The 139,690-nt window shown below is 50.7% G+C and overlaps 6 protein-coding genes and 1 long non-coding RNA gene across 9 annotated transcripts in view; 3 read left to right on the forward strand and 4 right to left on the reverse strand.

Annotated features, from left to right (window-relative positions):
• Positions 1–10,675: 10,675 nt before the first annotated feature.
• LOC132648152 (uncharacterized) lies at positions 10,676–17,497 on the reverse strand. Of its 2 annotated transcripts, none has more exons than XR_009586536.1 (4): positions 17,039–17,497; positions 12,565–12,711; positions 11,494–11,569; positions 10,676–11,368 (listed from the first exon to the last, which is right to left on the reverse strand). It is a non-coding gene; the product is annotated as an uncharacterized LOC132648152 (long non-coding RNA). The 2 variants fall into 2 exon arrangements; XR_009586541.1 differs by lacking the exon at positions 17,039–17,497 and adding an exon at positions 14,320–14,783.
• A 196-nt stretch (positions 17,498–17,693) lies between these two features.
• On the forward strand, positions 17,694–44,736 carry Hif3a (hypoxia inducible factor 3 subunit alpha). Of its 2 annotated transcripts, none has more exons than XM_021644152.2 (15): positions 17,694–17,767; positions 23,251–23,441; positions 24,956–25,101; positions 27,419–27,503; positions 28,251–28,363; positions 28,702–28,910; positions 29,264–29,370; positions 29,624–29,771; positions 32,885–32,997; positions 33,614–33,804; positions 35,319–35,420; positions 36,289–36,560; positions 37,808–37,919; positions 39,383–39,458; positions 40,483–44,736. In XM_021644152.2, the coding sequence occupies exons 1-15, from the start codon at positions 17,742–17,744 to the stop codon at positions 40,578–40,580; spliced, it is 1,989 nt and encodes a 662-aa protein (XP_021499827.1). In that variant the 5' UTR covers positions 17,694–17,741; the 3' UTR covers positions 40,581–44,736. The 2 variants fall into 2 exon arrangements, with proteins under 2 accessions (XP_021499827.1, XP_060224909.1); XM_060368926.1 differs by lacking the exon at positions 17,694–17,767 and adding an exon at positions 22,254–23,128.
• A 3,266-nt stretch (positions 44,737–48,002) lies between these two features.
• Positions 48,003–71,522, forward strand: Ppp5c (protein phosphatase 5 catalytic subunit). Its single transcript, XM_021644142.2, has 13 exons — positions 48,003–48,216; positions 53,401–53,642; positions 59,796–59,943; positions 65,060–65,181; positions 67,403–67,468; positions 67,752–67,850; positions 68,596–68,701; positions 69,146–69,288; positions 69,391–69,478; positions 70,048–70,088; positions 70,185–70,363; positions 70,827–70,908; positions 70,995–71,522. The coding sequence occupies exons 1-13, from the start codon at positions 48,096–48,098 to the stop codon at positions 71,055–71,057; spliced, it is 1,500 nt and encodes a 499-aa protein (XP_021499817.1). The 5' UTR covers positions 48,003–48,095; the 3' UTR covers positions 71,058–71,522.
• Positions 71,523–79,909: 8,387 nt separating this feature from the next.
• Ccdc8 (coiled-coil domain containing 8) lies at positions 79,910–83,025 on the reverse strand. Its single transcript, XM_021644131.2, has one exon. The coding sequence runs from the start codon at positions 82,242–82,244 to the stop codon at positions 80,733–80,735; it is 1,512 nt and encodes a 503-aa protein (XP_021499806.1). The 5' UTR covers positions 82,245–83,025; the 3' UTR covers positions 79,910–80,732.
• A 13,796-nt stretch (positions 83,026–96,821) lies between these two features.
• LOC110552654 (PNMA family member 8A) lies at positions 96,822–102,869 on the reverse strand. The gene is made up of 3 exons (XM_021644150.2): positions 102,586–102,869; positions 101,044–102,354; positions 96,822–100,710 (listed from the first exon to the last, which is right to left on the reverse strand). The coding sequence occupies exons 2-3, from the start codon at positions 102,335–102,337 to the stop codon at positions 100,694–100,696; spliced, it is 1,311 nt and encodes a 436-aa protein (XP_021499825.1). The 5' UTR covers positions 102,338–102,354; positions 102,586–102,869; the 3' UTR covers positions 96,822–100,693.
• An 8,753-nt stretch (positions 102,870–111,622) lies between these two features.
• Positions 111,623–115,684, reverse strand: Pnma8b (PNMA family member 8B). The gene has a single exon (XM_021644127.2). It carries the CDS (start codon positions 115,301–115,303, stop codon positions 113,321–113,323), a length of 1,983 nt encoding a protein of 660 aa, XP_021499802.1. The 5' UTR covers positions 115,304–115,684; the 3' UTR covers positions 111,623–113,320.
• Positions 115,685–135,515: 19,831 nt separating this feature from the next.
• Positions 135,516–139,690, forward strand: part of Calm3 (calmodulin 3) — an 8,665-nt gene continuing 4,490 nt past the window's right edge. Inside the window, exon 1 of the mRNA XM_021644134.2 lies at positions 135,516–135,707. Within this exon, the coding sequence (XP_021499809.1) occupies positions 135,705–135,707 (3 nt within the window). The 5' untranslated portion in view covers positions 135,516–135,704. The remainder of the gene's footprint in view (positions 135,708–139,690) is intronic.

The raw sequence follows: 139,690 nt of genomic DNA on the forward strand, positions 1-139,690 counted from the left end.
TTGGAAGTCTTTTCTGATTACAGGGGTGGGCCGTTTCAGGCTCCGTATCCCCCACTGCTAAGAGGTGGGGGATTAATGAGGTCTTAATGGGAGTTTATGGTGACTACATTTCAGTGTGTGACCAAATGCAAACCACAGTTTGCAAGTACCTAGAATAAACAGCCGCTGCTGCTGCAAAGCCTACAGGCTTCCTCGATTACATTCTCCAACCCAGAGCCTGAGCCCTCCTTGCCCACCATATCCAGGCTGTACACAAACCCACTCCTTAGTCACTTGGCTAGTATCTCAGTCATCAGATGATTGTGGCCAAGGAATCAGCAAGCCCTTGCCCTGTTTTCCATGGTTTCTCTGTGTTTAAAACAGTGAATTCGGGCAGAACCAGTGGATGTCAGGAGCCATTCTGTTGAAGAAGCTCGTTAGGCAGCTGGGCCTTGTGGAAGGGGATCCAGTATTTTGCAAGGTCTGTACCATGATGCACCCTAAAATTGCTTCCAACCTCTGACAGACCAGCTATTTGTGCACTGCTGCATCTCTCTAAAATCTGGTACGGTGTGAATTGTCACTTTCTGGGTATTTATACACTCTGATTGAACAAACTTTCTGTGGGATCTCATTGAAGATGTGCTGCTGTTCAGATGAATTAATTCCTGATTATGGAATTCGTGATTTGATTCAAACAATTTTAAATTGTTTAAATTCTAAAACAATTTTAGAAGTTTATAGCTGCAATAAACACTGTTGTGAGCCTCCATATACCTCACTAGGAGACAGGGCTTAAGGCAGACTTGTAGCCTCAACTAGCCTTCATTCATGAATCCTGGTATACACTATAAAAAACAGGCAAATTGGTTTAAACTTCCCATGAATCCAAATTGTAATGGGACTATGTTGGTATAATATTCTTGTGGAATGTATACAATTTACCCTTGTTCATTCAAATGCTGATTTCTCTACCCCACTATTTGGTTTCAATCCAGACATTGCATTGATGTTTATTCTAAGCATCACCTGTCTCATTTGTGTAAACATGCCACCAATTCTTCTCTGTATTTTCAATAAAACAACCAGCCAATGCTGAGCAATGGAGAGAATAGAATGGGACATCCTGGTCCAGAGTGGAGGAGAAAGAAGCGAGTGGGAGGAGTCAGAGGGAAGAGATGGGCAGGAGAGGACTTGGAACCATGAAGAGAGATGAACCAGACCTAAGATATGACTAAAAGCAAGTATAATGTTGGAAATCTGAATGGGAGGAAACTACGTGGGCTTGAAGGTTTAGCAGCATTGTGCTCTAGGTTAAGTAAATTAATCCTAATCTCTGTGGGGTGATTTGGGTATACAGCTGGCTTAGGAATAACTGCTGCTTAACAAAAAGATAAATAACAAATATTAATATTCTACAACAGAACTACCAAGCAATTTCCAATTAAGTACAAACCTTAAAGTCAAAATATATACAAACTGTTCTGTTGTGACTCCTTATACCTTGTCACCTTATGGTATTTTATACTTTCATTTTAAATTTACTTTGATTTTTAGAATGAAAGACAGATAAAATCATTGTCCTGAACTCACTATAAACTTAGAGATAGCTAAAAATGTGAAGCCGGATCAGTCCTAATTGAAAAGATATATATTCTTGTAACTTTTAGACACTGTTACCTCTTAGGCCTTGTCAAACTTTGTCACTCTGAACTCACTACGAATTTATGTAATGTATACATAGATGAGAAATGTTTAGTTTTAAAACATGTAACATGCTGTATTTTAGAATTCATCCGTTTTGTGGGTAATTGCCTTTTGACTAGGAAGCAATCCCCTTTCTGGGAGGTTTGTCTCAGAGGTATAAAGCTATGACTATACAATAAACATTGGCAGAACCCCCTTGGCAGAAGCCCGTTGACTGGAAGCCCGCTGGAATTTGCTTCACCCATAAGCTGTAAATATGCACATAGGTGAGTGTTTACATGTAAATATGTCTGCCTATATTTGTTCGTATGTTGCATTCCTGTGTGTCAATGGTCTGTCTGTGTGTAAGGAGCTCCTTTTGTTTCATCCATTAAAGGTGTGTCTGACTGTCCATATGTCTGATGGTTTGTCTGTGTGTACATACGGGCTGATGGGATGGAACCGGCAGCCCAAACTCGCTGCAGTATCTGCAGAGGGGACCCTGGCAGAAATCAACACCATCATTTTACGTCAGCTTGTGGGCGTTCGTTGGAGTTAAAGTTCTTAACCCCATCCACCTTTTCCCTTGAGCATGTGTGCGTGAGCGGTCTTTGCTTACTCTTTTATTTTTTTTACCGATTTACAAACAAAATAGCCGATCCAGGATGTAACTATCAGCCTTAGATAAGCAGGGAAAAGTTTACCTTAGTTACGTTAGCCTCCCTTTGCAGCGGCCTGCTCCTGCCCAGGAGCTAATCTCAGATCAAAGAACCCCTTTTTACAACCCCTTACAGTTTGGGCTGAAAGCTGCCTTTTACAGTCCTGGCTGCAGGGGAAAAGGTGACCAGCTAACGTTTTCCTCCTTAGCAGCAGCGTAGCCAGTCCCCAGACCTAGAGAAGGAATCCTGGGCTCCCTCCCCTATTTCATTGTGATGTTGTCTGAACCGGAAGAGATAAGAACAACCCGGGAATTCTCCATCCCATCCCACTTCCTACCCTGGACCCTGGAACCTTGCCAAAGCAGAGAGAGACTTTGGCAATTGGCCTTTGGCAGATTTTAACAAGTGAACACATCCTGATCCCTGGAGCTGGGCGAGGGACCTCATAGATGAAGCCAGCTTCCTATTGGTCACCGTGTCCCAGTCACACTCGTAAGGACCCTGCAGGTGTCCTTATGTGTAGGACCCTAAACTGTCCTCCCTGTGTAAGGGCTCAGCTCCTGGAGTAAGCGCGCCACCTAGTGGACACTCTGTGCTAGGGCTAACACGAAGCAAACAGGAGATACGGGACATTGGTCGGGCCGGACTGTGGACCGACTAACAAGGCAAAAACCAAGAGCTCCTTAAAAGCAACCAGGTTTTTTTGTGTCTTATATTGTGAAGAAATCACAGTCAATGGTAGAAACAATCTTCAACATTATAAAACGGAGCATCAGGCAGCACCCGGAAGGAGACAGGAAGGGAAGGGGATGCTGAGGGTGGAGGAGGCTTTTAGTAATAAACAATGTCCCCAGAATTTACTTGTGTGAAGTAGAATTAGGAGTTCTAGCTCAACGGTACGGAGCACTTGTTACTCTTACAGAGAACCCTGGTCCGGTTCCCAGCATCCACAGGGCATCTCACCACCATCCACACCTCCAGCCCTCTTCCGGACTCTTCCACCAGGACACACATGTGGTTCACAGACACACGTGCAAGCAAAACAAAAATAAATAAATCTTCTTTAAAAATAGAAAAGTAGGATTAAAATTCCACCATCGCTTACTCTAGGCGTCAGCTTCAAGGATTTACAAAATCAGGGCTCCAGATGTAGCTCATTTGATAGAGCATTTACCCAGCATGCAAGAGATCCAATCCTGGGTTGATGCAATCCTGGGTTGCATCAGCAAGGAGTAAAACCTGGGCACAGTGGTACATGTCTGTAATCTCAGCGCTTGAGAGGTAGAGGCTGGAGGATCAGGGGTTCAACATCATTCCCATCTGTTCAGTGAGTTTGAGGCTAGTGAGGGCTACCTGAGATCCTGCCTAAAAAATCTATTCAGTGAGTTTGAGACCAGTCAGGGCTACCTGAGACCCTGCCTAAAAACTCATAATGATTCTAAATGAAGTAGCCCAGACACAGAAAGACAAATGTCACATGTTCTGTCTCATAGGTGAATGCTAACTTTGAATCTTCGGATATGTGTGTTAAAATTGGGTACCCAAAAAGGTCAGGAAAATAGTGAGAGCTGGACAAGCCTTCAAGGGAGAGGAGAGAGAATGCAGGTGGTGCAAAAAAAAAAAAAAGTGGAGAGTAATAGAGCAGGAAGGACTAAGTAGGTTGATTGGGAGGACATGGTAGAGGACAGAGTATGGGCAGGGATGGTTAACACTAACGTCCTTTAAAAATGCCATGTGGAAACCTGCTTATTCCAGGAGCTCCAAAAAATACACATATACATATATGTAAATAGTTTAAATGGGGTTATCCTATAACAGGGAGACAATGCCCCTCCTAGGCTTCATAAACTGTTAACTAAGAAGCTGGGTGTCAGTCCTGGTGAGACCTGATAGGCTAGGGTCAAATAGAAGGGAAGGAGGAATACCTCACCTATCAGTGGACTGGGGGAGGGGCATGAGGGGAGAGGGAGGGTGGGATTGGGAGGAGACAAGGGAGGGGAACACAGCCAGGATACCAATTGAATAAACTGAAATAAATTATAAGAATAAAAAATTAAAAATTAAACAAAAAAGAAGCTGGGTGCCTAGAATGGTGTGCCACTTTTGCTGTTGTTGATCGGTAGGGTCCCATGACCACTCCAAAAAAACCTTACAGGTTACTGCTACTGCTCTTGCTTACCCTCCAGAGCTTGGCGGTAAAGCCCTGTTGCTGAAGACAGTGCATTCTGGAGTCATAGGACACGGACTAATCAAGCTGGTACCCACCTCGATGCTTCATTACTGACTAGCTTGCATCGTGCCTGAAGGGGTTACGTGAGCTACCAGAGGAGAAAAGTAATCATCAGTCTTACTCTGCTGTGAATCCTACTAGCCACAATAATGACAACATATGCCAACTGGTACGATAAGGGCATGGATATCGTGGGAGCAGCCAGCAACTCTCTAATTAGATTTAAGGCTCGCTCCACAAGACAGAACCCAAATGCCAAGCACCATTATTGGGGCCAAGAACCTATTGCTAGACATGTCATGGGCCATAGGGAAAAAATGTACCACTATTATTTTGCTAAAAACCCATTCCTACCGAGTTATTATACCTGTAAATTGATACAACTCTCATTTCTCACCAGAGACCCTTCTTGTAGCGGATGTAGCTAACGCAGAGACCCTCAGCTGGTCGACAGGCTGAGAATAAGAGGCTTCAAAGTACTCTTTCCTAAATGAGGCACCTGTGTCTTTCCACCTCCTGCTAAGGCTAAGGGATCACGGTGAAAGAGATGGTAGATGACCACATTTAAACAGTGGTCTGGCTTTTTTGTTTGTTTTTTAACGCAGGAGGGCAGTTGCACGTATGAACCCACAGCAGTCGTGAAAGCATGCCCAAAATCTGGACAACCTCAAGGCAGACAAAAGTGCGGCATGGGTGGTGGGGCTCAAACCCCACCCCAAGCAGAGCAGTCGATGGCTTCTGAGAAAGGGAGTGTGACAAAGACCAGCTTCAACACTTCCGTGGAGGCAAGCTGAGCCAGGGTGTAGATCCCGCAGCTGGCTGCCTGGTTGGCGACCCGGCAGACTTTTTCTGAGGGTGATTTGCCAGGGCCAAAACGGATGGTTACTAACCATGGCTTCCACAGATAGTGGCAAGCTGAGGGGCCAGAATTAAATTGCTGGTGGCCGGCCGGTGCCGACAGCTTTCTGGCGGGGTGGGGGTGGGCTTATAACTTCCACATAATTGGGGACTGAGGCTGTTGGCTCCTAGGGGGACTTCCACGGGTTGTGGCATCTAAAAAGCAAAAGAAAGAGTAAAAGATCACACAGACACTTGATGAAACAAGACAGATTCCAGGAGGTAGGTTCTCACAAGTTCTTTCTTTACCCTTTTTTAATTTAGCTTCTCTTACAGGCGTCTTTTATTTCATACACACACACACACACATACACACACACACATACACACACATTCACATAACGGGTGGATGAAGCAAACTCCAGTGAGGTCCAACCCAACCTTACATTCATACACACTGGTGAACGGAACAAACTCCAGAGAGCTAGTCTGAACCACACTCTTACTCTCTTTCCATGGCTTATCTATCCCAGCAAGCAGTACAAAAATATCAATGTGGTTACATTCTATCTTTCTCTAGTGAATGATTATGATGAGTATCCATAAGAAAAATATGCTCTCCAATACCTTCACATGATCAAAATGTTTTATTATAGGTGGAAAACAAATATGAAAAACAAGTTGTTCCCAAGAACCCACATACATTTGTAACTAAGCAACCTTTTATATATTAACAAGGTGAGCAAGCAAGCTAATTTCTCAGCCAGCTTTTCTTTACCAGCAGGCTGCAGTTTGCGGTTACAAAGAAAGAATCAATTATCTTAAAAAGTAATCTTATAAAAATCTTAAAAGAATCACAAACCTAACCTTTTATATGAGAAATAATCAGCCATTTCTACTTTAAATCTTTAAGGTGTGCATCTACTCATTAGTAATTTTTATTAAGTCATACCTGAAAACTGAGGCAAGAAATTAATCACCTTAAAGCCCAGCTTCAGTGAGAGAGTCATGTCAGCGAGTGCTAACTGTGGTATTGTTCTTACTCACCAACCTCAACAAGTCCCTGCTTTACTATTAAGAGTAAACTTTCCTGAACTTCAAACTGTTCTCTAAGATTTTCTTCATTGGAGCCCCTACCAAAAACATATTTACCTAGCCTCGCTAAACAATCTATACTTCCTAATTCTTTCTCAGGGTAATGGCCGTTGCCAACAATCTACATCTGTAGGTTCTTCTCAAGGATGATGGTTTAATCATTAATCTGCTCCGGCAACCATGCCTGAAAGAGATCGAGCATTGTTACTTAAGTGCCAGACATTTTGTCCAGGGTAGGGCTGGAAGCGGCCTTAGAGTTTTCACACCACTCATGTGCTATGAGGCGACCATAAGGGCCACAAGCAGGGCTACGCTCCATAACAGCATGAAGTCCTCAGGACACGTAGCTCTTGGGGTTGTGCCTCTCCCAAGACAAGCCCATCGAGCTTGTGCTAACTGGTGAGCCGCATTCCGTGAGTTCTAGAGCTGTTTGGCTGTTGCTCCTGCATGGCTCCCGACAAGAGAGTCCACTTTCTTTAAGGGTGTGGCCCCTGGTAAGTCCACCGTGATCCAGTGGAAGGCCGAACACCAAAGTGGGCATGGGCAACCCAAGATAGGCTACATGAGTTCTGGTTTTGTTTCTGAAGACACCAATTTGTGGGGGAGAGAAGGAAGTATGGATGCATCTGGGAGAGGGATGGGAAAGATGTAGGCGCGAACACCATCAAAACACAGTCTATTGCCGGGTGGTGGTGCGCACCTTTGATCCCAGCACTCAGGAGGCAGAGGGAAGCAGATCTCTGAGTTCAAGTCCAGCCTGGTCTACACACTGAGTTCCAGGACACAGCCAGGACTACACAGAGAAGCCCTGTCTCAAATATATATATATATATATATATATATATATGCCAGAGCCCATCGGCAGAGTCAAACAGTTCTTTGAGTGGGGAGTGAGGACTGAAAGGAAATTAAAAATAAATAAATAAATAAATAAATAAATAAAGACACTATACACGGGATCTGTTCGAGAGGGCTTCCAGTAGAAACTAGGCACCTGGTTTATTCCACAGTCCCTTTTTATAGTCAGAGCAAAGCACTTTGATACAATGAAGTTCACTGAGAAGTCAAATTTGTTTACCTCGACCACCTGTCTATGTGATCCTCACACAAACAAAAGGAAGTGAACTTGGCAAAAATATCCTGCCTATCCTTGTCTCCAGGTGAAGGCCAGGGTGAAAACATGTATTTTGCTGAGAGCTCAGTACTAAAGCATCCTAACAAACAAGTAGCTCTCCATAGGTTTCCCTTTTTTATATTTTAAAAATTGACCATAACTTAAGAGCTTTGAAGATTGTGTCTGCCTTAGGTTGTCTCTCTTGAAAGATATATTCTTATCTGTTATTAGGACATGAATTCCATCATTCATACCCTGTCTTAAGTTGACTATTCTTTGGAGAGATACTATCCGTCTTTGACTACCAACCTCCAACAGGAGTTTAATCTTATGCAGATCAGCTTAATTATCACTGGTAGGAGACATGCTCCTAATAAGAGTAATAAGCCAAGTCATATAATATTCCATAAAAGTGACTTAGAAGATGACCCTTTATCAAAATACCAAGCCTGAGAAACATTCACAGAAACCACAATGAAAGGCTTGTTGGACAACCAGAACCTATAATTTACATTGATGGCAAGAAACATTAAAGTTTGAATCTTGTGTAAAAATGTTGACATTTCCCAAACAAGGAAGCATAAGAAGAATATACATAGGCAGTTACAGGGCCTCCCAAGAGTTTCTGTGGCAAGCTTCCAAATATGTGTCTGCTGAAAACCAGAATCAGATCAAAGTTCCATAGTCTGTCCTCTTTTTCCCATTCTTCCAGATTTTGTTGAGGATTGTCCTGATTACCAGATCAAACAAATCCAGTCACATTGTATCTAAGAAGTTTCTCTGCACAACATCTTCTCTAGGGAGTAGAACGAAACAAGGGTAGGTCAGAAGCATAAGCCCAATACAGCTCTCCATTCACCATCAGGACAGAAGTCACCATGGTCATCAGTAGTAACATCCTTCTTCAGGGGAACATCTGCAAATAGCAGCAACCTTTCTGGGATCCACCTGGCTTCTTCTGAGTCCTGTGGAAAAACACAAACATGCCCTCTTCCCCATATTAATACAGGGTTGGAGCCCTGCCATATTTCAGTAATCGGAGCTTTCCATTTTACTTGGGCATAATAATCTTTGGTATTATGGTGCCACAATTGATCAGCCGCAGAATGGCCTTATATACCCACATTCAAAAAATTTAAAATAAAGCATGATTAAGATTTGAGGATATGACTCCCCCTGATTATTTTTTGTAATTGGGTCTTAAAAGATCCATGGACACGCTCCACAATTCCTTGACCTTAAGGATTATATGGAATACCTGTTTTATGGCTTATATCCATTTGTGCACAAAAACTCTGAAAAGCTTGACTAATATATGCAGTACCAGTATCAGTCTTAATAATGGAAGGAATACAGATTGTAGCAAAACACTTTAAGCAATGACTTATATCGTGTTTGGTGGCTTCTCCTGCTAAAGGAGTTGCCATGATAAATCCTGAAACAGTATCAATTGTTATGTGAACATATTTTAGCTTTCCAAATTCTGAGATATGAGTAACATCCATTCGTTGTTTAGAATGGCTCCACCCCTAGGTTTTAAGTAAGTAAAGTTTATGTTACAGATTTTAAACATACCCAATGACCAATAATCTATAACCAAGACATTTTGAACATGGCAAACTTATACATTCAAGACAGACAGACAAAACACCTTGCTATTTGTTGAATCTGATTTTTATGACCACAGAAGCTTTGTAGCAGAATTAACCATTTGCTTTCTTACTGGAAAAACTGAGGAGCTGCCCCCCCTTTTTTTCCTAACTCGAGTGATTTTTAGCTGTGGCTTGGCACAGCTCAGCAAATTTTTACTTCCATCACAAATGACATTCTCTCCTGCTAAACATTCTCTTGCTAATTGCTTCCAGTCCCCTGGGCAGAGAGGCTTAGTAGACAAGGACTCCAACAGCACTTGAGTAAAAGGTGCTGTAGGACCATATTGAGCACATGCAATTTTTAATTTTTTTAAATTGTTTAAAAGGTATAGAAGCATGGATTCTCACCATATTAACCTGTCCATCAGATTACTCTATATTTGAAAAGCTAAAAAAACTCAGTTATATCTTCCTCTTTTTGCCTAGCTTGTTCTTCCTCTAACTCTGCAACCTCCTCAGGATCTAAGTTATTCTCAAAGTCTTCTTTTAACAAGAAGTTATCATTAGGAGGGACATATAACTCTTTTGGAGGAGCTGATGGTTTAATCTCACTTTGTCCTGAAGCCTCCCATCTTTCTTTCCTCTTTTTCACTAACCCTAAAAGTTTCACTTTCTCAGTCCTGTGCTGCATATATAGACTATTTATAATTAAATTCCATACAAAAAACATGAGGCTACTGCCTTGTCCCAGTTTTTTACTCTTGAATTTTACTCACCACACCCTTTTCTCTTTATGATCTGAGCTTGCCAACACCGGAGGTCTCCTTCACTGCTTCCCCGTATCTCAAGACCCTTATTCAGGCACCAAACTGCTAGAGCCAGCCAGCAGAGTCAAACAGTTCTTGAGTGGGGAGTGAGGATTGAAAGAAAATTTTTAAAAATAATAATAAATAATAAAAAAACAAGACACTACACATGGGATTTGTTCGAGAGGGCTTCCAGTAGAAACTAGGCACCTGGTTTATTCCACAGTCTTTATTATAGTCAGAGCAAAACCAGCAAAACCCTTTGATACAATGAAGTTCATCAGGAAGTCAAACCTGTTTACCTCGATCACCTGTTTGTGTGATCCTCACACAAACAAAAAGGAAGTGAACTTGGCAACACAACCTGTCTATCCCTGATTCCAGGTGAAGGCCATGGTGAAAACATGATTTTTTGCTGAGAGAGAGCTCAATAATAAAGCATCATGACAAACAAGCAGGTCTCCACACACACACACAACACACATATCAAAAAGCATTTATATGTGTGTGTATTATATACATATATATAATAAAATTCTCACATAATTTTTAAAAAATTTGAATAAGAATGAGTGCTAGAGAGATGTCTCGGGTTGAGAGCCCTGGCTGCTCTTTCAGAGGACCTGGGTTCAATCCCCAGCACCTACATGAGGTGACTCATGCCTATGTATAACTCCAACTCAAGGGATCCAATGGCCTCTTCTAGACTCTTGCATGCACAAGTCCACATTTCATACATCGACACACAATCTAAAATAAGCATTTTAAAAATGAACAAAATCTGTGGGTCTTCCCTTTTCCCAGGGACTGTTGGCCACCAGTTTACAAGGTTAAGGAGAGCAGAGGCAGGAGAGGAGCGGCCGGATTCAGATGACGGTGAGTACGTTGAACTGACAACCCGAACCAGCTTCATTAAGGCAGTTCAATTTTATTTGGGGGTGAACAGGAATTATATAGAAATTTGGGGAGGGTGTAGTGTAATCCAGGGTGGATATCAATCATTGGCTGGGGGCTTAGGTACTGGAATACCTCGTTTGATTGGAGAGGCATTCTAGGGATCCCAGGTGCCTGCTGACAGGGTTCTGGCCAGGAGAAAGAAAGTTGAACCTGTAGTTTCCCTAAGGACTACATGACATTCTTCAGATAGAATGTGTGGAGATCCGGACTCCCCAGGCAGAGGAGAGAGAGCCCCGAGGACAAACGGAGTCCTCCATTTTGCACCAAGCTCAAGGCTTTCAGGTCACGGCGGACTGCGAAAGGGTTTCCCGACTATTTTTTAATTAAGTTTATTAATTGCTGCTGCGTTCCTAGTATTCAGAAGATGAGACAGGAGATCCAGGAGTTCAAGGCCAGCGTGGACCACCTGAGACCTGAACCAAGAAAAAAATAAATGAGTCTAAGGGTGTAGTTCAGCTCACAGCACGTGTGTCCGGATTGCGCAAAGCCCTGGGTTTGACCCTCAGCATTCCACAAAACCTGGCATGGTTGTGCTCACCTGTAATCCCAGGACTCGGGAGGTGGAGGCAGGAGGTTCAAGGTCATCCTCAGGTACATCACAGGTCTGAAACCAGCTGGGGCGACATGAAACTGTTCTTTAATTTGTATTAATCATTTGAGAATTTCACACAATGTATTTGCCTACAGGTGGTCTGATGAGGGCATTTTCTCAATGGAGATTCCCTCTAAAACACAAGAAAAAAAAACAAGCAGCACAGTGGATTAGACACAAACACTGCCTCACATCTTTCTGGCCTTGGCATCAGTGGATTCTGGCCTCCAGGAGATGCTGAAGTCATTTCCCTGCAGTTTCTAAGAAACAGCTGCATGACTGCTTATGAGAAAAGGTCTACTGGATGCCTCTATGGAGCCGGTGCCTTTATGGACCACGCTGGCTGCACTGCTCTGGCCTGAAATGAACTTTGTTATTCTAATGGTGAGAAAACAAAACAAAAAGTCCATAATAAACTGATGATCTTGAGCAGGAGGCCATGAAAGCTGGAGTGTGTTTAAATAAGCAAAACCCGTCCACCCCGTCCACAGTTCTGTTAGAATGAATGCCAGCTGGACGGTGGAGCAAAGCATTTGTTTAATGTACTTTATTCCGCTGACTCTAACCAGAATGGAAGGTACACTCTCGTTATCTTCTCCCTCGCTCCTTATCTCCTTCCCATCCTTCCCCAACTCCTGACACCTTCTCAGATTCATGACGTTGGGTTTTGGTGTGTGACCCATTTCATTTAACCCGGATCCATCGGTGTGACTTTTGGATTGGTGTCATCCCGTAACCTGGTGAGGTTACAGGACTAAAGGCGCCCCTCGCCCCCCCCCCTGCCATTTCCCTAAGTCTATCAGTAGGAAATCATCCAACAGTGAGAGCAGGGCCCTCTGAGCCCCTCTTCTGCCCGTGCCTGGCTGCTGAGGGGTCCATTCCCGTGCCAACCCAGTGAGGCATCCAAGGCAGTTGGGAGTTCGTGATTGCAGTAACCATTCTATGCCCAGTAGATGGCATTTCACATTGCACGGCCCTTCTCCCTGGCTTTGGGTTCTTATGCTCTTTTCACCTCACCTCACTGTTTCCAGAATCTTGTGGTGGGGTAAGATACCTTGTTTAGGGCTGGGCATTCAAACATCACTTATTCTCAGATCTTTGTGCGCCCATGAATCTCTTCCTTCTCTCTGTGCTGGCTCATCTTATGTCACCAACTAGAGTTACCTGAAAAGAGAAAACCTCAGTTGAGAAAATGCCTCCATAAGATCAGGCTGAAGGGCATTTTCTTTTCTTAATTAGTGATTGATGGCAGAGGACCCAGCACACTGTGGGTGGGGCCATCCCTGGGTTAGTGCTCCTGGGTTCTAAAAAAAAAAAAAAAAAAAGCAGGCTGAGCAAGCCATGGGGAGCAAGCCGGTAAGCAGCACTCCCCCATGCCCCTCCATCAGCTCCTGCCTCCAGACTCCTGCCGTTTTGAGTTCCTGCCCCAACTCCCCTCAGTGATAAACTGTTGACTAGAAGTGTAAGCTGAAATAAACGCTTTCCTCCCCAACTTTGGTCATGGTTTTTCACCACAGCAATAGTAACCCTAACTAGGACGAGCGTTCACAAGAAAGAGAGGCTGACCAAGCCAATTTCAGGGCACCCAGCAACTGGATGACAGGGCTGTGAACTGTTGGTTTCTAGTTACCGTAGCAAAGCGGCCTTCTTCATACGAATTGCACATGAAAGTATTCGGAGGCTGGCGAAATGCCTCATCTGGTGAGACACCTGATGGGGTGAATTGGATCCCTGGGACCCACATGGTGGAAGGAGAGAAGCAGCTCCTGAAAGTTGTCCTCTGACCTCCATGTGTGTGTTGGGATGTGTGTGTAAAGGAAATGAATAAATATATAAAGTGCAATATTTTTTCAGCTAGGCATAATAGTGTATGCCTTTAATCCCAGCAGCACTCAAGAGGCAGAGGTAAGAGGATCTCTGTGAGTTCCAGGTCAGCCAGGGTCAAACAATGAAAGAGTCTCAAAATTTAAACAAACAAACAAAACTATTCAGAATCAAGATGGTGTGATGTTTTGTTACCACTTATTCTCAAAGGCTGCAGATAGCAGGATGATTGTCACAGGTCCCTCAGGGAGAGCCATGAGGTCAAATTGCACAACTGGAAAGGCTGAAAAGGAGTTTCTGTCATACAATATTTCAATGAATTTACTAAAATATAAAATGAACCAAGGTGCATGACTATAAGCCTAGCACTCAGGAGGCAGAGGCTTAGGGATCAAGAGCTGCAGGCCATCCTGGGCTACACAGTGTGTGTGTGTGTGTCTGTCTGTCTGTCTGTGTGTCTCTGTGTCTGTTTGTCTGTCTCTCTGTTTCTGTCTGTGCCTCTCTCACTTACACACACGCACAGGCTGGAAAGCTGGACACTCAGAGCACTGGCTGCTTTTGCTAAGGACCCAGGTTCACGTCCCAGCACCCACAATCTTCTGTTACTCCAGTTCCAGGGGATCTGTCACGCTCTCCTGACCTCAACATAGTGCCACAGACATCCATGCAGCCTAAACACCTGCACACACAAAACAAAGCACTTAAAAGAAAAAATGTAAATTTTAAATTACATTTATTTGTGTGTGTATGAGAAATACAGACAGACAGACAGACAGAGCATTTGTAGAGGTCAGAAGACAAATTGCAACAGACCTGGTTTTTTTCAACCTGTGGATCCCATGATTACTTTCAATCACCTTTGACATCTGGGATATCTCTACAGAGACCCCCCAAAATCTTAAAATGTAAAATCAATCCACTAAAAATAAGTAACCGGTGTGAAATTACCTGTATGTAATTAATTACTTCACAACCAACCAAACCAGCACAGGCATCAGCAGAGTCATACCAGCTCTCACCACCAGAGGGCACGCCAGGCGCAGCTAAGCCTCCATGGTTTAGAGGTTTGACTCCTCTGAACTTCTTTCCATCTTTTCCAAGTATTGAGGACTCCTGAAGTGAGTATTGAGGGCCACATGAAATGGAGAGGTTGGGCGTGGTGACCCACTCTGGGCACTGGAGGGTCAAAGGCAGAAAGATCAGGAGTTCAAAGTCAGCTTCTACAAAAGTCGTTCTCAACCTGTGGGTTGAGAACCTTGGGGGGCGGGTGTCAAATGACCCTTTCACAACAGTCCCATATCAGATATTTACATCAGGATCCATAATAGCAAAACTGCAGTCATGAAGTTAGCAACAAGGATAATTTTATAACTGGGGGTCACCACGTGAGGAACTGAGTTAAAGGGTCACAGCATTGGGATGGCTGAGAACCACTGCTCTACAATTTAGTGAATTCAAGGCCATCAAAGTGGGTCAAAGTGACACTGCTCCCACCCCCACCCCCCAAAAAAGGAGCTTAAACATAGAAAGCCTGCATGGTGGACCATGCTATTCCCAGAAGTCATGGGGTTTATGTTGTTGTTTTGATGAAACTCCCAATGCCAAGTGCAGGGTACCTCCCTGGAAGTTGTTGGCCTTGGAGCACACAAAAGCTCCCAAAACTGATGGGGACTTGTTATTGCTCTTAGCCACCACTGAGAATTAGACCCTGACCCTGCTGCAGAAGACACACAGAAATCAAGCTGAACGCGGTCTGAAGGCTTTCCTCCTGCTAGCTGAGGTTCACGGTGCCGGAAGGCGATGGGCAGGGTGCAGAAAGCCATCCACGCTCTCACCCAGCTGTGGGCCCTGCATGCTATTTGGCCCACATGTGCACTGGTGTAGTAATGCACTGAAGGTTCCAGGCGTAACCAACTGCTTTCTGATTGGGTCTGAGGTCTGATCCACACCAGAGGATTCATGCCTGCTGGTGTAAACCTGGCCCTCTGAGGAATATACTAATGTTTTCCTAGATAAACGTGTAGTCAGGCTGCCGTCTCCACACTTCTGTCTATACGCACAGACTAATGCAGCTCTCAGCCTTGGCCAGACAAGTCTCTTCTAGGAGCAGGCAATGGTGAAAGCAGAAACTCCTACATGGCCAAATGGCTGAGAACAGGGACTGCTTAGCAGTCAGACCTAAACAAGACATCTCTATCACCTCTCATCCACGACCAGAAAACGTCAAAGAAAGGGCAGTGATGGAAAAGCTGCAAGAATCCAGAAGACAGGGAAGGGAGCCCCAAAATGCTGTCTCCGGATACGGCACAGCCACTGCAGTCATGAACACGCAGCACCCTCCGCTGCCTGCACAAGAACTGCCTCTACAACCCCACCACCACCACCACAAAAAGGCGTTGAAGCAGGAAGGGGACTAGTTGGAAAGGAATAGGAGTGGCAGCAAGAGCAGGAAGGGATAAGAAAAGTTAAAATGAGGCTGGGTGGTGGTGGTACAACCCTTTAATCCCAGCAGATGGGAGGCAGAGCAGTTGGATCTTTGTGAGTTCGAGGCCTGCCTGGTCTACAGAGCAGGTTTCAGGACAGCCAGGGCTACATAGAAAAACCCTGTCTCAAAAAAAAAAAAAAAAGAAGAAGAAGGTTAAAAGGGGGTGAATTTGACTCCAACGCATTGTATACAAGTATGAAATTATTTAAAAATTAAATTACTATAATAAAGTATAACAGATCTCTCACTGTCAGAACAATTACATCATCGCGTACCCCATATACACATCACATACACATATAGGCTAGCTGCTCTGTGCGCCAAACTGCTAAAAAGAACAGTGGAAGCCAGACTTGGTGGTGGAGCCCTGCCTGGAATACACCAGTAAGGGGCTCAGTGACAGCCGCCCCCCAGTGAGGGGCTGGGGGCGTGGCTCCGCTTGAGCTGGGCCTTAACTTCAATCCTTCGTGCTGTAAGTGCAACCAAACAATAAGAAAAGACACTCCCTGTCCTGACGGTTGCAGCAAAGCCCCCAGAGTTGGTCCTCGCTGGACTAGGCGGGGTCACATGTCTTCCAATAATCACTGAGCCAAGGAAATCCTACAGTGATTGGCTCCAGCTGGGATCTGGGCTTCTTCCGCGAAGTTGCTGAGAGCAGGGATATAGTCAGCCTTATTCAAATAAAATGGACTGAAACAAAATTGCGTAGGAGCCGGGTACGGTGGTGCACACCTGTAATCCACGTGGAAGGTGAAGGCAGGAGAATCAAGGCCAGCCTGGGTTACATGAGACCCTGCCTCAAAAAAAAAAAAAAAAAAAAAAAAATGGAGAAGAGGAGGAAGGAGACGAAGGGGGAGTAAGAGGAGGCAGCTGAGTAGGTTCCTGGGTTGAGGTGGGGAGTCATGTGGATTTCTAGAGGAAAGTCGTTTTTTCCCACACTTGGGAGGGGGTCAAAGGACAACTTTGTGGAGCTGGTTCTCTCTTTCCATGATGTGGGTCCTGGGAATGACACGCTGGTCCTCAGGCCTGGCGGTAAGCGCCCTTAACCCCTGAACCAGCCCTCTAGCCGGGAGGAAGAGCACTCTAAAGGGAGCGTGCAGCGCGCTGCTCTGGCACCCATGTCCGTTAGCGTCCCAGCCCACACAGACACTTCCTTCCTTCCCCAGCTGTACTGCCCATCACCTGTGCGCGGTCACGTCTCTCGTCCTTTCTCTGTTCCCTTTACAAGTGGGTGTGATGGAGCTAAAGCATATTTACTTGACAGAAGCTTAATTATTCAACCGCAGGAACCTGCACAGGGACTTAAGAGAGGCCACGGGGTCAGGGTGAGGTGGAGACCGCTGGATGAGGAAGGACGGGGGAGGCGGGGTCCAGAGTGGGGCCACACAGTGGAGGGACGTGAGGTATGGCAAAGCAAGGGGTTGTGGAACAAGGGAGGAGTTGGGTAGAGAGAAGTTGAGTTCCAGGAGTTGGTACGTTAAGAAAAAAAGAAGATGGAGGGAGGGTTGGTAAGGATGGGGTCCGACTGTGGGTGGGAGTAGAGGGAGAGACCGAGGTGGGTGCTGGGCAGCAGAGGACAGAGCGGATCGGAGTTCAGAGACTGGAGGGAAATCACGCCCGGCGCGCTCTGGACTGCCGAGGAAGTCTGCGGCAGGGGCGTGGCTGGGGGTGTGTCCCACTGGATTTCCCCGCCCCTTGGAGTTCCAAGTCTTCCCCCTTAGTCCCGTCTCCTCCTCCGGAGTAACAAGCCCACCTCCCAATCAGAGCCTTGGGCTGGGCAAGAAGCGGCCAATGGAGTGTCAGGGGCGGAGCTGGGGAGGGGGCTCCCACGGCCAGGGGAGGGGGCGCGGGGCGTCGAGGGCTCTGGAACTGCGAAGGGCGAGCCATGGCGTTGGGGCTGCAGCGCGTGAGGTACAGGGTTGGGATAGGATGATGGGGACGGGGGGCTCTCCCTCACGGGGGCTTGGGGGGACCCCTCATCTGTGGGGTGTGGCTCAAGTTGAGGACGCCCTGGGGCGCGCGATCGGGGGCGCATCCCCGACGCACCCTCCACCCTAGAGGGTTGCAGGGGATCAGGGGTTTACCCCAGAGCTCTAGCTGTCCCGCCCCCCTCCCCTGGAACGGCTTTGGGGTTGTGAGCTAGGATTGCCTCGATACAGGGGGTTCGATCCCCGGTCTGCCTGGGAGTGAAACTCCAAGTTCCTATGGATTGGAGGTGGTCGCGTCTGAGCTGTGGCCGCTTCCCAGAGAGGCTTTCCCCCAAGCCCCTGAAATGAGTCTTTCTTGGCCGGCTAACTCTTGTGATAGGAAAAAAAAAAAGAAAAAGAAAAGAGAGAAGAAAAGACAAGAAAAAGAAAAGAAAAAGAAAGTGAAGAGGTTTCCCAGACATAGGGAGTTCCTGGATGACTCCGCTTCTGAGTTCCAGACTAGAGCTTACTTTTCTGCTCTTTCTAATAATCCCCCAAGCTTCAAGTTGCCCTAGAAATGACCAGAGAGAATGTCTCCTTAGAGGCTGTGTGGGACCCAACCAAGGTCTTTTTTTTTTTTTTTTTTTTCCATTCCTAGTTGGGGAGGGGGACTCGCGCCTGTAAACTCGGCGCTTGGAAAGCTATGGGAGAATGATGCTTTCAAAGCCATCCCGGCCTACACGGCAGGATCCAGACCAGTTTTGGTCTACGTAGAGATCTTGTCTCAAAAAAACCTCCAGCAATTTAAAAAGCAGGGTTACCCCTTCTCAATGCCAACGGAACAAGCCTGACCCACTTCCCAAAGCCAGGTTCTGAGTCTCATTCATCTGCCGCCACCCAGTCTGTAATTGAGGGAGGAGGCCCCACCCAAACCCTGTTTGAGGGACTATCTTCGGAGAGCTGTCCTGGCTGATCAAGCCAGGGAGGCAGCGCCCCCCTGTGGCCGAACACAGCTGGGGTCCTCCCGGAAAGAGGTGGGTTCTGTGTTCACCTCGCAACAGGTGCAAAGGACCGTAGGCAGCGGACCCCATTTGGTCAGGCTGCCGCTGGAGACCCCCTAGGCCCGTCCTCCCCAGCTTCCTAGGTCTGACTGGTTTTCTCTACACCCTGTTTTTGCCCCAACCTCAACCCGTTCAGGCTCCCGTTCTCCCGTTCCATTCCAATCTCTGGCCCTGAGCCCACCGGGAAACTCCTTCCCACCCACCCCCCTTGTAGGCTAGCCCTGGCGCCGCCCATGACAGCGCCCCCTATGGTTGTGTGAGACGCCCCTCCTAACTGAACTAGGGTGCTCCCCGCTTGGCACTCAAGGCCAGCCCTTTCCTGTGGTGTCATCCCATGCTGCCGCACACCCACTCGTAACTCGCACTCGCCTCCCGGCCGAGCTCCGGGCCCCCCTGCTCCCCCAGCATGGCACTTGGCATCAGAGGGGGCTTGAGTGATGGTGAGCGGGTCCCTCCGGCGCCCACGCCCCGTGTACCCCCTTCTGGCCTTCGGCTCCCAGCCGTCTCACCCTTTGTGGGGGTTCCTAGGAAATCCAGAATGAGCACACTGCCCTGAGTACCCACCTGAAAGCAGGGCTCCCCGAAAAAAACAGGACTGATGGCCGACACCCCACCGAATGACCATGTGAGAAGTTGGATCAAGGTCAGAGAGACTCCCCACTGACCCCTACCCCAAGTCCTTTCTCCAACCCAAACCATGCCCCTGGCCTCTCAGGTCACCTCCAGCCGATACCAAAGGGGTCTCCGCCCAGGATAAAGCTAAGCCTCCACCACACCTCAAATCCTCTACAGGTTTTGCAAACCCACCGATACCCAGCTTCGAGTCAGAGAGAAGCCCAAAATGTGAGAAAGGGGCTCTCTTAATTTCCTTTCAGGGTAGGGAAGAGATGGGGTCTTTTCTCTCTTAGCTAAGAGGCCACTGGGCCCCGAGTCCCTCTTCCCAGGCCTCACCCTGGGCCTCCAGGCCCCACCCTCTGTTCTCAGCTAGAACACGGAGTAAAGGTGGCAAAGTTCCAGGCGCACGTCCCCGGGCTGGGCATGCTGCCAAGGGGTTGGACCAGCGTTGGGCCAGCTAGGGAGATCTGCAGCAGTGCCGGGAGAGAGGAGAGGACTTGGGCCACCCGGCAGAAAGGAACAGGCAGGGTTCCCTTAGGTGGTGGGCACCCTCCTGAAGAATAGCATTTTAGAGCACAGGCCCTAAAGTCAGGGTTCAAATCCCCAAGCTCCCACTTCCCGGCTGTGTGATCGTAGGGATTTCCCTCCCAGCGCCAGCTTCAAGGCTTGGCTAGTGGGAGTCCACACACACACACACACACACACACACACACACACACAATGAGGTGCTGGGCTCTCCTAGATACCACTTTGTGGCCTCTGGTGATTTCTCTCACCTCTCTTCCCTGGCTTCCTGAGCAAGAAGGTTAATAATAGGTGAGGTGGGTAAGAGGCTTAACTGAGAGGCGGCTGCACAGGCCAGGCTGGAATGGCCACGAGAGCCACACAGGCCAGCCGTGTCGTTGCTCTGAGCCTCCGCCTCTATCTGAGACAGGCCAACCTCGAACTCACTTCATTCGTGGATGACTGGGAACTCCTGCCCCCATGTCCTTAGTGCTCGAATCCCAAGCAGGCCCCACCACACCACGTATGTGGTGCTGCTAGGGAAATGCTCCAACAGCTGAGCTACACACCTCAGGCCCCGCTTCTTTCTACCTGTTAAAAAAAAACTGCGATTGTTTGTTGTTTATTTCATTATCTATTTACTTCTGAACCTGTGTGTGTAGCGGAGGGGTCGTGCGGGCTTGCCTTGAGAGTGTGTGAAGGTCGGAGGACGCTTTGCGGGGGGTCGGTTTTCTCCTCCTCCTCCGTGCGGGTTCCAGGTGTGGCCCTGTTTCTACCGTCTCGTTGCTGTAAGGCAGGAACCAGGTCTCTACATTTCTGAGGGTGCAACACACCATCACTGTTAATTTCACCCCGTCGAGGTGTTTGGGTAAAAGCTGGGCGTATAATCACGCGCGCGCACACACACATACTCACATGCATGACTAACGAACGGCACACACGTGATTGCACATTCAGAGGCCCACAGGTTACTCCAGGGTTGGAGAGAGTCGTAAACTAGGGCCTTTCCTTACTCACAGTAACCGGTGGCCAAGCCTCGCTTCCTGAGCCTCTGACATATATTAACTTATTCAGTTTTTGGTCCACTGTAGGAATGCACCGTGGTCACGCAGGCCTGTAACCCAAGCACTCAGAGAAGAGGCTGAGGCAGAAGGATCTTGAGTTTGGGACCTATCTGAGCTACACAGTGAGAGTGTCTCCTAGCCCACCTCGCCGGGCCCCCAAACCTACGCAAACAAAAACACCCTTTGAGGAGGTACAGGATATTACTATGCGCAGGGAGGTTTAGCAACCTTCCCAGAGTCACAGAGCTAATGAGCAACGGCTGTAATGCTCTCAGAAATGGAACCCTGACCCAGGACAGGCAGCCCCCACTGTTTCACTGAGAGGCCAGAAAACCCGCGAGAGGCCCATACTTCCCGTCTGAACATCCGGAGCACAGACTGAGAGGGTTAGGAGGGTCCCTCCGCAGCCACCAGCTGGCTCCTTCTATGGAGGAAGGAGCTCTGCCACCCTAGGCTTGGAGAGTAGTATTACAGAGCTCAGCTGCCCGGGAGGTGGGGCGCCGGCCCCACCCCCACCCCATCCCCTTCTCTCTCCCACTTCTCTCTGTCCCGGGGCCCCCAGCTCAGTGAGGCCCGCCCACCCCCACCCTCTGGGCAGGAAGACAAACAGGGCTGGAACAGTACAGTACAGGACGGAATGTCCTCTGGGCAGGCAGGACCGAGGCCCCTGCCCCCACCAGCCAAGAGGGAGTTCACGGGGGCGCCCCCTTGGCTCCTCCAATACTAAGCCAGCCTGCCCCCTTCCGGGCCTCACCGCCTTGCACTAGCGGCTCCCCCACCCCACCCCCGCACGCGGACCAGAACATTTTGTAGCCGCTCCCACCCCCCAGAAGTGGCCTCTGCTCCCCCAGTTGAAGACTTTTCGAGAGAGCAGCCTCCTTCCTATCCTTCCTGGGGGAGGGGTTGGACAGCACATGGAGGTGGATAGAGAAAAGCTTGAAAACTTAGGAACCTCACTGACTGGGCTTCCCTAAGTACTGGTTGTGTGGTCTTTGGGGCAAAGGACTTCACCTTTCCGAGCCTCAGTTTACCCTTTGCCAAGTGGGTTAAAAATGCGCCCCCTCAGCCGTTGAGGCCAGGCATGGTGACAAGCCTGTAGATTTGTAATACAAGCGCTCGGGGGAGGCAAGATCAGAAACCTAGGCTCATCCTTGGCTTGGGCTGTATGAGACCCTGTCTCTAATAATAACGAGGTGCAGTGTCGCGCGTCCTTCATCCCTGTTCTCAGGAGGCAGAGGCGGTGGATCTCTGAGTTCCGTCCCTGTGTTCTCGGGGCTACCCAGAGAAATCCTGTCTTGAAAAACTGAATACAAATAAATAAATAAATTTATATTTGGTCAAGTGTGGGGATACATATCTATAATCCCAGCACTCAGGGCATGCCGGCACCAGGATCAGGCATTTATGACCCGCCTGATCCCTATGTGGGGATAAATAAACTTTGGTGTCGGATAAACAACGCTGAGGGTTTTGTTTGTTTGGTGGCCTGTTTTTTGAGACATGGCCTCATTACAAGGCTCCCTGACTGGCCTGGACCTGATTTGTGTAGACTAGGCTGGTCTGGGACCCAGAACTCTGCGTCACAAGAGCTGGGATTAAAGGCATGGGCCACTTACGGGGAAAATAGCCTACTAGTGAAAATGAGTAATTGATAGATATTAACATTACTGATGAAAGGTATCTCTCTTCACACACACACTGGAAAAGTCAAGCATTTGAAGAGTATTAGCAGGGAGAGGTGGTGGGCAGAACACAGCGGATGGTTTGCTGTGTCACACTTGGTGGGGCCCTGCCCCTCTGAAGGCCCCTTTGGTGAGTCGTTAGACCTTGAGATATCGCTGTCTGCGAGAGAATCAGCTTGGCTGAGGACGCGAAGCTGGGAGGGAAGGGGGCCTGGGAGGCTGCAGGCTCTCCGTGCTCCATCTCTCCTTTGGACTCTGGCCAGCTCTACCACCCACTCCCAGCGGGAGTCCTCCCTGTCCTCCAGGCCGAGACTCTAGCTCAGGATATAAGCTGCGGCTAAGTCCTGGAGAAGACAGAGGGCCTTAGGCACACATTCTGGGGGGAGAAGCCTGGAGCGAGGCCCTGCAGAGAGGGCCACATGGACTGGGACCCAGACAGGTAAAATTTGGAGCAAGGAGAGGGGATCCAAGGAGAGAAGCTGTCAGGCCCAGAGATGTCGCCGAACCCCAAATGGAGGTGTCCCGTGTGCAAAACTGTCGCGTGCAATTTCCTTTCCGCAGGTCGAGTACAGAGCTGCGGAAGGAGAAGTCGCGGGACGCGGCGCGCAGCCGGCGCAGCCAGGAGACCGAGGTGCTGTACCAGCTGGCGCACACGCTGCCCTTCGCGCGCGGCGTCAGCGCGCACCTGGACAAGGCCTCCATCATGCGCCTCACCATCAGCTACCTGCGCATGCACCGCCTCTGCGCCGCAGGTGAGCCCCGAGCGCCCCGCCCCCAGCCGCGGCCCGCCGCCGAGGCCCCGCCCCTGGGAAGCCTTCCCGCCCCCCTGGCCGCGTCATCGGCTCTCGGCGAGGCCCCGCCCCTTTGAGTGATGGGCCAGTAGGAGCCTGAGGTTCAGGAAGACCCCTTGGGAGGCCCCACCCCTTAGAATCTAAGGGAGGCCCCTTGAGACCTTAGGCTCAGTGTTTGGGGGGGGGGGGTTTTCTTGGTTTTTGGGTTGTTTGTTTGGGGGAATTTTTTTTTTTTTTTTTTTTGAGACAAGATCTCACTGTGTAACTCTGACAGGCCTGGAACCTGCTCTGTAGACCAAGCTGGCCTTGAACACACAGAGATCTGCTGGCCTCCACTCACCCACCTACTCGCCCTGCCTTTGAGCGCTGGGGTTAAAGGAATGCTCCACCATAACGGCAATATGTATGTTTGTTTTCTTTTATTACTGGAGACTGAGCCCAAATCTAAGGGGTGCAGTACCCAAGCGCTCCACCACCGAGCTATTCCCCCAGCCCCTCACTGGGGGATTCTAGGCAGGAATTCTACTGCTAAGCCGTACCCCAGCCCCTCACTGGGGAATTTTAGGCAGGGGCTCTACCACTGAGCCACACTCCAGCCCCTCACTGGGGGATTCTAGGCAGGGGCTCTACCCCTGAGCCCTCTTTTTACTGTTTTATTTTGACATAGGGTCTTACTAAGTTGCTCAGGCTGGCCTTGAACTAGCTTGGAAAGCCAGGCAAGATTTTGTCCTCCTGCCTCAGCTTCACATGGCCACCATGCTTAGCTACTCCTTGCCCACCTACAGAGGCTCTACAGCCATTTTTTTTTTTTTCAAATTCGTTGAAAGTCTCTTTTCATCATCTTTCCTTTCCTCTAGTTTTATTTCCTGTTCTCTTAGCAGTCACCCAAAGAAGCGCTTGCATTACCCCTACCCCTAACACACACACACACACACACACACACACACACACACACACCTCAGAATCCTGGAAATTTGAAAAGTTTTATTATGGAGGCTCTGCCCATCAAATTCCCTTGCCCCATGGAATTCTAGGGAAGACTTTGCCCCTTTGGGATTCTGTTAGTTGTCCTCTGACCTCCACATGCACAGGAAACAAACAAAATGTAATGGAATTCTGTCTTCTGGCAGGCCCTCTGTTTCCTCCCCAAAGAATTCTAGAAAACTCACCCACCACTCTGGAATTCCAAGTGACCCTAGGCCACTTTGAATTTCAATTCCTCAGAGTTCAGTCTTAGAATCTCAGGGGATTTTGTCCCCTCTGGGAGTCCATGTTCCTGTTTCCAAAGCTTAATGGCCTTGCTCATCCTCTTCCTTGGGACTTCAAGCCCCTGGGATTTTCTCCTACTCACATGGGCATTTCTATGAGTTCATCTGGTTGAGAAAAGACAGGAGGAATCGAGCTAGGGTAGAGCCATGACTGACCACGGCTGCCGTATCGCCTTCTCCCTGCCACCCCCCCGGCTTGGGCACTAGGGGAGTGGAACCAGGTGGGAACTGAGGGAGAGCAACTGGACGCCTGCTACCTGAAGGCCCTCGAGGGTTTCGTCATGGTGCTCACCGCTGAGGGAGACATGGCTTACCTGTCGGAAAATGTCAGCAAGCACCTGGGCCTCAGTCAGGTGAGCTGCCTGCTCTCTGCCTGCCTCACCCCACTGCTGGGGAGTTGGGGGCGGGGACCATGGTTTCCCACACTTAGCTCTTCCTTTAAGGGCAGAGGGAAGAGAGGAATGTCACTAGAAAAAATGGTCAAAGCTATGATGGGACAGCCTAGCTGTAGGAAATGTGGAACTGAGACCTGACCCAGCCTGGGCGGAGATGGACTTAGAGGTTCTTAGGAGAAAGAACATCTCAGCTGAAACCTGGATGGCTTTGCTAGTCGCTGGGATGTGAGGGGAGGAGCAGCGAGGATCAGGAACGTGGATGGAGAAGTGCTGGCACATGCCAAGGTGTGGAGTCAAGATGAGAAGGGAACACTTTGGAAAAATGAATAAGTTGGTTATGGACAGAGGACAGTGGGAGAAGTTGGGGGTGGGGGGAGAGATCAGACAGGCAATGGGTAGGTAATATGTGTCCAGATGAGGTTTGTCTCCAAGACCCTGGGGAACCACAGAAGGTGTCAAAACAAGAGAGAGGTTGTGCTGAAGAGGCAGTTTATAGAAAGGGAATAGACCCAGAGTAGCGGTTAGGAGATCAGCAGGGAGTGGACACCAGTCTCAGGCAGGAGAAGAGCTGGGCAAGACTTTGGGAGACTAGAACTAGCTTTAATTCGTCCTTAAAGTAAGCCTTGTGTGAGAAAGTTTGTGTTCTTTTTTCTCTTTCATGTAAATGGCTGTGCAGTGGACCTCTGTTCCTCCTCCCTGATACAAAGCCCCTCTCCTGATACCAATTTCTCTGTGAGTGTGAGCTCTAGAGTCAGACAAGTGACTTCCCCCAAGGCCCAACCTAGAAGGAGGTAGAGCCAGCCATCAAACCTAGTTACAAGAAGTGGAATTGGAAGAATATCGTGTCATCCAGACACACTGGGTTGGATTTCACCTGTGTCCCCTCCCCCCACTACCGAGCTCACTTCCTAAACTGAACAAGAAACAGGCTCTTGCACCTGCCCAGCAGATGTGACCTAGGGCCTTTGCATTCGTGACTCCTGTTTTTATTTTTTATTTTTTTATGGCTAGTAAAAGATTTATTTTTCTAATCTGGGGGGGCCTGAGTGTGTGTTTGGGCACGTGCGTGTGTGCAAGCGTGTGTGTGCGTCTGTGTGTACATCCACCATGTGCGTTGCGGGTGGATCTTGAATACACGAGTGTGCATCACAGGCACCACAGGTGCCTTCGGAGGCTGGAAGAGGGCGTTGGCTCCCCTGGAACTGGAGTTAGCAGCGGCCCTCAGCAGTTGCCTGTTCCCAGGCCTTCCGTAAGGGCGGCCACCGCTTAACGAATGACCTGTGTACACCACTACCACCTTTTTTTTTTTTTCTTTTTTTAATTTTTGGAGACAGGGTCTTACTCTGTAGACCAGGCTGGCCTAAAACTCACAGAGATCGACCTGTTTCCACCTCCTGAGTGTTGAAATTAAAGGCATGGGTCACCCCACTCTGCACGACTCCCATTTTTAAAGAATTCTCTTACTCTGGAGAACCACAGACTGGCTTCACTTACCTTGCTGAGCTTCCCTCCCCCACCCCTGGAAACAGCATCTCATATAGCCCAGGCTTTCCTTGAACCCACTAGGTAGCAAAGGATGACCTTGAACTTCTGATCCTCCAGCCTCCAAGTCCCCATTTCTGGCATTATAGGTGTTTGACACAACGTCTAGACGATGTATCTGGTATCAAATCCAGGGCCTGGTAAGCCAGCACTCTACCGGCTGAGCCATATCTACAGCAAATGTTGCCTCCTCAAAAAACTGTTGTGGGCACTGTCTTTAAACCAGTATCTCATTATGTGACCATACTGAGATGCCCCCCCATGGACATACATATACACAGTCTCACCCAGTGAACTCTGTTCTGTGATTTGGGGTGGGGGGTGGGGGGTGAGGGAGGCTGGTTTTTCAAGAAAGGGTTTCTCTGTGTAGCCTTGGCTGTCCTGGACTCACTTTGTAGACCAGGCTGGCCTCAAACTCAGAAATCCACCGGCCTCTGCCTCCCCCAGTGCTGAGATTACAGGCCTGCGCCATTGCATCTGGCTCTCAGTGAACTCTGAAAGGCATGGATCCATCTATAATATGTCCAGTCATTTAGAAAGGTCCAAGAGAATACTAGGTGCTGAAAAATGGTTGCTGAATGAATGAGTGAGGGAATGAGGAACTGAGGAGGCAGATGACATTACCCAGACTACCAAGTTGGGGCAGAAGTGATAAGCAGGGAAAAGAGGAGACCAGGGGTCCTGTGAAATGTGTTTTCTCTCCACTACACACTCTGCCCTTCCCCTTCCCCAGCTGGAGCTCATCGGACACAGTATCTTTGATTTCATCCATCCCTGCGACCAAGAGGAACTCCAGGATGCCTTGACCCCCAGACCAAGTGAGTGCCCAGCTTCAGGGTAGGAAACTGACCCAGGCTTCCTCTCCCTGATCTGGAATATCTGCAGAGAGAAAAGTGGAGAAAAGCTACAGCCTTGGACTCCCTTCTCTGGGGCTCCCTTCCCAGGGGCTCCCTTCCCTGGTTCCAGGTCCCAAGTCTGAAGCTAGGAAAACAAGATTTTATTTTTGCCAAATGTCTTGGTGCATACCAGCACTCTGGCGGCAGAGGCAGGCAGACCTCTGTGAGTTTGAGGTCAGCCTGGTCTACATAGTGAGTTCCAGGACAGCCAGGACTACATAGTGAGACCCTGTCTCAAAAAAAAAAATTATTTTTTGTTTGTTTTGGGGGTTTTGTTGTTTTGTTTTTTGAAACAGGGTTTCTCTGTGTAGCCCTGGCTGTCCTGGACTTGCTTTGTAGAACAGGCTGGCCTCAAACTCACGGAGATCTGCCTGCCTCTGCTTCCCTGAGTGCTGGGATTATAGGCCCAGCTGGTTTTATTTTATTTTAAGTGGGGGAAGGCAGAAGGGGTGGGAGATGATTATGCGTGCGAGTGCAGGTGACTTCAGAGGCCCCGAGTGGGTTTTGGAGTTACAGATGGTTGGGAGCTACTTGACATGGATTCTGGGATGCAAGCTCCGGCCCTCTGCAAAAGTAGTACCCTCTCTTTACCTTTAAGCCGCCTCTGAGGCTGGGAGACTTTAACATTTACTTAATGACACGTCCCTGTCCCTTCTCCGTGCGTTCCAGGCCTGTCCAAGAAGAAGCTGGAAGCCCCTACCGAGCGACACTTCTCCTTGCGCATGAAGAGCACACTCACCAGCAGGGGGCGCACGCTCAACCTCAAAGCTGCCACCTGGAAGGTGGGCGGGGCCTGGTCTCTGTGGGGTGGGTCTGACCCCTGAAAGTCTCTCTTCATAATGGAGTTGGGGGTCTCCCAGGCTCAGAGATTTGGCGGAACTCCTTCAGACTGAGTCCAATAGGGCATTAGCGCACCTCCGAAACTGAGTCTCAGCCTCTTGGATTACGTCTCCCAAGTTTCCCGAGGGTTGGGATGAAGATCCCGGAGCTCCTCTCAACTTTAAAGAACAATCAAGAGTCTTTTCTCCCGGTTCCCTATGAGACCCAGATACAGGTGTCCCAGCCCCGTAGGTAGCCCGGGGCTAAGATTGGTACTCACAACACCCCACTTCACCCCAAGGTGCTGCACTGCTCAGGACATATGAGGGCCTACAAGCCCCCTGCACAGATGTCCCCTGCCGGGAGCCCTCGCCCCGAGCCTCCCTTGCAATGCCTGGTGCTGATCTGTGAAGCCATCCCCCACCCCGCCAGTCTGGAGCCCCCCCTGGGCAGAGGGGCCTTTCTCAGTCGCCACAGCCTGGACATGAAGTTCACGTACTGCGATGAGAGGTGGGCAGTGGCTTTGTGTGGCGCCACGCCCACACACCGGCTCCCCGCGTTGGTTCTGCCCAAGGCTCTCTGTGTGAGTGTGAGTGTGTGTGTGTGTGTGTGTGTGTGTGTGTGTGTACCTCTAGGCCATGCCCTGAGCCCTTGGATTTTTGACATAGAGCCTTGCTGTATCCCAAGCCTCAAATTCACAACCCTCCTGAGTGCCATGATTACAGGTCTAAGTGGCCACACTCCTCTACCCTCCCCTCGCCCTTCGGTTGCTGCCCGTCTGCTGGTGTTGTCTATGGTGCCTGACCCTGTCCTCCATCTGCAGCTTGGTCAGGCTTGATCAGTTGCTCTCCATTTTACTCCAGGATCGCAGAAGTTGCTGGCTACAGTCCCGATGACCTGATTGGCTGCTCTGCCTACGAATATATCCACGCGTTGGACTCTGATGCAGTCAGCAGGAGCATCCACACTTGTACGTGACCAACATGTCCCCAGGCCAGAGCCAGCTGCTGCGTAGCCCCAGCTGACAGCAATTGCTGGTCTCTTGGACAGAAAGCCCAGAGCTTTGTGGGACTCCTGTTTCTCCCTGAACCCCAAATGCTAGGGCTGCACAGCCCACAGAACTTTTTATCTTCTGTGACCTCCTATTCTAATTCCAGCTTCCTGAGCTTTCTGTCCCAAGGTGTCCCTGCTGTGACCCTGACCACTACCCACCCTCTCCCCAGTGCTGAGCAAGGGCCAGGCAGTAACGGGGCAGTATCGCTTCCTGGCCCGGACCGGCGGCTATCTGTGGACTCAGACTCAGGCTACAGTGGTGTCAGGGGGACGGGGCCCCCAATCTGAAAGTATCATCTGCGTCCACTTCCTGATCAGGTGAGCAGAAAGGTATAGGGTGACGGCATCTGTCTGTCTGTCTGTCTGTGTGTTGCACACAGGCAGACCTGTGTATTTTGCATGCATAATGAAGTGTATATGTGTGCTTGTATGTGCTGTACGTGGAACACATATGGTCATATGAATATACATGTGTGTCTGCACGTGTACTTTTTGTGCTATTTTTTATTTATTTGTGTTTGTTATATTTTTTAGTTTTTTTGAGGCAGGATTTCTCTTTGTAGCCCTGGCTGTCCTGGAACTTACTCTGTATACCATGCTAGCCTTGAACTCAGGGATCTGCCTGCCAGGATTAAAGGCGTGTGCCACCATCACCTGGCTGCTACTTTTAAATTTTAATTAAAAAAATAATAATGTTGGGGAGGAGGGTCCTGGGGAGATGACTCAGAGGTTAAGAGCAGTGTCTGCTCTTCCAGAGGTCCTGGGTTCAATTCCCAGCAGCCACAGGGTGGCTCCCGACCATATATCCTGGCACCTGGTGCCCTCTGCTGGCCTGCAGGTACACACGCAGACGCAGCACACAAGTAAATCTTAAAATAATCCTTAATAATAAAGAGTTTTGAGACAGCATCTCACTGTGTAGCCTCAGCTATCTTGGAACTCTATGTAGATCAGGCTGCTTTCAAACTCACAGAGATCTACCTGCCTCCCAAATGTTAGGATTAAACATGCTAACCTTTTTAAAGAATGTGTTGGTATTTTGAGATAGGGTTTCATGTTAGCCAAAACTCACTTTGTAGTCAAGGACGACCTTGAACTCCTGATCCTCCTGTCTCAAGTGCTAGGGTTACTGGCATATCCCACAATACCTAGCTTATAGTACTCATTTAAATTGGAACGAATGTGAAGTCAGACAAGATGGCGAGTGTCTGCCGTCTAAGAGCTAAGGAGGCTGTGTGCTCCTTCCACATGGGCAGGGGACCCAAGCATTGAACCAGGGCCGTAGAACAAGCTGTTTACTCAGGAGCCATCCCAATGGCCCTTTTCTTTTTTTGTGTGTTTGTTTGTCTGAGACAAAGTATCATTCTGAGTTACAAGCTAGCCTGGAAATCACTATGTAGCCCAGGCTGATCTCAAACTCAGTAGAATCCTCCTGCCTGGGGCTCCTGAGTTCTGGGATTACAGACATGAACCACTAGGTCCAAGACCCAAATGTGAGGTCCTAGGTCCAGACAACAGCTCCTTTCTCATGCTGACGAGGGGTCATTGGAGAGTGAATGGACCAAAGTTTGTTTATCCATGTGTTGGCCTGGGGACTTTGGGCTGTTTCCTATTTGGGGGAATTATACAAACAGCCAATATAAACATTCTCAAGTGAGATTTTATGAGAGTGCACATTTCCATTTCTCCTGTGTAATCACTCAGGAGTGAAATGGGCGGGTCATACGCTTCCATATCATTTGACTTTCCAAGGAACTGACAGACTGTTTCTCAGTGCTTCATTCCCTTCCGCCTTCCCTTCAGCAGCGCATGGGGACTGCAGGGGCCCCCATGTGGCCAACATGTTAATGTGGCGGCATATTTTCACTTTAGTAGTTCAAACTAATCCAGTAGTCTGGATTAGAGCTCCCACTTAGAGAGGCCCAGTGAGGACTGGAACTGAGATCGACCTCCTGCCTGGCACCCCTCAGAGAGCAGCTAGTCCGGAGACATTCAGCCACATGTTTAAGGCCACACAGCTCAGAAATGGCAGAGCTGAGGTTGGTTATCAAACTCAGTGTGGTGATGCTCCACCGAAAGGTGTAGGTAGGATGAATAAATGAATGAGCTCACGTAGCCTGTGTGCTTATGACACTAAGTGCGTGGAGGTTTTTGTGCCTGCTCTCTTTCTCTAGATAGATACCTACGTGTCTACAGGCATTCCTCTATGTCTGTGTGTACCAAGTGTGTGCCTGTGTCACTGTGTGCACCCCTGGCTTTCAAGGGGATAAAAGCTTAAATTGGCACGACTCCAGGACAGTTAGTCTCCTAACTTTGCCAAGAGCTGCTGGGAGCACCAGACCCACCCTATCGGATGCTTAGGCTAACGATATGCAAATGGACGCATGGTTCTCAACGTCAGACCCACTCCCCCAAAGCCAATTTACCTAGGCAGCATTTGAGTTGACTCCAGGGCCAGAGACTGTGGGATGGGAGGTGCGGGGGACAGAAGGAGGATGTATTTATAAACCTGTTCCCTTGAGGATGGAGATGTCTATGAATAGAAGCTTCTCAAATAAATGCTTATTCATAGAAATATAGCTATGAATTCTTCATATTTGGAAATGTAATGCAGAATATGTTTTTTTTAAGTTTTTTTGAAGGCACAGTCTTCAATAGACCAGACCAGCATCAACTTGACTATGTAACAGACTGATCTTGAGTCCTGACCCCCTTGCCTCTGCCTCTGCATCTTGAGATTATAGGCAGTGTCGACAAGTTCTGTTCTGTTTTGTCTTGTTAAGGCAGGGTCTCACAGTGTTAGCTCAAGCTAACTGTAACTGTCAAGCTTCCTACCTCAGCCTCCCAGGCTTTTAGTTTCATTTCAACACTACTACAGGAGCTAGGCACGTAACTCAGTGGAGAGTTTGCCTAGCATGCATGAGGTCCTGGGTTCAATCCCCAGCACAATAAACAAACAAACAAAAAAAATAAATGAATGCTATTACAGGTTGAGTCTCCCTTATCCTAAGTGTTTGGGACCAAAAGCATTTCTGAGGGACTAGGGCTGTAGTTCAGTTGGTAGAGCATTTACCTAGCATGCCCAAAGCCTGGCGTTCCTTCCTCAGGCCCCATAAACTGAGCACGGTGCTATGTGCCGGTAATCTCAGCACTCTGGAGGGGAAGACAGGAGAATCAGAAGGTCAGGGTCATCCGTGACTACATAATGAGTCTGAGGCCAGCCTGGGCTACATGAGACTCATCTCAAAACAAAATAAATCCTGTTGAGAAAAGCAGTGTGAGAAATTATTTCCTGGCAAACTTCCCTCAGCTCCTGGGTGAAATGGCCTCTGTAGGAAGACAATGGAAGCAGCTGCCAGGGGGCACGTGGGTGGGCAAGGAAGGACCCTGTCTGATTCCTACTTTTCTTTCTGCCTCGCCTCTCCCCCCAGCCGGGTAGAAGAGACGGGCGTGGTGCTGTCCCTGGAGCAGACAGAGCAACACACCCGCAGACCTCCTCAGCGGGGTGCCTCCTCACAGAAGGGTATCCCTGGCAACGCTCCAGGTATGGATCAAGGCCATTGTGTCCTCAGGACTCCTAAGAAGAAAAGTCAAAAGCATTCACCTCGGCTCACCCGGCCCTGTGGACCTGTCCGCCGCTTCTCTCCCCCTGTCACTCACCAGCCCAAGCACACTGACTTCCTCTCAGCAAGCCACATGCTCTTTTGCGTTCTGTGCCTTCACACGTGCAGTTGCTCTGTTTAGAATGCTTTTCCTTCCAGCCCCCCCCCCTTTTTGTCCAGGAGTGAGATGATTGCTTGAGTTTCTTGCCCCTTCCTCTCCTCCCACTGTGGTTCCTTGCAGCTCAAACTTCCCAGGGGTGGGAGGCATGGGGGATTGGTGTGAGGTCATGTCAACAATTCCAACACACAGGAACTGAATGGCCAGAAGCTGTTTGCAGTCTTTGGGCCCTTCCCCCAAGGACCTCCAGGGCTCCACATCAATCTGGCTGTGGAATGGCCCAGAATGAGGCCCTTCGGGTACTCTTTTCCAGCAGCAAACTCAATGGCCATCCTGATGTGCTGTTGAAAATGTCCCCATGATCCTCTAGGCTTAGCACAGCAGAAGAGGGTCAGGCCTTCAGCCCTGTGTACCTGTGCTGTGTTCTGTTCATCCTGCAGACCCTCCTGCTCCCCGGATCCTGGCCTTCCTTCACCCTCCGGCCCTGAGTGAGGCCTCCCTGGCTGCTGACCCTCGCCGTTTCTGTAGTCCAGACCTGCGCCGCCTCATGGCACCCATCTTGGATGGACCTCTCGTAGTCACCACCCCTAGCACCCCACAAACTGCACGGAGACCCCAAAGTCCTCTTCCGGTAAACAGTGTCACTGTCTGAGCACACAGAACTTGTGCTCCTTGGGGCCTCTGGCCTGAGCCTTCCTGTTTCTGTTCTCAATTCTCCATCTTAGGGATGAGATAGGGTTTCTCTAAGACATAGATTACAAGACAGGCATGGTGGCTCACATCTGTGATCCCAGTAGTTGGGAAGCTGAGGCAGGAGGACTGAGTTTAAGGCCAGCCTAAGCTACACAATAAAACCTTGTCTCAAAAACCAAACAGCCAGGCATGGAGGTGCATACCTGCAACACCCGAATTTGGGAGGCTGAAGCAGTAAGAGCTCAAGGCCAGCCTTAGCTATATAGTGAGTTCCAGACCAGCCTGAAATGAGACCCCGTTCTAGTTTAATTTTTGTTGCTGTGACAAACTATCCTGACAGAGGCCTGGAGAGATGACTCAGTAGTTAAGAGTGCTTGCTCTTGCAGAGCACGGGAGTTCAGTTCCCAGCATTCACCCTGGATGGCTCACAACCACCTGTAATTCCAGCTCCAGAGTTTCCAACAGCACCCTCTTCTGGACTCCGTGGGCACCTTCACGTCTCTGAGTGTATGCACACACTCAAAAAAGCAACTTAGGAGAAAAAGATTTATTTTGACTTGCAGTTCCAGGTTTTATTTTATCATTGCAGGGAATTCACAATGACAAGAGCTTGAGACAACAGGTCATATCACATCCATCGTCAGGGGAAGAGAGAAATAAGTGAATGTGTGCCCTCTTGTGCTCAGCATCATGCCTCTATTTTACAGTTCAGGACCCCTAAGGAATGGTGGTCATCCACAGTGGGCTGCATCTGTGTGTGTGTGTGTGTGTGTCTGTGTTATCTGCATGTATGTATGTATGTGCACCTCATGTTTGCCTTGTTCCTGTGGCAGTTGGAAGAGGGCATCATTTCACTCAGAACTGGAGTTACGGATGGTTTTGATCCACCATGCGGGTACTAGGACTCAAACCTGGATCCTCTGGAAGAGCAACGAATTTTCTTAGCTACCAAGCAGTATCTCCATCCCCTACCTCGGTTAACCTAAGACTATGACCCACAGACATCCCCACAGGCCAACTCAGTGTAACAGTCCCTCTCCCGAGGTGATTCCAGTTTGTGGCAAGCTGATAATTAAGCTAACCATCACAGACCCTGCCTTAAAATAATAGATAGATAGATAGATAGATAGATAGATAGATAGATAGATAGATAGATTTAGATAGATAGAGCTTAGAATGAAGGGACACATCTGAAATCCCAGAATTTGGGACCTGGAGCCAGGAAGAGCCAAAGTTCTAAATCATCCTCAGCTACATTGTGAATTCAGGGCCACCTCTGACTATATGAGATAATGTCTCAAAACAAAAACAAGCAAGAAAACTAACAAAACCACCTTTGTTTGCATTACTATTTGACCCTGTGAAGCTCCAGCTTAAGAGACCTACCTTCACCCTGAGCTTTTACTGTCAGCTCCTCCTCAGACTCAGTGTCTCTGCTCTTTTTCCCTCCAGGCTGATCTCCCAGATCAGTTGCTTGTGGGCTTGGAAAAAGCACACAGACTCTCTACTGCCCGGAAAAACAAGACTGTGGAGACAGATCTAGATACTGCTCAGGTGAGACTGGCATGGAGGGGTCAGCTTATCTGGCTTTACAAAAGGGTGATGGCAAGGATGGATGCATGGATAGATGGAAGAGTAGATGGGTGGATGGATGTTTGTGTGATAGATGGATGGATGGATGGATGGATGGATGGACCATTGTTTCATTGATTGGGGATGAGGAAGACAAATGAGCACAGAGAGAAACATAAAGAGAGAGACAGGCCTGGGAATAGTGGCACACGCCTTTAATCCTACCACTCAGGGAGGCAGAGGCAGGTGGGTCACTGTGAGTTCGAGGCCAGCCTGGACTAAGCGAGTCCAGGACAACCAAGACTAAACAGAGAAACCCTGTCACCAAAAGAAGAAAAAAGAAGAAGAAGACAAAGAGATGAGTTAAGAGACAGAGATGAAGAGGGGGAGAAAGAGACACACAGAAAGGGGAGAGATAGACACAGAGACAGACAGTGAGAGACAGACAACAAAATAGATACAGAGACAGGAAGAGTTAGAAAGACAGAGACAGGCAGAGCTGGGGAGACATGGTCAAAAACACAAAGACACAGAAAGAGACAGGCAAAGACAGTGACACAAATGACAGCTATCACAGTCATCATGCCTTACAGCTAAATGTTAAGGACACACAGAATCATGTCCTCTTACACCCAGACCACTTGATCTCTGTGGAAGGGGCATGTACCCCAAGAGAATCCTGGAAGCACCTTGAGAACTGACTACCTACCACAGGCTTTGTACCCATTTGAGAGATAAGGAAAAGCTTCACTCTTCAGGTGAATACTTCAGAAGGGCTAGCACCCAGAACCTAGCCTAGGACCCTCCAGGCCATGGGTCCTGCTGTAAACTCCCTCCTGCCCCCTTACAGGACCCTGACACTCTGGACTTGGAGATGCTGGCTCCCTATATCTCCATGGATGATGACTTCCAGCTCAACTCCAGCGAGCAATTGCCCAGAGCCCACCGCAGACTTCCTGGGGTGGCCCGCAGGCCTCGCGCTCGGAGTTTCCATGGCCTGTCGCCCCCCAGCCCTGAGCCCTCCCTGCTGCCCCGATGGGGGAGTGACCCGAGACTGAACTGTTCCAGCCCCTCCAGGGTGGAGCCCTCTTCAACCTCCCTGATGCCTGCAACTCGGAAGAGGTAAGCCACAGTGAAAGAGGGACAGAACACAGGCATAGAGAATGTCCCCAGCTCACTCCCCCGCATCAGCCCCACCCCTCGGCATGCTTCCTGTCTGCATCTCTCCAGTCAGGCCCTCCATGTTCCCAGCATGTGGCAGGTTAATTCTAACCTCTGTAGTCCTTAACTGACTGTACTCCGTACTGGAGCCCCCTCCACTGTTCTCACCATTTACCCAAATCCCACGGCATCAAGGAATCAATCATTAGGACACATTTACATATGACTTAGTGACTGGTTTTGTTATAATGAGAAGAAACTGGGGCTGGGAATATAGCTCCACAGTAGAGAACTCGCCTAGAATCCAAGCCCCTGCCTAGAATTCCCCAGTGAGGGGTGGGTGGTGTGGCTCAGTGGTAGGGCACTTGTCTAGAATCCCCAATGAGGTTTTGTGGGTGTGGTTTCATGGTAGAGTGCTCAGCTAGAATCCACCAGCCCAGAGACATCCAGTCACATGTTTAAGGTCGCATTAACTCAGCCCCTCACTAGGAAACTCTACTGAGCCATACTCCCAGCCCCCTCACTGATGGGTTCTAGGCAGGTTCTCTAGTGCTGAGCTCTATTGCCAATGTGGGGAGGTGGATGATGGATGGGTAGCTAGAGAGATGGGGGAAATGAGTGAATAGGTAGGTAAATGGATAAATGGGTAGATTAAAAAAATACCAATAGATGAGTGGATTGGGGACTGGAAGGGGAATGGGTAGTTAGATGGATGAATAGGTCGGTGGATAGAAGAATAAATGGAAAGCTCAGTGGGCGGATGAATGGATGGCCAGGTGGATCTTCAGAGGGTATATTAATCATTAGATGAATAGAAATATAGATGGATCACCAGATGAATAAGAGGATAGCATGACAGGTGAATGAGTGAGTGAATAAATGTATTCATGAATGAATGAGTGGACAGATGGGTGAGAGGATGGATGGATGAATAGAATGAGTGAGTGGGTGGGGAATGAAGTGGGTGGATGGATGAATGGATATTCAGGAGTGAGGAGAAGAGGTGGATGAGGTTCCTTGTGTGGGAACTGATGGGTCCCCGTGGAGAAGAGTGAGAGGATGCCTGGTGAGGTGGGTGGGTAGGTGGACGTGGCGGCATGTATGTAAAGGGATAAACAGTTGTGTGGGAAGGGCATCAGCCTCCAACACAGGTACCTGCCCTTGCCTGGGTTTGCCGTATTGTGAGAGTCTTGCCTGTCTCTCTACAGGGCCTTGGCCCAGAGCTCAGAAGACAGAGGGGTGGAGCTGCTGGAAACCAAGCCTCCCAAGCGGTCCCCCAGACTAGAACCTGGAAGCTTCGTGCTACCTCCTCTCAGCCTGGTAGACTCAGAGACTTGGGGTTGTGGTGGGGGAAGGGGGGCTCTCCAACCCTCTGAACCTAGCAGATTTCAAACCTCCTATTTTATAGATGGGAAACCAGAGAGAGCCAGGGGCTGGCTGAAGGTCAGATGGAAGATCAATGGTCCAGCTGGAGACAGGACCTTGATCCTCTAGAGCTGCTAATGGGCATGAAATGACTTTGCAAATTCATGGCTAGTGCCAAGAAGAGACATGATGTAGGTCAAAAGAAGTGAGGATGAGGAGGAATCGTCTCTGTCCCCATGGTCCCCCTCCAAAATGAGAACAGCCTCAGATCTGGAGTACCTCTGTAGAGTTTAAAGAGTAAACACTAGTGCCAAGTGTGGGGCCCATGGCCATAACCCCAGCCCTAGGGAGGCTAAGGCGGGGGTGGGGGGTTTAGCAGACTGAGGTCAGCCTGTCTCAAAACAAAACAAACAAACAAACAAACAAAAGAAAACACAAGAAAAGAAATCTATTGTGCACAAGAGCAAAGTCTGCTTTATTTCTTGAAGCCACCCCGGGTTGTATGACCTCCACAGTGCCTCTCTCTGTCTCCCACAGGGCTTCTCAGCTCCATCGTCCTCAAAAACTTTGAATGTGAAGAGTGTTACTGATAGTATCCATAGCTCCTATTTACTGCGTGCAGATCCTGGCTTCACTATGTACCTCATGAGATTAACTTATTTAATCTTCGCAAGCATACTTCAATAGTGTTTATTATAGTATTTATTATAGTAATAAATATTGTTATGGTGAGACAGTTGCACGGGAGAAGGGAAACAGCATTGTCAGTCAGTCTAGATAGCAGGCTTAGAGGTGGTGCTGGGAAGAACTTGGTGACAGGCCAATGGCCTGAGTGTGACATATGCAGTCAGAGAGCTGCTGCAGCACCACCTCTGGCCATTAAGGGCTGACACCTTCCTGGGTGTCCCACAGCCAACCCACAGCAGACCCCAAGGGAAGCAGCTCGAGCTTTACCTTCCTCTTCCCACCTGCTAGGGTGGCCCGTTTGCTGAATCCAGCAGGAAAATTCAGGGCAAAATTACACAGCAATGTGGTAAGCCTCCTGGGGCACAGAGGCAAAGCAAGGAGGAAGGTCACCCTGAGGATATCCCAAAAGTCTCACCAGACTCCAGTTAACCACAGCACAGTGCTGCCCTGTTGGAAACTTGATAATGATGTTTGTGGTGGTGACAGAGCTAATGATGTTAAGGATGCTGATGATGTTGATGCTAATAATGGTGATAGTGTTGATGCTGCTGATGGTGGTGTTGGTGCTGATGATAGTGTTGATATGCTGATAGAGTTGACGGGATGATGATGCTAATGGCTGTGTGAAGCTGATGATGACGGTCATGGCACTGCTACTGACATTAATGGTGATGGTGATACTGCATCCTGAGGGTAGTGATGATGACAACTCTGTCTCCCTAACTCCCCAGAGTTTCCTTCTGCAAGGTCGACAACTCCCAGGGAACCAGCTGAATCCCCCACTCCTGGATTCCCGTGAGCCCTTGGGTGAGTCATACAGCCTGAGCATACAGAAACTTCAGGCCTTTTCTTCTCTTATGGTTCTATAAACGCTTGAGAGAAGGATGGAACCACCTTAGCAGAGGGTGAAGGAGGGTGAGTTAGTTAGGATTTTTTTTTTCCTGTGTTGAAACACTGTAACCAAAAGCAAACTAGAGGAAAGGATTTATTTCTCATCACTGAAGGAAGTCAGGACAGGAACTTAAGCAGGGCAAAACCTGGAGGCAGTAACCGATGCAGAGGCCTTGGAGAGGTGCTGCTTACTGGCTTGCTTCCCCTGACTTGCTCAGCCTGCTTTCTTACAGAAAGCAGCCCAGGGATGGTGCCACCTACAATAAGCTGGACTACCTTCTCCATCAATCACTAATTGAGAAAATGCTGTACAGGTTTGCCTACAGCCCAGTCTTATGGAGGCATTTCTCGAGTAAGGTTTCCTACTATCAAATACAGACAACCCTTTCCTCTTCTCTTGAGCCCTATGGAGAGAAAGAGGGACCCTAAGGAGGGTAAAAACTTACCTTGGGTTGGAAGCCAAGGTCTCCTGGACCCAGATAAGGCTCCACTTTAGCGCTTGACCAAGTTGAAGGAACTCCACAAGGCAGCTCACAGCCACGTGGCTTTGGGACAGCTGCTTGTGAAGCCTCAGCTCCCCTATCTACCAGGGGGGACCCGTGACTATATTTCTTACCTGGAGGACCTGTTTGGAGGAATGAACTGTGGAGATGCTGCATGGGCAGAATTGAAACAAGCACCTCCCCTTGTGGCTGCAGGGCAGGGCAGTGCTGGTTTGCAGCCTTTCTGCCTTGTTTGTCTTTCTATGGTGATCTTCCCCTGCAGCTACCAAAAGCTTTGGCTTCACTTGCAGCCTCAGGTGGGCTGTGGCTGGAACTCAAGTTGTCAGGGTTTGCAGCGAGCACTATACCCACTGCACCATCCTACCAGCCTGCCTTCCTGCTTTTAGATGCAAGCGCATGTACGGTTAGGTGCTAATTCTCTGGTGGTTTTTCTGCAGGCCCAGCACCCTCGCTGCTCTCTCTCTACCAGCATGAGGAAGCTGTGCAGCCCAGGAACCACTTCCCAGCAGCAGCAGGCTTGGCCCAGGCCCGCTGAGTCAGCCCTCCTCTCAGCCTCCTTCTTCTACCCCCCAAAGGACTCAGCCACACTCCACACCTACAGCCCACAACCAGGATGGGGCCTCTCTCCTCTGAGTGCCCCCCAGCTAGCCTCAGTCCTACCTCAGCCCCCCAACCCTCTGCCTTCACCCAGTTGGAGGCTACTTCGGTGCTCTCAGCTCAGTGACCTCTGGGAGGGGTGTGTGTGACCCCCTCCACCTCCTCTCAGGACTTCCTTTGGAGTTCTCCATAGCTGGTTACCTCACAGCCCCTTCCTCTGACTCTCTTTGCCTTATTTGGGAGACTGAGGGGTTGGGAAAGTCAGGGATCTGTCTCTGACCCTGGCCTCATGGAGCTTGGACAACTGTAATCACATTTTTTTCCCCTGTCCCTCTTCTATCGCTTTACTTTGTCCATTTCACAACAAGGCCTTCAGTCACTCTGCATTGCACAGGGTCCACAGAAATGCAGGTCTTTCCTTCCTTGGGGACAAATGTGGGTAGACTTTGGGCCAGACCTCACCTCCCAAGCTGCCTCCTCAGTTCTGCTTGCCCTTTCCTGACTTCCTGTGAGCCCCAACCTTGCCTAAATAATGACTTCCTTTGCAGTCTTCCAATTTTAGCCAGCAACTTCCTCCACTCAACAGACCCAGAATTTTTGACCTTCTCCGTATCTAAAATAGTTGACTTATACCTTTACAGTTTTTAGACCACACAACCTCTGCCCTTCCCTGGTCCTAGGCTATACTACTTTCTCTCTTTCCTGATTCTAGACAACAAGACCCAGGGCCTTGTATGCAGCTCCTGGTCTTTGTTGGTTCTTGATTGTATGACCTTGGCACTTTCCTGGTTCTAGAGGCCTGTGGGCTCTCTGGTTCTAGACTTTCTACTTCCTGGTTCTAAAACATACAAACCATGGCTTTTCCCTGGCTCTTCAACTCCATACCTCTCATCTTCTGTTTCTAGACTATGAGGACTGTGACGTTCCTTGCCTCTAGACTGCACTACCAGTGGTCTCCTCTGGTTCTAGGCTTATGACCTCTGGCCTTCCCTTGTTCTAGACACCATGGTCTCTGGCCTCCATGGTTCTAAACTGTGTTGTTCCTGCCTTCTTTGGTTCTAGACTGTGCAACCTCTGACCCTCTCTGAGTCTGTACATGCTCCAGCCTTTTACCTGGTTCTAGACTGCATGCCTTATGAACCTGCTGTGGTTCTAGACCATGCCACTTTTCTGGCCTTTTCTCTGATTCTAGACCACAGGCTTTGTGGCCTTCTATGGTTCTAGACCAGTGGTTCTCAACCTTCCTAATTTTGCAACCCTTTAATACAGCTCCTCGTGTGTGATGACTCCCAACCATAAAATTATTTTGTTGCTACTTCATAACTGTAACTTTGCTTCTAATATGAATCATAATATAAATATCTGATATGCAAGGTATCTGATATGTAATGCCCAAAAGGGTTGCAACCTACAGATTGAGAATCGCTATTCTAGATTATACAGCCTTTGACCTTCTTTGGTTCTAGGCTATGCTGCCTTTGGTCTTCAGTGGTTCCAAGCTGTGTGGCCACTAGCCTTCTCTGGCCTTTCCTCGTTCTAGACTGTGCTATTATTAACCTACCCCTGGTTCTAGACTCCTTCATCTCCAGTGGTATGCTACAGACCTCAGTTTCTTCAAACACATCTAAGTCCAGATTTCATGGTCTCCAGCACTTTCTTGGGCTGGCTCTCAACACCCAATTCTACTGTTTTAGAGTGGGATTTGAATGACACAATCTATGAGGTTCTCTGCCTCTAAAGCCTACAACCCCCAGAATCCTTTGGCTTCAAACCTCATTCTGTAATTTGCTCCGGTTCTCACACCCGCTGTTCCCTGTCATTGCAGACTCTCTGTGTATATGGTTCAGAGGATTAAAGCCAGGGCCTTGTACATGCTAAGCACAGACTCTACCACTGAGCTAGATTCCCAGCCCTTTCTTATTTCTTATTTTGAGACAGGATCTTCATTGATTGCACAGACTAACCTGGAACTCAACTCTGTAAACCTAGACAGGCCTGAACTCATGGTCCTCCTGCCTCATCTTCCCAAGTACCTGGGAAATACAGTTCGTTGAGACTGCGCCCAGCTGATCTTATTATTGATTCCCTCTTGTTTCTGGATCCCACACTCCAGGCTTCCTATGGTTCCAGTCTTCCTGATCTGTAAGATATTTTGTTTTAAATACAGACTTCATTTCTAGATCATTTTGGTCCTAAGCCTCAGGATGTCTAGCATATTGCTCTTGAGGTCTCTGCACTCAAGAATTTAAGAACTGCTTTCCCTCAGTAAGGAGGGGTAAACTGAGTTTGTGTCTTGAGCGTGGATCTGGCACTTCTGGGGCCAGATACCATGTACCCATTCTCTTGGGTTCTAGATTTCATCACTTCCATTATACCCATGTTCTAGACTATGCAAACTCTAGACCTCACAACTTCCAGCATCCTCTGTTCTCTCGGAGGTGGAAGCAGGCAGTTCTGTAAGTTCAAAGCCAGCAGGTCTACAGAGCAAATTCTAAGACAGCCAGAGCTACACAGAGAAACTGTGTCTCAAACAGCAACAACAAAAACTCATCTTCTGGATTGTGTTACTGTTTTGAGACATTGTCTCATACCCATTGACCATGAAATTGTTATGTAGTCAAAGATGACCTTAAACACATCATACCCTTTCACCCATCTCTCAAGCGCTGGGACTACAGGTATGCTGGTTTTTATGTGGTGCTGGAAATTGAACCCAGAGCCTCATGCATGCTGGGCAAGTACTCTACAAACTGAGCTACATCCAGCCTTTGTAAATGTCTTCTGCTTCTAGATCTTGTCCCATGAATTCCTTTGGTTCTAGACCCCACAATTTCCAAGTTCCCCTTGCTTCAGATCTTATGATTCAAAGTACCCTGAATCTAGAACACAGCTTGAAAATATCAGCTGATATGTCTTGACTTACATATTTCTTATTTCTCTAGTTCCAAACCTTAGAACCTCAACTCCTTCTAATTCTAGATTTTAATCTTAAAATCCCTGTGGGTTTTAGAACTTAATTTGGGGGACTTTACTGAGGGTGGTGGTGGCAGGTTCTCTTGTAGACCAGGCTAGCCTCCAAGTCACTAAGTTGCCAAGGGTGACCTTGAACTGTGACCCTCTACCCTCCACCTCTCAAATGCTGGGATTGCCAGTGTGCACCAGCATGCTCATGTTATGTGATGCCAGGAATGAAACCCAACTTTGCACATGACAAGCCTGCACGCTACCAACTGAGACACACCTGCTGCCCTAGGCTTTTTTCTCATTCTGTCACTACTTCGTGAATCACCGGGGTTCTAGGCCTCATTTCCAATTGCCTGTGGCTTCTGATCCTACTTCTTCGAGTTCTAGAGTGCAGCCTCCCGATGTTTCTTGTTGTAGAATCTAGAACTCATCCTATAGATTCCCTTGATCCAAGATCTTGCACCCCTTTACTCCCTCTGTCCAAATCTAATCCTTCTAGCTCCATGCTAGGCTTTCCAGCCCTCATTGAACTTGTCTCTTTCCTTAACTTTCAAGTCTCCCCATCCCAGATCCTCCTGCTCATGCACTTCACTCAAGCCCTTCCAGTCTCGGAGCCCTAAAAATTCTCTATCCTAGAACCCCTTTCACAAGCTGCCCCAAGACTTCAGGCATGCACTTAACCTTTACTCCAGGTGATAGGGACCTGAGGTTCCCTCCCCTTGCTAGAGGATCCATAATCCAGCCGCAGGCACACGCACAGCCCTATCTGCATATCTTCAGGTGGGGAAAGAGGGCAGGACCCCTCCACTGTCTCCTGCCAGCTATGCATCTTCCATCAGCCCAGATCCCCTTCCACAGTGGTGCTACTGGTGGTCTTCCACAGGAAAAGCTTCCCCTCTCTACTGTATTCACCCCTCTGGAAAGCACTACTCAATTTGTCTTGTCAAGAGGTGGCCTGCCCAGGTGCTACCTTGAATCCCCTCCCCCCTCACGGGTGTTATGGGCCCTCTGTGAAGGAACTGTCTTGAGCTAGGAGACAGGGAATGCCATGGCTCAGCCATGCTTGGCTCAGAAACCCACAAAAGTCTCCAAAGCCACAGTAAAGACTTCGCCTTGGAAGGCACCAGAGAGATGTGTGTTGACTCATCTATGGGGTCGCTTTGGAGGTTGTGGGTGTACTGCGTAGCTGATATTCCTTGCTTGTGGAGAGTGAGACAGGGCTGTTATAGGCCAGACTAGCCTCAAACTCACTATGTAGCCAAGGATGACCTTCCAACTTTGATCCGTCTGCCTCCACCTTTTAAGTGCTAGGATAACAGGACTGTACCAACACATTTGGCTTATTATGATCCTTTCTGTGTGTGTGTGTGTGTGTGTGTGTGTGTGTTTTCATGCATGAGTCTGTGTGTATGCTCGTGTTACTAGTTTGAGTAAACATGTGGGTCTTTGTGTAACACTTCTGTGTTGGGGAGATGTGTGATTCCTTCTACATGTCAATGTTACTATTTGGATTTTTTTCTGTGATTATTTGTGTAATTTTTTAATTGGGATTTTTTTTTCATTTTATTTGTTCTGTGTGCATGAATTGGGGTGTGCCTGCATGCCATGTGTGTGGACATCAAAAGATGACTTGCAGAAGTTGGTTCTTGCCTTCCACTATGTGGGTCCTGAGCATCAAAGTCTCTAGGTCATTAGGCTTGGTGGAAACATCTTTACTTGCTGATGCCTTTCAGTAGCCTGTGGACTTTGTTTATATTTGTTTGTTTAATCCAGGGTCTTATATACCCCTAGACAACCTTTAACTCACTATGTAGCCAAGAACTCCTGATCCTCCTGCCTTTATCCCCCTAGTGCTGGGATTACAGGCATTCTATTCACCCATTCTATTCAGTCCTGGGGACGGAACCCCGGGAGCTTGTGCATGCTAGTCAAGCACCCTGCTGATTGATCTACATCCCAGCCTGGCACTGTGATTTCTTTTTTAATGTCTGTGTGATGTTGTGATACTGCATATGTGTGTGGGACTGTTTAGCACAGTAATTCCAAAGGAGTGTGTGTGTGCGCGTGGGAGATTGAGAGTCTGAAGATTCCTGCGTAGGAGGGTGTGTCTGTTCTGCTTCGTCTCTGTGCGTCTCATTCTTCTATCCCTCTCCCATGTTGTACACAGGAACCCAGCAAGAAAACCACTTTCAAGTCGTTGCACATGCTGTGCCTTCTGCTTTAGATGTCTTTCCTGAGAATGTTCCTCAGCTGGTAACCTGATTGCCCAGCGTGTGTGAAGGCCTGGGTTCCAGCCGAGCAGCACATAAAGTGGGGTGCAATGGCACAGACCTGTAAGGTCAGTGCTTCTTAGCTGAGGGTAGTTCAAGGTAATCCTCAGCTACATCCTGAGTTTAAGGTTAGCTGTCAAAACAAAAACAAAAACAAAAAAACAACAACTTTCCCCTCTGATCTCATTTGCTTCTTACTTAATTCAGATTTCTATTCTTATACTCCTCTGGAAGCCATTCTTGCCTCCTCTAGTTGGACAAAGGCCTCCTAAACCCCCTGAAAGGTCCTTCATTCCAGCTTAATTCACTCTTTTGAACTCAGACTTCCTGTAAGGTACTTTATGTGGAGCATGCTTCTGTCCATCTCTCAGTTAAACACCATAACTCATGAACTTTTTGCTTGGTTAGATTTTTTTAGCTGGGAAAGAGAGGGAGATCAAGACAGGGTCTTACTCTATAGCCCAGGCTGGCCTGGTACTCTCACTGTGGCTTAAGCTGGCCTCAAGCTGATGACGGTCCTTCTTCCTCAGCCTTTCCAATGCTGGGATTGCCAAGTGTAAGCACCAGGCCAGACTTCTTTTAAACCTCTTCTATATGAGCCACTAGTCACTGTTCCCTCTTCTGTCAAGAGGAAATAATAGAAAAAAAAAAAAAGGTGACTAGCCCAAGGTCACATAGCCTCAGGAAAAGTCTGTGCTGGATTCAGATCTACTAGAGCAGATAACTTCCTCAAAAGAAAGAAAAATCACTATCCTTACACAATCCCACTGGCCCTGACAGAGACAGTCAAATAGGAACTGTGCCTAGAAATTAGGTTCAGATTCTGACTTCCAGTAAGACTTTTCAGGAGTATGTTGATTCCTGTAAACTTCAGTGTCCTCACACATAAAATAGACATGATACCAATATCTACTTTCCAGGGTGATTGTTGGTTGTGATTGGGGGTGGAGGTGGGGTCAGGCTGACGCACAGCCTTTTAGCACGTAAGTGTCCAGCCTGAAAAAAACTTAAGCTAAAATAGGCAGGTATACAGTATGTGGGGTCTAAAAGGAGCAAGGGGTCTGGAGATGTTGCTGGAGGCTAAAATAGTCATGGCTTCTCTTGGGAAAGAGTTGAGTTTTCTCCTAAGGAAGCTGGGGAGCCATGGAAGGCTGGGGCGGCTGCCAGTCTTACAGTGTTCTAGCAAGATGCCTCTAACTGCCATATGGAAGGTAAACTGAAGGAGGGGGCAAGCATCAGAGGAGTCTGAAGCTGTGAGCCAGTCAAGGGAAAAGCAGGCAGCAACAGGAGTGTCATTTAAGATTCCTTTTGGTGTGGTTGTCTGTTTGTGACAGGGTCGCACCATCTTTCAGCCTGATTTATATAGTCTGGAGCATGCTAGACAAATACTCTACCATCTGGGTTATAACCATGGCCCTTTAAAAGATTTTGCTGGGACTTGACATGAAGACGCAAGGCTTTAATCCCAACACGTGGGAGGCAGAGGCAGCTGGATCTCTTTCAGCCTGGTCTACATAGCGAGTTCCAGAGCTGCATGGTGAAACCCTGTCTCAAAATAAATAAATAAATAAAAAGATTCTGTTGGACCAGGAACAAACACGGTACAATTGATACTTGCTCAAGACCTGAAGATCGGGGTGCCCTATTAATAATTCAGAGAGAACTTTGACTTGCAAAGTTCAAGTTTTGTTTGCTTGAGAAACTACCCATTTTCCAGAAGGGTCACTGGGGCGACAGGAGGAAGACGTGCTCAAGGTCAAACGAGTAACCGGCAGCACCCAGCTCCAGAGCAGGTTACCGGCTGGACGGGGTGTTGCCAAGAAATCAGCCCCACCCGCCGGGGAGATCGCAGCCCAATCACCAAACCCTAAAGGAACCCTGAGTCTCTTAAAGCACAAGAAACTTTTGCAGCCTCGCAAACTTTGGGAGCAGGCGCCCTCTGGGTCTCACTCCCGCCCCTTATCCCCAGCGCCTCCTCTCTCCTTTCTGATTGGCTCCTTTAGAAGGGGTGCTGTCTGGATACCCTCTGGTCACCTTGTCCTCCGGGCGCTCTATGGCGGGTGGGAGGGGGGGCGCCGCGCAGGCGCGTCAGGAGAGCCTTTGGGGCCCGCGCTTTACGACACTTGTGCGGCAGCGGCGGCGGTCACTCGGCGCTTCTTCGCGACGGTTCCGCCTGGTGCCGCGAGCGGCCGTTGCCAGGGTGGGGGTCGCTTTGCGGCATGGCGATGGCGGAGGGCGAGCGGACTGAGTGTGCTGAGCCCCCCCGGGACGAACCCCCGGCCGATGGCACTCTGAAGCGGGCAGAGGAGCTCAAGACACAGGCCAACGACTACTTCAAAGGTGCGTCCGGCCCGGACTGGGCTGAGGGAGGGTGGACAGCGGCACAGGCCGTGGGGGTGCCGGGCCCTGCGGGGAACCATGGCAACGCGGAGCGGCAGCCTGGGCGCCCGGCAGGCTCTACGGAGTAGCCCGGCGCGAGGAGGAGCCCCAGGATGGACGATAGACAGGGCAGAGCTACCGAGAAGTGGAGTGCGGAGCAGAAGCTGCTCACTGGGGAGACTGAGGCAGGCGCTGCTAAACGATAGGGGACAAGTGGGGGCCCGACATGTGAGTGCTACCAAATGTGAGACCTGGACAGAGATGCTGGGTGGTGGTCAGACCTGAAGAGGGCGCTACCAAATAGTGACATGTGTTTAGGGCTGTGGTGGCGCTGCCGAGTGGGGAGACCTGAGGTGAGTATGACCAACTGAGGACGGAAGGCCCAGTAGAGAAGGGAATTGTGGACATGGAGATAGATAATTATATTAGAAGGTGATTTGGGGTGATCCAGGGAAAGGAGTAAGGTGGAGAGGTGGGGCGGGAAGCATAGCTTGATCTTGGGTTGAGGCCGTTCATTCATTCAGTACGTTTGTATTAAACAACTGTCATGTGCCAAGGGCCGTGCTTGGCGCTGAGGCTGTAGCAATGAATGAAGTACATGACTCGGATTTAAGGAGAACAAGTAATTGCTAACTTGTGATGATCACTTTGGATCGAGGTGACGAAGTAGGGAATGTACGTGAGCCTGCTTTAGATAGTGAGGTCAGGGAATGTCTGAAGAAAGAGGCTTTTTAGGAATTGGGAAGGAGTTTTGCTCGTGGGTCCAGTGACCTAGTGCAAAGACCTGGGGTGAAGAATGAAAGAAAGCAGACTGGCTTAGTTGGAGCTTGAGCAAGCTGTGCATGGAAGGGGGAGACTGGTACAAGATAAGATTTTGCAAAGGGGACCAGATAAATGAAAAATCTGTGAAGTCATACAAAGACTAGTTTGAGCTTCCTCAGCTGTCCGAAAGGAGACATTGAGTAAGTAGTTGGACCAATTGGGCCTGGAGAAAACTTTGGGTGTGATCAGCCCATGATTGGAGGTGCCCTGGGATTGGATGAAATCGCCTAAGAGTGGGATCTATGGAGAACCTAGGATGGAATTTTCATGTTTAAGACAGAAAAGGGGGCTGCTGAGGAGAAGTGAGTGAGATGGGATGGAAATCAGGAAAAGTGCCACAGGCTAAGAAAGCAAAGCTGTTCCACAAAGAAAGCCACATGCCTGATCACCTAGCCCCAGGCATTGACCAACAGAGGTCTGGCTCCCAGATGAAGATGATGATTTTGACAGAAGAGTTGTGGATAGTAAAGAAGCTGTCAGCCCAGTAGCCCCTGCCTAGTGAATGCAAGTGAGGAATCGGAGACCCGAGAGGGCAAGTGTCTTGGTTCTGAAGGGGAATGGAGAATTGGGGGTAGATGGCAGGAGGGAGTAGACAGGGTCCCTAGGAACGCTTATTCAGATACGGCCCAAAAGGGAAGTGGATCTGGAGGAGGCGGGAGAGGGTGAGAAGGATCTAGAATTCCAGGGAAGGATGGGCCCAGACCTTATGCTGCATGCCTGTCATCTCAGCTCTGGAGAGGCTGAGGCAGGAGAATTGTGAGTTTGGTGAGAGCCTGGAATACATAACAAGATAAGAAGATTGTTATGTATTCCTCAAAGTGGGAGGGAAGGAGAACCAGAGAGAGATGAGGCCAGAGTTAGAGCCTTGGAGGGCTGGGTGGGTTTGTGAATGTCATCCTTAGGGTGGCAGGGAGCTGTGGAGAGTTTTTAAGAGAGTGGTCCAGTTACTTTGGATACAGGTACTGGTTCTCCCTGCTGTTCAGAGACTGGATTCAAAGGCCAGACCTGAGAGGGGAGGCTGGAAGGGAGGACAAGTGAGGGGGTGGAGTCTCTGCCCAGGCTGGAGAGAGGAAATGAGGCTGGCTGCCTGGAGGGGGGAGGGTAGCAGATGGCCAAGGCCCAAAGGTGAGTGGAGCCTGGCATCTAGGTGAGTGGGGTGGGAGTGGAGGTGGCTAGAAGGGTTAGGGGGAAACTGCAGACAGCAGCAGGCTACAGCGGGCTATGGGAGGGGACCTGACCTGTTAGCTGAGGCTCTGGAGAACCAACCACTGGTTCAGATTTGTGCCTCATAAAGACTGGGTGGGGGTGGGGGACAGGAAGCTGGGAGGCCAAGGTAGGTGTTAGAACAGAATAGGACTCTGCAGGGTAGGGCAGAGTTTAGGGCAGGGTGGGGCTGCTAGAATGGGAGGGAAGTTAATGGGTATGAGAGATGCTATCCCGACAGTATGCAGAGCTTTCAGGGTTTCAGAGGCTGGAGTTGCCAGCACCAGGTGACCAGACCCAGGCTATCCTTCATTAGGTCCTGAAAAGAGCAACCAGAAACTTTATTACTGCTGCTGAGGACAAGTGAGGGAAGGAGTTAGCCGTGGGGAAAGACCCTTTATCTGTCCACTCTCCCCAGGTCCTGAGATCCAGGAACCTAGGGCTGGGCAGGCAGCCAGAGGGGCCTGGCTTGGAGCTGGCTGAAGGAGCACCCTTCCTGGTCCAGGCCTCCCGCTACTGTGGGCAAGCAGTGGCAAGCACAGAATCCCAGGCTTAGACCGTAAGAATACCAATAAAAAGAATAATTGCATCTGGCTTTCATTGCACCCCTGTAGTGGCCAGGTACTCCTGAGCCGAACCCTGGGGCATGGGGGTGGCTGGGAGCAGCCACTTTGGTTTATAGAGGAAGCCGACTCAGAGTGAAACTTCTTGCCCAAGGTCAGAGTGTGTGAGCAGAAGGAGGATATCCCCTTCCTCTCCACGTGCTCAGCTATCCCTGTTGGACTCATCTGGTCTCAGTGGGGACAAAAGGGTACCCTGTGGAGGAAAGGGGGGATCTCAAGGACTCAGAAGACCCCACCAACCATAGGGAGTTCCTCTGTGAGGTCAGCCCCACTGTAAACGTTCTGGGGGGCAGAACCTAGTCCCCAGCTCAGTCTGAGTTCAAGGGAAGCAAGCCTTTGCTCTTTCCTGTCCTCCCTGAGGAAGGAGGCTGTGTTCACCCAGGGGCCTTCATGGACTGAGGGTTGAGGGGTGAAGTACTGCATCATGGTTCAAGGGTCTCCTCTGTGGACACAGATTACTGGACTTAGAGGGTGATACCACTACAGCTGAAGGATGGCCCTAGACGGGAGTGTGGCAGCTGGTGGAGGGCTTCAAGGTGGGGGTCCTGCTGTTCCCTTGTACTCTCCCTTCCTCCTTCATTTGGCTGTATGTGAGGCTGAGCCCATCCTGGTCCCCTGGTGCAGACAAGGAGCCTAAGGGACTGAGGCTCCAGAGAGAGGCTCTCGCCTGCAGTTCTGTGTTAGGGATCTGCACTGTGGAGTGTCAGGCTTCATGCCCCCTGCTTCCTCAGGGATTGGGGACCAGCAGCCTCTGAAGCCAGGACAGAACAGCAAAGAAGCCCTCAGAGACACATTCCAGGGAGGGTCCCTGTGACCTGTCTGCCCGCTGCACCTTTTCTTCTGCCTTGGGGGTTCTAGGTCCTGCCAGCTTAGGGCACACAGGCCTGGGAGACAGCCTGAATGGCAGAGCTGGGACAGAGAAGCTGGGGGAGGTCAAATAGGGCTTCCTGAGAAGGGACTTTTGGACCTTGTGACAGAAGTCCAGGAATGAGTGCTGAGCTGCACCCCATGGACCTGCCATCCCACCTCTGTCCCTTTTTCCTCCTTCATTTTTCCCTTTTTCACTCCTCCTTGGCCAGTTCCTTCCTTCCCCATTCTTAAAGCTACCTCTATTACTTCAGGCTCACATTTCTCCCTCAGGCCTTGGGCCCTAGGCCATCTGAGCCCTGAGCACCTTGTCACTGTTATCTGGGGTCAGATCTCGACACACCAATAGTCCCTGGAGGGCAGGGTTGTGTCCTCAGACAAGGCAGGAGTTCCAGGAAGGCGACACCCTCCCTCACCTGTGTGGGTTCAGCAAATAGAATATGAAGGTCACTGTGAGTGCTCTACAGAGCAGTGAAGTGGGGTCAGGCAGGAACTCCCATTCCAGACTGAGTGCGAGGGAAAAATCTGAAACTCAAGTATAGCAGGTATTGAAGTTATCCAAGTACACCCAACCTAAAAGGAGCAGAGCCAGGCTACCTTTCCAGGGTCTGAGCCTGCAGCTCTACCAGGCTCCCACCAGGGCATATGGCAGCGGGGCTTGGGGGAATGGAGACATTGCCATTTCTTGCCTCAGAATCCCTACCTGTCATTTGATGTGCAGCATCAAGCACAGGCTTTCCCTCTCTGAACTTGATCCCCTCCCTTATCTGAAGGTGGGCTAATATGGCTTTCTCCCTCGGGTTCCTTGAAGGCACACATTTCCTAGGATGCTCTGTGGCCCTAGCACATGGTCCTCCAGCCTGGGCAGGTCTTAGAGGCAGCATGGGCCTGGGTTCTGCTGTTTGTTTAATGAGCCCGTGAGAGGAGGAGTCAGGCCATCTCTGCCAGTACACACTGGGACTCTGACCTTGAACTAGGCCTCTGGCTTATGTCAGGTGAGTGCCAGATGGTATTTACACAGCAAAGGGGAACCCTCAGGTTGATGGAGAGCTCAGGGCCCAGCTGCAGCTCTGTTCTCACAACGTCTGACCTTTTACCCTTGGCTGGGAGTTACCTTTGTCTCTGCACACTTAGAGCGCCGCTGTCTAGGCCTGCTCTAGTGTCCTGCCCTCCTTAGCTCCTGCACTGCTATACCAGCAGGTCTTGGTCCCCTGCAGCTGCTGCGCCTCTTCCTTGCAGCCTGAGGAGTTTCCTCCCTTTTTCCTCCTGCTCTGCCCCCTCTCTGGACTTGTCTGCCTTCCCTGAGCCATAGGCTCAGGCAGTCTCCGCTGGCCTGGCTCAGATCACAGCCCTGGTACTCCCTGGCCTGTCCCTCTTATCAGGGAGAGACTTCAAGCCTCCTGGAGCCCTGAAGAAAGTAGTGCCCAGCCTGGGCATTGCTGGGCTGGTATGTGGAACTGATTCAGGTGCTAGAGACTGAGGCCTGAGCCGCAAGGCCTGGGCTGTGGCCAGACAGCTGGGACAGATTCCATGCTGAACCTGTCTCTCCATCTGTAACAAAGGCCACCATCCTAGGATAGATTCCTGCGTGTGGCAGTAAGGCTTCATGCCTCCTTCTCTTCCTTCACAGCCAAGGACTACGAGAACGCCATCAAGTTCTACAGTCAGGCCATAGAGTTGAACCCCAACAATGCTATCTACTATGGCAACCGCAGCCTGGCCTACCTGCGCACTGAGTGTTATGGCTATGCATTGGGCGATGCCACGCGGGCTATTGAGCTTGACAAGAAGTACATCAAAGGCTACTACCGCCGGGCCGCCAGCAACATGGCACTGGGCAAGTTCCGGGCTGCCCTACGTGACTACGAGACGGTGAGCCGGGCCTCGGGCATGGGCCAGCTCCCGGCACCCTAGCCAGGTGGATGTGGGGGCGGGGACACCAGGGATGGGAAGGAGCTGTTCTGTGTGTCCCCTGTATAAGGGCTGACCCAGATAATGGCCATGAGGCCTCTAGCCAGTTCCTGTTCCACCTCTAAACCATCGTGTGCTCTGCAAGCTTGGGAAATCACCTGGCCTTCCTGTGTCCCTCTGTGTGTTGAGAATAGGCCCAGCCTCGGGTGGCTACAAGGGAGTTCTGCTGTGTGCATGCTTGAAGCAGCATAGGCACATAGTCTGTGTCAACAGTAGCTCAGCCTTGTGACTGTTGCGACTCTTCCTAGTGACGGTGATTTGTAAAGGTATCAGTTATTAACAAGGACTGCACAGACTGTTGACGGCCTGAGTTTCTGGTACAGGTGGGAGCCCATGTCACTGAGCAGGCAAGGAAAATGACTGTAGGTGCAGAGTAGTGCCTCCAAGAAAATAGAGCAGAGCAACACATGGCAGAAAGGCCGCCTCCAGGCCTGTGTTCCCCTGGGGAGATGAGAGAGGGAACCTAGAGGACAGCCCCTTTTCTACCACTGTCTACTGTGACGTGCTGGCACAGCCTTGATGACAGTAGTAGAGACTGCCAGAACCTCCACTTGGGACAGCTGCACCCCCTCACAGAGACTGAGGCTGAGTCACCGTGGCCACTCAGAGGGGAACTCGAGTGCTGTGTCACACGGGTGAGGAGGCTGAAGCCCTAGTTGATAAGTACCAGTGCTGGGATTGGAGCTAGTGTGGTCCTTGACTGCATCTCTCTCTGCCAGTTAGCTCCCTGCTCAGGGCCTCTGAGCGCAGAAGGGATCACTGCTTACTGTGATATGGGTGGCCCTTCACTGTGGACCCTTTCTGTCCTTTGCACACGTCCCCAAGAGGGTTGAGGAGCCATGCCTGCAGCCAGAGAGAGCTGGCCACTCAGCCTGGCCGAGGGTCAACGCAAGTGAAGGCTTAGGCCAAGACCAGGGGACACTTAGCAGAGGGCAAAAGTGGGAAGGGACAAAGGGACTGAATGATAAATGGAAGCTGCTGTAACAGAGTGTGGTCCCTGCTCTTATCCGTTGATGTCTCAATCTGGAATACAGCGACAAGAGCAGTGGCCGCCTCCTGAGCAGCTGTGCCTCTGGTGTATGGTCCCTGCCACTCTGGGACATCTGTACTTTAGGTAAGGAAGACTAGGTTCTTTTTAGAGCGCTCTCAAGGTTGCCATCTACCTGCATTCTCCACGAGGCTAGGCGAAGGTGGCCACACTGCAGTGGAGCTGTGTGTTCCTTGCCCTCCAAGCCTGAGAGGCTGGGCTTGCTTATGGCAGCCCCCAGCCTAACACTTCCTCCTGGAAGATGTTGGAGTTCATGGAGGACATGCCCAGGTCCTGGTCTCCGGTCAAGAACTGCGTGGCTTTGGTTGGAGCAAATGAGCCCTTGGCTCTGCCTTTCTACCCTGTTTAGCCCCAGTTTCCTCATCCCCAGTATGTACATGAAGGGCTCAACACTGCTGTGAGCATTGTGCCTTTGTGAATTTATCTCCTGTGTAGAAAGGAGACCCCTTCCTTCAAGGTTACCTGGAAAGAATGACAGCTGAGATTAGAAGTCAGCTCCATAGTTGAAACTGAGTGGGTCTGAGTCAGGAGCACTGTCTGCGATCAGTACTCCATCTTCAGCAGAGGAAAAGACGGCTCCTTCTGTAAAAAGCCGTGTGTACATACATGAGCATGGATGCTGTTCACTGCCACCGGCATCTTCTTCCTATGGGCTAGAGTCAGGTGTGCAGCCGCTGGCAGAGTGTGGAGGCATAGGCTCCAAGATCTGGTTGTCTAGGATTGTGTCCAGCTCAGCTCAGACCCTGGTATGTGTCTGCAAATGCCTTGGGTCTTGGCTGTAAACAAGGGAACACATAGGCCCGCTTTGAAGTGTCGTTGTGAGGGTTGAGTGAGTGGGTATGTTTGGAGAGAGCCTGCTTTTGCTCTGCATCGGCCATGTCCTCCAGGTTTCCTCCAAAGCCAGCCCATGATGAAGTGGGCCTCTGGCCCCTGGTTTATGCTGGTGCCAGAACATTGCAAAAGGCACAAGGACCTGGGTATGTCTCTGTTTGCTCTCCCACTTGGGGCCACACCTTGGATTTTTAGATGCCCCCCTGCACACACTTATTCCCTCTTCTTCTAGCTACCTACCCCTGGCACATGGGCCCACCTCTTCCTGGGTCACATCTCGGGTGTCACTGTGTTCTTTCCTACACCATCGGCCATGTAAGACCTGGGAGGGTCATCCTATACTCTCCACCTGCCTGAGGGTCCTGTGGCTGTTGTTTGGTTTGTATCAGACTTTACCTTTGTGCTTCTCAGAAGGACATTTTGACACCCTCATAGAGTGACATAAAAGAAACAGGGAGAGTCAGAGTTGATCTTTAGCTCAGCACTCACATGCTGGCAGCCGTCATGCCATCTCCATAGTCCCTTCCATAGAGTGATCCCTGAGTTACAGGTGAGGAAACTGAGGTTCAGAAGTAAGGTAGGTCATTCTCCTGCAGTCTCACAGGAATCCCAGGAGAAGGTGGCCTCTTCCCAGAGTCAGGCTCCAAACCATGGCATATGCATCATGTAAGTTCCTGGCACCATGCTGGCCCCCAGGCAGGCAGGTAACACTGATGGCATCTCTGCATGCTTTAGCATGTGGGTGCTGGGTGTGCCATAGATTTACTTACCAGAGAAAGGGTGTGTTGTGTGTAAAGCTGCTCCTTATAGGCTACCTGCTGGAAGCTGACTTCTGAGTGATGTACTATCTGGCCCCCTGGGCTAAATCTCCTTGTCTGTGCCCTGCGAATGAACCATAATGCCCTTTGTTGGTTCTTACTGGTCTACAGCCTCTAAACCAGTTCCTATCAAGGGGACCTAACCTCATGACCTCATCTAATTCTGATTACCTCCCAAATATCAAGGACTGTACCACAGAGCCATACCTTCCAGCCCCTGAAGATGACAGTTTTTAAAGCCATCTCCTTTCTTCAGAAGCACGCCCTTTGAACAGATCTGAATTTCTGTTAGTGAAATGTGTGAAAGAGCCGTGTGGACATCACAGAACACTGCCACAGAGGCAGTCTACATAGAATCTTTTGTTTGTCCTGTGTTTTTGCCTTGCTGGGTTACCCTAGCTAGCCTTGAACTCCTAGGTTCCAGCCATCCTCTTGCTAGAGTTTCCAGAATCACTGGAATATTGGGTACATACTACTTCTGGCTTCAAGTGGCACTTTTAAAAGACATGTTCACAGGCCGGGTGTGGTGGTGAATGCCTTTAATCCCAGAACTTAGGAGACAGAAGTTATAGGCTGGCAAATCTATGAGTTCAAACCTGCCTGGAGAGAGAGAGAAATGAAATGTGTTGGCAGTGAGTCCTGATGCCGTGTCTCAAGCCCTGAAGAGACCCGTAGTGTGAAACATATACCCTTCCCTGGACAGGAGCTTGCCGGGGCCATGTTTCTGTCAGTGAGACCTAGCACGCATTGCAACACCGTCATGGCTGGCCTTGGAGCTGAGCGCTTGCTTGCCACAGCTGAGTCAGGGATAGGCCCAGCAGTGAACTCTCAGACCAGCTTCCTGTGGAGCGCTAGCACCGCTTCTGATCTCTAGAAGCCAGGGTATCTTAAGTGAGCAGGACACATGTTCTGATAGGCTGGAACCCAGACAACCGTTACCTCTTTGCCACTGCCCCATGTGGGTGGTGGGTTCAGTCTGCGCTTTGATACAGCCAATCCAGGGGTGCACAGAACCCTGGCTTTGGGTTAATGCCTTTACCTCTCCGTCTAGTGGAGGCTGTGCTGCCCACCCAATAGAGCTGTCAGAGGATACAGTGAGCAGGGTCACTCAGCAGTGGCAGCACCCAGTCCCATCTTTCTCCTTAGCTTGCAGCGCACCTGAAGGCAGGTCTGGCTCCTGGGGATCCCTTGCCACCCTTTCTTTCTTTAGGAGCCATTCATTCTCTGCTGAGAACATAGTTCTGTCCCCACAATGCCACTCTGAGTAGGAAGGACACTGCCCCAACACTGGGAGCTTCCTGGGGGAGAGGAGCAGAAAGGAAGTTGGAATTATAAATGAAGTGTGTGGGCAAAGGCCCCTTGACTTGAAAGGCCTGAACTATGGGAAAACTGGTGTGCTTGGGGACCCATGAGAGGGAGTACCAGGCTACAGAAAAGGTAGGTGGGTCTTGAGGACCAGGCCTGGGGCCATGTGGACTTTATCCTGAGGAGTAGAGGGAGCTTGGCCTCCACATCTCTCCTTGGGAAAGGCTCCCAGCGGCTGCCTAAAGCTGGCAGCCATCAAGCTTGACGCCACACCCGTACCCCAGCGGAGCTGTCTGGCAGGTGGCCAAGCTTAGGCTCGCCCAGCCTGCTGCTGGCCAAACACCTGCAGGGAGTAGCGGTTGTCTTTGCCCAGGCTGTGACTCACTGAGTCAGCTAGCTTTGGGACTGAGAGAGCAGTCTGAGGATTAGCCCTAGGACTTCCTTCTCTGTCTAAGACACTGACACTGTGGGGAGCACAATCTTAGGGTGGCTGTGTAGGGCAGCAGGTGTGAACAAAACTTTGGGGGTGGGGATGCAACACTTAACCTCAGGGAACCCATAGCAGACCAAAGTCCAGTATGGGGAGCCAGTGAGTTTTATTGGGGTTACTTACAGGAGTATGAGTGAGGGGTTACAGTAGGAGCAGAAATTACTCAAAGACAGCTACATCAGCAAAGCCTACCCCAGTAGGGGTGACAGCTCACAAAGCTGGGAGCCCGGAGCACACAGCACACCTGCAGGCAGCTCGGCATGTTGGGAGTAGCCTTCCAAGTGGCTCAGTCTGGGCGAATCTTCCAGGCCCAGGCACCTCCGCTAGCTTCTGTTTCTTCTAGGCTGGTCTAGGCTCCAGCGTCTTTGTAGCTTGGCTACTCTTAAGAGTCTTTATTGCTTACTCTGGCAGGGAGGGACCTGGTGAATCCAGTCAGTTTCAGGGGCTTCCTGAAACTATTTGTTGTTAACCTCTCTGCTTAAAGAGCTTTCCTGTATAGTGGAATGTTTCAGTCTTGGAGGACACACAGCAGCAGGTAGGGCTGAGTTCAGTTCCAGTCCTAGTAGCCAAGCAGAGGCGCAGAAAATCTGCTCCCCCAGTCAATATGTAACCCAGACTAGGCTGGTGTTCACAGTCCTCCTGCTTCCATCTTCCAAGTGCTGAGATTGCAGATGTGTACCACCAGGCCAGCTCTGTCTTCTGAGCTCCTGAGATTGGGGTTTTAGGAAGCAGGTCAGAACAGAGCCGAAAGGGCTCCTTTGACTACTGTGGCCCAAAGCTGCCCACCCACACCTGATTGTGTTGGGTCTTTTTAAAAGTGTTCCCTCATTCATTCTTATCCCTCTCTGGGCTGACCGTTGCAGGTGTTCCCTCCCTGAGGGAAACTGAGGCCTGCTCAGCTCCCCCAGGCTCCCCCATCCTCACTGGCTAAGCTAGCACTTGAGCTGTGTCTCCTTTCCTGTCATCAGAGGAAACAGGGAAATTGGCGCTCCAGTCCCAAAGAGCCCCAAGGGCTGCAAGCTGCTGACCGACACCTGCAAGTCCCTCTTGTGTGCCAAGCATTTCTTCCTCAGTCCTTCTGGCAGACCCCCACCTCACAGCTCGGGACACTAAGACTCAAGGAGTCCAGGCTGTTCTACGACGCTACCAGCTACCTCCACCAGCTGCCTCCCCCACCAGCTGCCTCCCCCACCAGCTGCCTCCCCCACCAGCTGCCCTGGGAACCTGAGACCTGTCGGCTGAGCTGGACACCTGTTTGGTTTTAACAGGGTCAGAGTTGTTTAGTGAGAGCACCTGTGTGGGCTCAGGCCCTGGTCTCTAAAGCCACTCTGTGGGGCAGCTCTGCTATGCTTGTTTTGGGGATGTAAAAACTGAGTCCTAGGAGACATGCGTCCAGGGTTGCCCTGCTTAGTGGGTGGTAGCCCCTAGGTGGTCTGACTCTGGTCTTTCCTCAGCCCAGGGCTGTGCAGGCTAAGGCGATCACAGTGCCCCTGATGGCTCCTCTGGGCTAGGTGGATGGGCCTCCAGAGTGTGACACCTCTTCCTTCTCTGTTTCTGGCCAGGTGGTGAAGGTGAAACCTAATGACAAGGATGCCAAGATGAAGTACCAGGAGTGCAGCAAGATTGTGAAGCAGAAGGCCTTTGAGCGGGCTATTGCGGGAGATGAGCACAGGCGCTCTGTTGTGGACTCTCTGGACATCGAAAGCATGAGTGAGTGGGCCTGGCTGTACACCCTGCTGCACAGGCATCCCTGTCACACTTAGTGGGTAAAGCCAGGGTTTCAGGGGACATTTGGGAATGTAGGGGTCACCTATAACTTCTGTCTTCCTTAGCCCTCTCCCTCTATCATAGCCCTCTCGCCTCCATCTTAATCATAACAGTGGGAATCCTTATGATTAAGCTTGGGGTGTCTCAGGATTTTTTTGTTGTTTTGTTGCAACCCAACAGGTGCAGCATTTAGTCCCTTTCCCTCCTGTTAGGCTCAGGGTGCATAGTGCCTGGCGGATGTTGATTGTGTGTCTCCCACCATGTCTTGTGGGTAAGGTATACACTGTTATACACTGTCACCCTTGATTTTGCCTGATGTGGTGTGGACATCACCTGCGCCCATCAGGTCCTGAGGCATTCAGGAGTAAGTTAAAACCGTAAGTGCCATGTCTAATAATCCCCCGTGGTTCCAGTACTCTGGCAGTGCTTCAGGCTTGGAAGGGAAGGAGGGGAGCTGAGACGGGTAAGAAGAATAGGAAAAAATAGTGAGATCACTGCGGCATCGTTCTTTCTTGACAAGAGCTGTGTGCTCACAGCCCCTCTCCACCCTCTTCCCAGTGACAGTGGCAGATCCAGCCACATGCGCCTTTAGTTTCTCAGGTGTGAGCCTGGGATTTGTAGGGTAGGGTCCTGGGAACATAAAGGATCTCATTCTAGTCCAGGCTGGCCTCAAATTCATGATAACCCTCCTGCCTCGGCTTCCCAAGTGCTGGGCTTACAGGGGTGAGTCACCATGCCTGATATCTGCCCTCTTAGCCAGCCAGTCCTTTGGGAGCTTGTTCCACTTTTCTGGTGAACTGGCTCCAAGGAGCATGTCTCCCTGCCCCGGGTTAAATGTTAAGAGCTGTACTGTCACTTGGCTTGAACACTCAAGAGTGTCAGGGTTGAGTTTTGTCACGGCCCGTTTGGAGCCCCTGAGGCCAACAGCGTCCCCCAAGGCATTTGCCCACAGGACTCTGTCCCATAGCTGCCAGCACTCAAGATGTCTTTGCGGTGCTGCAGCACCCTGTCCAGTCTTCCTGCAGCCTGGACCTTCCATCATGAGTGCTGGGGGTTTCTGGAGGCTGCCGATGGGCATCGACCTTTCCTGCTTTAGGGAGCTCTTCCAGCCTCCCCAGGGCTATGCTCTAAGCACACAGCCCTTTACCCGGCTGGTTTGCCTTGCTCCCGCCTGACTGTCAGCACAGGGGCAGACATGGGCCTCAACATCATCCAGTTTGTAGTTGTGCTGAGCCACCTAGCAGAGCTGTTCCCTTGCTTCCCTGAGAGGGCCATTGACCAAATTCAGTAAATACCCAGCTTCTCAGAGTCAGCCTTGAGGAGGAGAGGGCCCCTGCTCCTGAGGCTTTCTCTCCACCTTCCTCAGGTAGCCCCACCTTGCGTAGGGGTCCCAGGAGTGACTCGCCTAGCCGTGAGGGTTCTCAGGTCGTGCCCTTCAGCACGGGGACAGCTTCAGCCGGTGTCCCACAGCAAGGGAGAGAAAGCCCCACACTGAATTTGTGTGCCCGAGTTGTTGCTGTAAGCTTCGGTCGAGGCTGTGCCTGGCGCTGCCGCACAGAAGTGTGCCCAGGCTAGTCCTCCTTCCCTGCCACACATGGCCTTCCGTAACGTGGGCAGCGTGCCCAGTTCCAGTTTCACATGTCCGCTTAGTCCTGCCAGGAAGTGGACTCCACACTTGTGTTTAATGGGGAGACGCTGCCTAGTGAGACACACCATGCACCATCATGCAGTCAGGTGGAATGTTGTGTGTACCACGTGCATCAGATAGACCAGTCCCTGTGCACCTTTAAGATTCCAGTTAACCCTTCAACTCACAGCCCTGACAACTTTCGACACATTATTTTATTTCACCGTGTGTGGGTATTTTGCCTGCATGTGTATCTGTGGATCACTTGTGTGGTTATAAGCCACCATGTGGATGCTTAGACTTGAACCTGGGTCCTCTGCAAGAGCAACAAGTGGTCTTAACTGCTGAGCCATCTCTCCAGCTCCAAACTTGATATACTTTAGGTGCCAAAGTGCGGGTAGCTCTCCTGTCAAGGGGTCTTGTGGAATTCTCTTCGCCGTCCTCTAACCCTTTGGTCTGCTGCTTGCAGTCTCGGGTAGGGTGGAGGCACTGAGTCTAGGTAAGCTGTGTCACCTTTTTATTGTCACCCTCCAAATGAGGGTAAACATAGTAAATTCTTGTGGACTCCCTTAATGTTTGGGCTCTAGCAGGGGCTTTTTAAATGGCATGTTGCATTTAGACCTTTTTTCTCTTGGCTTTGGTGTGAGTGTGTGTAGCTGGCTGGGGTGGGGGTGTTTGTGTGTGCAGGGTGAGGGAACACACCATGTGTACGGGTGGAAGTCAATACCTCGGAAGACCAGCTCTCTCCAGCTCCCTCCTCCTACTATGTGGGTCCCAGGGATCAAACTCAGGTTGTCAGGGTTAGTGACAGGATCCTTTACCTTCTGAGCCATCTTGCCAAGTCTCTCCTCTTCATTTTCCTTATTCATCTTTTCTCACTGTAAAGCTCAAGGATCCTCCTGCCTCAGCCTTCCAAGTTTTAGGATTACATGCATGCACCAGCACACCTGGCCTCGTCTAAGTACTTCTGTCTTCCTGAGATGAACTTTTCTTTCTTTCTCTGTGTTTTTGTTCATTTGCTTGATGTTTTTAGTAGCATCTCTCAGACCTCTAAGGGAAAGTGGGGACCCCAAATCCAGCAGGACTTACTTCTGAACTGAGTATGATTTTGTAGGGCAGGGAGGGTCCACAGCCCACTGCTCCTCTGGGGTGTCCTTCCCATTTAGCACTGATGGGAGAGCCAGACACCCCTATATGAGGTGAACAGACATTTCCGCAGTTTTTGGTCAGTCTGCCAGGTGCTGTTCCCTGGGGAGTAACCCTGGCATGTCTGGGGTGTGTCTGACCGTCTGCAGTACCAAGCAAGTCTGTCTTGGTTTCTTTTCCTGTCGCTATGATACAATACCTTGATGAAAGTGACACAAGAGAAAAGGGTGTTAGTCACAGTTCAAGAGTATAGTCCATCATGGCAGAGTAGCCAAGTCAGCAGGAGCTTGACACAGCTGATCATACTGCATCCACAGTAAGGAGCAGAGAGAGATGGGTGTGTGCCTCCACTGCTACTCACCTCCATTCTCTTTTGCACAGCTCAGGATCCCAGCCAGGGAATAGTGTATACACACTGGGCAGTTAACACAATCAGGGTGACCCCCCTGCAGACATGCTCAGCTGCCTGCCTCCTGGGTGACCCTAACCATCACACAGCCCAGTGTGTCCCTCTGCTCTGCACCATTCTGAGCCATAGCCGGATCGCTGCTTCAGTCCTTCAGAACCCACTGCAGTAAGGCACCTTGGGAAGCTGATAACGGGGTCACAGACAACTCCTTCACCCCAGGCCCTCTGCTCTCAGAACTGTCTTGATCCCCCCTCTGGCCCTTTCTTTCACTTTTGGTGACCAGAGGTCCTGCAAGTGCTGTTTTTTGTTGTCCCTGTGTCACTTCCCCACCCTCCATGCTGCTGGAGGCTAAAGTTGGTCTCGGGCCAGCATCAAACCCAATACACTGCTACAGTTTTAGCCATCTTAGAAAGCTTTGGCCAAGAGACTGAGCGGTTCATGTTTTCTTAATAGAATGTGGAGCCCCACAACTAGGGCCCTGTACAGTGGGTGACCACGTGGCCACCCAGGAGTCAGAGTTCTTCCCTTGTCCTGTTACCTCTTCCCTTCCTTCCCTGACCAGGTTTCTGTGAACCAGGGTCTCCCTAGCAGAGCACACTGGTTTCCCTCCTCTCGCTAAGCAGTCAGTACAGGCTATTCCTGGTCACCAAGACAGAATGCAGATTTCTCCCACCAGTAAGCAGACCCTCCAACCTCCAGTGCAGTCATTGCAGACTGCTCGGAATCAAATCAGTTCTGACAAACTGAGACACAGCCCCAAGTTCCCTCCCACACGCGCCCTTCTGAAAAACATTTATTGATTGTCATGTTGTGTGAATGTGCATGTATGTACCGCGGTGTTTGTGCAGAACTGGCCGCCTCCATGGTGTTGCTTGTTCCAAGTCCCAGATTTGTTTTGACCGTGCCTCTGACCCACTGGGTGTGAATCAGGGCTCCCACAATCTACTCTTCAGGTTTCTGTCGTTTGTTGAGTGACTCACAGAACCCACAAGGGTGCTTACCAGTCTCCTACAGTCTACAGACAAAGATCTGCAGAGAGAAGGCACATGGGCATATGAGCTGCCCGCCAGCAGCTTCCAAGGATTCCACTGTCCAGGACCTAGACCCTAGGAGCTCCCGAGCCCTGCCTTTGCCTTGGAGTCTTGGCTGAGACCTCATTACATAGACATAGGCTGGGTTAAATCATTAGCCATTGTGCCCCCAGACTCAAGTCATGTGCTCACTGAGAAAGGAGCCAGTCTCTGGGAGCCGGGAGTTGGAGGGGAAACCAGCTGTATTTAAGGACCTGCCTCCTGAGAGTGTGGCAGGAGCTAGCATGTCCACTTCCATCCCAGACACACTCTCAGGGAACTTGAGTTCACAAGGGGATTACCGAGGGAAGAATGTCATGTGAAGGGCGGGGTCTTCATTTGTGTCATCATCTTTTCTGACCAGAGTATTTTCTCAGTGGATCTTGACTTTCTGAGAATAAGGTGCCCACCGTCTTTTAGACTGCATTTGAGCCTAGCAGTCCCCATACTGTGTGTTGCTGATGTACAGGACTAGGAAGGCGGAGTGGCCCACATTCAGAAGTCACCTGAAGGTCACCAGGTGCTCCGGGCTCTGAATCTGAAGAGATTAATTGGCAGTCACCCTCTTAGCCACTGATTGAGTGTAGAATGTGGGACAAGGGGAAAGGAAACAACTCTCAGAGGACAGTCACCAAAGGAGCCACCACTTAGAACTGGCCGGAGATTCCAGGGGTTGTAGGAGCACCACAGAACCCTGGGAAACTCCATTGCTTCATCTCTCCTCACCCGATCCCTAGGGACCGGGTTCCCCTGCCTGCCCCTCCATGGCTGAAGCCACCAACTCTAATGTCTTTGTCCATACACCAGCCATTGAAGATGAATACAGCGGGCCCAAGCTTGAGGACGGCAAAGTGACAATCACCTTTATGAAAGAGCTCATGCAGTGGTACAAGGAGCAGAAGAAACTGCACCGGAAGTGTGCTTACCAGGTAACATGCCCTCCGTGCCACACATGCTTGGGACCCGGGAATGGACCTGCCACTGCCAGCCCTTGTAGGATAGGGCCATGCGCTGCTGGGCACCATGCTGAGGCTACCACGTGTCCTCATCCAATCCCACAGCACCTGGGAGGTCTCGGGCAGTGCCATTACACAGTGTGTGTAGCCTGCCAGGCTCACAAGTAAGGCCTTTGGGAAGGTATTGGAAAGGGGGCTTCTCTCTCTGCTATTTTATTTTGTTTATTGGTATTTTGACCGCATGCATGTGTGAGGGTGTCAGGTTGGAAAGGGGAATTCTTTGGAGCGTTCCTGGCTTATGGTAGGGCATGGGTAAGAAAGGACCTGCACAGTTGGGAGAGGCCTCAGGTAACAGTCATCTCTGTGACAGAGCTGGCCACACATGTTGCCTCTCCTGTGATGAGATCACTGCCTTCCCCTGATCCTTAGCCCTGACAGGAGCCACCTTCTCTGCCACCAGCTTGAGCAGCCAGAACCCCACTGCCCCATGGAAGGGCTGCTTATCACTGTCTGCAGTGTGGTTCCTGCAGGGTTTTTATATTGTGGCTCTCAGCTGGATTCGCTGGTTGGATGGTGGCTCTTCAGCTCGTTCCTGTCCTTAGAGCAGCAAAAGCAACAATCCTTTGCAGCTTCTACACCCTGAACAGAGTGGTCACCCAAGTATTTTCATGTCACTTTATCTTCCCAGAGTTTTGTTTGTTTTCAATTATTAAACCTACATGGAAGTTGAAAACAGTTAACAGCCACACACTTCCCTACAGGTGTGGAAACTCTATTCCTCACTTTTTCCAGAACCAGTTGGGAATGAATCAGAATCATTATAACCTGTATCCTAGAACAAGGTCATCCGAGTATGGGGCTGTGGTATGCTCACTTTCTCCCTGATGAGCTACTATTACTAACTCCATGTAGACAGGCCACACGCTTTCCATAAAACCTGAAACACTGATAAACACACCTGACTTTTCTCAAGGTCATGTTTATGTGTACAAGTAATATCGACAAATGTCCCAATGCTTTCATTTCTCCTGAGGTTCCCCAAAATATGTTTAAGGTGATTGAGGGGGTTGTTGAGACAAGGTCTTACTGTACAGGCCAGGCTATGCAGGATGTGGTGGCACACACCTTTAATGCCAGCACTTGGGAGGCAGAGTCAGATGCATCTCTGGGTTCAAGGCCAGCCTGGTCTACATATGGAATTCTAGACCAGCCAGAGAAACACAGTGTCTGAAAAATCAAAAGAACGAAAACTATATAGTCTAGACTGGCCTTAACCCGCTAAGGTTACAGGTGTGCCCTAGCGCACCAGTTAAGCAGAACCTTAAAATGCCAGTTCCCACTGCAGGGTTGAAGTTCTTCCCCCTTCTCTGCACTTAGAGAAGCTTATATTTTTAGGACCTTATGACCATATGTGCAGTCTAGCTCTGAATATGTATGTGTGCACCCACATGTAGTACATGTATGTGAGTTTGCAGGCGTGAGCACTCTTATACATACCTGCAGGTGTCAGCGGAGGGCGGACGGCGGGGCCTTACTCAACAGTAGGCTCACCGGTTCATTTGGGCTGGTTAGCCCACAAGCTCTGCGGAGCTGCCAGACCACCCCTCAGTGCTGGAGCTGCAGGCTGCGCACACGCACACGCATGCACACTCACGCACATGCATACACAAGTGCTGGGGGTTTGAACTCAGGTCCTTGCCAAGCAAGCATTCTTACCCACTTAGCCATCTCCCTGGCTCTAGACTGGTTCTTTGAGGTTTCTTATATTGTGAATCCATTTTGTTTCTAATGCTGGTGAACTTTAAAAGGTGAACCAAAACCCTTGTGAAGTGATGGTGATGTTTAGAATGCTGTGTGTGTGTGTGTATACACTACATGTGCAGTACCTGTGGAGGTCAGAAAAGGGCACTGAGTCCTTTGAGACTAAAGATGTCGACAGTTGTGAGCTACCATGTGGGTTTTGGAAATCAAACTGGAAGAGGCTGAGTCATCTTTCAAGCCCCATCATGATGTCTCAGTGACACACAGGCCAATCAGAACACCACTTGAGGGCCACCTCTGTCCCTGGCTAGCACCCAGTGGTCCAGGCCTTTCCAGTGGTCCAGGCCTTTCCAGTATCTCCTGGGCAGCTGAGGGCCTCAGATCTTGTCCTCCCACCCCAGCCAGCCCCACTTACAGCCTGCCTTGTCTTTAGATTCTAGTGCAGGTGAAAGAAGTCCTCTGCAAGCTGAGCACACTGGTGGAGACGACGCTGAAAGAGGTGCGCCTTGTGCTGAGGGGGTGGGGTGCATGTAGCAAAGACGGGGAGCAGTCCAGGGGATCCCTCAGCTCAGGACCTCAGAAACCCACCTGCGCAACCTTCCCTTTTCTCTGTACCCGACACCCTCCCTCCTGTCTGCCTTCCTCGTTGCCCTGTCCCCTACCCTTGTGTGTTGCATGGATTTTCTTGGTCTGTTGTGACCTCTCACCCATCATTTCCCCTCTGCCCCCTCCCCACATCTCTCTCTGGGCCCCTCCCTCTCCGGTGGCCTCTTTTCTTTCAGACAGAGAAGATTACAGTGTGCGGGGACACCCATGGCCAGTTCTATGACCTCCTCAACATATTCGAGCTCAACGGTTTACCCTCAGAGACCAACCCCTATGTATCCTTGGTGCTACCCCATGTGGAGAGAGTGGGACCCCGCCGTAGAAGAACATAAGTGTCCTCATCTTGCTGTCCCCACGGTCAGCTGCAGGTCCAGGCCCTGTTTCTTTCTCACTCAGGTGGTGTGATGGGGCCAGCACCCAGCTCTCTGCTCCACAGGGCCATCACTTGCTTTGGCTCCCTCATCTGTGTTGGGGGATGATGAGAGGGTGCTGCTTTAAAAGCAGAGCCAGCCTCTGGATGTTTGTTGCATTTTGTTTTGTTTGGGGCTTTTCTGGGGTATGGTGTCATGTGTAGCTCCTGGTGACCTTGATCCCTGAGCTTTCTGTCTTCCATCTCCCTCATGCTAGTATTGTAGGCGTGCACCAGCACATCCGGTTTATACAGTGCTGGACATGATCCCAGGTTTTGTCGTGTCCAGTGTGCTCTTCTCACTAAGCCACATCTCAAGCCTGTACTCATGTGTCTGACATGGGGTGTTTTCCCGGTGCTCACCCTTGTGTAGGGTCCCTAGGCTGTGTACTTTTGGGAGGAAGGGCCTGTGCCGTCTTCCCTGTGCTTTGAGGGCTGCCCTCGGGGAACAGCTCACTCCCTTGGCTCTGGCTTTGGTGAGGCTGGGTCCTTGGTGTCTTCCTTGGAAGCTTCTAAAGTCAGGCCAGGGATGCCTTGGGAGTCAAGGGGCCAGGAAGGACAGCTCTCCTGGCCCATCTGCCACCTGCAGCACGGTTTCCTTAACAAGAAAGATATTTAATGGCGACTTTGTGGACCGTGGCTCCTTCTCAGTTGAAGTGATCCTCACCCTCTTCGGCTTTAAGCTCCTGTACCCAGATCATTTTCATCTACTTCGAGGTGAGCCTTCTCCCCTGAGCCTACCTTCATCTGTATCGTGCATTTCTTGAATTTAGCAAGCTCGTGGAGGCACGGGACCACCAAGTAAGGTTAAATAGGTTGCACACTGCCCAGCAGCACTGCGTGACATGTAACTCTCCATAGACAGCTCAGTGCGGGCATTCGTGTGCCCTTTGCTGCCAGGTGCCAAACAAGAGGTTCAAAGAACGGGTGCCTTTTTCTAGGTCACACACACAGCAGGTATGAACAGCCTTCCTGGGGACACTAATCTAGCACCAAAGTCAAGCTGAGTAGTGAGCTGGGCACGCATTTACAAAGCTCAATGCCAGCCTGCCTGCATTGGGCGGTGCCATCTTGTCCTCATGTCTATACCTGAGATTGCCAGGTAGGTATATGATAAGTAAGCTGGAGGCTGAGTCCTCTCTGTCCCTTTGCTGTGGCCAGGCAACCACGAGACAGACAACATGAACCAGATCTACGGGTTCGAGGGTGAGGTAAAGGCCAAGTACACAGCCCAGATGTACGAGCTCTTCAGCGAGGTGTTCGAATGGCTCCCCCTGGCCCAGTGCATCAACGGCAAAGTGCTGGTGAGGAGCCGCAGTGCCTCGCACACCGAGTGGGCAGCATGCTGGTGTGGGGGGTGGGGTTGAGGGAGGGCTCCTCCCCTCACAGAGTCACGCCTACCCTAGATCATGCATGGAGGCCTGTTCAGTGAGGATGGTGTCACCCTGGATGACATCCGGAAGATTGAACGGAATCGGCAGCCTCCAGACTCAGGTGAGTGGGTACGGGCATGGGGAGGAGTGCCTGGGCTCACGTAGACCTACGTCATTGGCAGAGAGGGGCCCCATTTTCCCACCTGCAGGCTGAATTCGTGGGACCATCATAGTCTTAAACACATACCTGTCACTCATTGAGTCCCCCCACCCTAGAGTGAGAAATTAAGGCACCTGTTAAAGTCCCAGAGCCTGTCACTGAGGACCTGGATGATGTGGGTAGGCTCTGTAGGGTGGTGACATCTGAGCTGACACTAGAGGAGGGCCAGTGGTGGCTAGGGCTGGCCCTCAGAGGCTCCGGCTAGACCTAAGGCTTAAGACTACATCCTGAGACTACAGACCATGTGGGAACATAGACTTTGCTGCTGGAGCAGTGGGGAGCCACAGGAGGCTGGGCCACGAGGGGCCTACTCTGAGTCAGGGTGGTAAAAGTTCCATCCAGCTTCCAGCTCGTAATGGATCAAATGAGAGATACCTGGAAACCTGGGCCCAGCTCGGGACTGAGATGCACGCGCCTGTCTGATGCATTCTGAGAGACAGACCGGCTTTAACACTTCCCCTCCCCAACAGGTCCCATGTGTGACCTGCTGTGGTCAGACCCCCAGCCACAGGTGAGCCGGGTGTCTGGCTGCGGGTATGGGCTGAGTGGTGTGGGGTAAGACAGGCCAGCAGTCACCTGGAGTCTCCCATTCCTTTGCCCCTACCAGAATGGGCGCTCTGTCAGCAAGCGGGGCGTGAGTTGCCAGTTTGGGCCTGATGTCACCAAGGCCTTCCTGGAGGAGAACCAACTGGACTACATCATCCGCAGCCATGAAGTTAAAGCTGAGGGCTATGAGGTGGCCCATGGGGGCCGCTGTGTCACCGTCTTCTCTGCCCCCAACTATTGGTGCGTCTTCCCCTCCCACCCTTTGCCCAGGCCACAGGCTTGATTCTGTGTGGATTATGTTAGGTCTTTTTTCTTTGGAGCAAGGCCTTTCTTTTCATCTGATTCTACTTTCTGCCTCTGTGTCTGTGGAGGAAGCTGAGACATGGGGCTGCATGAGCTTCTGTCCTTGGGACTAGGCTGTGACGTCCTGATGGTGTCGTGTCACTCTGTCCCCTGTACCTCTAGTGGCCAGGGGAGTGGTGAGGTCTGGTCTCCAGGCTTTCCTCCTGCTGCCTGTCTCTGCTTCCCTTACCTTTCCTTGGCTTTCCTCCTCCAGTCCTCTTCAGTGTGGTTTCTTCTCTGCCTCTACCAACTCTGTTCGTCTCTGCAGCCCCCTCCTGTCTCCACCTCCCTCCCTCTTCCCTTTTTCACCTCTTAATCTCGAGCCCCAACCACACAAGCTCCTTTGCTCTTGTTCCTACAGTGACCAGATGGGAAACAAAGCCTCCTACATCCACCTCCAGGGCTCAGACCTGCGGCCCCAGTTCCACCAATTCACAGCAGTGGTGAGTGGCCTGGGACAGGGCTCTGCCTGTGCAGATGCTGCGTGTGGGTGGGTCCTCTGACTGTCCCTCTTCTGCCCTTGCTGCAGCCTCACCCCAACGTCAAGCCCATGGCATATGCCAACACGCTGCTGCAGCTAGGAATGATGTGAGGCTGTCTACAGCAGTGAACCAGGGCCTGCCCAGCTGGATGGCCCTGCCTGCGGCCTGCTGCCCCGCCCCAGGGCAACGTTGGACCCCCTTTTACTTTGTAAAGTTTGTATTTATTCCCCTTTAGGTTGCAGAGGGGGTGGGGGCAGCGTGGGGCAGCAGACGACAGGCTCCTGGTCCGAAGAAGGAGGAGTTGAGACTAGGGGTAGGGCACAGCCTGGGCATTCCGAGGAAGGCCAACCTGGGTAGGGGTGGGACCAAGAGGAGGTCCCGCCCCTTCATCTGCATGGCCCCTCCCCTGGTAAAGCAATAGGACCCTGCCATAGGAAGATCCCAAAAGAGGGTCATCAGGGAGGCCTCTTCCTGGTAGCCTCAGGGTGGGGCTAGGCTGGGGCCCACCCCCCAGCTATTTTATGTTCTGTAATTAAATATGTTAAAATAAAATAAAGTCATTATTGTAAGTCAAAGTTCATCTCAGATCCACATCAGCAGGTATCCACTGTGCACAGACCACTCCAGGGTGGGTCCAGTTTGGTTCTGGACACTTCACAGTGAGGTGAGCATTGTGGGAACCAAGAGTGAACAAGAAGCGTCATCCAACTCCTGAGACCTGCGATCTGACCTCAGACCCCTTCAGAAGCCTGTGCTCTTAGGGAGCTCAAGTTTTCTGAACCCTGATAATCCCTACAGTGTCAGAAAGCTGGCATGGTCAGTGCTGTGGTCTCCTGGAGCTATTCACAGCCAGCGAGGGCAATACTCATCTACTGTATGCTTGTGTGCAGGTGAGAAAGGCAAGGACGGGACCACAGGGGGCGCCATCCTGCCTGAGAAGCTGCTGTTTCCTCTGGCCTGGGGCCTCTCTGTTGCTGCTGTAGGTCCAGAGGCCCTGAGGCCCTTGGTTTAATAGTGCCAGAAGGATTTAAGAATCCTGTAGCTGAGAATATGGCTAGCGGCTGTGGCTGTTTCTTTCCAAGCTGGAAGGTGGATTATACTTGACCTCTCAGAAATTTCCATAGGTTACAAGCCTATGGTGCTCTGTGTAAACCCTGAGCAGCCCACAGGACTACTCCTGTCTCTAGCAGGTGCTTTTCTCCACCCTGTGGCAGGACATCTGACAAGCAGCTCCAGGGATGGGTGCCAGTCACAGTTGAGAAGTGTGCTCTGTCATGCCAAGAAAGGCAGGGTGGCTGTACTGGGTCAAGACTGCAGGAGCTTGCATGGCTAGCTTCTCACAGGGTCAGGACCAGAAAGCAGAGCGAGCAGACCTCAAGCAGGGCCAGCTAGTAACACCCAAGGCCCACCCTTAGCACCCTGCTTCCTCCAGGTTACGTCATGAGTTTGAGAAGCTCTAAAGCAGCCTCACCGGCTAGGGTCCAAACACGGAGGACAGTTCTCTTCAGTTGGAACCTGTCTGTCCCCACCTTCCCACAGCTCTTCCCACACACTTACCTCTGAGAAAATTGAGTCTCAAGACTAGTGAGATGGCTCAGTGGATAAAATGCTTGCCAGGCAAGCCTAGTTAGATCTGTTGCAAAAGTTGGAGCGCTGACTCCATAAAGTTGCCCTCTGAGCTCACATTCTTGTGGTCTATGTGCCTCCAAATATCTTTCCTGTCGCAGAAACCGTGCATACCCTGTCTGCGACCTCTGAAGTCACAGAACAGGGTGCATGTCATAAAAGGGGCATATGGCTCTGTAGTCCAGCAGTGGGTGGCTGCGTGCTGGAGAGCCTGAGAATGCCAGAGTGCCTCAACCCTGGCCTGGTGAGATGGCTCTGTGGGTAACCTGAGTTCAGTCCCTGGAGTTGACCGTGGCGGGAGAGCGCCAGTATTCTCCCCCACCCCTTCTCTCTCACACATTACAAGCTTTTTGTTGTGGTGGTTTTTTGTGGTTTTTTTTGTTTGTTTGTTTTGAGAAGTAAAGGCAGGTAAGTTTTTCCTCAGAAAAAGCCTGCTGTTTTATGTCTGAATGGGCCACCTGCTGCCGCGTTCTTCAGTCCTTACTTGGTCCTGCCTGGAAATAGCCTCAAAGATCCGTCCAGAAGCAGCACTTCTCTGACTCCAAGGCTCTGTCAGGTTGAGGAACTAATCAAGTGCCCCGAAGAGAAGGCCTAGACAATTTTAAAGAGGAGCTAGGGGTGTGACTCAATCATAAAGCACCTACCCAGAATCCACCAGTGATGGCCTGAGAGGACGACAACAACCAGTGATAAAGAATGGTGTGGCAACAGGCCTGTAATCCCAGCACTTGGAGAGGCAGAGGCAAGCGGATCTCCAGCCTGGTCTACAAAGCCAAGGCTACACAGGGCCACTCTGTTTCAAACAAAACAAAGTGATTAGGGAAGCCGGGTGGTGGTGGTGGTGGTGGTGGTGGCGGTGGTGGCGGTGGTGGTGGTGGTGGCGGCGGCGGTGGCGCACACCTTTAATCCCAGCGCTCAGGAGGCAGAGGCAGGCAGATCTCTGAGTTTGAGGCCAGCCTGGTCAACAAAGTGAGTTCAGGACAGCCAGGGCTACACAGAGAAATCCTTTCTCCCAAAAAACGAAACAATGGTTAGGGAGTCTTCTCCAACTGAACCATCAACCAGAGAGCATGCATGGGACGGATGTAGGCCCCTGCACATATGTAACATGTACACTTGGTCTTCATATGGGACATCATACAGTAGGAACAGGCTGTCCTGACGGTCGTCTGCCTATGGACCCCTTTCCCCTAACTGGACGGCCTTGTCCAGCCTCAATAGAAGATGTGCCAGTCCCATTACAGCTTGATAAGCCAAGGTGGGCTGATACCCATGGGAGATCTCTGAGGAGAGGGGGGAGGGGAAGTTCCCATGGGGGTGGCTCTAGAGTAATGAATTAATAGAGAAGGGGGGACAGTCTCCAAGCCAGATCTGTAAACTCGTGATAGGAATTCCACTTGCAGACTCCCGTCCTCAGCCTTCCCACGCTCAACCCTGGGGAACTTCACCCCATGCCACGTGAGAGAGCAGGGCAGAATGGGGGTGGGGGAAGACAGACACTGAGGAGGTGGAAGCAAGTTCAGGCAAGTCTGGTTGGCTAATTCAAAAATTTTGCAAAGAGCGCCACTCAGGCGTGGGGCTCCGGGCCTGGCTCACAGTCGCCCTCTGCCGTTGCTGGCCAAGTAAGTGATTACTAGGTTGAGGCCAAGACCCCTACCTGTGCATGTGGAGTAGCTGAGCGAGCCAGAGCCCCTCAGGTCACTCAGGCGGAGGAACACTCCCAGTCCTACCCGGTGCGGCCAGGGCCTAGAACGACTCCCGTGCTAGGGACAGAAGGCGGCCGGCGGCCCTCAGCCCCTGCCATGCAAGGCCGGAATCTACCACCAGGTGGTGCTCCAGGACCGCGGTTAAATACCCACCAGTGCCGGCTCGTACTCAGCGCAGAGGCGTGCAGGGCGGAATAGAGTCCAGGCCCATCCACCTTTCGTTACAACAACCGCGAAAGCTAATGTTCCTGTCTCACTAGCGATGCCCAGCTCTCTGTTTAAAACCCTACCCAGACAGACAGGCTGGGCAGAAACTTCCCAGGAAGCAGAGGATGACTTTGAATCCTGCTTCCCTCCACCTCCAGAGTGCTGGTATTTCAGGCATGCACCACCGAGCCTGGATTTAGGGTAGCAATTGAACCCAAAGCTTCCTTCAACATAGCAACAGTCAGGCTCCATCCCCAGTCCTAGGCCCTCTTATTGTGAGCGTTTTTTGTCACCAAAGAGTCACAGGACCTCTTACTCCACTCTTCTGATGAATGACCCTTCTTGCTGGCCCCAAACATTACCTGAGAAAATGTGGTTGTGTGGCTGAGCACCAGAAAGCAGTCAGGTGAGTGGGGATGCATCCTGCCTTGAAGTGGTGAACCCCATTTCCTGTGGCAGTCACGGTTAAGGGCAATGTGGTGAGAAGAAAAAGGTGCTGGTTAATCTCTAGGCCGGGGCAGCAAAGGACAGGAGAGCGCTGGGTGCCATTCCAAGGGAATCCACAGCATCACCATCTTTTTCTTTTCTTTTTACTGGGAGTGGGGAGTTGAGACAGGGTTTCTCTGTGTAGCCTTGACTGTCGTGGATCGCTTTGTAGACCAGGCTGGCCTCAAACTCACAGAGATCTGCCTGCCTCTGCCTCCCTGAGTGATGGGATTACAGGTGTGTGCCACCACTCCTGGCTTCTGTTTCTCTTGAGGATGGCTAGGAAACTGATTTCAGGAGTGCACAGACCTCAGAAAGAGAATGGGGGTGGGGCCAGATGGCAGGAGTGAGGTCAAGAAGCATCTTCAAAGACCTGCCGCCACTACCTCCTGACCCCTATTTCTCCATTTCTCCATCTCTTGTCAGCTTTCTTCCTTCCTCAGCCTAGGCCTGGGAGCCTGAGCTCTTTCGTTTTTCTGACAGTGAATTGAAGCTGAACTGGTTCAGATTAAAACTGAAGAGCTTGGAGCTATACCTCTGAAATGAAGCCCCTGCCTAGAATGCCCCAGTGAGGGGCTGGGGTGTGGCTCAGTGGTAGAGCCCCTGCCTGGCACGCACAAGGCCCTGGGTTCCACTTTGGAGTCAATAACTTTATCCTTTAAAAGGCAGGGAGGTCAGGACCACAGGGAAATGCTAGATGTGTGATCAATCTTAGGATAATGTTCAAAAATCAGCAATATTAATGTGCTCTTAGTGCAGGATATCCTGCCGTTTATGTATTCATTCATTCATTCATTCATTCATTCATTTTGTAGCCTAGGCTGGCCTCAAACTCACTATATAGTCTTCCTTGAAATCCTAATCCTCCCGCTTCTTTCTCGTAGAAGCTAATATTTCATGCATTTGTCACCACATCAGGCTGTGCCTTTTGAGTCAAAGCTATCCCCCATCATGCTCTTGGCCAGGACCACATGCACCCCCCCATTCTTTTGTGGGTTTTTTTGTTGTTGTTGTTAAATTGGGGGGTGGGGGTGCTGGGGGCGTAACATGTGTCAGGTGCCTGAGAAGGCCAGTGTGTAAAGCAGGTGGGGTCCCCTGGAGCTGGAGTTAGAGGTGGGTGTGGCCTCTATGTGTGGATGCCAGGAATTGGACTTAGGTGCTCTGTCGTGCCTCACAGCACTCCCGTAGTGAGCCTCTAGTCTAGTCTCCGTAGTGAGCCTCTAGTCTAGTCTCCGCAGTCCTCACCTCAGCCTGGGGCCAGGTGCTGGGATCACAGACTTGGGCACGGGACCAAGCTGTTTGTTTGCTTGTCCGTTTGTCTATGTATTCATGTATGCATGGTCTCCCCTGTCACCCAGGCTAGCCTCGAACTCACAGGCTCAAGTGAACCTCGTGCCTCAGTCCCTGGAGTAGCTGACACCGCGAGTAGGGCCACTGTGCTAGCTAAAATGTGATTTTAAAAACAAGTGAGTAAAAGAAGGTGAGGGGTGGTTGCCCAGGTTCTGGGTCCTTTCCATGCCTGTCGTTATTTAGCTCCATAGGGAAGAGAAGGGATAGTGTGCGGGCAGGCTTTCCCACGTGACAAGCTTGGAGTGGCCAGGAGTTTGAGCTCCATGTTGTCCTGCTACAGGGCCCCTGGCATGACCACCCCAGCAGCAAAGAGGATCTGAATGGTACCTCCAAGACCCAGTCCCCAAACTAACAGTTTGGGGTTGTTGATTCAAACTCATTTATCAGGAGTCTCCCCAACTTGGTCATGACTCCTGGTCACAGGAGGCTGAGATGCTGGAGTGGGAGGAACCTGTTTCTGTCCCTCCACGTGCCCAGGAGTGTGGCCATGTTCTAGGACTGCCTAGAATGGGGGAGTGGGGACAGAGGTGAGCCCTCAGTCTACACCCAAGCCAGCCTGTCTAAGCTGCAGTTCCCACTGTGACCATCAGGATGTGCTTCAGTCCCACTAGGCCAAACTACGCAGGTGACTGACCATGCCCTGGGTGTGCTCAGCATGTAACAGCACCAAAGCCATGCCAGGCCTCTCTACATGCCAGGCTGATTTCGGGACCCAGCCTAGCAGAAGCCCCGTGTAGGGGGGCTGAGATAAGGCTCCGTTGGTAGAGTGCTTGCCTAGCATGCTTGAAGCCCTGGCTTTGATACCCAGAACCACATAACCCTGGGTTTGGTGGTACACACCTGCCATCTCAACACATGAGAGGCCAATACTGGAGGACCCAGAGTTCAAGGTCATCCCATGCAACACAGGGAGCCAGGGCCACATGAGAGCCTGTCTTTAAAACAAAACAGGGCTGGAGAGATGGCTCAGAGGTTAAGAGCACTGGCTGCTCTTCCCGAGTGCGATCCCAGCAACCGCATGGCGGCTCACACTCATCTATAATGAGATCTGGTGCCCTCTGCTGGTGTGCAGACACATGTTCAGGCAGAACACTGTAGAAATAAATACATCTCAAAAACAAAAGCCTTGAGTTGGTAATTGGAAGATATGACATCATTTTTCTTCTTGGTGTAGGGCAGTGGGAGGCTTCCTTTTCTCTCACATCTGGTCTCTGGATCTTCCTGCTAGATGAGGGAGGGAAGAGGACGTCATGCCCTCTCAGGGGAGGGACAAGCTGAAGGTCAGCACAACCCAGGTTTGTTTTGATCATGATTCAAGGCTTTTCAAAAAGGCTGTGAAAACAACTCCCGGGAAGAGAGTTTGGTTTTGGTTTTGTTTTTTGTTTTTGATTTTGGAGACAAGATTTCTCAGCCCGGGCTCGCTTTGTAGACCAGGCTGCCCTTGAACTCACAAAGATCTACCGGCCTCTGACTCCCGGAGTGCCCAGCATGCCTGCACTTGGTTTTGGCTTTTTTAAGCTTGTTTTGTTTTTTATTCTCGTCTTGTATTTTGTGGGGTTTTGTTTTTTATTCTGCAGCGTTATTCCAGGCTGCAGCTGTCTTCTGGGTTTCCGTGGCACCACGTATGTCTACGCTGTGTCTGGCAGCGTGGCTGTCGACACCAACGATGGCAGGGTGGGTGTGGCGGGGAACAGAGGGTTTCCTGGCATGTGCAGGAGTCCGGCAGGTCTGAGCTGGAGCGAATACTGTATATGTGTGTCCATAAACTTACGGACATTTCTGGTGGGCTACCAGTGCGTGTATATGGGAGCCTACCATTTGTCCCTGTGCCCGTGTCTGTGTGGCTTAGACATGTGCACGTATATGGTGAAAGTCACTGAGCTGTGATCCGGTGTCACAGAGTGCAACTGACATCGGTGAAGCACACAGTCCTGTGTCTAATCTGCCCTTCCTCTGTCGTGAAGTCCTCCTCCGGACTCCAATATTGTCCCTGAAGCCCACTGAGCTCCAGGCCCTGTGAGGGAGGCTGAACAGTCACTAGGTCGCACCATCTATTTGTTGATGCTTTTCTTTTTATCTTCAAGTGGCTGTGGACAACAGCAAGGACCACCCCCAACCTCTCCCCCTAGCCTCCAGACCCCACCAAGTCCACTCCTCCAGGTGGGGTTCGTATTTTGTCTTTTAGTTAACATATCAGTGGGACTTTCTTCTGTACAGGCTGTGAGCTCTGAGGGAACAAGCCTCATTGTCCGTGAACAACAGCAAAAGGGCCTCGACCAAGGCCACAGGGAGAAGCATGTGGTATGTTATATAACCACTTACTTTCAGAACACAGCAGGGAAGGAAAAAGTGGCTTACAAGGATGTATCATAGAACACCTGCCTAGAATCCCCCAGTGAGGGGCTAGGGCATGGCTCAGAGTATAGACCCTGCCTAGCAAGGGAGGGTCTGTTTTCTCCCCAGATACTATTGGGGAAGAAAAAGAGGGTCAGGGCTGCTGGGGCATAATTCTTTAGTCACACGAGCGCTGGACTGCTCTTTTCCACTAAATGTTCTTTTCTCCTGCTGACACTTACAGAGGCTGTATGTACGCATTCATCCTTCACTGCTAGTGGCTGGAGCGCTGCCAGCATCACAGAGAAACACTTCCACCTTCCTCCCACCCCGGCGGGCCCTTAGCAGCCCAGTTATAAGAAGCAGTTGTGCACCACTTCCCCCCTCGAGCACACTTCTGTTCCAACTGCTTTTTATGCATCCAGTGGCGATGTCTGTGAGCTTGGTCAAAACAGCTCGGAGGGAGTGGTGAGACGGTCCAACAGTTTGTAAATGCAGTTGCTGCCAAGCCTGGTGACCTGCGCTTGATCCCCAGAATCCACATAGCAGGAGAGAACTGATTCCAGCAAGTTGTCTTCTGACTTACACACCACACACACACACACACACACACACGGGGGCGGGGGGAGACCTCCGGAGGCTGAGCAGGGTGGCACACACTTGCAATCCCAGCATTCAGAAAGCAGAAGGGCCATATATTTGAGGTTAAATAAGGAGACGCTGTCTCAGAAAATAGACAACAAAAGCCTTCGTCACATTCAAGGGTGCCACGCACCCATCCCAGCCCCAGCCCCATGGAGGACATCAGAGGTCCCAGAGGAGTGCAGTTCCCTGCTGGCTTTTTAAAAATCATCTTCAATTAGCACTTATGCATCTGGGTGTTTAGGCTGCGTGTGTTCTGTGCATCATGTTTGTGCCTGGCGACCAAAGACCAGGCAGGAGCGTCAGATCCTCTGGAGTTCCACATGGTGAGGAACTGGGTGAGGGGGATTGAACCCAGGTCCTCTGCAAGAGCGGCCGGTGCTCTTTCCCTCTGAGCCATCCCTCCTGTACCCCACACCTTGTTTTCCTGTATCTCTTCACCAAGATCAGTGTGGTATGCGAAGCCCACAGGCCCTGCACCCTCCGATCCTGCAGTGCTTAGAAGCTCAAACGTGGCAGGCGAAGTGACAGTTTAAACACAGGATCATCATCATTAAGGAGCCAGCCAAATTACCCCGACTCTGTTCATTGCCACCTTGAAAACAAGAAACCACCTTGAACACATTTTTATTTGCATATCAATTTGAGCCTTCTCTTTAGGTGCTGTCAATCAAAGTTATCACAGAAAAGAAGACAAAGGACAGAATGAGCCCCCTCCTCTGCCCATTTCCCTTTGCTAGGCTGTGAGCATTTAAGATACATAGTAAGAAGTTAAAATACATCCCAGGCACAGCTCCATGGGCTTGCTTCTTTACATCCTTTGAGATGTATTCAGTATTTTTTTTTAAATCAACTTATAAAAATTTATAATCACTTATATAAAATTAAATCACTTATAAAAAATTAAGTGTATTTACAGCCATGCAACCTTGAACATATGATCTCATCAGATAAAAACAAGATGATAAAGAAGGCCTCTAGAAGGTGGGCATGGTGTCACATGTCTTTACTCCAAGCAGGGGCAGGCATCCAGATCTCTGTGAGTTCAAGGCCAGCCCGGTGTCCATGTTGAGTTCTAGGCTAGCCAGGGCTACATAGAGACCCTGCCTCCTAGAGCCAGATGTGGTGGCAGACACCTAACGCTCAGGACACTAAGACAGAGGACTACTGTGGGTGTGAGACCACCAAGACTCCATAGAAAAACTGTCTCAAAAAAAACCAAAACCAAAAACCAAAGGGGAAGAGGAAGAAAGAATGGAAGGAAAAAGAAAAGAAAGGAAAAGAAAGGGGAGGAAAGGGCAGGAAAGGCGTGGGGGTGCTGCCTGCCTCTGCAGCCTCCATTTTCAAACATGGAGATAGAAGGAGCCTGCACAGGAGGGAGGCATCCCAGCAGCTAACACAGGGCAGGCAGGGAGCAGGGCCCTGGTCTTACCCTCACAGCTCTTCTTCTTGCTCTCTCTCTTGCATTTCTACTCTAGCTTCAGGCCTCAGCACCCTGAGGCTCCTAGCCTCACCTGTCTTGGGGACTCTCTTGGGCAACGTTGGCAACAGTGGACTATGCCAGAAGGCTCTCCTGCGCTTGCAAAACCATGAGAAGCGTCCTGGGGTCTGGAACCTCACTGTCTTTACCTGTTTCCGGACCCTAGATCCAGAACCAGCTGAGGCTTCTGGCGTAGCCTGAGGTCCGGCCTCCTCCCTCTGGTCATGGAGGACTCCTACCCTCTGGTCAGCTGGGGCCTCCACCCTCTGATTGTCTCCAGCTCCAGTCCCTCGGTTAGCTGGACCCTCAGAAGCCTCTATGGCTTCTGCCCTCTGATTAGCTGCAGCCTCTGCCCTTGGATTAGCTGCAGCCTCTGCCCTCTGATTAGCTGCAGTCTCTCCCCATGGATTAGCTGCAGCCTCTGCCCTCTGGTTAGCTGCAGTCTCTCCCCTTGGATTAGCTGCAGCCTCTGCCCTCTGGTTAGCTGCAGCCTCTGCCCCCTGATTAGCTGCAGCCTCTGCCCTCTGGTTAGCTGCAGCCTCTGCACCATGTTCAGCTGGAGCCTCTGGCCCCTGGTTCTCTGCGGCCTCTGGGGGACCCACAGCTGGCATGCCTGTCCCCTGAGCTTGGGATGGTGCCTTCTCCTTCCTGAACCGTCTCAAGGAGACCCACTTGATCTTGGGCGTCCAGCGACTGGTACCCAGGGTCTGGTTGATCCCATCTCCTGTGCTTCTGGAGCTGTGTCGGTCCTGGCTAGTGCTGCGACCGAGTCTCAACTCTCGAGCCCTCTCAGCCATTGAGGAGACTTGCTGGGCCTCGCCTGATCTGGGCGCCCAGCCCTTCACCGTCTGTTTCAGCTTCCCCCAGGACATCTGGCTGACATACTCCCTCCATCTGTCCGCCTTGGACGGCTGGGGCCCCAGGTTCTCAAACATGGGCACTGGAAGATTGATTCGGCGGCGTGGAGGAGGTGCACTGGGCTTCTTCTCTCCTCGGCGAAGGAAGGCCTCCACCAGCTCCTCATCATCCTCACTGTCCACGTCGCTGCCCAGGAATTTGCTGCCCAAGTAACTGACAGGCATTTTGCGCACCTTCCTGGTCCTCTGGGCGCCCCTGTTGCCTTTGACTTTGGAGGTCTCAAAGTCACTGAACTCGCTGTCGCTGGCATTGCTGCTGTCGTAGGTGCCTATGACCAGCCGAGGGGGGGGAGTGACCATCTTCAGGACTCTCCTCACTCGGCGCTCCTTGGATTTTTGGGAGGGCTGGGGTGGGTGTGGAGTGTTCTTTTCGATGACTCGGGCCACATCTTCCAGGGTACGACCCTCCTCCTGCAGAAACTGGAGCAGCCGCTCCCGAAACTCAGCCTCCTTGGTAGCAGGCTTGGAGATGACTCTCCACACGCCCCCGGCCAGCCGGACCTCCCGGGGGATAAGCAGATAGTCAACATCCTCCCCAATCTGCAGCATCCCTACGGTGGAGTCCTCCTCTTTGCGGAACACCTTCCCGATCTTCTTAAAGGTGCCCACGGGCCTCAAGGCCTCCACTAACACGTCCAGATCCACATCTTTGCAGACGTCCGGGACACTCCAGAGAATCAGGCAATCAGGAGATGGTAGGAAGCCCCATGGGAACCAGCCTCCCACGTGGCTTTTCTCAAGGGTCTTTAAGATCTCCAGCGTGGACTCTCGGTTGGGGGGGCAGGAAGCCCAAACAGACTTCAAGCTTGAGGAGGGGCCGGCGGGGGATCCCAGCGACTCTGCTCACGCGGAGTGTAACCTCCCTGCACTGCCCCCCGCCCCCCGCAGGAACAACAAGGCCGAGCTGGGTCCCCACCACCAGCTCAGAGTTGAGGCAAGCAGTTCTCTTGGATGCTTACTGAGGCGCCGTCAGTCGCTAGGCTTGAAGTCCGGGCCAAACTGGAACCGCCAAGGTCCACGTTGGGGACGCACAGGCTCGGATCTCTTCTCCCTCGGCCCAGACACCCCGGATGCCTCTGAAAGTTCGTGGGAGGACTCTGAAGACAAAGGCTGCAAAGTGTGGCCGTCCAATATGGCGAGGCGCTTAAGGGCCTCCGCCCAGCCCCAAGGAGGGTCTCCCAACCCCCGGCAGGCTCCAAGCTGGCCTTGCGCTCAGTCTCCCGTGGAGCCGAGAGCAGCAGGAAGTTTCTGAGGGTCCTCCCCTCCTGGGTGAGGCCCACCTTCTTCTCATCTTACACCCTCAGCCCGGGAAGACTGGCAGCGGGGCTATCCATTCCCTTCAGGGCAGCCTCCCTCCCCTCCCCACAGAGGTGTGGCCGCCCCGCTCCCCCCCCCCAGGGCCTCGCTGAGGCCAGGGCTTCCCATCTCAGCAGCCAAACCCCACGTCATCTTCTCTCCCGAAAGGCTGCCGAGTCCCCGACCTGCCATCTTTGACTTGCAAGCCAAAGAGGTGCGTAAGTGTATGACGGCCCAGATCTCCCGAAGGCCACCGCGATTGTGAAAATCCGTTCAAAACTACGGGGATGGGGGCTGGAGAGATGGCTCAGAGGTTAGGAGCACTGCTTGCTCTCCCAGAGGTCCTGAGTTCAATTCCCAGCAACCACATGGTGGCTCACAACCATCTATAATGAAATCTGGTGCCCTCTTCTTGCATTCAGGTGTACATACAGGCAAAACATCGTATACGCAATAGGCTGCTCTTGCAGAAGACCTGGGTTTGAGTTCCAGCACCTACAAGATGTAACTCCATTTGCAGGGGATCCTCTGTAACTCCATTTGCAGGGGATCCAACACCCTCTTCTGATCTCTGTGGGCACCGCACACATGTGGTGTTCGCACACGCATGCAGGCAAGTCATTCATGCACACAAAAAAGGGACCGGAAAGATAGCTCAGTGGATAAAAACATTAACGTGATGACGTGAATTCAATCCCCAGAACTCACAGAAAGCCAACTCTACAGAGTTGCTGTCTGGTCTCTACAAATGCACCTGCCCACACACACAGATTATACATACATACATACATACATACACACAGGATAACAAAATATTTTAAAATAAAAGTTTTTCTACAAAATAAAAATAAATCTCTAAGGTCACAGAGATGTTGCGGTGCCCTCAAGTTCTTAACTTACTATGTATAACACATGACCTGCCTCAAACTTTCAGTGATCCCCCTCCCTTAGCCTCTTTCTTTTGGGCTTATAGACATGGGCTACCATTCCAGGATTAAAGATAATTTTTCTACAACACAATCCAGGTAAAGAAGTGACTTTGATACCAATATAAAAACATATAACAGGGCCAGCCATGGCAGCACACCTCTTTAATCCCAGCACTTGGAAGGCAGAGGTAGATGGATCTCTAAGAGTTTGAGGCCAGCCTGGTCTACAGAGTGCAAGACAGCCATTACACAAAGAAACCTTGTCTCGAACACGTGTGTGTGTGTGTGTGTGTGTGCATTTCAGACATAGAGTGCACAGTTGTGAGCCCAGTAGTTTGAGGCAGAAGGATCAGGAGGGTAAGGTTGTTCTCATCTACAAAGTGAGTTCACAGCCAGCCTGACTACAAGAGACCCTGTCTCATAAAGCAAACAACCCAGGGGCTGGAGAGATGATTCAGCGATTAAGAGCACTGGCTGTTCTTGCAGAGGACCTGGTTTCTCTTCCCCGCACCCATACGGTGGCTCACAGTCACCCAAAACTCCAGTTGTAGGGGATCAGACACCTTCTCATCTCCACAACCAGACATGCATACGGGGTACAGATGCAGACACATGCCCCCACCCACACACACCCCTTTTAAAAAATTACAGCAAAATAAAAGCTTGTGATTGTATTTAACACAGGAAGACCTTGTAGGCATATCATTAGCAATGAGGGAAGGGGAAGGCAGAGAGAGAAAGATGTCGGCAGGAGGGGCTGCTACAGGTTGGGGTGTGAGGTAGGGGTGCTTTGTACAGAGCCCTGGCCTGGCTGCAGCTTCCCCTGGGGGAGTGGGTGCGTCTTCCTCTTCTCCGGGCTGCTTTCTGGCTGTTCGGCCTGGGGCCTTGAATAGTAGACAGCTGTCTCCAAGGTAACAAAAGAGGCCCTGGCTGAGTTTAGAGGGGATGCTGGGAACTTCCACAGGGAGGTCGTAGAGGCAGCCCCTCTGACTCCTCCTGCCTTCCTCAGGCCTCTTCCCCAAAGCAGAGGTGCTTTGAAGAGAAAAAGCCAAGACTGCCAAGGGACACCAGCTTTAATAACGGTAGCATATAATGAGGGCTACATCTTTTTGTTGTTGTTTTTCTTTTTCGAGACAGGGTTTCCCTGACTGACCTAGAGTTCTGTAGACCAGGCTGTCCTTGAACTCAGAGATGCACCTGCCTCTGCCTCCCGAGTGCTGAGATTAAAGGCGTGTGCCACCACAGCCTGCCTATAAGTTCTAAATCTTGAGGTTGGGGATTTAGCTCTGTGGGGAGCATTTGCCTAGTAAGCACCGGGTGGGGCTGGAGACACTGCTGGGCGTTCAAGCACTTCCTGCTCTTTGCTGAGAACCAAGTTCAGTTTCCAGCACCAACGTGTTGGCTCATGAGCATCTGTAACTCCAGTTTCAGGGGATCCAGTGCTGCCTTCTGACATCCAAGGGCAATCAGACACACACATGGCATACAGGCATGCACACAGGCAAAACACTCACAGACACGAAATAAACAGATCTCATTTTAAAACCTTCTTAAACTGGCTCATCCATGTAATCCAGGCTTCTCTGAAGGCTGAGACAGAAAGATCAGAAGTTCAAGGATTCAATTTGAAATTATAATTCACAGCCAAATTATATATATAATTTACATATATATATATATGTAAAAACCCCAGATGTTTGGTATTCTTATAAAATTACCAGCCCCTGATCATTTCTTCTTCTTCATTTTAAATAAACCAGCCTGAGCTGGAACCATAATATAACTACAACTTTATACTGTTTAAAAGAAATGGCTATTTGTAGCTCAGTGGTAGAGCCCCTGCCTAAAATCCCCCAGTGAGGGGCTGGGGGTGTGGCTCAGTGGTGGAGCCCCTGCCTAGAATCCCCCAGTGAGGGGCTGGGGTGTGGCTCAGTGGTAGAGCCCCTGCCTAGAATCCCCCAGTGAGGGGCTGGGGGTGTGGCTCAGTGGTGGAGCCCCTGCCTAGAATCCCCCAGTGAGGGGCTGGGGTGTGTTTCAGTGGTAGAGGGCTGGCTTATAGGTGCCAAGGCCTTCAGTTGGCTCCCACCCATCAATCATCATCATAATAATAAGATTGAAAGCTGATATCGGAACCAAAGTGTGCCAGAGCATTATGGGCCTGAGGTGCAGTAGTTAGCAGATGAAGGAACCTGAAGATGGGAGTCATCCTCCCTTCACTCATTACTGAACTGAAGGTTAGCAGCAGCACTGTCCCTTCCCTCTGTCTGTCTCAAGACAGGACATAAATCCTCTGCCACAGGAGACAGCTGAGATTCGCTGGGCGAGAGCTCCCAAGGAGTTTAGCCAATAACCCCTCCTCCTAGTAGTCACGTTCCACTGTTCCCTGCTTTGAATCCCTGCCTACTGGGTCTTGCGCTGACTGCTCAGAGCCCTGGGTGTAGATGGTGGCAGAGCTCGTGCCTGGCATGAGCGAGACCCTGGGCTCATCTGCAGCACTCACAAGCTGAAACAAGGACCTGAGGGTTCTTTGTTTCCAAAGTACACAAAGATTTGTCACAGGGATCGCTAGACATGTAACTTTAAGAAAACAAAAAAGTACATCTTGCCTCTTTCTTGTTAATTTGGTTTGGTAATAATCACAACCATATTGTCAGAGTCTTTGCAAGGACCAAGGGCATAGCTCACTGGTTTTCCAGCTCTCGGAAGGCAGAGAGGATAGACTGGGAATTCAGGACATGATGACCTTATCTCAGATAATAATAATAAAAATAAGCGCTGGCAAAGTGGCTCAGTAGGTAGAGGCACTTGCCACTTACCACACTGAAGCCTGGGTTCAATCCCCAGGACCCACACTATGGAAGAAGAGAACTAGTTTCCTGTTGTCCGGTTGTCCCATACAAATACAAAAAAAAAAAAAAACAAAAACAAAAAAAAAAACAACAATGTTTTTAAACAAATAATCAAAGTGGGGGAAGGGGGCTTTTCTTTTTTTTTTCTTCAGGGTCAGGAAAGGATAATTTCACTATCTGAAGAGTTGTGTTTTGTGTTTGTTTGTTTGTTTTGTTTTTGTAGTCCTGGCTGTCCTGAAACTCTGAAAGTAGACCAGGCTGGCCTTGAACTCACAGAGATCCTCCTGCCTCTCCTTCCAAGTGTTGGGATTAAAAGCGTGTACCACCATGCCAAGCTGAAGCACAGGACCTGTCACTGTTTTGTGATTTCCTTTTTTTTTTTATGGAGGGGGTGTTTTGTTTCATTTATCCTTTTAATTTTTTAACAAGATTTCTTTTACGCATATATATTTGTTCTGCCTGCATGTATGTATGTGTGCCGTTTTCCTGCCTGTACCCAGGGAGGGCAGAAGAGAGAAGGGGTCCCCTGAACTCGAGAGTTAGACTGTACTAAGTCCTAGAAGTTGGTGCTGGGAATTGAACTCAGGTCCTCTGGCGGATCAGTAAGTGCTCTTAACAGCTGAGCCATTCCTCCAGCCCCTCATTTCATTTCTGAGATGGAGGGAACTCAAGATGTACCTGAGAATGACCTTGATTTTCTGATTCTCCAGCCTCTTCCTCTCAAGTGCGGGAACAGCAGTTATGCACCTCCAGGCCCAGTTTTGGCATCACTCAGGATAATAAGGGCTTCTTTCACGCCAGCCAGCACTCTACAACAGAGCTACATAAACAGCCCTGGTTTTTAAGTCTTTTTTGACAGGTTTCGTGTAGCTAAGGCTGGCTTTTTTTTTTCTCTTTTTAATTTTTTTTTTAAATTTTTATTAATTACAGTTTATTCACTTTGTATCCCCCCCTGTACCTTCCTCCCTCCTCCCCTCCCAATCCCACCCTCCCTCTAAGGCTGGCTTTTAAACTCATCCTTCAGCTGCCTCCTCCCAGCTCACGGATCTCTCTTAACAAATTGTCCTACCTTTCACTTCAGCATTGGAAAACAGCCTGGGGTCCCGGGAAGGCAGCCAGGCAGAAGAAAGCTGTGTGCTCTGTGTTCTCTCAGCCAGTGGCATCAGATAGCAACTCTTTAAGAAATTAAAAGGGAACTCAGCCAAGCAGAGAGAGAGAAGTACACACACATGTATGTGGAGGTCAGAGGACAGCTTGGGAGATTCTGTTCATTTCTTCTACTACTTGGGTGCTGGGGATCAAACTGACGTCGCCACACTTGGCCAAAACCATCTTACTGGCCCACTTTTTTTTTTTTTTTTTTTTAAAGCAACCGGATCATTTTCCCAAAGGAAGTCTTATGTGGCTCCCCAACCTCATCACACACAGGGTACACTGGTTTCATTGGCAACCATTTACTTCATCAGTTCATATTTATACAGTGGAGTATCAACCACAAAAAACAAAGAAGGGTAGACACACTTCTTAAATGGGGGTGCGGGGAGGGCTGTTGTGCTGTACTTGGGGGCGTCTGCCCGACATCTGCCGCATGGACTCAGGTTAGGCATTTCAAATTGTTCATGCCACCCAACAGCCGCAGTGCAACATCAGGAAATGTCCTCTGCTCCCAACAATCTCTCAAAGGAAATGGTTTCCTGGATCCCGGGGTTCCTGGGCAGCACTCAAAGACCCATGTTGCCCGTCACAAATAGTATAACGTTTATATGAGAAATACAGAAAACACATTCACGTCTCGGGCTGCAAAATGTCGACAAGGAATGTCACATTGTCCTTTATCGTGCAGCCATTGTGCCCCAATGTTAAACAGCATCCACGCAGGACCAGACACTCAGTGTTCTCAGAGTGGCAACCCCCGGGGCCAGGACTGAGAGGTTCAATCTAGAGCCAAGACCCTCTTCTTTCTCTAAAATTATATTTCCAGAGAGAGAATGTGTGTTGGGGTGTTCATGCCATAGAGCTCATGGGAAGGAGCTGGGGTCCACCTTGGGTGGTCAGCTTCCAAAGCCAGCCCCTTTACTGCCTTCATCACCTCGCCAGCCTACCAAGCCACAGGCTTCTTGACCAAGATTTATACAAAGTCCAAAAGTGTTTGTGGAGACAGTAGAAAAGCTCTGCTCCCCAAGCACTGTACTAAAGAAGAGGATGTTGAGGCTAATACCAAAAAGAGCAGGCTTAGGAACTGGCTAGAAACCAGCGTCTTCATTTGAGACTTCAGGCTACATCAATCAACTGAATTAAAAAAAAAACTCCCTTTGGTATCCCGACACTTGCTGGGGACATGAGAACAGAGACAGGGATTTCTGGTGGCATGGCTGCCCAGATGGGACTGGAGAGCCGGCTTTTGATTCCGGGGGTAAGTGGTAACTTACCAGAAATCAAAGGCTTGGTGGTGCACACCTTTAATCCCAGCGCCCGAGAGGCATTTGCAGGTGGGTTTCTGTTGGTTATCTAAGGCCAGCCTGGTCTGTATAATGAGTTCCCAGCCAGTCAGGGCTACATACTTTTGTTTCAAAACAAAATTAAAAACAAGACATAGCTGGTGTCCATTCCAGTACAACACTAAGCAAAAGATAAAGAAAGGACTCCTACCTATATTGCCAGCACTTGGGAGGCTGAGGCCGGAGGATTGAGTGAATTTGACACTAGTAGGGTTACAGTGTCCCCACAATAAATGAAAAGATATAGGGGGTCTCCACGTTGTAAGATAGTTGGAAAATCACATAGGCATAGGTGGTGGTCCAAGCCTGCAATTACTATCCTGGAGTACTGGGGCAGGAGGATCATTAGCTAAATAGCGGGTAGCCTGGTAGCAAGACTCTATCTCAAACATTAGATTTTTGTGTGTATGCAAGTTGTACTTTTGAAATGCAATTCATCTGGAACCCTCGCATATCTTTGCCCAGCGGTTTGAGGGGGCCCCGTAGGATGTCTTCAAATTCTTGGTGGCTACAGTCCTCTGGGATCCCCAGTATCATCAAGGACTTGTCGCTGTCCACAGAAGGATCTCTTTCCGAGGGTGATGCGAAAAAGGAGGCCCTCAAGGCGAGGCTACTAACAGACCCAACTGATCTAATTCAGTCGAGGGGACCCCAGCCGCCTGCAGCCTGCTCACTATGTGCTCACGCTGGCCAAGGAATCCGAGCTTTGGTGGTCGCGGCTCCAGGTCCTAGGCAAGGCTGCTCCAAGGATAGTTTGAAGATGCAGACTGCCAGCACTGCCCCGGGGGGAGTGGGGGGAGGCTTGACAATGGCGAGTTGACAGGTGGAGTAGGTCGCCTCTCACGGCTGGCCCAGAGGTCGCCCTCACGTGCCCTGTGACAGAGTTAAAGACCAGGATGTGGTGGCGGCAGCGTCTGCACTTGCTACGGCAGTGGCCAGCTTCCCTGTGCGCTGAGGCCCTGCGGTCTCCACGGCAACCGCTAGACCACCGCCTCTGCCATTAGAGAGTCCTGCCGCAGTTAAATCAGAGACCAAAGCAAAGAGGTCATTACGAAGCGAAGGGTCAGGATAAGGATTCCAGGCAGGGCATGGGCAGGAGGACAAACAAGATACAAAGCAAGCCTGGGACGTCGTTTGGGCTCAGAAAGTTAGGATATATTCTAAAAATAATGACACAGAAGCCAGCTTGAAGAGCCAATTCAGAGAATTTGAACATCGCTATAAGGTGTCTTTCTTTCTTTTCCTCCTTGAGATCTCGTCTCCTAGGCTGGTCTTGAATTTGCTCTGTAAAACAAAACTTTGGACTTCTGATCCTCCTGCCCCCCACTTCTACAACAAGTCTGCACCACAGTACCTGTGTATGCTGCCCTGGGGATGGAAGCCCGGCTCCTAGCATGCCATTCTACAGAGATAAGCTCCAGCCCGGGCGCTCACGTTAAAGCGTCAGATTGTGACAGAGAGTAACAAACAGACTGACACTCTCTGAGTAAAATAAGAACAGGTGTGAGCTCCTGTAAATATGCACAGGCGCAAAGTTATTTTTGAAATTCTTTCCGTTTCATTGTTGTTATGTTTGAGTGTTCTGCCTGCCTGTATGTGGGTGTACCACGTGTGTGCCTGTGCCATGGAAGTCAGAAGAGGACAGTGGATCCCCCTGGAACTGGACTACAGCTGTGAGTCAACCCTCATGAGAACTCCCAGCTGAATTCAAAGCCCCTGGAAAACCAGGAAGTGGCCTGGAGAGATGGCTGCGTGGTTCAGAACACTGGTTGCTCTCAAAGAGGACCTGAGTTTGGTTCCCAGCACCCAAGTGGTAGATCACAACTTGCCCATATCCAAGGGTGGTGGCACACACCTTCATTCCTAACATCCAGGAGGGAAGTTGATTCCTGCGAGCTCAAAGCCACCCTGGTTTACATAGCCAGGTCTGCAAAGTGAGTTCCAGTCCAGCAAAGGCTACGTAGTGAGACCTGCACTAAATAAACAAATATTAAAAAAAAAAACACAACTAACTACTTATAATTCCAGTTTCAAAGATCTGAGGCTTTCCCTTGTCTCCTCAGGCACCACACAGGTGCACACACACACAAACACACACACACTATTGAAACTAATATATATATACATATATATATACATATATACAATATGTATATATATATTGGGTTTTCAAGACAAGTCTCTGGCAGTCCTGGAACTCACTTTGTAGACCAGGCTGGCCTCAAACTCATAGAGATCCACCTTCCTCTGCCTCCTGGGCGCTGGGGTTAAAGATGTGTGCCACCACCGCCTTGCAAAACAAAACAAGATATTTTAAAAGTAATTGTACTGAATACAAATTGATTGTTTATGCAAAATAGGGAGCACAGTGTAAAGCTCCAGCTTCCGTCGAAGCATCGCAAGGGTCACACAGAGTGTGGGAGACTGGAGAGATGACTCAGCACTCAAGAGCACCTGGTTCAGTTCCCAGCACCTGCATCTGTAGCAGACATCTGTAACTCTCACAAGACAGAAATACATATTTTTAAAACTAAGTAAAAATAAAACCTGTACTTTTTCTTTTGTTTTTCGAGGGAGAGTTTATCCACACAACAGGGCTGTGGTTGTCTTAGAACTTGCTCTGTAGACCAGGCTGGCCTCAAACTCACAGAGATCTGCTTGCCTCTGCCTCCTGAGTGCTGGGATTAAAGGCCCGCACCACCGCTCCCAGCAAGCACATACATTTTTTTAAAAAGAGGGTTAGAGAGAGAAAATCACCTTCAATTCTTCCATGTAAGCTTTGGTTTTATATTCATGTCTGTGCGTGTGCCACACATATGCAGGTGCTCCAGGATGTCAGAAGAGGGCGCCAGATCCCCTGAAGCTGGAGTTACAGGCGGTTGTGAACTGACTGAGATACTTGGAACTAATCTTGGGTCCTCAGCAAGAGCAGGAATTGGTTTTTGTTTTGTTTTGTTTTTTTAGGGGATCGTTTTGGGTTTTTTTTGGGGGGGTCGTTTGTTTTCTAATTTTACATCTGAACTGCAGTTTCCCCTCCCTCCTCTCCTCTCAGTCCCTCCTCCTCACGCCCCCTCCCCCATCTACTCTATCTGTGGGCCATCTCTCCAGCCACACTCAGCTTCCTTTCTATGCATAGCATTGCGCGTTGTAACCCAGAGCTGCATTCTCCTTCAAAAATAAAGTAAGAAATGTGGACCCATGATATTTGCATGGGTCATTGGGTCATGAGTGCATGGGTCATGAGTGCATGGGTCATTGGCACGTGGCTGCGTGCCCCTGGTCTTATTAGGCATGTTTCAAATTGAGAAGGTGGCAACAGAATGCTTCATTTACGTGACAGGCCAGTGTTTACTGAGAAGTTACCTTTCGCCAGGCTGAGAGTGACGTGCCCAGCCTGCGTGAGCGTCCAGACAGGACTAATTGGGCAGTTAGGAGCCCAGTCCTGCGGTTACGGCAGGCCTGACCCGTCTGTTTACAGCGCAGGGAGACTAGAGCGTTTGTCAGAGGAATGCGTGGCCCTGGCGTGGCGTGAACAGAATACACTGGTTGGGCTCAGTGAGCCTGGAATATGGTTTGCTGCCCTTTATAGGGGCGTGAACTGCTCTTGGAAGGGGGTGGGAGGATGCAGAAGGAGGTGGGCGTGGGCGGCCGCTGCACTGTGGTTACCCCGGAGGAGTTCGTTTGTGGGCTTTATTCTTATTCTTTCTAGTAGCTGGTGGGTTCACTGTCTTTCCAGGTATATAACCCTCGCACCTCTAGTCATCACAATCACATCTTAATGCTTATGTTCTTTCTCAGGTCTAATTAGGAGCCATCCTTCTTGAATCTTTTACCTTTTGGTCCAAGGTTGGGGTCTCTGTTCATCCTGGAAATATGCAGCCCAGTGCACTCAATACCACCATTACAGCTGGCTAGGTCCAGTCATTGCTGCTGTAACAAAGCATCTGAAGCTGGATGCTTATAAGAGGAAAGAGGTTTCATCCTTGTTGTTTGAGACAGAGACTCACCGTGGAGCCCAAATTAGCCTGGAACTTGGGATCTGATTGCCTTAGCCTACTAATGCTAGGATTACAGGTACATACCACAGTGCTTGGCAGAATAGAGTTCTGTTTGTTTGTTTTAGTTTAGTTTATATGTATGGTGGCTTCTGGTATGGCTTAGTTGAAGAGCCCCTGCCTATAATCCTCAGTTGAGGGGTTAGGGGAATGGCTCAGAATCCTGTTTAGAATCCCCCAGTGAGGGACTGGGCACATGGCTTAGTGGTCGAACTCTTTCCACATATACGTAGGATCCTGAGTTCCATCCTGAGAAGCACAAAAAGAAAGGAAGTGAGAGTGGGCTGGAGAGATGGCTCAGCTTTCTGCTTTTCCATAGAACCTGAATTTTGTTCCTAGTTCACACATGACTCACAACCATTTCTAACTCCAGCTCCAGAGGATCTGATGCCCTCTTCTGGCTTTTAAGGGGACATGCACACATGTGCACACATATACATAGAGAGACAGGCAGACAAACAGATAGATAGATAGACAGAATTATTACTGAAAGAAGGAGGGAGGGGACAAGGAGGGAGGAACAAAGGAATGAAGGAGTAAAGAAAAGAATATTGTAAAGCCAGCCAAGCATGGTGGCACACGACTTTAATCCCAGCACTCCACAGGCAGGTGGATCTCTTTCTGAGTTCAAGAACAACCTGATCTACAGAGTGAGTTCCAAAACAACCATGGCTACACAGAGACCCCTTCTCAAACAAGACAAAATGATCTTGTAAGGTCATAATTCAACAGAAGCATGCGACTTGGTGTTCCATGCAGAGTGGGGTTATAATACGGTTATATGTAGATGTATATTAAAATGTATTACTATTTCATTATTTCATGTAAGCCATTTGTATTCACATATGAACAAGCATGCATAAACAGAGAGATACATGAAACAAACATGCTTACACTTATGTATATACACCCAAACATATATAGACACAGATGTAGACATGCATGTATGCATGCTGGTGTATAAATAAACATTTTTTTTCTCTTCTGGAAGGAAAATGAGAACCATTATGGTCACTGACACTGAGGGTAGGTAGGGAGCAGGCGGGGGGGGGCTGTGATTTCATTTCTGTACTGTTCAAACGTCTAACGGCCCGTGTTTCTTATTTTAAAATGTCTACATGTGCTATTTTGGCAATGAGCTTATGGGTCACTCTTTGTGTTTGTCTTTATATGGCTCCTTTTAAAATAAGGACCAAACCACATGACCTAAAAATAAAACCTGTAACAAGCCAAGACTGCAGTCTGTGTCACAGCCCGGTGGATCTTTTTTTTCACTCTTTTTCTCCTCTTTCTCTGGGTCTGACATTTCACATTTCTTTCGTGTGATTTCTTCTTGGGTGTCTGTCATCAAATAAGCCATGGAGGGCCTTGCCTGGACACACCTGCTGGTGTCTGTGAGGCTGCCCACGCCAGCAGCTGCCACATGGTGGGCACCCCTCAGCCCTCCACCCCACCCCCACCCAGGAATGGACCAGGAATCATGCCAAGGATGCCCTCACCCTTGGTGATATAAGGGCACTAAAACGGCATGGCATTATGAAATGCATGTGAACACACAGCTTGCTGTTCTAGTGGGCTGGTGATTTCCCTTGTAAATGGGAGGAGGTTTTGTACTTCTTCTCAGAAATACATGCTGGTTTTTAATCCCCACTGCACCACTCTGAGTTCTCCAGGGTCTGTGGGAGTAAGCTAAGAGGTAGAACTTGTGTGAATGCTGGAGCAAGGAAGCACGGTGCTGAAACACAAATCAAACTTTTCTGTTTAAAGACGAAATCTCAGGTCTGGAGACCAGATGACTAAGGGCGCATGGGCTGCTCTAGCGAAAGACCTGGGTTCGATTCCCAGAATCCAAGCGGTGCTCATGTGTTCATGGGGAGGGAAGCTCTGGAGAGAAGGGGTTTCCCCTCTTCTTCAAATCAGGGGCCCCAGGAATTAAACCAAGATGGTCAGTTAGGCTTGGTGGCAAGAGCTTTAACCAGCTAAGCCACCTCAGGTCTCCAGTAGCTTGTCTTGTCCTCCTGTACAAAAGCCTGGAACTGGATGCAGGAAATGATGGACAGGTTAGTGTCACAATGAGAAAAACAGCACCAGAGTAGGAGAGTGGCTCACAGGGTAAAACAGTAGCTGCCCCAGCGGGACAGCCTGTGTTCAATCCACAGATCCACGGGTGGAGGAAGCCAACCAGCTCCTTGTCTTCTGATCTCCAGGCTCACTGAGGGCACACAAAACCATACTCTCTCTCTCTCCCTCCCTCCCTCTCTCCCTCCCTCCCTCCCTCCCTCCCTCCTTCCCTCTCTTCCTCTAACTCTGTACTCTGTCTCCTTCCCTTTCTCCCTCCCTCTCCCCCTTTTGTTTCCTGCCTCTCCCTTCCTCTCCCTGGTCCCTCTCTCTCTCTCCCTCCCTCCTTCTCCCTCTCTTTCACTCCTTTCACTCTCCCTCCCTTCCCCCTCTCTCCCTTCCTTTCCTTCTCCCTCTCTCTTTCTCTCTCTCTCTCTCTCTCTCTCTCTCTCTCTCTCTCTCTCACACACACACACACACACAGTAACAAATGAGCCCAACGCTATCAGCAACTCTTCACACAGGAGGCTCAACCTGGATGGGAAAGCCACAGGTGGCCTCCAGCAGGTGCTGCCACCGGCATGTGATCCTAATATATTACTCATTCACTCATTTTAATGAAACTATTATCCAGGCACCACAGCTTTTCCATAGCCACCAGGTTAGAGGACAACTCCGTCTCAGGAATGAAGTGTGAGGAGGCATGTGCTTTGACAGAAATAGTCTAGAGGTTTTTTTGGTCGCAGACATGCCCACAGTGGATGAACTTTTCAAACTAACCAGCACCCAGGCAAAGACACATCTTCCAAAATAAGGACACTCTACAGGGAGGGCAAATATTTGCTCAAAAGTGTTGGGAAATGCATCTAAGAACTTCAGAAAAATCTGGTTAACTAGCCATATTGACGAACGTGCTTTGGTATTCTCTTACCATTTTAAAAATCACATTTATTTATTTATTCATTCCTTTATTTGTGTGTGCCTGTGTGTGTAGGGGTTGTCAAAGCTCTCCTCCAGAGGTTAGAGGACAGCTTTCAGGAGTCAGTTTTCTCCTTCCACTATGTTGGGTCTTAGGAACTGAACTCAGGTCGTCAGTCCTAGCAGCAAGCTCCTTTTTCCACTGAACCATCTTGCCCAGTTTTTCTTTTTTCTTTTTCTTTTTTTTTTTTTTTTGTTGTTGTTGTTGTGATCCCTAACCTCATGATACTGTGTTTAACAGGAAGTATTATGTCTTCTGATGTGAACCTTAACAAATAACCCCTACACATGTGAATGGCCCCGGTAGAAGGGCCTTAACTACTTCTTCTTCTTCTTCTTCTTCTTCTTCTTCTTCTTCTTCTTCTTCTTCTTCTTCTTCTTCTTCTTCTTCTTCTTCTGTATAATGTTTGGGGCCAACTAGATGGTTCAGGGGGTAGAGGCATTTACCAGTAAACCAGGCTGACCTGGAACTCACAAAGATCCGCTTTCTTCTGCTTCTGTTGGGTTCAGGGTGGACGACGAGAAAACTCACTTCAGAGACAGAAGCTTAAAATGCAAGCTTTATTTTCTGCAAGCACAGGGAGGGGCCAGTTCAGGACCTGAACCTTGGCTGGGAAGGGAGATTGTACAGTGTTTTTAAAGGATGAGAACACAAAGCAAGGGGGAGCAGGGGGGCTGTTGCCCTGACCAATCATATTTTGACACAAGAAGTTGAAGAAAGAAGTCAACGTGGGTGCCTGGGCCTCTCCAGGTTCCCTGGCTCAGCTCTTTGCAGTCATGTCCCTTCTTGGATTTTGGCTTGGAATTTAGAGTGATAAGGGAAGTGGTAAGGAGTGGGCAAGCTTTAAGTCAAGACAGGCAACACATTTACAACTTGTGTGCTTAGTTTAGATAGTGGATAATTACTACTTCCCTCTTTACATCCGTTACTGATTAACAGACAAACATGGAACACCTGCAGAAGCAAGACTAGGTCCTGGGTACCACTGCCTGGAAACGTGAACTCAGTTCTGACCCTGCCAGCAAGGTGAAACTTGCTCCTGAGATGGCTGGACCCAGGAAACTTTCTCTTAACACCTCCTATTAAGATGGTTGGGATTAAAGGCATGTGCCAATGTGCCTTGCAGACATTATTATTATTATTATATTGTTTTAATTTATTTTATGTGTATGTGGCTTGGCCTGTGTGTACTCAGAGGCCAGAAGAGGGTGTAAAACCGTAGTTACAGATGTGGATGCTAGGAATCAAATCCAGTTCCTCCAGAAGAATAACCAGTGCTCTTGACCGCGGAGCCATCTCTCCAGCCCTGGTTTCTTTTTAATATTCCCAAAGGGTTCCATCCCCTATAGTGAGCCTCCTGCTTGTTTAACCAGTTCTATGTTGATACCCCTATTTGCTGTTGTTCATTTTGTAGTTTAAGCCTGGCCTACATAGTGAGACTCTGTCCCCCTGGTACTTTGAATTTGCTTATGCTTTTTCTAAAGCGCCTCCCCACACCCCTGTGTGGCTGCGGGCGAACATGTGACTGGCCTCCATGCGGGCTAGCATCTCCATGACCCTGCCAGGACAGGTACAAGACTTCCAGCCTTCCTGCCTTAGGTGTTTGTCTTTGACTCATTGTCCTTGAGCCTCTATCTAAGTCACCCTCATTGTTTCTGTTAATGAGAGGAATTAATGCAGCATTAACCCACGTTAAAGTTTACCAGTAGCCACACCACTCAAGAAAATGAGCCCCCGGCCCCCCGAAACCATTAATGGCCAACATGTCCTCATCTAGAGGTGGGCCCCATAAGCCTCCACCGGCCTCTTTTCTTTCTGGTCATTTAGCTCAGGTTTCTCCCTGTTTTCCCCTGAGGCAACCAAGCTCACCTCCCTTGGTTAAGTCCACACTTGAGGAAGTTTTGCTTCAGACCTAATCTGGAACGCTCTGTAAGTGCTCACGCTTCTCACGGAAGATCAAAGGCAGAAGGGAGACATCCCGAGCTCCCCCTGAGCGTGGAAATGCTGTGTAATTGCTGATTCTGGTTACACATTTGCCATTGTTCTAGAATTCCCACAGTGCCTGCGGGGCTCCACCTCACTTTGCTCCTGCGCTGTCTGATTTGCACAGGGCTTGATCTGTGGACCCTGCAGCCCACCAGTTTTTCATGCTTTACCAGATTAGATAATGACCCCAAGCTGGAATTTTCAAAACTGACCTTTGAAGGCAATACCTGTTCTAACCGAATGAATCTAATGTTAATTTTTTGTCACTCTTACAGTTTCTCTTTATTTTAATATCCTTATCACTTTTTATGATTTAAAAAAAATAATTTTATTTTATGTGTGAAGGTGTCAGATCCCTTGGAATTGATGGTACAGACAGTTGTGATCTGCCATGTGGGTGCTGGGAATTGAACCTGGGTCCTTTGGAAGAGCAGACAGTGCTCTTAACCACTGAGCCATCTCTCTAGCCCCCTCCTTATCATTTAAAAAAAAACATTTATTTTTTTATTACTTATACAATGTTCTGTTTGCACACCAGAAGAGGAACCATATCTCACTTTAGATGGTTGTGAGCCACCATGTGGTTGCTGAGAATTGAACTCAGGACTTTTGGAAGAACAGCCAGTGTTCTTAACCTCTGAGCCATCTCTCCAGCCACACTTATCACTTTTTCATGGTTTGTTTGTGTAGATGGTTTTTTTCTTTAATTTAAATTAATTAATTAATTTATTTATTCACTTTACATTTCAATCCCCTCTATTTCCATCTGACCTTCATCCTCAAAGCTTACATTTATAGGAAACTTAAATAGGGGGAAAGGGGAGTGAGCCCAGTTAGGATCTGATCCCCAGAACCCATTGGGGGGGGGAAAGCCGGTGGTAGGGGGCTGGCAGACAGGAGGATGCCTGGGGTTTGCTGCCCTGCCTAGCCTACTAGCCAATTTCTGGCCAGAGAGAGACACACACCCCCCAACCCCTCCCCATCTCATAAAGGGTGTATGGTGGCTGAGGAGTGACATACAAGGTAATCCTCTGACTCCACATACACACGCATGCACATGGGCACAGATGAACACACACACAGAGAAATACAATTCTATGCAGAGCACAGCGCCAATGACTAGTTACAGATATCCTGTACACACAAGGGAACAAGGAACGCCAGTATTTTGGATTATAACACAGTTGGTTGAACTGTCGTTTTTTTCTACACTTTAAAAAGATGTTTTAACCTACTAATTAATTTTGATGCAGGGCGTTACTTTGTAGCCCAAGCTGGCCTTGAACTCAGCAATTCTCCTGCCTCAGCCTCCGCATTCGAGATGACAGCGGGGCACCACCACGCCTGCTTTTTTCACACATAAATTTTTGCGTTGTATTTATTTGTGTGGGGTATCATGGAATAAATGTGGAGGCCGGAGGGAAGCTTAAAGGAGTTGCCTCTCTCTTTCCACCACGTGGGTGCTGGGGATGAAAGCCAGGGACTGGGCTTGGTGGCAAGTCCCTTCCCCCCACCCCAGCCTCACCTCCAGCCCCCCACTGGGGGATGCCCCAACCCAGAAGCTCACCATTTCAGACAGGCTGGTTGACTCTGAGGCTCTTGGGCTGTACCTGTCTCCACCACCTGACGCTGGCGTTCCAGGCACAGGCAGACCTTCACACAAGTTCCGAGGAGTAGGACTTGTGTTTGCACTGCAAGTTCTCTTCCCCACTCAACTGTCTCCCTTGCCCCCAGTTTTCTTTAAAGACTATGAAGTCTGCAGAATTCAGGGGTAGTCAGACACACGCTTTTTCCAGCACTAACTCTTGGAACCTAACCAAATTCCGTTTAGGTTGCTGGAGGGTGGATGCTGATGAATGCACACAGCAAGCTTCGAAGTGCAGGGCCTGACTTACCAAATGCTTACAGCACGAGGGACAAAATGGCCACCCTGCCCTTCCAGACCTCAGGCCCTGAGGATGGGCTAAGCCTCCAGAAGAAAAAGCAGGTGGTAAAGAACAAAGGTTGAGTGTGGGTGAGCATAGGAACCACGTGCCCCCTCGTGGGTAAAGGGGAAAGAAAGAATGTTCAAGAATTTTCCAAAGCTGCTTGTCACCTCATCCTCTTTTGAAGGTGAGCAGAGATGAAAAGCAGCACCGACGGAAGACACAGACAGAGTCTTCCCTAACAGTACCCCCCACCTAAGGCCTCACATCATTGCCTGTGTGGGTCAGACCTGCACACACACTCCCGGGGCCCCCAAACACTCCAGAATCAAGTTTCGTTCAACCACAAAGAAAAAGTTCGCTCCCAACTTGAAACTTCTTCACTGATGCTCTTCCACCTCCTTGGGCACAAGGGTCTCAGAATCATAGCTTTCTGGAATCTGTGAAGTCAGAACACCCAGAAAGGGAAGCAGGGACAGGCATAATTAGATACTTACTGCCTGGGAACCTCCGAGGCCATCACCATCGCCACCCCCTAGCCATCCCAAACGGGCCCTGGAAATCTCAGCCTTAGAGCCTTATCACGCCCCCCCCCCCAGAGACCACAGAATCTCAAATCAAGAAGAAAGCACCCCCTCACCTGGAAGGGTGTTTTTCACCTCCCACAATGCACTGGAGTCCTGGCCACGCTGTCCACCTACCAGGCCGGTGGGCCCCTCTGCTCCCCACTGTCGCCCATTTTAACCAACCATGTCATTTCTATAGTCACTCACCTTTTGAGACACAGAGAAAGCCTGCCGGCTTGGTCTTCTGAGCCCTGGGTGTTGAAGCGGGTACATCAGCGGGTTGGGTCGCCTGAGGAGCCCTGGGAGCGGACAGAGCCCTCCTGGAACCAGGCCCTTTCTTGAGAGTCACCGGTTTGTTCCTGGTGGCTCCAGAATCAACCAGCACATAAGAGAGAGATCCTAAGCTCATCCTCTTCTTCTTTCTCATGGGGGCGGGGATCTTGCTTGAGGCCCAGGTCATGGCTCTCTTCTTCGGGGGGCTCTCTGAACCACTGTCTTGATCCGAGTCCTCTCGATTCTCGGGGCTCTCAGCTGTGGACAGCGTACTACGAGGAAAATCGCGGGGATCTTTCCAGACTCTTTTCTTCTTCCAAACTGGCTCCTCCTGTTTCACAAAGGGTTTTCTGTTGCCCTTGACGGACTCTGGGATTTCTGAGCTTTGGGTAGCGGCAGCAGTTTGAGCGGCTTCCAAATAAGCTTTATCATTGTAATTACTGCCTTGCGGGTTTCTCCAGCATGTTGGTTCTTGCTTAGGAGTTTTTTTCTGCTTCCTTCTCCTGGGGCGAATCTTACCTCCAGCCCTGCGAACCAGAGGTTTTGGAGGGTCACGGTCCTCTGTGTTCTTCCAGAAGTTTCTGTCCTGCATCCTGAAAGCCGAGCCCACCTCTAGGCCCAGCCCGGGTTCCGTCTTCACCCTCCTCCTCGCTGTCGAAGCCCCGGCCACCATCAACTCAGCCTCGGCGGCCTCCTCAGCCCTCGCTTCCTCCTCGCGACTGCGGATTTCAGCATCCACGTAGAAGATGACCTGGACCACCGCGCCCAGGAGCAACCCCAGGGTTTCTGCCCAGTTCGGTGGAGGCTGGTTTGGGTTCGGAAACGGCGGGTGGTGGTTAAGCCTCAACAGCCGCACCACATCCTCCCAGGTGCGCCCTTCCGCGTCCAAGAATTCCTTCAGATTTTTTAAGAACTCAGCGTCCTGGGTGGGGTCTCTGCGGACCACTCTCCAGACACCGCCCCTCGCCGGGAACTCGCGGGGTACGGAGCTCAGGTTCACACCTTCGCCAACCTCCACGAGGGCAGCCTTGACGTTCTCTTGCCTCAGAAACATTTTGTTGAGCACACGGTATGCGCCCAGTGGCAAGAGAACCCCATTCAGAGTCTCCTCGATTTCTGCGTGGCCGCAGTGCTCGGGGATGCCAGTGACCAGCAGGGACCTGTGGATGTCCATCCCCATGCCCCGGCACCAGTCCTCCAGCAGGCTCATGGCCACAGGCTCCGACATCTTCCTGCTCTATCTACCTGTGTGCGGAACACAACATCTGTGAGGGAGGGGCAGGAGGTGAGGCGGACCCCAAATGTGAATTCTGCAATGTGACAAGACAGTGAGGTCAGACTCCCTGGAAAATAGCCAGGCGCATAACCACTCCTCTGTCTCCTCCACCGCTGGCCTTGCAAGAGGCCTCATTGTCCCCCCTCACCCCACCCCCGCCCCAAGATCCTCCTCCTTAGCCTGGGGCCCCTGGTGCTCACGTGTCCTGAATATGGTACAGTCGGCCTTTCCTGGAGCCTGGCTCTCCGCAGGTTCACAGGCAGTTTCTGGCCTCCCTTGCCTCTGACAGTCTAGCCAGGCCAAGAACAGGAGGATAGCGCTACTGTTTTCCCAAACACAGGTTCAGGCCCCAAAGGGCCAGGACACCGTGCCAATGCCAGGCTCCAGCTCCAGCCTGCAGGGGTCACAGGGCCTTGATCCCCTGAGCTGCCCTGAGCTGGCTGTGAAGAGAGCTCATGCGCACTTGCTTCCTGCACTAAGTCTTTAGATCCGCATACCCGGCGGTCTCCATGGCAACAGTCCACTGGTTGCTAAGCATCATCGTGGCCTGCTGTGGGCTCTGCAGATGGGCTTGATATTGAAGACGGACAAAAGACGCAACCGCTGTGGCGTCTTTTGGGTCCACAGGGCCAAAAACGTCTGCATCTTACCATTTCTCCACCATTGACTTCTTTTCTCTTTAAATTTACACACACACACACACACACACACACTCCACCCTCACCCCTCAGAGAGGGTCCTACTGTGCAGCCCTGGCTGGCCTGGCTGGCCTGGCTGGCCTGGAACTTTATATGTCGACTAGGCTGACCTGGAATTCACAAAGGTCCACTTGCCTCTACTTCCTGAGTGCTAGTGTTAAAGGCTTGTGCCAGCTGAGCGTGGTGGCACACACCTGTAATCCCAGCACTCAGAGAAGTGAGAGGCAGGTGGATCTCTGTGAGTTCAAAGCCAGCCTGGTCTAAAAAGCAAGTCCAGGACAGCCAAGGCTACACAGAGAAACCCTGTCCCCCCCAAAAAAAAACAAACAAAAGGCTGTGCCACTATGCCTGGCTATTAGTAGTAGTAGTAATTAATTTTTTGCTACAATACAAACTAGTAAGGCCTGGAGAGATGGCTCAGTGGTTAAGAGCACTGGCAGCTCCTCCAGAGAACCTGGGTTCAATTCCTAACACCCATATGGCAGTTCACAACCACCTGTAATTACAGTTCAGGGAATCTGGTGCCCTCTTCTGGCTACAGAGGGAACTGCATGTGTGTGGAGCACAGATGCACACTTAAAATATCCACACACGTTAAAAAAAAAAAAAGTAAATCTAAAATTCTGGGTATAGCTCAGTGGCAAAACAGTTCCAAGCCCCTGGAGTCAATCGCAGCACCGAGGAATTAATAAATAAGAAAGAAAACTACTTGCCTTACGACATTCTCGAAGGTTGAGGTGGCCTAGATGAAAGCTCCCGTGACTAGGGTTAGGTTTGAGTCTAAGCAACCATGTCATAAATAATTACTTCTGTTGCCCCAGAAACTGAGATTTCCCCAGTGGACTAAGAATGTTTGCAGGACTCTGTGGTCAAAAACGAACCAGGAGGGCTAGGAAGATGGCTCAGCGGGTTAAAAAGCATGAGTCAGACAGCCCCAGTACCCGTGAGAGAAATGAGGCATGGCCATGAGCCTTTAATCCCAGTGCTGGAGACAGAGACAGGCAGACCTGAGGAGCCTGTGGTCAGAGGCCACCATGCCTCAAAAATTCATGGTGAGGAGCCGGTGTGATGGCGCACGCCTTTCATCCCAGCACTTAGAAGCCAGAGGCAGGTGGATCTCTGTGAGCTCCAGGCCAGCCAAAGCTACATAGTGAGACCCTGTCTTGGGGGGGGGGCTATCTGATTGGAGTTATGGCTCTATGTTAAAATCCCGGCCACTCTTGAGTAGGACCCAAGATCCATTGCCAGCCCTCACATGGTTGTTCACAATCATCGGTAAGTCCAGTGCCAAGTGATATGACTCCCTTTTCCAGTCACCTTGGTCACCAGGCACATACATGGTGCACTTACATACATGCAAATAGATAATGATACACACAGAACAGAAATGAAAATCGTGAATGTAAATAAACTGGATTAAGATGTGTTTGTAAGGCCAGGCATAGCATCCCAGCATGCCCGGTATCCCAGCATGCCCGGTATCCTAGCAGGAGGAGCTCAGGAAGTTCAAGACTTGCCAGGGCTGCAGATGACGCACCAGGCCAACCATGGTTACATACCGTGACAGGATTAGCAAAGTCACTGTGCTGGTGCAAGCCTGTAATCCCTTGGCAGGTAGATTAAGAGTTCATGGTCATCCTTGGAGTATTTCAAAGTTGAATCCAGCCTAGGCTTTGAGAAACTGTCTCAACAAAAATAAATAATACATCTTTTTCATGTAGAAAAGTGAATATATATATATATATATATATATATATATAATCTTGATATGTGTTGTGTTTATATGCACAACTGAGCTTATTGGAATCAGTTGCCTGCCTGATTACACATTAAGGAGTCACACTGATTGCCATAGGATTTAAAAATAGTCCTGAAGCATCCTTAATGGGAGTCTTAACTGTGGTTTCCATGATGACACATGGTCCTGTGGTTTCTATGACAACACCTTGCAGATCCGTTTCCATGACAACACATCTCTGCACCGCCAACGTTTCCATCCATCTCTGCTTTGTGTTTGGGGTTATTTTCTCTCTGTTTGGCCGTTGAGTTTCTTTTTGTGTTTGGTTTCTGCTTTTGCTTAGAGATGTCATATTGCCCAGGTTGGCCTCATAGTCGCTGTTTAGCCTGGGATAGCCTTGAGCTCCCGATTCTCCTTCTGCCTCTCCAGTGTTGCAGATGTGCGTCAGCAAACCTGACCACATTTCTTTTGCTTTGATGCAGGCTCTGGCTGTGAAGTGCAGGCCAGCTCCGAATTCAAGGTCCTCCTGCATCAGCACCCTGAGTTCTGGGCTGACAAGCCCGTGCCACCATACCTGGCTAGACTTAGAGTTTTTCTTTTACCGTACCGTGTATTTTAGTTGATAACCCATCAGATTTCTAGAAATGCCACTCCAGAAAAGGTTTAGGGGGTTGTCCTAGTTTAATGTCTATTACTGTGACCAAAACGCAACCAGAGGAGGAAAGGTTTATTTCAGCCTGCAGCTGTAGTGTCCTCTCTGAGGAAAGTCAGTGCTAGAACCTAGAGCAGGAACTCAAACAGAGGCCATGGAGGAAGGAAGGAACACTGCTTACTGGCTTGCTCAGTTTTCTTTCTTTCCTTCTTCTATCTATCTATCTATCTATCTATCTATTTATTTATTTATTTATTTATTTTTGTTGTTGCTGTTGTTGGTTGGTTTGTTTTGTCTTTCGAGACAGCGTTTCTCTGTGTAGCCCTGGCTGTCCTGGAACTCACTTTGTAGACCAGGCTGGCCTCAAATTTACAGAGATCCCCTGCCTGTGCTGGGATTAAAGGTGAGCACCACCACCCCGCACAGTTTGTTTTCTTAGCCGCCTCCGAAGTGTGTGCCCAGGAATAGCACCACCCCCAGTGGGCTTGGTGAGCCCTGACGCATCAATCATCGGTCAAGAGAAAAAAGTCCTGCGGGCTGGCCTCGAGGCCAGTCTGATAGCGCCATTTTCTCGGCTGAGGTTCCCACTCTTGGGTGACACTAGCTTGTGTCAGCAACAGCAACCAATAATCAAATTCCCTCTTCCCTGTGTGTTGTGCTAACCCCCCGCCCCCGCCCCTCGGGGACTGAGCTGGCCCACGGTCCTTGTCTTCTTCACCGCTCTGTCATGGTTCCTCCTGCGCCCAAGGATCTTCCATTCAGCTTGGTTTCTCCCAAACCTCGGTCCTTTCTTCAGCTGCAAGAAAACATTGTGACCAAGGGCAACTTGCTGTTTCAGATGAAGCATTTGAGGAAGCTGCTGGGCGGGGTCCTAGAGACTTCTGCTTTCCTTGGGGTCCAGTGTGGCTTCTCAACTTGCTCAAATTCATGATGCTTTTGACAGTAGAGCCCAGTCTCTCTCTTTTCATTGAGAAACAACGATAGGAAAAAAAAAAACACCCTGTGCTGGGCTCAGCTGGTAGACTGCTTGTCTAGAGTGCAAAGCCCCAAGTTCAATCCTCCAGCCCAGAAAAGAACAGGATGGTTGTGCATGCCGGTAATTCTGGCACGCAAAATGTTTATTGGGCCTCACAGTTTCAGAGAGCGAGTCCATGACTCTCATGGTGGGGAGTAGGGTGGTAGGGAGGCAGGCATGGTGCTAGGGCAGACGTTGAGAGCTTACCTCTTTATCCACAAGTAGGAGGCAGAGAGAGAGAGAGCTGCCTGGGAATGGGCTGAGCTTTGAAACCTCAGAGCCCACCCCTGCTGGCAGATCTCCTCCAACAAGGCTATGACTCCTAATCCTTCACAAACAGTTCCACCAACTGAGGACCAACTATTCAGATATAGGAGCCATTCTCATCCAAACCAACTCAACTCAGGAGGTCAAGGCAGTAGGATCAAAAGTTCAAAGCCATCCCTTGACTGGCTAGCTAACTCAAGGCCAGCTTGGGCTGCATAAGACCTTGTCTTAAAGAAAAAGTAGCCCTAGAAGGGTATGGTGGTGCACGCCTTTAATCTTGGCACTCAGTTGGCAGAGGCAGGCAGATCTCTGAGTTTGAGGTCAGCCTGGTCTACAGAGAGAGCTCCAGGACAGCCAGAGATATATAGAAAAACCCTGTCGAAAGAAAGAAAGAAAGAAAGAAAGAAAGAAAGAAAGAAAGAAAGGAGAGAGAGAGAGAAAGAAAGAGAGAGAGAGAGAAAGAAAGAGAGAGAGAGAGAGAAAGGAAAGAGAGCCCAGTGGTTCAGCAGCAGCATCTTGGCCACCTTGGGTCATTCTGAGTTTCTTCTCACCCCATTTCTGTAAATAACTGTCCAAATCTTAGGATTATGTGGAAATCTATGAAATATTCTGTGGGGTGAGGTGATGTTACAGCCCCAGCTGCCGACCTGAATTTCCTGGTAATAAGCACTATGGCAGCTGGTTTGCCCCGGCAGTCCAACAAAGAACTGTAAACATGAAACCAGGAGCTCTGGCCATTTGTCTTTAAGACATCTTTCTTTCCTTCTTCTTTTTTTATTTTATTTTTTATTTTAGTTTTTTTTTAAGTTTTTTTGAGAAGGGTTTCTCAGTGTAGCCCTGGCTATCCTGTACTCTCTTTGTAGACCAGGCTGACCTCGAACTCACAAAGATCCATCTGCCTCTGCCTCCCAAATGCTGGGATTAAAAGCATGTGCCAACACCGCCTGGCTAAGTCATTTTACTTAGGGGGAAAAAAATAGCCACAGAAGAAAGTCAGCCACGGTCTTAGTTATGGTTACTCTCGCTGTGATGAAGCACCATGAGCAAAACAACTCAGGGAGGAAAGGGCTTACTTCCACGTCACTGTTCATCATCAGAGGAAGTCAGAATAGGAACTCAAGCAGGGTAGGCACTGGGAAGCAGGAGCTGATGCAGGGGCCATAGGGGCAGTGCTGCTTACTGCCTTGCTCGTCACAGCTTCCTCATAGAACCCAGGGCCACCAGCCCAGGCATGGTACAACCCACAGTGGCCTGGGCCCTCCCCTACCAATCACTAATTAAGAAAATCCTCTACAGGCTTGCCTACACCCGCCACGGGCTTGTGAAGCGCCTATACGCCCACCCACACCACCTTCTAGCAGCGAGTGGTACTGCTTCAGCTTGGTCCGTCACCATGGCAACAGGCTCTGCTCCTGCTCCAAGCTGCTATGCCTTCCCCATCATGGTGGACTGAGACCTCTCTGAAGCTATGAGTCGGTGTAAAGCATTTCTCCCGTTGACTGTTTCTGGCAGGTCACAGCAACACGGAATAAACTAATAGTGAGGGTGCTCAGTATTTTGGTCATCTAAGGGTGTGTAAGTATTTCCTGCAGGCCTAGTCACGCCAAACGGTGGCTGACTAACGCCTAACGGTGGCTGACTAACGCCTATGGACTTTTAGTTATGAAGGAGAGGAGTGTCGGGGAGGAAAAGCCGGAAACCAGACTCCTGTTCAGCCTCTGTCTGCACCAACCCCATCGTCTCTCGCTGTCAGCAAAGAGAAAAACGACACAGAACACACAAAGAGGAGAGAGCTGTCTCCCCCAGACAGCGGAGACTTCCCGCGTTCCCCAGTTCCCCAGTTGCTTTTATGTATTGGAGGGGCTGCTTCATCAAAGCGCACACTTCCACTCCTGAGCAAGGACCCAGAGCAGAGCAGAGCCGCCCGCCCACAGGAAGCTGCTTTAGTACCCAAGGCAGCTCAGTACAAGCATGGTGGTCCCAGCCCTCCGAGACAGAAGCAGGGGGAATCTCTTGAGATTTGAGGCCAGACTGAGTTACTCAGCCAGAGCTCCATAGAGAGAGCCTGTCTTGGAAATAGTAATACATCTTAAAACGCAGCCTGGAGTCAAGCATCAGATCGCAAGGTGTGGAGAGACTTGAACCCCGAAATGACTCGGTAGGTTCAGGGTGGACCCAAGAATATGCACTGTGGCAAATTCCCAGGCGCCGGGGAAGCAGCCAGGTTTAGGCTGGACTTTGATGCCGGTTGCACAGGGAAACGATGGTGAGCGTGTGGTTGAACCCGCGCTCCCTCAGCGCCCCCCGGCGGTACAATCAGTGTGGGCGCTGCCGCTCTTGTGAGTTGACACTTGTGCGCACCTGAACGCCAGGAGAAGCTGCGCGTGCACGCGGGAAGAGCCTGCACCAAGGATGCGGATCCTCGGAACGCCAGACCTTGGATACCGGAAGGGGTGACGTCATCGGTGCTCCGGAACCCTCACTCATAACCCCAGGGATCTAGAGCGCCGCTGTCCTAGTCCGAGGCAGCCGAGGGGCAGGATAATGGGGTCCCGGGCAAGGACACACATCCGGAAACTCGCTACCCTGTGCGCAGCATTCTCTTGCTAAATTCCAGGGTCTAGAATTCTGTCTGCCAGCAGCCCCGCTAGAGCCGGGCGGCCTTTTGTTTTGATTTGTTTTTCATTTGAGGTTTTTGTTTGCTCGCTTGGTTGTGCATTGTTTTTTCACTGCCTTTTTTTTTTTTTTTTTTTTTTTTTTTTTTTGATGTGTGTGTGCGCGCGCGTGTGCGTGTGTGCGTACGTGCTCCTGCCACGGGCTCACATGAGTAGATCAGAGGTCAGCTGTGGGAGTCAGTTCCCTTCTTCCACCACACCAACTGGAATAGAATTCAGGTCTCGGATAGCCCAGGCTGACCTGAATTCGCTAGGTAGACGAGGCCAGCCTTGAACTGATCCTCCTGCCTTCAGTTCCTGAGTGCCGGGATTAACGATGTGAGCCACCCCGTGAGGCTAAGTGGTCCCTTGGTGACACTGCTTCCCCGCTGCCCACCTCCCCTACTCTCCCGGTATAGCTTCAGCTTGGCACCGGCTGGGACCTGCCGTCTGGTGCTTCCCTCGCGCCTGCGCCTGCCACAGGCCTCTGTCTCCCCAGCCGTCCTCAGGCGTCTGCGTTGGGGGCCGTTTCCAGCCAGTAGCCCTGGATATCTAACACATCGCTCTTGTTCTCATCTAGGGAATCTATCACCTGTCACCCCACCCAGGCACGCACCTGCCCCGGGGCCTGGAGGAATCCGCACTGCGCAGCCTGTGCTGTGTTACCTTTTCCGCCTCCAGGGGGCAGCCGTGCCCCACCCGCCTCCTCCGCTCGGGGCTCCTCGCGGGTACTCCTAGCTCCCTCCGCCAGCGCGGACACGCTTCTGGGGACCTTAGGGCCTCCTCTCCACGGCTCCCTCTGCTCTTTACTCGACCCCCGACTCCCTCGCTCCAGAAACCAGCATGGTCTTCTGGAACGTTCCTCGCCAATGCGTCTGGGGTCTGGTTTACCCACGCTAAAGGAGTCATCCTCCGTTGCAAACATCCAACAAATGTCAGCCCCTCTTTACTGAACTGCTTGCCTCACAAGGGGACAGGCCCTGGGGACGGGACACCCCCCATACCCACTGCTGACATCTGACTCTGAGAAGATCTGCTTTTCCCCCACCCACTCATCCACCTTTCCGGGCCCAGGTAGGACCCTAGCCCCAGGGGCTGTTGAGCTTGAATGGGGAACCGGGGTTGCGCTCGCTCCTGAATGGGGAACCAGGGTTGTGCTCGCTCCTGAAGGCTGTCGTAGCGATGAGCCAGCGCCTCTGGCTCGTCTTCAGCAGAGCCCCCTCTAGCTTTTCCGAGGAGGCAGCCCCGCCCCAGGATGAACGCTGTTATTTCATCTTTGCGCAATATGCCCATCCTCTTGCTGCGTCCGCGAGAGCGCCTGTTGTGTGTGGTTGACGCACAGTGTGCCAAGGGACAGTCAGAGCTCTGAATATGGCAAGTGTCACTTGTTATGGGGTCCCCAGGGAGCCCTCCTTGGGGATGTGACATTTCAAATGTCCTGGGGAAGGGCATCCCAGGCAGCAGGAACAGCCTGTGCAAAGGCCCTGAGGTAGGAGCCTGCAGTATGCCTAGGATCTGAAGGACTGAAGACACAGAGAGACCCAGGAGGGGTTGTGGGAAATGAGGCAGAGATCAGAGGGATGTCATGTGTGGACCACAGTGCGGGAGGGAATGCTCAGCGCCCGCAGAGACTTGCTGTGCCTACACTGAGCAATGCCGGTCGGCACTTATGCGGGCCGGCGCTTGAGTGCATGCCGCTGGGACCTCGAGAATAATGCAGATGTTCGACTTCCAGTCGTCTAGAGTCTACATCAATTGAATTGCCCCTAAGTGACCAATGGTGACACCATCGGACCAAGGGGGTCCAGATCACTCACTGTTAAGCCTTTTGGCTTGGAGTTAAGTGGACATAGCAAGCTCTTCTAGGGTGTGGGGAGAGGAGGCCAGGTGTCAGATGTGGCTGCTAAGACAACCCCTCCCCCATCACCATGCTGGCATTCCTGGCAGCAAGAGGCAGACCAGACCACCCTAAAACCCTAAGCTGGAGTATAGGATTTGGCTCTGGAGTCCCAGGCAAGGGCCCGGGCAAGGCTTGGAGAGGGGGACTGTGAGGACAAATAAGAGCTATACCAGGGTCTAAGGGGCTGTAAGAATCAATAAAAGTGGCAAGGTTGGAGTGGCAGAGGGAGCAGGAGCCAGGGACGCGTGTCAGCCATGATGGCAAGGCATGCCGCTCAGCCTGGTACCCACCCACATGACCACGCCACAGAGACTACAACAACCAAGATGCTTCATTATGTTTCACTGGGGGATCCCGGGTCACACAGCACACAAGGACAGGTACCTATCACTATGCAGGGGGAAGTGACACGTGGGGCCCTCCCCAGCCACCAGACCCCAAGTCCATCAGTCTGCACAAAGAGCAGCTGCCTCTCCAGCCACAGGACACTCTAGTGTCCTTCTCCATCACTCCTTTCATCATGACTGGTCCTGGGAAGCAAGGAGAGGGCTGCCTCTGAGTACAAAGAGGTACCCACAACCCTTGCAGTCTCTTTATGTCCCCGCTGAGTAGTTGGACAGTCCAGTCTGGGCTGTGAGGACAGGTCGGAAATTCTGTTACATCTCAGAGGTCCAGGCGCCACGAACTGGTCACTTCCTGGGGATAGAAACTTGGACAGGGACACACACACACCACACACGCACACACACGAACAAGAGAGTGGAAAGTGCTGTGCAGGGAAAAGCATTATCTACACAGCGAACCACAGAAGCAGGCTGCCGGGGCTTCGGGGCTTCGGCAGTAGCACTACAGGAAAACACAACAGCTGAAGCAGCTGCTGTCGGGGACAGCTGAGGGCTGGAGCCTGGCCAGCACCATCCAGGCTTACTGGGGAGCGACGATGCCAGGGTGGGGCACAGCAACTGCTTCCTACAACGGGGACACTTGACCCTTTAGGAGGATCTGGGTTCTTACTGCACACGGGGGCGGGGGGTGAACAAGGGACTCCATTGTCATATTAAGTCAAGAATTACGAGGGCAAACAGCTGAGGAGTGGCCAGGGACAGCTGGTAGGAGGGAGCTGGGGATCCCTGGTAGGAGGGTGGGGGCTTGCCCAGGGAAACCAGAAGTCTGGATTTCCTATAAGTTTTCCAAAGCAGAACACATTCGGCAGACTCTTACCAGTTCAACCTGTGGACAAGGGCTGGGGGAGGGGGTGTGGCTTCCCCCCTTTCCCCCCTGCAGAGCCTCAGAAGGGTGGGCTATTGCCACCACCCTACCTTCCCGCTTTCATCCTCCTGTCCTCTTCCTCCTCCTCCTCCTCCCCTTCCCTCTTCTCCCCCCTCCCTCTTCCTTTCCTCACCCCCCCTACCCTTCCCTTCCTCTCCTTTCCCCCATTTTTATTCCTCCGCCTCCTCCCAGCTCCCTCCGACTTTCACTCCTGGAATATCTTCCCCTCAACTTACACACACACACACACACACACACACACACGCACGGCCCTTAGCCCTTCCAAGCTCAGCTAATGCCCACAATGCCCAACACTCTCTTGCTTCTCCCCAAGGCCCCCCGTCGGGCCAGAGGGGGCTCACAGTAGATCTCAGGGCCTGGAAGGATGGGCGCGCAGGAGTTCCAGGCAACCTCGCACACTCACGCGGGGGCTCCCGAGGTGGAGCGGAGTCCCTCAGTCTTCCAGGCCCGAAGTCTCCTCCGCGCCCACCGGCCACCGCATCGGAGGGTCCTGTCTCTTTCCTCGCTGTAGCAAGGCTTCAGCCTTAACGGTCGCTCGCTCGCGCCATCTGTACATGGAACTAAGAGGGAAAGCTGGGCACCCGCCGTAGACAGCCAGGGAAGCGGCAGAGTACAAAGCAAATGCACGCGGTTAAGCGAGAGAGGGACTGCAGGGAGGAGAGGGAGTGGGGGGAGGGGGGTCAACACACAGGAGACAGGGCTTGTAGTGACGTCTACGCCACTAACGGCATTTGGGCGCCCGCCGCGGGCCCCTACGTGCTTTCTTCCCGCGGGTAGACTTGGGGACTGCAGCTGGCTGGCCCTTGGCCTCGCCAGCCCTGGCGCGGGCCCCAGCGCCTGCTGAGCCCTTCTTCTTCTTGTTCCCCGCATGGTCCTCGGTTGAAGGCCCGCTCCCCGCCTTCTTCTCTGGAGTGACGCCGCGGCCACGCCCGCGGCCACCCCTGCGGGATTTGCGTGCCCGGGACGCGGTGGAGACCGCGGTGGCGCCGGTGGGAGCCATGCCTTTGGAGCCGGTGCGCGCTCTCTTGGCGCGGGGCTTCTTCGACACGCTGTCGCCGGGTTCTGACTCTTCGCTGTCAGTGTCCTCGGAGTCTCCCTCCGACTCCGTGTCTGAATCCTCCTCCGACTCCTCGTTGGATTCTAGATTCTCCTGGGAGGCCAGGAAAGCCAGCACGTCGGACAGACCGCCTTGGCTGTGGTCGCACTTCCGGCCGCCACTGCCCCCCCCTCCCCACCTGCTGGCTTCTTCCTCCTTCACCGATTCCACCATATCTTGCGCAGCCAGGAGGGCCACGAGCTCCAAGAGGCCACCCTGGTGGCCCTCGGCGCTCCAGCCCCTGAGGAGGCCTAGCCCAGATTTCTTTCCCTTGGGGCAGTTCTCCGCTTCGGCCAGGGTAGAAATGCATTCCAGCAGGTTGCCGTCCTCCTCCGCCTTCCTCAGGACCATGGCGTCCACCTGGCGGCCCGCCTCCTCTACCTTCACCCTGGGCCCCGACGTGTCCTTGGACATGACGGACAGGACTTGAGGAAGGACATCCTTCTTGTCTTTCTTGTCGCCCCAGCCTAGGGTCTCAATCACCGAGGCGATTTTCAGCATTTCCTCTCTGGCGGAGGGGTCGGCCGGGTCTGTGTAGGCCACGATAGCCACGAACTCGGGGTTGTCCACCCCCTCAAACTTCTCTCCCTCCGCGTTCTCCAGACACTCGCTGCCAGAGTCGTCGTCGTCGTCGTCCTCCTCCTCCTCCTCCTCTTCCTCCTCCTCTTCGTCCTCCTCCTCCTCGTCCTCCTCAGCCTCGCTGTCTATCTCCACCGCCGGGGTGTCCCTCACAGCCAGCAGCGCCACTAAATCGGGGACCCCGCTCTTTTCGTCTTTGATGTTTAAGCAGATGGACTCCGACCCGGGGAGGTCTTTCTCTATCTCTTCCTTCTTGGCTTTGTCGGTGACGGTGACGAGCGCCAGGAACTCTCGGGGGCCGTCTCCTTCGTCCTGCTCCCCCCGGAAGGCCCACTTCTTGGTGAGCTCTTTGGCGGCTGCCTGGAGCGTGGCGTAGAGGGCCCTCTGGTCCTCGTCTACGTTCAGGTCCTCTGCGTAGATCTCCTCTATGACTATGCCCAGGCTGTCGTCGGAGGACTCTTCCGACTCGCTCCTGGCTCGGCGCCCTCCCCGGCCCCTCTTCTTGCCCTTCTGAGCCGTCAACTTGTGGCTCCTGGATCGGCGCTTGCCTCCCCGGCGGCCCCGACGGCCGTTCCGAGCCGCCCCCTCCGAGGAGCCAGCCTTCTTGGCCTCCTTCCCCAAGCCCTTGGCCTGGGCCTGCGCCTCCAGAACCAGGGGGATGGCTATCTCTCGGAAGTCATCCATGGGCCTCTCATCCAGCAACAGGCGCCTCATCTGCCTGAGGACGCGCGCGTCCTGCCCGCGGTCCTTACTCACGATCTTCCAGGTCCCGTGCTCCCCCCGAATCTGGATGGGGATGGCGGAGTGATCGATGTCCGCCCCAAACTCCACCAGGGCGGCCTGAGCCTTCTCCTTGGCCACGGCTCTCACGGTGCGAAGCCTGTAGTTGCCCAGGGGCTGCAGGTTCGGTCTCAGGGTGGCTTCGATGTCCGCCTGCTGCAGGCGCTCGGGGATGCCCGTGATCAGCAGGGCCCGGTGCACCTCTACCTCCAGCTCCTTGCACCAATCCTGCAGCAGGTTCGTGGCCATGGCGCTGCCGGGTGCGGGCTGATCTCGGGGCGGGAGAGAGCCCGAGGCGGGGGTGGGCTGCGGGACACCGGCTGAGTCTACCCCGCTCCGCAGGGGCCACCCGCGGGCTGAGGGTCCGGGCTCCGGCTACCTGCTAGCTAGCGGGACGGGACGGTCTCTCCCCGGGGCGACCCGCGGGTCCGCAGGGGGCTTACGTGTCCGGTCTGCGGGCTGCTCCTCCCTTCCGCTTTGTCCCTGACAGGCTGGGTGACTGGACACGGCCGGTGGGATGCGGGAGGGCGACGGCGAACGCGCCTGGTGGGCGTGGGGGTGGGAGCGGCCGCTCGCCTGCGCTCCCGCGGAGTCAGGAGCCGAGCGCGCACCTCGGTCTAGACTCTCGGCGGGGCCGCTGCGGAACGGCAGCCTGCGCCTGCGCCTGCGCGGACCCAGCCGCCTCCCCGCCCCCTCGGCCCGTCTCCGTCTCCATGGCAACACTGCAGGCAGCAGCTGGGGTCTGCGCCGCGGTGAGCGCGGCAGCTGCTCTTAAAGGGCCAGGTGGGAAGGAGGGCTTGGGACTGGGGACAGCAACAAGGACAAAGTCACTGGGGCCTGGACACCACTGAAGGACAGCCGTCTCCCTTCAGGGGCTAGAGACCGCCTATGAAGGCATAGAGGCTTCCACCAAGGTTGTTTTGTTCGTTTTTTTTGTTTGTTTTTTGTTTTTTGTTTTTTTTTTTTTTTTGAGGCAAGGAGACCAAGCTAGCCTTGAACCTGCCGTGTAGCCCAGGGTGGACCTTGAACTTCTGATCCTTCCGCTTCTGCCCTCTCCACAAGTACTGAGATTACAAGCCTGTATGACTCCTCACCTGCGATATATATATATATAATTTTAAAATGGGTTTCTGGGGCTCTAGGCCAGGGTTTAATGCTTGCTATGCAAGCACTCTACCAGCCGAACTATATCCCCATTCCCGCAGGACAGACGGAGCTCTGATTTATAAAGCCCCAAATCAAACTGTCCTTTGGAGGTGCCTCCTCACACAGGTTCTGTCTCTTTTCACTGTATAGAGGTCTCAGTATCAACCAAGGACCCCAAGGTTGGCTGTGCTTTCCGAGCTGAAGGGCACCATTTAGGACTCAGGAAGTGGGTAATAGACTCACTGAGAGACCACACTTCACTCATTCTGTTTCCTACATTTTGTTTTTGAAACAAGATCTCGCTTTGTGGCCCAGGTTAGCCTGGAAGTATGTAGCCCAGGCTAGCCTCAAACTCATAGAGATCTGCCTGCCTCTGTCTCCTAAATGTTGGGATTAAAATTTTGGTTTTTGAAACACAGTATCAGTACACAGCCCACACTGGCTTCAAACTCCTGGCAATCCTCCTGCCCCAGACTCCCAAACACTGGGATCATGGGTGTGAACCACTATATCCAGTTTGTTTTATTTTATGATCAAGTGTGTGTGTGTGTGTGTGTGTGTGTGTGTGTGTGTGTGTGGTGTGTGGTGTGGTGTGTGTGTGTGTGTGTGTGTGTGTGTGGTGTGTGTGTGTGTGTGGTGTGTGTGTGTGTGTGGTGTGGTGTGTGGTGTGTGTGTGTGGTGTGTGTGTGTGTGTGTGTGTGTGTGGTGTGTGGTGTGTGTGTGTGTGGTGTGGTGTGTGTGTGTGTGTGGTGTGGTGTGTGTGTGTGTGGTGTGTGTGTGTGTGTGTGTGTGTGGTGTGGTGTGTGGTGTGTGTGTGTGTGTGGTGTGGTGTGTGTGTGTGTGTGTGTGTGGTGTGGTGTGTGTGTGTGGTGTGTGTGTGTGTGTGGTGTGTGTGTGTGTGTGTGTGGTGTGTGTGTGGTGTAATGTGTGGTGTGGTGTGTGGTGTGTGTGTGGTGTGGTGTGTGTGGGGTGTGTGTGTGTGTGTGTGTGTGTGGTGTGTGTGTGTGGTGTGGTGTGGTGTGTGTGTGTGTGTGTGTGTATGTAGGCATGTCTGTGCTATGGCACATATGTGGAGGTCGGAAGGACAACTTTCAGGAGGTCAGCTCTCACCTTCCACCATGTGGGCCCAGAGATCAGACTCTCAGGGACGCGCTGATCCATCTCCACGGCCCATTCCTTCAAGGGCTCTTGAGCTGCCTGTCCCCTACTCTAAGGGGTCTGGTAGACGAGCTGTTGGATCTATACCCTATCCTTATTACTTGCCCAGCTGCAACCTTGAGAATCTTCTGGAACTTCTCTGAGCCTGTGTGCACCTCTGTGAAGTGGTGACAGCCATTGTCCTTTCTTCTAATGGTTTTCCTGGAGACCCTGACCCGTGGGAGAGAGGCTGGCTTATAGTTGTTTCTCCCTGAACAAGGGCTGTGTGAATTGTTTATTGAGGTGTGCTATTACATAAGCATTTGCTAAATAATAACAACAATAAAAAGCAGAGCAAAACCACCTCAGGTTCCCACCCTCCTCTGGCTTTTGTTATTTGCTTTTTCAGTTGAAAGAAGGTTGATGGCACAGTTCCCATGGCAACCGGGCACTGTGCAAACCGCTTACCTACTCTCTATTTTTCCTGCTTTTCTTTTCATCTTCCTGATCCTAAAATGGATGCCCGTCAGACAGAAACACCACGGCAGACTCAAATGCAAAAGGCCGGCATGATGTGAAACCGTACAGTAGCCATCTTTAATTAATAAAAAGCAGCAGTGAGTTTTATCAGTAAATGTAATCTGCCCCAGAAACACACACTGTTATCTTTGGATTGGCTTGGGTTCCATTTTAAAAATTGTTTTTACCTTTATTTCAGAGTGTGTGTGTGTGTGTGTGTGTGTGTGTGTGTGTGCCCATGTGCCATGGCACATGTGTAGAGTTCAAAAGACAACTTGGTCAATTTTCTCCTTCCACCGAGTGGGACCCAAGGATTAAGCTCGGGTCCTCAGGCTTGGTAACAAGCACCTTTACTCTGAGAGATCTTGCTGTGCCTAGTTTGGGGTTTATTCATTTGCTTTGAAACAGGCTTTCATTCTGGGTTTCTGTCTGTTTGTCTGTTTTGTTTCGTGTTTGTTTATTTGTTTCTTCTGAGACTGGGTTTTTCTGTGTAACAGAGCCCTGGCTGTCCTGGATTGATTCACATTTTAGACCAGCCTGGCTTCGAACTCACAGAGATCAGACTGCTTCTGCCTCCTAAGTGCTGGGATTAAAAGTGGGGCTTGCCAGGCACAGGCTTTCACTCTACAGCCCAGGCTGTCCTCGAACTTTCAGCAATCCTCAGCCAACCACTGCTGCGATTACTTAATCGTGACCCACAACGCCTGGCTATAGATGCAGTCACATGCACAAGCCGTTACACAAAGCACTGGATGGGCCATTGTTCCTTCTGTCCGTAACGAGTCTCTTCCTCTCTTCCGAGCAGACAAGGGACCCGAAACCACAGATGGCTTCCAGGAAGTCATTCTTAGGAAATCAGAAGGGACGTTTTCCTGTGGCCATGAAGGCCCCAGAGTGACTTGGATTCACAGGACGTGTGAGGCCGACGTTGGCACTTTTTTACATCAGCTGTGGACCGCTGTGGGTAAAGCTCCCGTGAAAATGAATGGCACATAACAAATGAATGACCCATTTCTATATATGGCCAAGGGCAGGGGAGGCGGCTTAGCAGGAAAGGGGCCAAGCCTGAGGACCCAGGTTCAGTTCCCGGGACCCACGGTGAAAAAAAAAGAGTTGTTGTCTCTGCAAACTTTCTTCTGACCCCGAATACCTGCCAGGTGCACACGCAGGGACACCACTAACGATAGTCGTAAATAAAACCTCACAGTTAAAAAAAAAAAAAAAAAAAAGGGCTTTCAGAATGCCTCAGATTAAGACATTGAGCCTGATGACCCGAGTTCCGTCCCGGGGACCCACAGAGTGGAAGTGGAGAAGCAGAGATTGTCATCACTGTTGCAGGCTGTCCTCTGACCTCCCCTTCACATGCCAAGGTACACTCGCACCCCCATACACATACAAAGCAAAATAAGTGAGGAAACGAATAAATGTAATAAAACTGTAATTAAAAGAGGTAAAGTACAACTCATTGTTCACAGGGAGGTACGCGTCTGTCTGTCTGCGTAGCAGCCAGAAGTCAGGGCATGGGGAGTGCCACATGAAGTCTTAGGACATTGCTCTGGCTGTCCGTGTCTTCTCCTGCCTCTGCTTCTCCAAGCTAGGATTGAAGATAAGCTTGGCCTCCACCTCCGAAATTTCATCTTTTATTGTTTTGTTTGAGGCATGGTAGATAGCCTAGGCTATCCTTGAACTCCTGACCCTCCTGCCTTCTTTCCCAAGCGCTAGGAATACAAATGTGTACCATCAAGCCTGGGGTTTTGTACTGGTTTATTTTGTTTTTCTTCTTTTGGTAGAGAATTAAGGGACTCAGAAACTCCCAGAAGTTAGGGTGCTGTACTGAAGAAGTAGAGGCTCCTGTGGGCATCCAAAGCATCAGAGAGGATAGACCGGATAATGTTCCCCTAAGCAAATGATTGAGTGGGGACCAGACAGGCACAGCCACAACTGTGCCTTCCAGCCCTCTCCTGGGTACTGCCGCCGGAGTCAGAAGCCTCTCCGGGAGGACCTCTGACTGGCCAAGCTGCAGCTCCTGAGGTTCCCATGGAAACAGCTGGAAGAAAAGAACACCTAAGATGTCTTACGAAATTCTTTTCTGATCCCTGTGTTTGAGGAAGGGGAAAATATAAGCTGTGTACGAGGCCACAGGCCTGGTGTGGGGACACCTGCCACCCTGTCATGCCAGGTGATAGAGGAATGAGGATCAGGAATTCTGCACCAGCTTTGACTACACATCAAGCTCCGTGCTGCCCAGCCTGGGCTACCTGAGGCTTGGCCAAAAAAAAAAAAAAGGAGGGGGGTTGCTGGGAAGATGAATTAGTCAATGCAGCATAAGCCTGAGGAACTGAGTTTGGTCCCACAGCACCTACATACAGGCTGGGCACAGCTGTGCATCCCTGTAAGCTCAGGGCTGAGGAAGCAGAGACCGGAGGGTCCCTGCAGCTCTTTGGGACAGCCGATCAGAGAACTCTGGCTTCCAAAAAAGACCTTGCCTCAAAAAGCAAGGCAGAGGGCCCGTGAGTTGGCTCAGTGGGTAATGACGCTTGCTGCCAAGCCTGAGGACCTGTGTTCGATACCCGAGGCCCACATCACAAAAGCAGAGCACCAGCCCTGCGAGATATCCTCTGAGCTCTGCATTCACGGCATGGCACACACACAGACACACACACATATAGATGTGATGGTTTTCTTTAAAGGTTTTGGTTTTGGTTTGGTTTGATTTTGGGGTTTTGGATTTTATGAGACAGGGTTTCTCTGTGTAGCCTTTGCTGTCCTGGATTTGCTTTGTAGACCAGGCTGGCCTCAAAATTCAGAGATCCGCCTGTCTCTGCCTCCCTGAGTGCTGTAATTAAAGAAATGTGCCATCTTGCCTGGCTAAGGATTTGTTTTTTAATTACAGTGGAGAGTGATTTGAGGAAGATATCTGACACCAACCTTTGGCCTAGACACACACACACACACACACACACACAAACATGGACACGGACACACGCACGCATGTGAACACCCCTTCATACACAGGGGACCAAGGAATCAGGAGGACAGAAAGAGAGAGAGAGAGAGAGCATATGCCAAAGTGGTGGTGGAGTGAGAATCCTAAAATACAAACACTCGCTGCCCTTTTCACTGCCGTTCCCTCCAGTGTTCGGTGGAATTTTCCAGAGCCTGCGCGGTACTGGATACTGCAACTGACAGAGAAGGAGTAGGAAGGCAGGCTGTGGAGCGACGCATGAATGAGACTGCAAAAGCATCACAAGAAAATCCCCTTCCATGAAAAGGCATAAAAAAAGGCGTGTGTGTGTGTGTGTGTGTGTGTGTGTGTGAGAGAGAGAGAGAGAGAGAGAGAGAGAGAGAGAGAGAGAGGAAAAGTTGTAGAAGCTGGAGCATGGAGGAGGAGCACCCAGAAACCCTGTCTTCTGGTTATGAGGTGGCCCGTGTACTCACAAAACGTAGAGGCTGCTGCTATGTGCTCCAGACCTGTGTGTGCGCGCACACACACACACACACACACACACTCACAAAAAAACCAACAAAACCCACATGAGAGTAGGAGGGGGGCTAGTTGGAAAGGCGCAGGTTCTGTGGAGATGAGAAGGGGGATTACAGAGGGTAAGCGGTAGGCAGCCTGATCGCACTACATTGTCTCCAAGCGTGGAATTGCCAAAATTTAAATTTTAAATAAAGAAGATGCACTTTAAGCAATAACGTTTGTTGAAGGGCCTTCATCCTTTTTTTTTTTTAAATGCAGTCAAAAATTTAAGAACAAATATAATTTATCTGTGTAGCCCAGGCTGGCCTCATACTCAATCCCTCAGCCTCCTAGGTCCTGAGATGGTTTGCATGGCTTGTTTGTTTGTTTGTGACAGGGGTTTGTAGCCCTGGATGTCCTGGACTCACTTTGTAGACCAGGCTGGCCTTGAACTCATAGAGAGCCGCCTGCCTCTGCCTCCCTGGGATTAGGGAGGCGTGTGCCTCTGAGCCTGGCTGACTTTTTCTTTTCTTTTCTCTTTCTTTCTTTCTTGAATTACGATCCTGCCTCTACCCCCAAGGACTAGGATTAAAGTGCTTTTTGAAAAAAAGTCAAACATATTTGTTTTTTTTTATTGTTTTTATTATGTTTTTGTTTTTATTACGTTTTATTCACTTTGTATAGGCATGGGTATAAGGAGCGTTTGTGCATGTGCAAGCTTGTACGGAGGCTGGAGGACAATTTGAAGGGGTCACTTCTCTCCTCCCACCACGTGTGTTCTGGGGGACTGAACACAGGTGGTCGGGCTTGGCAGTGAGCAAGGCTTGGTCGCTTACTGGACCATCTCACTGGCATTTGTCTCAATGGCACAATCATACAGCCACAGGGAAAAGGCAGGAGGGGCTGGAGAGAGGGGCAAGGGTTAGGGAAAAGGCAGGAGGGGCTTGAGAGAGGGGCAAGGGTTAGGAGCACTTGTTGCCCTTGCACAGGACCCAGGTTTGGTTCCCAGCACCCACACTGTGTCTCACAAGCATCCTTTAACTCCAGTCTTGGGAAATCTGATGCCCTCTTCTGACCTCTGTGGCACCAAGCTCACATATAGTATCCATACAGGCAAAACAATCACACACATAAAATAAAATAAATAAATCTTGAGTGTGCGGGGAGGGGAACCAGCACTGGGCAGTGGTGATACATGCCTTTAATCCCAGCACTTGGGGAGGCAGAGGCAGGCAGATCTCTAAGTTCAAGGCCAGCCTGGTCTACAAAGCGAGTCCAGGACAGCCAAGGCTACACACAGAAACCCTGCCACACAAACACACAAGAGTTGGCAGTGTGCCCACCTATAACTGAGTTCCCAGGAGGATCAGAAGTTCAAGGTCATTCTCAGGTGGAATCTGAGGCAGCTGTGGGCTACATGAGACCCTGTCTCCAAAATAATAAAAACAGAGGCAAGCATGGGTAGCTTGGCTCCGTGGGTCACGGTTCTTGCCGAATAGCCTGACAGTTTGAATTCTATCCCCAGGACCCACAGAACTGACTCCTGGAAAGTGTCCTCTGACCTCCACACACGTGCTGTGCCATACTCCTGAGCACAAGAACACGCAGAATAGATAGATAGACAGACAGACAGGTAGATAGATAGACAAAGTGTTTATCTGTCTATAAAAAAACAGGATCGTCTCTAAGACAGTTTAAAAAAAATGAAAAAGAAAAATGTGGAATTTTCTGAGTCAGAAGCAACACTCCCTTAAAGAATACATCACAATGTTCCCTGGCGCCCCCAGATAAGCTAATGATTGCGGGGTTGTTTTCTGCAGCGGGCCATGACTGAGCTGTGTGGGAGCTAAGAGCACACAGGTTGGTCCTCTCCTCTTCCTGCTGCCTCTTCAGCCCCAAGGCTCCGTTGCCCTGGCAACCAGATCAGCACAGCCTTAGCGCAAAATCAATTTAACCATCTCGGGTCTGAGTCCTGGCAGAGGAAATGCCCGACAGAATATGCATATCAATGAATTGTTTTTATTTATTTATTTTTATTACTTTCAATTAGTCAATAATAGTTTATTAAAAATAAATTCATTAAAACAGAAAGGTGTTGCTCTCACCAGCTCCGTGTGATTTTAAACTCACACACACACACACACACACACTTTTTTTTGTTTGCTTGTATTTTGAGACAGGGTCTCATGTAACCCAGGCTAGCCTGGAATTCCCTGATCTTTCTGCCTCCACTTCCTGGGTGCTCAGCTGAGAAAGATGCCCTACAGGGTCCAATAAAATACTCCTTTTTTTTTTCATATTGGTTCCCCTCTCCTGTTCCTCCCTTTCTCTGAGTGACCAACACTTCACTTTTTTTTTTTTCTTAATGTCAATACTTTATCTTTCACATATCCTGTAAAGTGGGCGTCTCTGCTCCAGGCCAGTGCATGATTGTGCTCTAAGTAGTGGGAAAGCTGAGGCAGGAGGGTAGCCTAGGCTATATATATAAAGACCCCTCCCCAAAATACTATAAGTAAATAAGTATATACAATTTAAAAGTTATAAGCCAGGTGGCGGTGGCGCACGCCTTTAATCCCAGCTCTTGTGAGGCAGAGGCAGGTGGATCTTTGTGAGTCTGAGGAAAGCCTGAGAGTTTCCAGACAGCCGAGGCCACATAGAGAAACCCTGTCTCAAACAAAACAAAATTACGTAGAAGCCAGGTGGTGGTGGTGGTGGTGGTGGTGGTGGTGGTGGTGGTGGTGCATGCCTTTAATCCCAGGCCGTGCCCCGCCCCCAACACACAGAATAAACAAAGTGGGCTTTCAAAAGCTAAGGGTGCTAAGCCTGGGAGAAGCTAATCGGAGCACACATAATAGGATGTATCTAAACGGAGTGAGTTGGACAGGTGCTCCACACCTGTAATCCCAACTCTTGGGAGGTGGAGGTGAAAGACCAGGTGCTCAGGGCAACCCCCCTGGTGGCTGAGCCATGCCTAGGCGTTTTCCATGGGCAGAGCTGGTGCTTCCTGGGTGGGAAGCCCAGACTCTTCCCTCCTGCGCTTGTGACCACCTGTGACACGCCTAAGGAGCCTGTGGGGCTGAAGGGCAGTAGGACAGCCCTGCTGTGCCTCCTTTCGTCGACACTCCCTTTCCTCCACAATTTGAACCCTCTGCAGCCGCCTCTTGCCTAGCTGCAGTCTCGGTTTCCACTCCCACTGCAGTCTTAGCCCTGCGTCTCTCCTCCTCTAAGCCTTTCCGGGGCTCCACAGTACCAGCTGAGGAAGCACAGACTTTGTATCCTGGAGCAGCAAGCCCAGCCTTTTCTGAGTTCCTACCCTCCTCCTTATGTCTCTGCACACGTGGGCTGAGACCCCTCTGTGGTTGTCCAATGACTCTTCCACAGGAATCACCTAAGACCACCGGAAAACAGGTGTTAGCGTTACGATCCACAACAGTAGCAAAATTATAGTTATGAGGTAGCAACAAAAATAATTTTAAGGTTGGGGTCACCACAGCATGAGGAACTGTACTAAAGGGTCAAGGTGTTAGGAAGGCTGAGAGCCACTGCTCTAGACCAACGTATGCAGATGTGGCTGTTAGTAGCGTACCTACCCAGTTGGCACAAAGCCCTGGGTTCTATCCAAACACCACATAAGCCAGCCGCCTGGAACCCCAGAACTTGCAAGTGAAGAAAGATCAGAAGTTGAGTGTCATCCTCAGCTTCCTGTCCAGTCTGAGGTTAGCCTGTGATACATGAAACACTGTCAAAACAGGAGCTAAAACAGGGCACCAAGAGATGGCGCAGCAGTGAAAGCACCCGCTACTCTTCCAGGGGACCTGCTTCCATTCCCAGCACCCACGTGGTGGCTCACAACAATCCTGTCGCTCCAGGTCCACCAGATCTGACGCCCTCTTTTGGCCTCTGTGGGCACAAGGCAGAAATGTGGTGCAGGCAAAACTCACGTATATACATAAAATGAAGAAATCTAAAAATCTGAGTAGGAACCTCCTTAAGATTCAGACCTCTTAGGGTGACGTGGTGGTGCACCCCTTTAATACCAGCACTCAGGAGGCAGAGGTAGGCGTATCTCTGTAGTTTGAGGATAGCATGGTTTGCATAGTGAGTTCCAGGACAGCCTAGAGCTATGTAGAGAGACTCTGTCTCAAAAACAAACAAACAAAAAACCAACTTTAAACTTTTTAAAAAAAAATTCAAACTTATTAGGGCTGGCAAGAGATGGTCTGGGTAAGGTGGCTTGCCACAAGCCTGACAACCTGATTTGATCCCCAGAACCTTCTGGAAGGAGAAAACCAACGTCCACAGGTTGTCCACTGCCCTTTCCTCCCAAATGGCCCCTGAAGAGCTCACCCAGCCCTCCTCACCACTCCTTCTAACAGGATCAGGTTCCTCATCCCCCCTCTAATCACTGTTACTGATGCAGGGATAGACAGACACATATCCATTGTCTGCCCTGGGACCTAGAAGCAGCCTTGCCTGGACCCAGTCAGTTCTGGACTTTAAGGCACCACGAGCTGATTAAGCCCTTTTCACTAACCTACCTGAACAATCTTACTTGGGTTTTTATGCTCTGAACCCAAAGGGTGTTTGTTTATAAGATGCATGTAGCGGCTTATGCCTGTAATTCCAACATTTGGAAAGCTGAGGCAGGAGGATCATGAATTCAAGACTAGTCTGGGCTGCCTAGTGAGACTCTTGTCTCAAACATGGGGTGAATTGGGGTAGTGAGGGCCTAGCAGGTAAAGGTGCTTGGCCCTAAGCCTGACAACGAGGGCTCAACTCTCAGGCACCGCAGAATGGAAGAAGAGCTGACTCCTCTGGCCTCCACATGTACAGACTTGCCCTCTCTCCTACAATACGTAAACAAAATGTAATTTTAAAACATTAAAGGCAAAAACAAACTTCAAAAAAACACCAAGAGTTTTTGTGATCCATAACCTAAGGCACTGCTCAAGCTCCTGAGAGAAAAGAACACAAGAGATTAGGGCACCAGCTCCAGGAGGAACAGGAAAAAGACTCTCCAACGCTCTGGGGCTTGGCGCCACCATTTGTCACAGACCCTGAGGCTTTGTGACTGTTGGACCCCTAGGTCTCTTGTCCACATGGAGCATGGTCTCACCGCTCCTGGAGTATAATCGTTCTGCAGGCATGTTCCTGTCCATAGTGCTTCCGGGGCAGACGCACGCTTGCAAGGACCATGGGCCCAACTACAGGATGGACTGCAGATAAAGCAGTCACTAACTTTAGCTCTGGTTTTGATGACTTCTAATGGTGACTGTAGCGCCCAGTCCATGCAGTGTTGCTCATATGCCTTTATTTTTTTTTTAGGTCTAACCACTTGGTACTGGATAACCCATTAGGGCTTCATCCCTGGAAGAGACTAATCCTCTCCCTTCCTCAGCAATAATAAATTGCCTGTGGCTCTTCCTCCAGGCATGGGAGTCTCATGAAGTTTTGCCTCACCCATGTTAGCATGTCCACTGCTGTCAGTGTTCAGGTCTGGTTTAGTGAGCCATGTTGTTGAGATGTCACGGGTATAGCTCCCCTGTCGGATACAGAAGACACAACCTCAGAGCTGCATCCTAGCCTGGCAGAGACTGTCACAGCACCTCTCAATTTGCTATAATGCAGGGAACAACTGACCTTGTGACAACAGCCGCTATTGGTACCTATACAACCCAAGCTCTACCCTACACTTTTTGTTTTGTTTTGTAGCTCTGGTTGCCCTGGAACTCACTCTGTAGCCCAGGCTGGCCTCAGACTCAGAGATCTGCCTGCCTCTTCCCCTGGGATCAAAGGCAGGCGCCACCACGCCCAGCTACAAAGCCTTACGACTAAGGCTCAGGAACATCACGAAAGAGAGGGGTGGACAAATTATATCTAATATTTTGCTCAGACACAAGGAGGGTTTGACTGGCTTATTCTACATGCAGAGAGAAAGTAGAGTGTTCAGGATGCGAACACCTGGAGAGGCCACACAGCAGCCTAGAGTACCTGGCGTCACACTTCAGGCGCTGGAGGGGCCACTATTAACACCATGGAGAACTTCCTGGGTACCAGGGAATAGAAAAAATCCTTAGATGAACACCATCTATTAGTTAAACAGTTAAAACAAAACCAAGGGCTAGGGTGTAGCTTTGTTGGTAGGACGCCTGCCCAACACGCATGAGACCCTGGGTTTGATCCCCTGCAGCGCGTAAAGCCAGCTGTATTGGTTCACGCATGTCATTTCAGCACTCTGTAAATGGAGGTGGGAGGATATGGAGTTTGGGGGCAGGAGGACACGGAGCTCGAGGCCAGCTGGGGCTACCTGAGACCCTGTCTCAAAATAAATAAATAAATAAGCAAGCGAATAAATAAATACATAAAATGACAGTGAGATGAAGGAGGTGAGATTTCCCCTGAAAGAGCTTGGGGAAGGGTACCATTTTGCATACTGAAGTCGGCCTGAAGACTTACGTAAGTCTGTCCTTGACAGGATAATTTGAACAAAAGAATCTGAGATTCTCTTAGAAACTGTTGCCAGCTATGAACAAAAAGAATCACCCCCAAAGAAGCCTGAATGCTGATTGGTTGCGCCCCTTATTATCTGTTGCTATGGTGAGAAGGCCGTTAGCCCTCACCTCTGTTTTGTAGAGAATAGATACCTGAGGGCTTCTCTGTGAAATCAGAAAATGGCTGCCTCCCTCCTTCCATGAAAAATGAGAAAACGAGAGCGCAATGCTCTTTGATATTTATATTTTAACAAGAAAATAGAGGTTATTGTCTTACATAAATTAGCAGAAGCACTAAATGTGGCGTAGATTTAAATCCTGGTGAGGGCTCCTAAGTGCAGCACGCCATCTGGTGGCCCATAACAGAATACCATGAATGCATGTTTCACAAAGGCGACTCCCTCCCCTCTCTTTAAAAACGTGTCTGTGTTTGTGTCTGTCTCTGTGTCTGTGTGCATGACAGAGGACAATTATTTTCAGAAGTTGGTTCTCTCCTTCAGTCATGGATTCTAGGGTCAAACTCAGTCAGGCTTGGCTACAAGTGAGTGACACTTCGTCAATTTCCTGACACCTCCTTACCCCCATATTTACATAAAAAAACTCAATAGTAGAGCCCCTGCCTAGAATCCCCCAGGGAGGAGCTGGGGTGTGGTTCAATGGTAGAGCTCCTGCCTAGAATCCCCCAGTGAGGGGCTGGGGGCATGGCTCAGTGGTAGAGCCCCTGCCTAGAATACATTAGCTCTTGGACTTCATCTCCAGTACCACAAAAAATGAGTAACATTTTTTAAAAGATTTTATTTTAAATATTTATTTATGTATGTATGAGTGTTCTTCTGCACATACACCTGCATGCCAGAATAGGGCACCAGATGGCTGTGAGCCACCATGTGGTTGCTGGGAATTGAACTCAGGACCTCTGGAAGAGTAGACAGTGTTCTTAACCTCTGAACCGTATCTTCAGCCCCCAATAAATAACAATTAACAATTTACTTTTTCTGTTTTTCATTTCCTTCATTTGTTTGTTTTCCACAGGGTCTCACTCTGTAGGTCAAGCTCTGCTAGAACTATGTAGCCCAGGTTGGCCTCAAAAGCATAGTAATTTTCCTGCCTCTGCCTCCAAGTATTGGCGGGACAGGTATGAGGTGCCGTGCCTGGCTTTTTCTTCTAGTTTATTAGGGTAACCAGGCGTCTGCGATCCCTCCAGGGGACAGCTGGGGCTGCAAGGACCTCAGTGTGGACCTCTTCCAAGCACTGTCCCCGCAGAAGGAAGTCTTACTGGCTGTGTGCTGGAGATGCCTCCCTCCCTCCCTCCCTCCCTCCCTCCCTCCCTCCCTCCCTCCCTCCCAGTGACTCCTCCATAGCCCCTCACAACAGCGGCCAGAAAATGAGTGACACAGCCAGCCTTCTTGTAAGCTGATCTGACTCCTGACTGCCCACCCTGTTTCCTATATCCAAGTTTGTGGACGCTGTCATTCCAAATGACATTTAAAGAGCCCTGACCTAAACCTCGGGAGGCAGGGAGGTAATGATCAGTGGGCCCACAGCGCCACCTGGTGTGCGAAGGTGGCAAGCGGTAACCGAGAAAGGGCCACTGAGGTGTGTGATTCTGCGGCCCAGCGCTTGCCATCTCAGCGACCCAGGATGCCCGAGCAGGACTGGCACCGGGCCCGGCTGACCTACATATGTAGTGAGTTCAGCGTCGGCCTGGACGGCTTATGAAGATGCAACCTCAAAACTGAAAATGGAGTTGAGCGTGGTGGTCCCGCCTTTAATCCCAGCACACAGGAGGCAGAGGCAGGTAGACCCCTGTGAGTAGAGGTCAGCCTGGTCTACAAAGTGAGAGTGTCAGGCCAACTGGGACTGTGTAGAGAGACCTTGTCTCAAAAAAGGGACAGGAGCACCCTACGTGGTCCAGTGGGTAAAAGCTTGCTATGCAAACCGGATGGCTTGAACCTCAAATCCCATAGGAGAAGGAGAGAACTGAATCCAGCAAGTTATCCTCTCCCTTCTACACATTTGCCATGGTACACACACACACACAGAGACAGATGACAGAGAGAGAGAGAGAACTACTTATCAAAAAATAAAATTAAATAAAAGTAAGCCAGGTGGTTGTAGCTCACACCTTTCCTCTCGGCACTTAGGGGCAGAGGCGGGAGGATCCCTGAGTTGGAGGCCAGCCTGGTCTACAAAGCAAGTTCCAGGACAGCCAGGGCTATACAGACGAACCCTGTCTCAAAAAACCAACAAAAACTAAAAGTAAAGGTGCTGAAGGAGTGACTTAGTGACGGGGGATACTTGCACCAGGTTCCGGGTTCAATTCCCAACCTCTGAAGAAATGAAAGAAATAAAGTCAGTTCTTGAAGAATCAGCTCAAAGGAGTCTCGTGAAGCTCTAGCACAAAATGTTACTATATCCTGAGACCAACCGCCGCCCTGAATAAACTGGTGGTTCTCCTTGGCTGTCTGCCTTCATCTGTTGCCATGGTGATAGCCATTATCGCTGATGCTGTTAAAAGGAATACGTGCTTGTAGGTTTTCTCTCACGAAATCAGAGGAGGATCGTTGGTTCTGTTATCCTACAACAAACAGAACAGAATCCAAGGCCTGCGCCTTTGACCCCAGTGAGGGTCAGGGTTCCATCAACCATGGAAGGAATGGCTTAGGAGACATGGTATGAATCAGCACTAGAGAGCCCTCTAGTGGCACATGCAGGAACTGCAGGGCACCTCTGGCCCTTCTATTCCCAGCTTTGCCTTGTGCCCTGCAGCTCCTAACAGAGAGGTTAAGTCTCTGCCTAAGATCACACAGCCAGGAAGGAAAGGAGTGGTGATTTCATCTGTAAACCCGCTTCTCTGGGAAGGAGTGATGGCTCAGCATTTAAGAGCACTGGCTGGGGGCTGGAGAGAGCCTCAGGGGTTAAGAAGACTGACTGCTCTTCCAAAAAATCCTGGTTCAATTCCCAGCACCCACATGGCAGCTCACAACTGTCTGTAACTCCAGCTCCAGGGGATCTGACATGCTCACACTGACATACATGCAGGCAAAACACCAATGCACATGAAAAAAATAAATCTGAAAAAAAAAAAAAAAAAAAGCACAGGCCTCTCTACCAGAGGACTCGGTTCAAATCCCAGCATCCATATGATGACTCACAGCCATCTGCAACTCCAGTCCCAAGAGATGTGATGCCTCCTTCTGGCACACATGGAGTAGAATAAGAAAGTAAAAATAAATAGATAGATAGATAGATAGAGATAGAGATTTTAAAAAGAAAGAAACCCAGGTTTCTCTGATAGACCATTCAGTGCAGAGGGAGTGGCAGACAGAGCCCAAAGGTTACACATGCACTTTATATTGGCAATCCAACAGCCAGACATAATAGATCACAGCCAGCAGGTCCCAGGCTGTAACGTGCTACACTCCAAGAACACAATCTCACTAAATCCTCCTGATAACATTTGGAAGAAAAATTACTGCAGTGCCCAGTTCTCAGAAAAAGAGACTGAGGTTCAGAGATAACCAAGAAATCTCTGAAGCTCACACAACCAACAAGGATGGGAAACAGAGCTGGGAACAAGAAAGAGGGAGAGAGAGACACAGAGAGAGAGGGCACAGGATGAGCAAGCTTTGAGGAGCAAGTCATTAGGCAGTGCTCCTCCATAGCCTCTGCCTCCCTTCTGCCTCTGGGTTCCTGCCCTTCCTGCCCTGACTCCCTTAAGTGATACACTATAAGCTGTAAGTGAAATAAGCCCTTCTCTCCCCAAGCTGTTTTTGGTCATAGAGTTTTATTACAGCAATAGAAAAGGCTGCCGTTACAGGAGCTTGTGAACTGTCCAGTGTGGGTACTTGGAACAGAAGCTGGCCCTCTGGAAAAGAAGTATCTATGCTTAACCACTGAGCCGTCTCTCTACCTTGCTTAAAATTGTTTTGTTTTGTTTTTCAGTACAGGGTCTTACTATATAGACCAGGCTGGCCTCAAACTCGGAGATCCGCCTGCCTCTGCCTCCCAAGTGCTGGGATCAAAGGCGTGCGCCACCACGCCTGGAATATTTGAAGAGCACAACTCAGCAATAAGAAGACAGCCTGGTTTTGAACTGGGCTAAAGGCTAAGCAGTGCCAGTTGTACACCTTTAATCCCGGCACTCTGAGTTCGAGGCCGGCCTGGTCTACAGAGTGAGAACAGCCAGGACAGCCAGGGCTACACAGAGAAGCCCTGTCTCAAAAATCCAATAAAATAATTAACATTTAAAAAAAATGACAAAGAGATTTGAGTCAATCTTTTCCAAAGCACACAGGCAATGGCTAAGAAAGACACCAAGTATGGTCAATATTATTAGTTATTAATAAAATAAAATCCAAAGCACAATGAGATATGACATCACACCCTCTAAGAAGGCTGTAACTGAAAAGAGAGGTGGGGCCCGGGGCCATATCTTGGCTGGTAGAGTCTTTGCCTAAATGTCACTCCTTGGAGTCCATCCTAGCTCCATATAAACTAGATGTGATGACAAATACCTGTGATTCCAGCACTTGGGAGGTAGAGACAGGATGGGGAATTCAAGTCAGTCCCTGGCTGCACAGTGAGTTCAAGGCTAGCCTGGGCTAGGGAGACCCTGTCAACAAACAAACAAACAAACAAACAAACAAGAAAACACAGCAACAAGATTTGAAGATGCTTTAAAAACCCAATTATATACACCCATCCTGGGAGCCCCCCACTCCCAAGGTGTATGTAGCCTGTGTCTCCTGTACTAAAGTTGAACTATCTCCCTGAAGTGGTTCCCAGAGGTTATTACCACCGTGCTCAGGGGCCAACAGCCCCCCTGGGAGGAGGAGAACCACAACACTTCCCTTTGGGGATGGAGAGATGGCTCAGTGGCTCAGAGCACTGGCAGCTCAGGGTGGTGCTTGAAGGCGGGCTTAGCTGGTGGAGTGCTTGCCTAGCATGCAGAAGGCTCAATCCCAGTCAAACCCGGCACTGTGGTGCACACCTGTGGTCTCAGCATTCGCTTAGTGGTGGCAGAAGGGTGAGAAGATCAAGATCCTCCCCGGTACAGTGTGAGTGTGAGGCTAGCCGCCCTCAAACTAAGAGACAGATAGGTAGATAGACAGACAGACAGATAGATGAATGAATAAGTAAGAAGGCAGGAGGACTGGTATATGCTTACAATCCCAACACTGAAGAAGCTGAGGCAGGAAGATCAAGACTAGCTTGGATCACACAGTAAAAACCTGAATGCTGATTACTTTTAGGTCAAGCTGATACAAACTAGAATCTGGTGAGAAAAGGGAACCCCAACTGAGGAAATTCCGCCATCAGAGTGGCCTGTGGGCAAACACATAGGAGATCTTTTTGATTAATGACTGATGTGGGTAGGTTCAACCCAGGTGGCACCCTGGTCCTGAATGGTATAATAAGGCAGACTGAGCAAGCCATGAGGAACAAGCCAGTAAGCAGGGTTTCTCCATGGCCTCTGCTTCCGTCCTTGCCTCCAGGTTCCTGCCCTGACTAGGACTGTAGCCTGTAAGCTAAACAAACCCTTTCTTCCCCAGGCTGCTTTTGGACATGGCCTCCATTACAGCAATAGAAACCAAACTAAGATACCCTGACTCAGAAAGCAGGGTGGGGTGGGATTTAGCGCCGTATGTCCTAATGCTACGGCCCTTTAGTACAGTTCCTCATGTTGTGGTGACCCCTCCCCAAGCATAAAATTATTCCATTGCTACTTCAAAACTGTAATGTTGCTACCATTATGGATCATTATGTAAATGTCTGACATGCAGGATAGCTGACATGTGGCACCCGAGGGGGCTGAGACCCACAGGTTGAGAACCACTGTCATATGTTGTAATTCCTGCATTACAGGCTGCAGTTTAAGCCAGTGTCAGCAAGATCCTAGCTCCTCTCTGCCTCTGCTCTGTCAGTTTTATTCTCTTCTGCTCTAGACACATTTTATTTTTCCCCTCAGATGAGAACAGATTTGGGAGATGGCCACCGGCAGCACCTACAGAAAGAACATATTCTCCCATAACCTCCTCATTGGTTCAGCCTGCATCCTGTTCTGCATGGGACATCATGATCAGCTTGGAGGGATTAACATGTCTGTCTGTGTCTCGCTCAGTCACGGTGGGGGGAGGTGATCTGCAGGAGAATGTTGGTTCTCGTGGGGTAGTGGTGGCACATGCCTTTAATCCCAGAACTCAGGGGACAGAGGATCTCTGAGTGCCAGGACAGCCCGAGCTACACATAGAAAACCTGTCTCCAAAAAATAAATAATAAAATAGTGAATGAATGAATGAATGAATGAATGAGTGAATGAATGTAAGAAGAGGTCAGCTCCTCTTCTACAGAAGGGCGCTGTACAGTGGTATAAAGTGTATGCACTGTGGTATGTATATAATACAGCAATCTCAACCACCTTTAGCATCATTATTTCTTTTCCTTTCCGTGCCTGAAAGCCCTAGAATAAGAAATGAAGCCGGGCCTGGTGGCCACGCCTGTAATCCCAGCACTCAGGGAGGCAGAAGCCGGGCCGGATCTCTGTGAGTTCGAGGCCAGCCTGGTCTACAAAGTAAGTCCAGGGCATCCAAGGCTACACAGAGAAACCCTGTCTCGACAAACTCTCCCTCCATCCTCACCCCCCGCCCCCAAAAAAAAGAAAGAAAGAAAGAAGCCACACTGTCCAGATGATAATGGCTGGGAAGTGTGAGGTGCCCAGGCCAGCCAAGCACCCAATCTCTGCATACCGCGGTGCCCAGCTCAGGCTTATGAAAGGAATGAACGGACGTCCCGCATCCAGAGATTGTCCTAGGTACGACCCCGAGAAGATCAAGAGCCCGGTGGAGACCCCCACGTGCTGCTGATAGCGCATCTTTTAAATATCCATTTATTTGCCTGCTTATTCACACGTATGCAGACGCATGCTGCGGTCAGAGGACAACTGCTTGTGGGAGTCTGCTCCCTTCCCTCACGTGAGGCCCAGGGATCGAACTCACACCATCGAGCTTGCCTGCAAGCGCCTTCACCCGCGGAGCCATCCCAGCGTGCCGCACACGGAGGGGGTGGAACCTTCGGGAGATGGACGGAACCTTGAAGCCCCGGCCACTGTAGAGCCGGGCCAGGCCAGGCTCCCAGACCCTCAAGTTTTGGATTAAACCATTTTGTAACCGGTCCAGGGGGAGAGAGAAGAAAGTCCTTCTTCTTCTCTCTCCAGCCCTTTCGCTACCTCCGAGGCGCAGAGATAAACGCATTCGCGTCTCCAACACCCACACCGTTTCCGCCTCCGCCTCTCCACGCCTCCCGGCTCCACGGAGCCACACAGCCCGTGCCGGCCCCCCACATACACACCGCGCGGTGGCTCGCCCCAGTTTGACGCATTGCAGGGAAGGCCGGACCAATCGGAGCTGCGCTCTCATTTCCGCCGCGAGGCGGGTCCAATAGCGGCGCGGCTCACAGACGTCCGCGTCGCTCCCCGCCACCCCGTGCCCCTCCGCCGGAGGGGAGAGCGGAACGGAGGCGAGGGGGCTGAGAGCGCGGAAGCCGAAAGTAGTCCTCGCGGCGGGGAGCGCGCGCGCGCGCCCGCCCGGCCGGCCGGCAGCGAATCCGCGGGGCTCCGCGGCGGGGGGCGGGGGGAACCGCAAGGCCCCGGCGCGGAGGGATCCGTAGAAAGCCGCAGTGCGGCGGGAGCGCGCGGGCCGGGCGGGGCGGGGCCGGGCGAGGCGGAGCGCGCGCGGCGGCCGTTGAGGGACCGTTGGGGCGGTCGGCGGTGGCGGCGGCGCGCGCTGCGGGCAGAGTGTGGAGGCGCGGACGCGCGGCGGAGCTCGAGCTGCTGCAGCTGCTGCCGCCGCCACGGTAACCTCGATCCTCGAGCTCCGGATACCGGTGCCTCGCCATGGTGAGTGGGGAGGCAGAGGTCGGGAGGGGACCCCCGGGACGGCAAGCGAACCCTGGGAGGGAGAGGCCGGGTCCTTCGGGATCCCCCAAGGGGCGCTTGGGACTTGTAGAAGCGGATTTAGCAGCAGATGGGATTGGTGGGACCCCCAAACGGACAGTCTTAAGGCTTCAAATGGAGAGCACCGGGACACCTCCCCACCCCCAGGCGGCATTCGGGTCCATCACTGGGCGATTGCTCTTAGAATCACATCCACCCCGATCCCGGGAGGAGGAAATAGGAAACGCCGGCGATGAAGGCTTTGGGTCCTGGGAGAATGCAGGAGGCTGCTCCTGGTGGCGTGGCCGTGGGTAGCTGAGCCTAAGTGGGAGAGGGGACCGATCGGTTCATGGGGGTTGTTCTGCAGAGGACCAGATAGATGGGGGTCCAGGGTCACTTCTGCACGCTGGACCCCGGTGGCGGAGGGGTCTCCAAGGACAAGCATTGCCGAGGAGGAGGAGGAGGAGGAGGAGGAGGGTCAGGTGCAGGCTGAGGTAAGGAGGAGCCTGAGGTGGGTGGCAGCAGAGGCTAGAAGATGCTCTTGGAGCCTGCGGGGACCCAGAGGGGGAAAGGAGGGAGTTAGGGTCGTAGAGGTGTTTTAAAGGAGTAGGGCCTGCTCACGTGTAGTGGGGGGAGCCAGGAAGCCCCCCACTCTGTGGAGAACTCTGTGGTGGGTAGCTAGGAAGGATTCTGAGGTTTTAGGCTATTGCACGAGAAAGAGAGATTGAAGAGAGGGTTGGTGAGGCGTGTTTTGTTTGGGTCGGAGAAAAACGGGGTTTCCAAGGTGAGGGATGGGGGAGGGCTTGAGTTTGAGTGGTGGGGGTGGGATTGGACAGGCTTCTAGAGGAGTAGGAGACAATGAACGGTAGCTGAGGTAGGCCTAGGTTTAGAGGTGGCTGTCCCCAGGGAAAGGCTGACAAAGGCTGATGAGTCCTGGTTGGTGGTGGGCTGCTGCAGAGGACTTGAAGGAATAGCTGTGTGGTCCCCTTTCCCTGGGAAGGATTGGGCTGGGCCAGGCTGAAGGCACCACAGCAGTGGGAGCAGGTGGGCGGAGTTGTTCAGGTCCCTATTGCGCACTGAAGCTGCATGAAATGGGAGTGGGATCAAAGTTTGGGGTGCATCAAATGAACTACCTTGCCTAAGCCAGGAAGCCTGGCCCCCTCATTGTCCCTGCCAGGCCAGGAGAACTGCCTTTCTCCTCCAGCTTCATGCACCTGCTTCTCCTTGCTGTGCCAAATGACAGCGCAATACAGTACAGCATGGTGTCAGTGACAGACGCCTTCTCCCATCCCCTCAGGGTGGGGGCTGCAGTGTTTGTCCAGAGAAGACCTCCAAAGGACCCTCTCTCATTGACTCGAGGGCCACTTATTCTTTCTAGGTCTCTTCCCCAGCTCCCCACAGCCAGAGCTTCTGGAAGCAAAAGAGCAGACTACTTCTCCCCTGGTCCTGCCACCCACAACACCCCCAGCCCCCCCAGGCTCAGACTGGGAACCTCGTGCACCACCCTCCCTGGCAAAGCTGGGGAGGACAGGCAGCCGCCACCATGTATCAGATCTCATACTGCTGACACAGACCTGAGGGCTCTTGCCGCCACCCCATCCCCCCCAGCACACTTACTAAAGGGGCCCTGCATCGTGGGCAGCTGCCAGCAGCCCCCTCTCCTTACCTCCAAAGAAGGGTCCCGGCTTTTTGGCTTTGGCCCTGACCAGTTTTTCTTTTTGTTTGTAATCAGCAAGGTATGGGAGGTAAGAGTTTCTGGTAACTGGCCTTGGACTTTGGCCTGAGCTCTCTGGTGCCTCCTTGGCCCCGGTGAGGGGCCCTGGCCTTGGTTTCTGAGCTCATTTAACACTGCTTTCTGGCACCCACTGGGGGCCAGGGTAAGACAGAGAAATAATCCCCTCTTCCTTCCTCATCTCAAGCTGCTTTTTCTTACCCAGCCCCTCTTTGGTTCGGGAAACTGGAGACAAGAGGGTTGTTCTGCGGTGGAAGCTAAGGTTCTGGGCTGTGACAGCCAGCAGCATAGTCAGTCTTACTTCTTGGGCCATCAGTTTTCCAGGCCAGCAGCCCTGCCGTGATACCTATAGCCTTTCCGTGATGGAGCAGGAGAAAGGGCTCCTGGATGTCAGGGAGAGTGTCTGACAGGCCCTCACAGAGCCACGCCTATTTGCAGCAACCGTGACAGTGCCTCCTCTGCAGCTCTCGGCTCTTTGCGAAGAAATGGCACGTCGCGGCTTCCAGAGCCATCCTTGGCCATTCTGCAGCCTCCCTTGGCCTCCTTACTCCCATCCCATTTTAGTGTCACAAAAAGGGGAAGGGAACAGAGCTTCTTGCAGACAGTGCTATGCGATGGGAAGGTCCGAGTGGGCTGACTTTTCCTATACTAGACCGTGGAAGAGCATGAAAAGCAGATGGGCTCTATAGCTATCCTCCCTGCTGCTGCTCTGTCTCCTCCCCCCATTCCCCAGCACAGGCTGGCCTTGGTAACCAGAAGCCCATTCTCTTCTCACTTTCTGAGAGCAGCCAGCAGCAGTGTCCTCAGGTGTCAGAACCAAGGGGTGGGCCTGATAGTCTTCACCCTCCCTCATGCTCAGGAAGGCAGCTAGAACAAGGACTCCTTGGCCTGGGCAACCAGGTCAGAGTTAGGAAGCCCACCACTCCGAATCATTTTTGATAGCTATGAAGAAGACTACCCATTTGGCCTTTTCTGTCTTTACCTTCCTTCTCCAACTCCACCCCCTCTGCAGGCATTTCCCCTCTGTCCCCATCACTTTGATTCTCCTCCAGTACTGCCTGTTTGGGGCTTGGTCTCAAGTTCCTCTAGGTTAAAAATCCCCCCCCCCCATGTACATCATTTATGATAATGGGTTGGAGGCTATTGTTTTCAAGACCAGTCAAAAGTTAGGGGTAGGCAGTGGTTTGTAGCCTCTGCTAGGAGCTCCAGAGCCTTAGTAAAATGATGCTTGTGTCTACCATAGTTCACTTCTGTTTCTGGGGCTTGCAAGCTCAGGCTAGGATCCTACTGTGGCCTTGGTACCCTTGCTCTGGTGGGAAAATGAAAGAGCATCATCTGGACTACAGTGGCCCCAGGATGGTAGAGGGTTTTTCTTTTTTTTTTTTTTTTTTTTTTTTTTTTTTTTTTTTTTTTTTTTGACAGGATTCACATACATACACAAAAAAAGAAAACTGGCCCTATTAATTGTTCAAAGCTTGAAGTTGAGCTCTAGCCCCCATTTTGCCCCTCCCTGGAGGACCTCTACACCCCAAGATAACCAGGGCTCAAGGGAAAGGAGCTTAGAGCTGTGTTTCCTTCACACAACCCTAGATACAGCAGGGCTGACTACCTTGGCTGGCTAGGCCTCAAGTAGCCCAGCCTGAAAGGGTTAAAAACTGCAGCGCTGAATCTGGAAGGCTGAAGCCCAAGCGGATTTTAGTCTTTTGCCACCATTGCTTACTGCAATACCTCCCTGCCATTTGGTCCTCTTACCAAAAAGTAACAGAATGGAGCCCTATACCTGCCTTGCATATGAGTGGTTAGAGCAGCCTCTCGCCTGATGAGGGTTCTTTCAGGCCCTGGAGTAACCTGGAGCCACACTGCTTGGGCCGGGTGCCTCCAAATAGGAGACAGAGAAATGAGAAAAGATAGCCCCAGACAGTTTCTGTCCACCCTACCCAGCGACTGGCCTGTTTTGATTTGGAGCCTTCTAGAGCACTTGGTGAGGCCTCTGGGGCTCCTGGAGTGAAGCCTCAGTACCACATGCACTGTGTCCAGGTTGGGCTGGAGCAGCCCTGCTCCTGAGACAAGGTGCTTTGCCCAGCCTGCATCCGGCAGGCCTGTCATTCCAGCCCACCCTCTCACCTGGCTTGTGAGTCCCAACTATCCTGACTGACACACATACTCTTCCCTTGCCCACCAGGAAGGCCTTCTGAAACTGGCTGCAGCAGAGGGG

Source organism: Meriones unguiculatus, chromosome 1 (assembly GCF_030254825.1).
Source record: "Meriones unguiculatus strain TT.TT164.6M chromosome 1, Bangor_MerUng_6.1, whole genome shotgun sequence".
NCBI lineage: Eukaryota > Metazoa > Chordata > Mammalia > Rodentia > Muridae > Meriones > Meriones unguiculatus.

Excerpts from the sequence above, each read along its gene's own strand:
- Hif3a (XM_021644152.2), top strand. The coding sequence starts at position 17,742 with ATGGCGTTGGGGCTGCAGCGCGTGAG. Across the intron at positions 23,442-24,955 it reads GCACCGCCTCTGCGCCGCAG|GGGAGTGGAACCAGGTGGGA; the intron begins GTGAGCCCCGAG and ends CTTGGGCACTAG. Across the intron at positions 39,459-40,482 it reads GGATTCCCGTGAGCCCTTGG|GCCCAGCACCCTCGCTGCTC; the intron begins GTGAGTCATACA and ends GTTTTTCTGCAG.
- Ppp5c (XM_021644142.2), top strand. The coding sequence starts at position 48,096 with ATGGCGATGGCGGAGGGCGAGCGGACTGAGTGTGCTGAGCCCCCCCGG. Across the intron at positions 59,944-65,059 it reads TCTGGACATCGAAAGCATGA|CCATTGAAGATGAATACAGC; the intron begins GTGAGTGGGCCT and ends TCCATACACCAG. Across the intron at positions 69,479-70,047 it reads TCGGCAGCCTCCAGACTCAG|GTCCCATGTGTGACCTGCTG; the intron begins GTGAGTGGGTAC and ends CCTCCCCAACAG.
- Ccdc8 (XM_021644131.2), bottom strand. The coding sequence starts at position 82,244 with ATGCTGCAGATTGGGGAGGATGTTGACTATCTGCTTATCCCCCGGGAG.
- LOC110552654 (XM_021644150.2), bottom strand. The coding sequence starts at position 102,337 with ATGTCGGAGCCTGTGGCCATGAGCCTGCTGGAGGACTGGTGCCGGGGC.
- Pnma8b (XM_021644127.2), bottom strand. The coding sequence starts at position 115,303 with ATGGCCACGAACCTGCTGCAGGATTGGTGCAAGGAGCTGGAGGTAGAG.